Source organism: Myiozetetes cayanensis, unplaced genomic scaffold, assembly GCF_022539395.1.
Source record: "Myiozetetes cayanensis isolate MyiCay16 unplaced genomic scaffold, myiCay2020 scf10, whole genome shotgun sequence".
Classification (NCBI taxonomy): Eukaryota; Metazoa; Chordata; class Aves; order Passeriformes; family Tyrannidae; genus Myiozetetes; species Myiozetetes cayanensis.
Window position 1 is genome coordinate 16,089,699 of NW_026086605.1, and position 144,179 is coordinate 16,233,877.

General features: G+C 39.8%; 3 protein-coding genes across 12 annotated transcripts; 2 read left to right on the forward strand and 1 right to left on the reverse strand.

The window, feature by feature from the left end:
• Positions 1-13,314: 13,314 nt before the first annotated feature.
• Positions 13,315-73,484, reverse strand: IDE (insulin degrading enzyme). 4 transcript variants are annotated; one of them, XM_050305251.1, is made up of 25 exons: positions 73,373-73,484; positions 63,398-63,582; positions 61,801-62,008; positions 60,889-61,058; positions 59,412-59,534; positions 57,914-58,026; positions 57,331-57,493; positions 56,611-56,703; positions 55,959-56,050; positions 54,293-54,373; positions 52,493-52,596; positions 42,276-42,378; positions 41,276-41,398; positions 38,793-38,875; positions 34,543-34,687; positions 31,771-31,881; positions 30,354-30,474; positions 28,733-28,824; positions 26,379-26,490; positions 25,138-25,305; positions 22,241-22,513; positions 20,294-20,355; positions 18,617-18,689; positions 16,981-17,048; positions 13,315-15,955 (listed from the first exon to the last, which is right to left on the reverse strand). In XM_050305251.1, the coding sequence occupies exons 2-25, from the start codon at positions 63,555-63,557 to the stop codon at positions 15,860-15,862; spliced, it is 2,937 nt and encodes a 978-aa protein (XP_050161208.1). In that variant the 5' UTR covers positions 63,558-63,582; positions 73,373-73,484; the 3' UTR covers positions 13,315-15,859. The 4 variants fall into 4 exon arrangements, with proteins under 4 accessions (XP_050161208.1, XP_050161209.1, XP_050161207.1 ...); XM_050305252.1 differs by having other exon boundaries at positions 73,383-73,462; XM_050305250.1 differs by lacking the exons at positions 34,543-34,687; positions 73,373-73,484 and adding exons at positions 33,867-34,011; positions 73,077-73,278.
• A 94-nt stretch (positions 73,485-73,578) lies between these two features.
• KIF11 (kinesin family member 11) lies at positions 73,579-101,729 on the forward strand. Of its 7 annotated transcripts, none has more exons than XM_050305242.1 (24): positions 73,580-76,980; positions 77,262-77,336; positions 80,734-81,260; positions 84,252-84,384; positions 84,522-84,619; positions 84,701-84,779; positions 85,110-85,295; positions 85,378-85,502; positions 88,093-88,183; positions 88,440-88,682; positions 88,796-88,891; positions 91,043-91,131; positions 91,584-91,671; positions 92,447-92,635; positions 93,770-93,977; positions 94,280-94,452; positions 94,757-94,879; positions 95,713-95,871; positions 96,294-96,433; positions 97,065-97,344; positions 98,675-98,897; positions 99,148-99,302; positions 99,616-99,732; positions 100,350-101,729. In XM_050305242.1, exons 3-24 carry the CDS (start codon positions 81,061-81,063, stop codon positions 100,470-100,472), a joined length of 3,318 nt encoding a protein of 1,105 aa, XP_050161199.1. In that variant the 5' UTR covers positions 73,580-76,980; positions 77,262-77,336; positions 80,734-81,060; the 3' UTR covers positions 100,473-101,729. The 7 variants fall into 7 exon arrangements, with proteins under 7 accessions (XP_050161203.1, XP_050161199.1, XP_050161202.1 ...); XM_050305245.1 differs by having other exon boundaries at positions 73,580-73,903; XM_050305243.1 differs by having other exon boundaries at positions 73,633-73,667.
• A 19,675-nt stretch (positions 101,730-121,404) lies between these two features.
• Positions 121,405-126,993, forward strand: HHEX (hematopoietically expressed homeobox). The gene is made up of 4 exons (XM_050335085.1): positions 121,405-121,918; positions 123,530-123,708; positions 123,962-124,012; positions 125,625-126,993. The coding sequence occupies exons 1-4, from the start codon at positions 121,540-121,542 to the stop codon at positions 125,856-125,858; spliced, it is 843 nt and encodes a 280-aa protein (XP_050191042.1). The 5' UTR covers positions 121,405-121,539; the 3' UTR covers positions 125,859-126,993.
• The last annotated feature ends 17,186 nt before the right edge of the window (positions 126,994-144,179 follow it).

Genomic DNA, 144,179 nt, shown 5'->3' on the forward strand with positions numbered 1-144,179 from the left:
CATGGACATGGCCAAGAGAAACCGAGTGTTCCTTGTCCTGCATCAGCCGTGATGTGCAGCCTGGGTGGTGGTTTTTTGGTTTGGTTTGGTTTTGGTCTGGTTTTAAAAGAACAAGGCTTGTCATTGCACGCCCCAGGAAAGGCACAAAAGGCACGAGCAGGCTGAATTGATCAGCATGTGGCAGTTCTGCGCCAGTCAGAAAGCAAATAAATACCCTGAAATGTAATTAGGATCAATCAAATATGCACCACAATTATATGGCACATGGTAAGCAGACTCCAAAAGTGAGTGGCATACTTTTGTATTGTAACATTTCCTCTGTTCCCAAAGCAAATTTTTTCCTTATTTCATTTTTGAGATTTAATTAGATGGCTTCAAAAGATTTTTTTTTTCTCTAACAAACCTTTTTTGAAAGTCAAGTGACTTTTTTTACTAATTTACTTACGGAGGAACTGAACAGGTTTACTATCAAAATACAGTAAGAAAGCTTCCCTGTCCAATAGGTAAGGATGCAGAAGGATGAGGAGACTGTACAATGAATTTAAATTCTAGTACTATTAACAGGTGAACTCGGTGCTGTCTGGAGTCGTGCATATAGTGAATTTTGTCTTTTAAAATCTACTGGCACGAAAAAAAAGAAACATCTAATCAGTATTGGATAAACACACACAAAACCTGCCTTTTTGTTCAACACTGATACCAAAACAAAAGTGAGATACCAGTGACAGCCAAGGGCATTGGCCATCCTGCCCCTCAGACACTGCTCTCGTCACCTTGTGGGGGTCTCACCTGGCTGGAGAAAGCAGCACACACTGAAAAGCAAGAGCATGTGAAGAACCACTTGTGAGATCTAATCTGCAAGAGACTCAGTTGTATGGGGTGCTTCAGGCAGTGACTGCAGGGTCACTCTGATCTGCACAGTCTGATTTTTCAGTCCCAGAAGTCCTACAAATTTCCGTCTACGGAAACAGAGCAACCAGTTGTCAACATGAGCTGTCAGCGCAGTGGAGGATTGGGGTTCCTCGGGCACCTTTGACAAATCTGTCACAGCTGGATGCTGTTGCAGATTTAATTTCAGCTGGTTTCAGCTGCAGTTACGCAGCTCAGGAATGGTCTCTGCCTGATGAGCAGATGCACACAGAGTAATTTTGTGTCTGAATGAGCCACGGATATGCCACCTGATACCGCAAGTTGTACTGCGCCTTGCCCATCGCTACTTTCCACAGGATTGCTGGATGCTACTGGGAGTCTTTGGGGTGAGCTGCCTCCCCAGGAGACACCTGCAGTCCACAGCAATGCCCTGTCCTGGGGCCAGCAGCTCCAGAGGCACTGGGGTAACCTGCTCCCAGCTCAAGCAGCAGGATAGGTATAAAGACTGCTGAGGGAAAGGTCAGGGCTGGGCTGAGACACTTTTGTTTAAGAGCAGATACTAAAAAGGGATCTGCAGACCTGAGATGGTGCCAGTGCATTGCAAACCTGCACCAGGGGCCCGTTCTTGGGGCGCAGGGCAACTACAGAGCTTTGGGCTGACCTGAAAGTCATTACTCTGTGCTGGAGCCAGGTTGGCAGAATTGTACCTCTCTCTTCCTCTGGGAGGGAAGCCAAGTCCAGTTCTCCTGGGACACAGGGAAGGCACATGAGTCAAAGGCATAAAGGGCACAGGGTGCCCTCTGCCATCTCTGTTCAGTGAGAGCACAGACTAAATGGAAACAGCTGAGTTGGCTCTTGCTTAAATAGGGATGGGGTTGAGACTAATCTGCTCTACTGAATGAGCTTCACGACCTTTTTTTTTTTCTCCAGCAGGTACAAAATTTTAAAAATCCTCTAGTGGTGCATTGTAAGGCTCTGACACCAAAATGCCATCAGACCACAGTACAACTTTACAGAAGGCAGGTTGGCTTCAAGAGTCTGCAGAGTAAAAAATAGAAATGAGTGTTGTGGCAGGATTCTGGAACCATACCAACCGCTTGGCAGAGAGAGATTCAGATTTCATATAAAGTCTAGAACAAGATTATCCCTCCTTATCACAGCTGTGGATGCAATGTAAGCCTAGAGCAGATGCCAGAATTCTAAAATTCTGCACTATTTGAAAGCAGATCTGGGTCCCCAGCAGGTAAAGTGCTGAATTTGCCAACACTTTGGTTTTTCCTGCTTCTGCTGCTCCTGCCAGTGGTTGCAGTTGTGCTGAAAAATTACTTTTAAAGGTCAGAGATAAAGATAGTTGGGTATGGATTTGCAATCCTGAACACATGCCCTATCTGAGAAGATGATCTGATCTCATATTCTGGTTCAGTCCTTTTATAGTTAATCTCCCCATTTTCCAACTGTGTAGGAATTGTACATTTTGGCTAATCCTTGTATGCCTCTGGTGGCTGGAGCTTTTTCCATTGACAGCAGTTCATCAGTACAGCTAAACAAAATCACTGTAAGCTGTCAAACAGAAGACAAATGAGAGCTTACAAAATAGAATACTCGCTGAACTGAGACAAAACTTCCAGCGCCGACAATGATGATGGCAGGGGAGCAGAGGCTGTCTAGTTATAATTGCCAATTTAACAACAGCTGAGCCTGTACTTATCTGAATTAGTACTTCTGCTAAATTCATGATGTTTTTGTCCTGTGCTGAGCCTTGACGTTAGCAGACACAATGCAAATGCAGTGTTCCAGGGATAACTCCTCTCTCAAAAAGCAGCAGGTGGTGGTTAGTCTGAGGAATGAGTCCTAGGGCAAGATTGCTTTTTTCCCTTACGTGGGCACCTGCTGTTGAGCTGAGATTTTCTGAATCTGCCTGCAAGCCTCAAGGTGATGAGCATGAGCTGGTTTTTAATTTACTATTTATTTACTGTATATTATGTGTATTGATGATGTTAGGATACAGCATGGCATACCTAAAGCAGAAAGAGAACACAGAATCCTGATATTAAACTTAGACTATTCATTACAAGAAGAGGGGATGGCAAGAAACTGGAGTCTTTTCATCTTTCATGTGCAGGCATACTGCTATCAGTTTTGGGACAGGAACCTTCTAAAAGCCTTCTAACACATATTATGTACAAGAGGAACTGTATCCCTTCCCCAAGCTGACAGTTATTTTAGTCTATAAATAGTTTTTAGTGCCATAGATTATGCCAGAGAAAAAAAAATTGGAGGGATGACACAGAAATAGGCTCTACAATACAGACAGATAAGGAAGAAATTTGTCTTCTGATGAAATTTGAAATGTTACAGACGAACTTGCTACATCCTAAAAGGCTTTGACAGGCCTCTCATCAGCAAGAGTGTAATTTCCTACCATATATTCTGTTAGTCACAGCTGCAGACTTTTCTTCTAGTAGCACATTTGGTTTGTAGTTGGGGGATGAGGTAGATCTTATACAACGTGTCAGTGTGCTCTAACAATGCCTGTGGTCTGAAGCATCAGTATTTGATCCATCTTTGACCAAAAATGCTGCACTGGAGCTCAGGTGGGGGTTGTGCTGCAGGGGGCAGGGGCTGGCAGCACCCACTGCGCTTGGAGCGCGTGTGTGTGGAGCAGGAGTGCAGCTCTGTCTGACAAAGGCCTTACTTGAGCAGCCTTGGAGTCCAGCTTCAAAACCAGCTGTGTGTTTCTGTCTCACCTTTCTAAGTCATGGAAATATGTGCCATAAACATGTGTTCAGGATTGCAAATAGGGGCGTACCTTCCCAGCTAATGCTGTTACTATGTAACTGCGATTATTAAAATCTAAGGAGACTGTAGATTTACAAGGCTGAACATGAACGTGAATGTAGAAAGATGGTGGAACAACAAATTCATCTACTGCTTTCATACTGTGTGTAACATCATGTTAGACTTCCTAAAGATCTATGTAGGCAAGAGCATGGCTTTAACTGAGCCAGTGTAATGGCTCCTTCCTGGCAGGAGTTGTCTCAGTTACCCTTTCCCAACTCCTGACTGTGGCCCAACAGCATGTGAGGTGGGTGGCTGTGAAGGAGGGTGGAGATGCCCACCTGATCCTTTTGACACAACCATGAGACTGGTGGCAGTCATGTCATGAAACCAACCTTCAGACTCACCCCCATTTGCCTACATGAATTCACCTTTTTCTTTGCTGCCAGATTTAGATTATTTATTACAGCTCTGTGTGCGTGAATCTGACCTGTTCTCCATGCCAGGTTGTAGCACAGAGGGTCAGAAGAACAGAGCTGAGCAAGGAACTTCAGCTTTCCCAGCCTTGCGCTTTAATATGCAAGTAGCATCGCTTCAGACTTGCATCACAGTGGTCAGCAGGGGAAAGTGTAGGTCTGAGGCTATTCAAGCTGACAAATCTCTGACTCATCTCTCCTCTACTGGGATGAAACTTTTCACATTAGTGAGGCCTTTGAAATAAACTGACAAAGGAAAGACAAAAGGGAATTTAACAAAATGTCATAATTAATTCAACAGCTTTTTAAATCACCAACTGCAATGTTATTCAATTTTAGTGAATGGGAAATTAAATAATTCGATTTTTTTTCAAATCTCAGAGAGCAATTATTCAATTGAAAGCTCAAAAGTTCAGATCAATCTTCAGAGAAGTATATTTCTAATGGACAGGACTCCTCTCAAGCCAAGAACATGCATTATCTCTGCAATGTTCTTTTCAAGCTTACAGCTCTGGAGAGTGCAATTTATTCATCTGTCAGATTTTATGCACTTCTTGCCAGGGTATCATTTATATATTATTTCTCCAAACCAGAAAAAAATATTTTTAGAAAGAGAGAGCAAGTGGAATAAAGCCTTTAAATACAAATCAGCTGATTCAGAGTCCCGTCTCCATTTTCTGTCTCCTTCAGCCACATTGCCTGGTATTTACCCTTAAGTTAAACCAGTCAGATGAGCTTTTGCTCTCTGTGACAGAATTAGAGAAAACAGGATAAGCAGTTTATCCTTTCAGTGTGCAAACCAGGCATCTCTTCCAAGCAGATGTATTAGCAAGTCACCACAGCCAGGTGCAGCCCAGGGACGCTCACACCCAGCAGAAAGCCTGACTTTGGGGGAAAAGGTCCTGCTGCATGGAAAGCACAGAGAAAGGGGTCTGTATGGCTCTGTAATTCTGTTCTTTGTTCACTGTGCAAAGTGTGCAGTTAATGAGATACCTACTGCTGCCAGTTTCTCTTCTGTGCTCTGTACTGAGGGCTCATACTGCTCCTCTTCGCTCAGCACTCACGTGCCTGCACATACCTACACATACACATAGTTCCCCCACGCCTGTAAGTCTAGAGCCAAGAGGAGGTTGTTAGTACAAGCTTTTGGAAGGCTGATGTGCAGGATCCCTTCCATTCAGGGATATGTCAGCCTTAAGTTACAGAGCTCTGCAAGGAAATGTTCCCCCCTCCTCCACTTCCACCAGACGCACGAAGACTGCTGCCACCACCAGGTCGCCTGGTATTTCCTTTAATAAGACCATATTTCCAGTTGCTAAGAATGTTACCAAACTTTAAACACAGTGCTACACATGGCCTCAGAGTTACTATGGAAGGTTTCTTCTTCCGAAGATTTGGACACTTAATGGGAAATGGTGGCAGGTCTCTGACAGTCTCAAAGTTTGAAGCAGGGAATTGAAAATTAGGTGGTAGGGAGGACTTCAGATTGGTGGTTGAGGTGGTGGTTTTTGTGACTTGCATGAAGAAGCTTCCAAAACGCCCTGAAAATTTGAACATTGAAGGTGCTCGTGTGGGATTTGATGAAACTGAATTGTAATTTTCCATGGTTTTTTTAAATGTGTGTAAGGGCCACATGAAGAGAAGAAATGGATCTTAGCACCTTATCACTACCTCCAGGGCTGTATAGCTGGACCTGAAAGCAGAAATGCAGTCCTCCAGAGCTCCTGGTGACTTCCCTGCTTACCCTGTCCTACTCCAAGGCAAAAGATAAAATGCGGCCTCAGCAACAGGTGTAGCGAATGAAGGACAAAGAGGTCGGGGACTGAGCAGTCACTGAGAAAAATGCATAGGAGATGGTGGGCATTAATCTGTGACAGCCCGGGAGCTGCGGGAGGGCTCGGGGTGTAGGGGGTTGTTGATCACGGACTGGGTGAAGGAGGCAGTGACAAATGGGTGAGGAGATGAGGACTGAGTCTGAGCAGAGGAGAAGGACATGGACCCAGAGCCGGGAGGGAATGGTCAGGAAGAAGACAAACAGGTCTGTCACCACCAGAGGCTGGAGGAGAGGCGTGCACAGCCCCTTGCTGCTCTCCAGCACCTGGGAGCGCCAGTGCTGGAGCTTATCGCACAGACACACACATCCCACTGCCGGCACATCCCGCCCGTGGCGGATGCCGTGACTCTCCCTCAGGAGATAACGCGTGTCCGTGTCACTGAGGTAACACGGAATGAAAACTCTCCCGCCCCCAGCCCTTCAGGTTCCCGTGTCTCTCGCTTGAACACTCGGCAATTACGCTCACCAGTCTGTACGAGCACTGTACCATCGAGCCCCCACAGGCGCTGGGACACCAGAGCCCTGTCCTCTCTTCCACAGACCCCGGGCGCCGCTCTCCCCAAAAACCCGCTCCGACGGCAAAATCGCTGCTGTTTCCACGCGTGTCCCGGCGGTGCCCGTGGTCACAGTGCCAAGCAGCGCCCCAGCTCAGCCTCCCCCGGCGCTGGGCGGGAAGCGGGCGAGTTTGGATCGCCGCCTTCCCGCTGCCCATCGCCCGACACGGCTCATTTTCCCCTCAGAGAATCGCGCGTTCCGCCAGCCCCGCGTCCAGCGCGGGCACCGCCGCGGCTGCCGTTCGGAAACCCTGCCGGTTCCCGGAAACCCTGCCGCTTCCCAGGAACCCCCAGCATTCCCAGAAACCTCGTCCATTCCCGGGAAGCCCGTCCATGCCCGGATACGCCGCGCCCGAGGAGCGGCGGCCCCGCAGCGCCCCGAGGCGGCCCGGCCGCGATCCCGCCCGGAGGGAGGGCCAGGAAAGGCGCTGGAGAGGGGAAGGGAGCCCCGGGGCCGACCCCGCCTGGAAATACATCCCTTGGAAAACACTGGGGTGTAGGGCACGGGCAGCGAAGGAGATGCCGCACTGGTGGAGATAAGGACGTCACGCAGTCTTGCTCCTCATAAAATACACATCTGGACTAGTTCTGCCATCTGAAAGTGATTTATTTCCTCCGATTAAGCATTTAAAGTTCTGTTTATACTTTTGTCTGTAGAATCGTACAGTCACGATTTTCCTCAGCGGAAATAGTTTTCATGCATAAAGGTGAGATGCACAACTCTTCACATTGTTACAGGGAAGAACAGCAAACCTTGTATCATATAGCACCAAGAAGAATTTTAATTAGAGTGTAAAGGAAAGGTACCACGAAAGCGTCTTGTTTCATGGTGAATCATTTAAGCTGATGTTTTTACTCAGAAGTATATGCTGTTTTCCAAGAAATGAAAATTAAACTCTGCATTTAAAAAAAATATACCTGTTAAAAAACGTTACAGTTTCTAAAAATTAAGATATTAAATGTTACTTATTTTCTTGCATAGCAAATTTTCTTTAAACTTTGGAACAGATAAGAAAACCTAACAAAAAAAAAAAAACAAAACCCAACAACAAAAAAACCCAAAACAAAAACTTGAAACAAGTGAACAAAAAAAACAAACCAAACCAAAAACACCACACCAAAAATTAAATCTTCCTTTCCTGATCTGCCCTTATCCTAATCTGGTCAAATAGCAGGAAGTAATTATTGACTATGCATGACTACATCATGAAGTTGACCATTCCTCTGAAAATTAAGGATGCAATCCTGCTCTTTATCACTGTAAAAATGGCACTAGAGAGTTCAAAATTTATTGTCAAATAAGTCACTTCTATTTGACTCTCAAAAAGGTTTTGGTAAGTGCCAGCTCTAAAGACTCAGCAAGTGACCCAAAAATTCCTACTTCAAGTCTTTCACTCTCTTGCATCACCATAAATAAAACACCCAGTCCTGTTGTTCATTTTGAAGATGAAGAACTAGATGTGACAGGCGATTTCAAACACATATGCACAGCTGTTACCCCTGGAGGCACAGGTTCGAAATAGCACTAATTAGTGCACTATACATACTGCAAAAGAGGAGATATAATTAAACTTCCTTTTTGACAAGGAAAAGGTAGTAACATTTAATATTAAATCAAACCAAAGGAAAGACCTGTTGAATAAAAAGATTTGATTTGATACAGCTGCTGCTCAAGAACAGAACTTTACGGTTTGCCCGAGGCATCCAGGAGTGCAAGGGATCAATAAAGACAGGATTGCTCTTCTCTCCCAACACCTTTAGCCACTCATACTTTCAGGACCAGAAAGGAACATTACAAATATCAACACGCTGCTGTCAGCCCGTGGATACTGCAGTGCTGTCCATTCTCTTTACATCTCTCCACCTTCTGCACTCTCTGTCCTGCAATACCAGTCCACCAGTACATTTCTGATGCTGCTTATGAGGGCACCTCAGCACGTTCAATGAAATTACCACCAGAAAATAGTTTAAGGTTACTGACTGTCAGTCTTACTTATGATACACATAAATCTACATTCAGTTTTGATTTTGAGTTGCAGTCCATTTTCTGAACAATTACCTCTTTTGAGCTGCTCACAATCCTTCCATAGTTTTGAGAAGGTGTATTATTTCCTTCAGCTTAAGGAAAAGTGACATATTAATTACACTGCAAATGCATACTTCACAAACGTAGACATACGTTATCTTTTCTCTTGCCTGGTGTATGGTGGCTCCTGGGGATTAGCAAGGCAGCTCCTCTGGCATCTTTGTGACCAATCTCAGTCACAGAAGGTGTCACAGATGGTGTCACAGAGACTGTGACAAATTAAAGCTCAGTCCAACAAATTATGAAACCATGGGACTGTGATTATTTCTATCCAAGACTGAGACCTTGTATGTGGATTTCAAATAAGCAAAAACATGGATGTTACAAGACTTCCAGGACTTATAGCTATTCCATCAATATTTATTTTAAATGACTAGTCAGAGTTTATGCCAAAACCATTGTTAATATATACATATTTTATAATCTAGGGCTATCAATATACTACAAGGCAACACATTTACTCCAGTTGTCAGGTCAACTTAAGTATTTAGTTGTCAATTATCTCAACTGCCTTTATTTTTCTGGTATCTATTTGGTAGAGAATGTAGATCTAATAAAGTAAATGAGAAATTCTGTTAATTTAATTCTGTTGCTTTCAAAGCTCAAAGAAACTTAAGACTGTTCAGACACTACAAGCTGCCCTGGAATGAAAGTCTTGTCTTCACTCTAAATTACTCAATTCGACATCTGAAAAACCCCTAACACATATTATTAGCTAAACGGTGCCACAGGTAGGCATCGCTAGTTCACACACATAACACAACCCCTTTTCACAGGAATTTATAATTTATACACAATGACGTGACAGACAGACATGATTATCAGACAAGAAGTGCAAAATGGCATGCAACTGGTTGCTTTCAACTTAAACGTGTTATCTTTCATTTCAACACTGTTTTTATGAGGTGGCTCACAGTGTGGGCCAGCACCCCAGCTCACACTTACACTTTGTATACATTGAGCTTAATACAATCTTTTGCATTTTCACATTCGTAACATCTTTAAACTAACGATTACCGACACTTAAATTCAAGTGGACAATCCAAACTACAAGCATTCTTTATATATGCATTCTTCAAGTTAACACAGAGCTTACAAGCTATTCCACTCTTAAATACTCCACTCTTCCTGCTTCCAGGAAAAGGCTGCATAAGGTACATTTTTATTAGATTATTCACAGCAATAGAACCATGTTGTGCATACATCAGCAGATCAGTGTCCTGCTGCAGTTGAGTAGCACCTGTTTTCAAATTATTTCCACAATAGTTTCGCTTCTCACTTTGCTGAGCTTCAGCAGCAGCCCAGTGTGAGTCTCTAGGCTTGGACATATTGCAGGTGCCATCTTTCATAGTTTTATGGATTTAAAATTAGAAGATAAGCTCTAAACATAGAAAAAATTATCCTAGAGCACACACATTCAGCCCACACACGTGGTGTGGCAGTGCTGAAGGGACACCAGTGACACTTTTGGCTGGTGTGGCAATGGGAGTATCTGGTCACCTCACCTTGGTCAGAGAGACACGACACAATGTGAGGTGAACAGTGGCATCTCTGTCTTTGAGGATGACACAAAAGAGTATCAGAACTAAACAATCAGCTTGTGGAGATGACAGATCCAGTTATACATACAGATTCCTGTGTTACTACAAGACATTTAATGCTGCAGAATTGTCACAATTATCCTAAAATTTTAGCTGGAAATCAGTATTAATCAAATCTGTGAACTGAATTATCTGCACAGATTTTTGTTTCGGACTCCTGAAGGTTCACCCGTAACAGGTACGTGCCAGTGAATGTGAGATACTGGTATCTCAGAGCCAAAACAAGTCACTTCACTTGCAGTAAGTGGTTATAAAAAAATGGTCATAAGAAACATTCTTTTTCCCCTGGCACTACAGAAGGCTTGGAATACACAAGTATCAGCAGGCTCAAAGTCACTGTAATGACAACAGGATAAAGTGAGATGTTGAACTGTTTGACAGCTGATGGGCACTAATCTTGTGAACTTCCCTGTCTTCTACACACATGCACAAATAATCATTTGGGTAGAAACCTGTCCTGCTAAACTTACTTCATGCCAAAGCCAGTCAGAAAGTTTCAGAAAGACCAAACAAACCATTTTTTTGAGTACTATGACTGTGAAATGTTTCCATATTTCAGCTGTTTTAACTAGTTCCAACATTGCCTTATCAGGTGCATCGCTTTAATGCTATTCAGGAAATTTTTAAGACTTCTGTCCACTGAAAGGCATCACATCCAAAATTTGCATCTTCAGAGTCCAGGCTCAGTTTTCACTGACATTTGTACACACCCACATTTCCTATGTTCAATAACCCAGAACACCATTTTTCACATGCTCTGAAATGACTCAGCCTTAACAATGTAAAATGCATTAGTTATTGGTCTCTTACATCTCCCTGGAATTCACAAGCAGCTCTTCTTCTATCCCTCCCATCGCAGGATTCCATCCTTTACAGCAGACTTCATATAAAATCATGCTCTTCTATGCCACAACACAGTGATTAGTTCAAGTTACCAGAACATCAACCTCATTTCCATCTTCTGTTAGAATTTTCCCTAGCCTATTTTTCCTGCTTCCCATAAGGTTACTAACGTAGGCTGAGGACCTCCTCGTTCCCTTCTGTGGAACCTGTTCTAATTTTGTAAGCATTCCCCACCAGGGTACTGTGTGTCTGAGCCCACACCTACCACGGGACACCCAATTCTGTGTATGGGTGGAGAGGAGCGGGGGGGAAGGGTGTCCTGAGTTCCAGCTGCTGCTCCACTAAAATGTTACATGTCTTTGGCAGTCACTAGGTAAGTACCACAATTCCTTGCTCCCCTTCTTGAAAGGGAAGTGGAGCAGACACTGAAAAATCTGTAACAGAAATCTGAAGCAGAAGGAAGCACATCTAACACACGGTAAAGTGGTGGCAAAACCTCAGGAAGATGCAGGATTTAAACTTGGATGCCTCTCACTGGAGTTTCCCACTGGCTATTCCTTGTCACTTCCTTGCACTTGGAGCCGTATATCTTCCCTCATCCAATGTACAGTCAAGGAATTTAATTCAGGATTTTGCACTGTACCGCTAAAGAGAGAGTCTCAGCAGTGGCAAATGCTCAGCACTGTGGTGCCTACACCCTTTAATGCTGTGCTTTCAGTTAACAGCCCTGGGGTGGCTTAGAAATATTAATTTAAGAAAGCATAAATATTTTCAGTCTTAAACTCTGTTTAGATGCTCAAGTTCAAAGAAGTTGATTCAATTGTGACATTCTGCTCTGCCTTTGGCCTTACACACTTTGTTCCTTTGAACTGCAATTCAGATTTCAACCCCTGTTACCATTATATTCCACCCACAGCACATACTGAACTTACGAGTATATTCTTTGAACAGTAAATAGAAGTGTTTCAAATAAAAGCCTTTCAGCAGAATCTACATAGGCTAGGCTTCCTCTGAAATTTTGAGAAAGGTATGAAAGATGCTTGATTTTCCAATCTTTTCTTTAAAATAGCCCAGAGGTGCCTTGTTTTAGCAACAATATTAAAAACGGACTTGAAAACAAAGTATTTCAGAGCTGGATTTGAATATCACATTAGCTATCAGCACAAGCGAAGGCCCCAGGAGTCACTGTGGATGACCATGTCAGTTCAGTGGTCACATACTAAAAAAATAGGGAAAAAACATATGAAGGTATAGAAGATAATGATTTTTCACTTTACAGTAGACCTATAGCAAAAGCATACTAACCAGTTCAGTGGGAGAGAAAAGGTAAAATTCTGCTGACTTTATTTTAAAACAAGAGCCAGATAATAATAAATGAAGTTAAAGAGGTGTGTAGTGCTTTCTCCAGCTGTTATGATGACACTGTGGAACACATCATCACATCCAAGTGCTTAAATAATCTGAAAAAGCTCAAGCATTTTTTACCAACAATTAAAGCTAAGATAGACTTGAAGAGTTTGATTTTTTGCAAAAGACAGTAAAGTCAACGAGTCAAGATTTACACCAACCCCTGAAGACTGGGAGTGGAGAGAGCCCTGATGTTGGGGACAAATAATTTTCCAGGTGGGTTGCTGGCATTTTATTTCTTCGCTGAGAGTGCCAACCACTCTTCCCAATGCCAAGGATAAAATCTGTCTCTTTTAATGTTGCTACCTGTCATATGTTATTCCAAGGAGCCCCCTCAGAACACCAGAAGGGCCAGCTGACTTGTATCTTTGTGCTGTCAGAATTGGCACTATTTACTCCTCTAACAATCACACACTCCTAACCTTCTGAATCATAATCTTTTGGTGTGCACAGAACAAAGAAAATGACCAGGGAAAGCAGTTTCTCAAAAGCAACACTATAAAGCTGCACTAGGCACGATTCAGTCTGGCCGCAGTGATTCCCTAAATTTACAACTTCAGATTTGATAATTAAAATTCTGTCTTGTGCAAATATTTCTACCTTTATATTATTAAGTTTTCATACACTCAGAGAACAACAGAGGTGGATCTACCTAAAAGGTGTGTGATGTCACATGGGGAAGTCCTCTGAAACTTCCCTAGAAGTGCCTGGAAGCACTTCTGCAGCAATGCTACTCAGCCTAACTAGTCCAACTGGATAGCAGAAAATAACAAATAATTTGTAACAGAAACCATGCACAGACTGACAGATGTAACATTACCAGTATGCAAAAAATTAAAATAAAACAAATTAAGAACTCCAAACATTAAATTCAGATTGTTTATTGTAAACAGAATAACTCTAGCACTCTGTCATACTGGCTGTGTCACATGCACCCAATTCCACATCAACTGCTTAAAATAGCACTTGCAAAAATTACAGTTATGTAATAATAATTTATGGTTTCTTACATAAACTAATTAACAAGCACTAAAATTGAATTACAGTGTATTCTAGGTAGTTCTTTATTGCTTGTAGACACTGCAGCTCTGGATCCATTAAAATGAACCCATTAGTATGCCTGAGTTTATCAAAATTTACTGCTATATCAAACTCAGAAACTGTAAAATGCTGGAGAACACTTAAAAGCAATTAAGAGTTGTTGGAAAATGACATGGCTTTCCACATCCAGTCACAGAACTTTGAAGTTTTAAATTTTTTCCGCTGAAAAACATGATTTGTGTTAAATACACTGCTATTCCAATTTATTTATATAATTTGTTAAAATTAAGAGTTGATAGTACTTCCATGAATATATATATCTATTTATTTTTACACACAATAGAAGCCATTTTGTTTTATTCACTGTACGAGTGGTATGTTTAAATACTAAATCCCAAAATATATATTTTTATAATATGTTGTCAAAACTTTTAATATATATATAATACAAATACTTTTACTAAAGGAAAACTATAAACAAAAGTGAAATGCAAGAAGGCAAAAAAGCCCATTTTATGTGAAAGATCCATCAAAAATGGGGTGAACAGAAACATCTTTACTGGTTTTGCTTGGATTACGTTTAACTTTTTTTCTTCTCTGGCTAAAAAAATACTAGTGCCTTTCCTTGGCAACAGGTTACATCACAAATTACCATCAAATTTATTAAAAAGATGTTGAAACATGTACTGTTAACCTTTAAACTAATTTTAAAAGCACCATATTTGTTCAGCTAGAAGACACTCAGAGAAATGCAACTTAAGGCTCTTACCCTGTCATTTAATTTGGCTTCAGAGCCAGTGTAAGAATGAACACCGATTCAACCACAGGAACAGCCCTGTTGACTATACCAGGATTCTGATGTGTCACAGACACGTGTGTCACATCAGGGCTTCAATTTCAGGTTCTTTTAATAAGAAGCAAATTCTCACTAAACTCCCTGCTGAGCAGATTTTACATCTTCAGTGCTTTGCATACTCTCTCAGTCTGAATAATTGCCATCTATTTTATGTACTACAAAGGCAGAACAACTTTATGCTCCTTATATTTCTCTATCTGGGGGCTGTCCCAAGCACAAAACCACTCTGCAGAAGTCAGTAAAGTTGGTGAAGACTAGACACCATATACTGTTTTATCATTTTACTAAATTATGTAATACACACACACACACACACAACGTTTCAGCGTAATTCTTGATCCTTCTGAGTTTTGTGCAGCCTTCTAACAAGAAGTAGGAACAAGCCTTTTGTGATGTAACCTGGAGCAGATGCAGCCCCGCACTGTCCCAAATGCCTTCCTGAAGGACAGGCACAGAACCCACACATGTATCAGGGTAATGATGTATCTGATTCATTACAGGGCCCATATCTGACATTCACCTGTTCTTGAATGAAGAACCAGTGTGTGTTCGAAGTTATTTGCACTAGTGAGTGCTCTGCTGGGCTGGGACCTAACATAACAAATGAGGAAAACCAGACTGAGTTCTCCATCAGTACATGTGCAACTGAAAACAAAACATGACAGCAAATAAAGGATTTGACATAGTAAATGGAAAATAATCCACAGTCACACTGAAAAACTGAACAAGGTGTTGACAGTATGAAGAGACTGGAACATTTTTGATAACAAAAATAAGACGCACTATTAAAGTGTTTCCAGCATTTTACTAGTTTTAATATAAAATGTCCCCAAATTTGTATAGAAAGATTAAAATCATGCCCTTATCTTCAGTTATTCTCATTAAGACAGTTCTCTCACTTACTACTGCGTTGTCAAATTTCCTTTTCTTTTCCCCCCACTGGTCTTCATAAAACTTAAAATAGAAAATATGTTGGTTGCATTAAGGATCAATTAAAAAAGTATCATTCAACACGTCACTTAAAAAAAATGTGAAAGTCTCTATTTTTACGAAAAATTGTTGACTCCATCCCAAAAAGGACTTACTTTTCTCACCCCCTCCAGCCCCCAATAAGATAATTATTGGGATACTAAACAGTGTTTTTCAGGAGTAACAAGCACATTTCAAGCAATTTTGTTTGCTCTGGAGGGTTATTTCATCAAAATGAAAATTTGAAGGGATATGCTATTTTAAAAATATACGGCAACTACAAGTTTTTTATTATTATTGTTTCAGTTGATTTTGCTTTTCAACAGGTTGTCTGTAATATAAATGACACATGACCACAACTGATTCTTATATACTCTCTATCCCTAGCACACAGCTAATGTCAAATGAACCAAGAAGGAATTCGGGACTTTCATAATGAACAGAATCATTTATCCTAATGATCTTTAATAATTTTGCTCATCACGAAGTCCCCTGAAACCATGTCAGTACAGATCATTTGCATTTCTTCATCCATTGGGGTTCTTCACAGTTTTGCAGCCATGAAATTGATATGTGGTTTCACCAGTGGGAAGAGCGGCAGACTGCGCTTGAATTCTGTCATATTTTCAATCACACTTGGCTGCAACAAAGCGTATGGAAGAAAAAGTCTGCTCAATGTCTTCAGTTAGAAATGTGAGGAAATCCTTGCTTTTAACTGTTGCTAAAACACCTTTCTTGGTCTTCTCTACAGTATTAGTAATTCACACTTTGTTATTACAGGATCCCCCCAAATATAGTGTTATTTCTCATTAAATAAATGGGTTTCATATTTACATAATTTAAAACAACAGCTATGATGCAGTAACTGCATTACTAATAATGGCAGGATCTCCAATATATGCAGAGCTTGTCTTTCATTTACAAGTTCTACTCAGAACACCCCACCTGTCCCTTCAGTATCAGAGGTAAGATCATACCCACAACAGCTATTCAAGGCATTATTATTTTTTAGAAGCAGATGTAGCACATTGCGAAAAGTTAATCATCTACTGGGACAAACACTGCCATCCTTCAAGAAAATTTACTGAAGGTCTGGTAAGGGCCCAGTGCTGTCATATCGAACCACAAAATGAAATCTGTAATACTTTTATGAATACAATTTGTCAAACTGTTTCCTCCACAGGGCACATATTGACAGGAAAGTGCATTAATATTTTGGGCTTTAAGAAAATTACCAAATAGTTGGTTTTGTTGTTGTTCTGGGTTGTTTGGGTTTTTTAAACAAAGATGATAAAAAATTTTAATGCATATGCATCTTTCTCTTGACACTTGATACACCTGATCACATACAAACAGTATTTTCAGACAATAATCATCTACATTTACTCCACAGTGCAGACACCCAGCAGTTTACTCCTCCTATTAGCTTTCACTTCAGTGCACTAGAAGGAACAAAGGTAACTGGAGAGATTGCTAAGAAGAAAAATCAGGAAAAATCCCTGTTGATAGTGAGGATGACAATGCACATAGAAAAGAGCTGAAACAGCCCCACGACAGCATGAATTTCAAGAAGTTTGTTTCTCCCTATAAACTTATATTTAATGATACTAAACCTCTACATTAAGAATGCAGCCTGGGATTGTCTTGTGTGTTGTTTCTTTTTACCTGTGGTAGTGGTGGTGCTGGTGCCAGGTTCACATCATTTTGGCATGGAAATTCTCCAACAACAGGGCCTATTTAACATCATCAAAATTAATTCAGGACCATAATGTAATCAGCATCTTTTACGTAATAACTGTTTTCTCTTAAAAGACAGGTATCTAGATAAAGCACAGGGTTTTAATTTTTAAGTATTGCTAAATAACATTTTCTAAACATTTTGCTTTTGTACTCCATGGCTGTCTTTAGAAATACAGAAATTAATCCACGACTTGAGAACATGATCTTTTATTCATTTTACTTACACATAAAAAGAATGTAGAAATAAAAATTGCTAATCTACTGATCAATAAATACTTAAAACTGTTTCTCAGTGAAAATTATGAGAAAAGTAGCAAATGTCAGTGGTACATACAAGAGCAATGCAACAACAGCACCTCTTTTGATAAGGACATGGCTATGGAGTCATACAGGTTACTCCAGTTTCCAAAATTCTGGATAGCAACCAAAATCTTCCCTGCCTGTCTCCGTGCATGCCCTACTCCAATTCCCCCCACCAAACTTCTTTCTGCATTTCCAATCTCAATTTCTTTCATGGCAGAAGAGAGGACAAATGCCATATTAAATGGGGAGTATGTAGAGAGAATAACTTACTGTAATCCCTGTAAGAGTAACCACCACCATTCCAAGCAAATAATAAACCATTCTGGCAATACAGTTACTAAACTCTAAAAGTTTTCTCTAAGCTTTAGACTATTTCTATTAAGCAACTACTAGTCATGAAAACTGGAAAGATGCTTTGAAGCAAGTCTTCCTTACTCTGCTGCAGTTACAATTCCTACAGTACCATCAATCCTTCTGAGGCTGGAAGTAGTTTCATGACATGCACTCAGCTATCTGCTTCTCCATGTACTACAGACAAGCCTTCAATATCCTTGATTTTGCAACCAGATGCATGTTGGAATTTAAGTCCAGTATAAACTGGTGAAAAATCTGCACGAAACAACTCAGAAGTTCTTCCTCTCAGTTTATTCATATTAACCAGACACACTTTAACCTTTTCCTTCCTGAATTCTAAAATGGAACGATACAGTTTACAATGCACAGCTAATCTACATTATTTTGAAATAAAACCTAAATAAACATTGACCTTCTTAAGTTTAAAGCAAATGTTTGATACTCCCAGAGGTTTTGGCTTTTGTTTGTTTCAGAGTTTGCTTTCCTCTTTGAGGGTGTTTGAATAATATTGTCAGAATAATATTCTGACAAACATTTATTGCTTGTCAGAAAAAAACCTCACACACCGGAGTGATACTACAAATTCTAATTTTGGGTTGGTTTTCTTGCCCTGTAGGAGTATTACAGAATTTTATGTTTGTTTTAAAATGCCCTGTTGAAAACAAAGCGCTTATTTTAGTTTATATTGTTTTAATATCAATATACTTCAGAAAGGTTGAAGAACCTGGTCACAAATATTAACCAGAAAATTTGAAGCACCCACTTGAAGGAAACTTGTAAAAAGAAATACTTTTGCCTCTGAAGGGTATATAATCTCTAAAGTTGAGTTTTTCTTATAGTGCATTTGTATCATGTAACATGGCTATCTAACCAGGACTTGCTTGATATTCAGTACAATACTTACAGGAATCCATTTCCCTTGCAAGGACGTGCACTGATACCTTGTGTCTTCTGGGAGCATCTATTGCCAACAGCACCTACAGTAAAAACATCAAGTTCCTCAGGTGTGGGAAGTATCCCTTAGACGTTATAAAACAGTAAAAAGAATGAGTGTTTAAATTTTAACTTTAAGCTTTAAAATGAGGAATGAATTTCGGGATGTCCCTTCAAATATGATTAAAAGTCATCCACACAGTATACGCTGAATCATTTTACAATCGAGTTAATAAATTCATGTACCCTTTGGAACTCAAAAAGTGTAAGTAATAGAAATTCACCCATTAACTATCACAGTATCAGGAATGTAACCTAAAATCTCTGCAGAATTTTCAATCCCTAGCAGTCTTCTTGAAGCACATCACCCTGAACACAATTATTAAACTCAGCTGGACTAGCTCATCAATCTAGCTGGTTATTTCTGCTCTGGAATGCTGCATAATCATTTATTCAGCACTGGTGTAAGCAAAATAATATAGATTCCTACAAAACTAGGAGGTGCATGCTCATTCAAGTTACCATTTATTAAACAACAGGTGCTGAAATTCCATTTACTAAGTTTCTATTTTCTGCATATCTTCACCCATGCTATCATAATATTAAAAAAAATAAAAACTAACAACCCACCCAAAGATGTCAGCGTTCACTGTGCCACATAAATAATAACCAGTTTCAAGCATGAAGGACTAACTCTTATAAAAATGGAGAGCAACATAAAAAACACCTTGAACGGTGAAAAGGATAATGCAGAATACAAAAGACAAACCACTTTGAAAGCCATTACCCCCCTCTGCCCAAGAGAGGAAAAAAAGAAGGCAGACACAAACATATCCATGCTTCTTCAGGGGCAGAAATTTTTCCACCCAATAATAAATTCTGCAGACATTAAGTTGGACTTATTTTCAGTAGTACTCCCTGGGCTACTGGCTGCTCCATAAGTAATAAAACACTATGAACACTCTGCAATACAGTGAAATATCACTGACTGTGACATATTACAGAACAGAAAGAATGAGGCACGATTTTTTTACATTTGGGGGTGAATGACACGGACACGACAGGGGCAGATGCCCTCCTAGTATTTCCATTGCCTATATTAAGTATCTATCTTGCAACTTCATGCTGAGTCGCAGTGCACAATTACTGCAACATTATGCTGTTCCTTCACGCTGCCCAACTATTAGAGGAAAAAAAACCCCACTGATTTACACTGAACAAAGCTTTCAAAATATCTGTTTGATTCACAATTCATGCCACAAGATAGGCTGAATTGTTTATCGGTTGAAGAAAAATAATAAAAGAACAAATGTGCAATTTTGGCCAGACTTGGCCATAGAGCAGCACATTTTATATTCACAAAGGAAGGATAAATGAAACAAGAGGAAAATAAGAGTGGCATGAAAATAAATCAAATAAAGAAAATAAATCAAAATCACACCAAACCTCAATCCTTCTCCACAGTTTTTACCAGTGCCATTAAACTAAGTAATATTCAGGAAATAAAATTATTATAATGGAATATATGCATCAATTATATCATCTACCTAAAATCGGTGTCAGTATATCCTTTGCAGTTTGCACAAATCAGATTCAGTTGTACCTACATCTCCTTCCAAGTAACATTTTTACTACAAGACTCGCTTACCTTGTAGAACTGTATAATATCATCCTTGGTCAGGGTCTTTAGATAAGCCACTTCAATGTTATCTGCACAACAATAGTAAAAATTAGAGTACATCTGCAGATCACAGCTGGTTATTAGCAAACCACTTATCCAAAGTATATTTCTTTCAACTTCAGATGCTGTAATTGACTGCAAATGATATGCTTTTCATTGTTATCTTTCAGGTTAATACTTGCTTCACTAAAAGTGTCACTGGAACCTTGGCAGAAAGTTATACTTCAGTAAGTCTGATTGGACTTATTAAAAAAGGCAAGTCTAAAGAATACTGATTGCACTGTAGGATATTCAGTAGCTAAAATAGATATGCCTATTTTTGTATATTATCTTCAAATCAATGTTACACATTTCTAATTCAGATGGTTTTTATTCACGGTTAGGAAACAGGAAACATACTTTGGCAGGATGTACTTTTTAAAGAAATGTAAGGGATGGTGCCTACATCATACCTGTTAAGGAGTAATCACCTGGGGTAAGTAAGCTCTGGGGACAATGTGTCTCAGTTGCTACATTACTTCATATAAATTAAATTATCATGAACTAATCATCTAATATCTCTGCTGCATAAGCAGAAATGTTTTCTGTTGTAGGCATGCTTGCTTTTCTTAGGGTGAGCAGGAAGGTCAAGGAATAAATGAGTGCAAGAGAACAAACAGGCAGCTAACAAGTCTGTAAGGCAGGCTGTAATTAATATTAAGTTCTATATAAAGGAAATAAACCACCCAACAATATAGTTTAGAAAATCAGACAACATCTGGGTGACAACATTAAAAGTAGTAATAACATAACTGTAAAAATATGAAGAAAAAAATCCTTCCACTTCTTAAGGCTGGAATATAAATTTCTGATTTTGACAATTCTAGTCATTATATAATCATTAATGATATAAAATTACTAGTGGGCAGAGGGGAATTAAAGATATACAAGTCGAGGGAAATAGTAAGGTCGGTAGGATTTAGATATGAAATATATGGCTACAGTTAGAGGTAAGAATTCCAGAGAGATAATATTGATCCAAGTATGGTAAAAACAGAAACACTAAAGGTAGAGAAAAAAATCAAATTATTTCATCAGACCCAAAAAAGTACTTGAGGGGATAAGTTTCCACACCACTCTTTATGCTCAGGCATGAAATCCTGTCAGTAGCTCTCATTCTCTCTAGACAAGCCAGATGATGAGTCAAAACTCATCATTATTATAACAGTTTAGTGAGTCATTATCAAGCAAAAAGACTATTTGCTGCTGTGGAAAACCCATATAGTGCATGTAAAGCAGAAGGGAAGTCACAGAATATGGAGTGAGTTTTATGGAGGAAGCATATTATGCATGAAAGAACAGAAAATTACAGTTGTGAATAAGAGTCGAGACACAAAAATATGTGAGGAAAAGCTGACTGTATCTAAACTGATTTTTTCTTTAACGTTAGAAACTGTATTACTAATGTATATCAGCATTTTGGATTAAAAATCTTCAAACCACAAATATTACGTAGGATCACATTGTAAATAACTGTCAGTCCATTTTCAGTAATAACATTAGAAGTTGGATCTCATTTGGTCTTCTACAAGCTTATAATCTTCAACGAATCATGGATTAAAAAACAAAAAACCTAATGTTTTTTCAAATCTACACCAAGATGAGACAGGTTGCACATTAGTTAAGATACCTGCTGTTGCCCCTGCCACCACTCCCTCAAAAGAAATGCAGAATGGGAAGAGGAGTAGGGCTCGTATGAACGTGTGTACCATCAGCAATGTCAGAGTGTATTTGAATGCATCTGTCAAGTATATATTAAATTATGTATAGGTCACGTAAAAGTTTAAGTTGTTCCCAAATGAATATGACACTCAGTAGTCACAAGAGCGGCCAAAGTAAAGCATTCAGTTTCAAAGGAATTATCGTTTCTCTTACCTCTGTCAAAGTTATACTGCTGGGAAATGATTTCTCCCCAGTACTTAGCACATTCTGCAGACAGCTTCTTTGGTTTGTCTAGACGACGAATTGCTAAAGCTTGGATATGTTTTTGAAAGGCCTCTTCTGTCATATCTTCTATGCATTTCTCCATAGTCTTTAAGAATGCTTCAACTCTGCTCTCTAAATAGTGGGGGGGCTTTTCAGATTGGATAATAAATCGCAGTCCTTGTATGCCGTTTGCCCGACGCGGACCACTAAACACAATGTAACCTTCGCAAAACAAGAACAGCGACACATCAAGAGAAATCCCTTGCTGAAACATCACATTTGCCAAACATGGCATATTTGACAAGAATGCAATGTTATGGTAACTTTATTCTGTATTATAAACAATGCAGGTTTTCAAAATATGCCATTGTATTTTTTTTGAAACATCTTTATTTCACTGAGGTAAATATCAGTTCAGGGGAGCAGCAAGGAGGAGATGAGGCTGACCAAGACGAAACAAAACCAATTCTGTCATCAGGATTAGGTTTCCTGAAATTAAGCTGTACTCTAGTGCTTCATTAGACTCAACATTAGAAACTCACTATTTTTTATAATGTCTAATCTGTATTCTCTGTGCTGAGATGTAAGACCACTACTTCCCATCTTATCAATTAGAGAAAAAGAAAGTATTATTCCCTTTCTTACTGTTGCAGCATTTGCCAATCTGAACAACTAATCCTTTCTTCAGTCTTCTACTCCTCTTTTAATAACAAATCTGTCACATTTCTTTTAAATGTTTTATAGCTTTCTCATAGTTCCCTGACGCTCAGGTCAAAACTGGATACAGTATTTCAAAGTTCTTACCTGAACAATTTAGGGGTATTATTGTGAGTGCATCTTGAAAGCTTCCATTTATATATCCCAGTATTTTACACAGCAGGACAACACTGCTGATTTATGTCCTACCTCTGACCCACTGTACCCTGTAGAGTTTGCTACAGAACTGCTACCTAGCCAGAAGCTTCCTAGCTTGTATCTGTGCCACTGGTTGTTCCTGCCAAACTGTTCCTAACAAACTGCATCTTATCTTCACTGAAGCCGTGTTTCCAAAATGTCAAACTAATTTTAAATTCTAATTCTATCTTCCCACACACTTGCAGCCTCTCCCAACTTAGTATTATCTGAAGATTTAGTAAGTATACTCACTCTGCTATCATTTAGTTTTGATGAAAATACCAAATGACATTGGCTCACAATAGAGCTCTGTAGAAAAACTGTTTTTCAAATTAACTTCTCTATCCTCCAGTCATGACTTTCCAAAGTCCTGGATCCAAATCTGTAGCACTTCCACCTGGGCACTCCAGTAACAGTCTCTCAGTTACCTTTCAGAACTAGTTTGATAACTTATTCTATATTTTCAGGAATTAGAATTAAACTGACTAATCTATAATTTCCCTGCTTTTCTCTTTCCTTTTATTAAGGCAAAACGAAGCATTTACCCATGTTTATTTTTTCCAATACTTCATCTATCGTCATTATAAGACTTCTAATTCCAGGATTTCATAATTTTGTTGCTTATAATAGAATTTATAATTCATCACACCTGAACTCCCAATTAATCTGTTATTTTCCTGTTCAATGGTAAACCCTGGACTTTGATCACCACTATTTATTTTGGAAATCATCTGATCACAATTGACATTTTAAGTGAAAACTAACAAAGTCATCCTAAAACATTTTTTTCCACCACTGCCAACTTTTCTCTTTCACTTTCTCATACTGCTAAAGCATTTACTGAAATAATTCTTGTTACTGCTTCTACTGTTTAGCAAACTGCTAACTCCTTTTCCCCTAAGCTTTCTCAGAGATCTTACTAACAACTCCATGAAGTTTACTGAATTTTGCTGGTATTTCTACTTGTCTTTCCTCTACATTTATGCAGTGCTGAACACACACAGTTCTTCCTCACTGTTTCCCCCCCAACTCTTTACCTGCTACTTCCAACTTCTATACAAAACCTGCCACCAGCACATTTCAAAAATCTGTTAAATAACCTGGATTCTATCCTATTTTCAGCAGATTGTTAAAATTCCTATGATGAATATTTTATGGCTGATTCTGCTAGTTGCCCACAAGAAGTCTAATCTTGCCTGACATCCCTGGTAGTTCACAGTCATCACACTGAGACATTTGCCTGCTTCTCACCCTGGGAAAACCTGTACTCCTACTCTCCAGTATTTCAGTCTTGTGAATCGTCACGCAAAGTCTCTCTCTCTCTCTCCTTGTTACTCTGGAATAATCTTACCTGTTCTGTCTTACTGGTTCAGGTAACAATTACCTGTACTTATTGATGAACAGCTGTATTTTTAAAAAGCCAGAAATGTCTTCAACATAGTAGCTCACCATTAACCACACAGCAGTATTCCCAAAATAGGGCTTAGAGTTTAACTGCTGGACTTGATGATCTTAGAGGTCTTTTCCAACCTAAATAATTCTGTGATTCTATGAACCAGCAAGCGCACTTGGAAGTAGGATCACAAGCAGAAAAGATCAAACTAATACTGATCCTTTAAGAAGATTAAGAAATTTAGGAAACTGATCCATCTCCTTTTGGTAAAAGTTCTGATACAAAGTTCTCTGCACAGTGATCAAACTTTTAGTCAGAGTTGGTTTCAGATATTTCAGACTTATCTGAAATATGATGAGTGCTTGTTCTCACTGCAGAGACTGTGCACAGTAACATTTCTTTGAGTCATCAGTGGTTATTTAAAGATATTTAAATTTACCAACTGCCCTTTAAATGGCATTCACCCGGCAGGGAAAGAACACCTCCCCACATCTCATTGTGAGTGTGTGAGTGTGCATCCATGTGTGTATACACACACAGTCACCATGGGAGAACTCACCTAACTGTTCCTTGGTGCGCAGGGTGTTGAAGCATGGCTCTGAGATAATTTGACAGAAGAGCTCCAAAAACATATTCTCAGAAGTGCTCTGCATGTCTGTCTGGTAATAGATCTCAATGCCACAATTGTTATGAACTTCATTTCTCTGTTGATATACAAACCAACCTCCTAAAAGACAAAGTTAAAACACGCAAGTTCATAAAAATGTACATTCTTATTTTCCACAATTAAAATGAGAGTGGCTTGTGGAATGGAATTATAATAAATGGTTTAGAACTGTTAAAGCAGAATTTCCACTAACAGCATACTTTTCACAAAACAAGAAAAGAATGTATTATTTTAACACATTAAAATGTCACAGATTCAGCATATCAACAACTAAATCGAAACTGGCTGCTTCTCCTCAAACAAATATTTTCGGAGCTGGGGTGAAATTCTGTATTGCCTCTACTATGTAAACATTTTCTAGACAATCTGTCAGAAACAATTATGAACATTAAAAATAATTCCACATTTAATACCAATAACTTCTTGGAAAGAATGTTGTGATAGTTTCCACAGACAGATGACCAGCTATGGGTAATTCGCTTTGGCTGCATAGCTGGATATATCATCACCCTCTGTAATACCTGAATGAGACTGGAATATATGAATGAGGTTGGTTTTTTTTTACCATAGAAGTCAAATCATACAAAAAATACAAGACCAAAAAAATCTGTATTTGTAGAAAAAAAAAGTTGTGTTAAGAACTTTTAGTTTTCTCAAAATAGCAAGTCATTTAGAACAGTCCTTCACTGAAGAGTCAATTAATACTCAAAAATGCTCAAAGAATGCTGTTTATTCAAACATGTCAACTATGTGTTGCAGAGACTGGGACAAGGCTCCTATTCCATAAATCATTAGAGGAGAATTAGGACTGAATTACAGAAGGCTTTGGATTGGAAGGGATCTTAAAAATGGTCTAGTTCCAATTCCCAAGAACTCCAATTTACATACAAAAATTAAAAGTGAAATCAAACTAATTTTCAAGTGTAACAGGAAGTTCATGTATTAGTATGTAATTTTATTAACAAAACCACATCCTAATTATATTTTTGAATTTTAAGTTTAAAATAATTGGAAGTAAGTCTGACTTCAAAACACACTCTTAGCAAGAGTAATATGCATTTTAAAATTTCATTAGCCAGGAGAATCTCAATTTAATCCATGTTAAAAAATCATAAATAAACCATTTCACTTACTGTCAGGAAGCTGAACTTCTCTGTATCTCACTAGTTGACTGGGAAGGAGTGGCTTTGTATGAGCATGCTCAATGAGAGTGTCCTCAACCATCTGCATAATTCCTAATGCAGCCTGGAAAACATAAGAGGCATTTCAGATATCATTAGTTATTCTGTACCTAACAGCAGGAATAGACTTTCCAATTATTGATGGTGCTGTGAGACAACAGAAAAAAATCAAGAAGCGAAAATAGGGATGTCGCAATTTAATACAAATACAGTAGAAGTTAAGTAAATGAGAGAAAGTGGGAGCTTGGGGGGGAAGGCTTTTTTTGTGTTTTCTGTAAGTTTAACTTGTCTACATGTTTAGCTACTTCTACTCCTCCCCAATGCTTCTGAAAGTAAAGCTCAATGGGTTTTTTCTTTTTCCCTTTTTCTTCACAACTTTGGCGTGCTCATCTTCCAACATTTGAAAATGAGATACCTAACATGTATGTTTGCAAAGCAAATGACATCTCAGTAGTTGAAGTTTTAAGAAAACAAATTAATGGTTAAGTTCAAATATGCATTCCACTGATGTGCTGGTGGTGTTAACACTCATCGCCCAAATACTTTGTTTTATTAGATGGTCTACAATAATAATTAAAAACCCAACAAATAAGCTAACAAAAATTGTTAGTTTCATTCAGGTATTTCACTTCAATAGCTTTACCTGTTAAGGATTATGTATTCTTGTAGCCTGCACACTGGAAATTACAGTAACTTGCTACAAAGTAGTTTCGGTTGAAAGCTAAAATCTCTGAGTCTGCATTGCCACAAACTCACAACACAAGTGATTTTATCAAAAACATGCAAAAGGTCTGAAAATTTAATAAAGCCCCCCCAGCACCTCCAAAACCCCACTCAATATTAAAAAACAAGAAGACTGAGGTCTAAAAGACATAGTTTGAAAGACTAGAGGAAAAATACTCTATATTCTTTCAGTCAAGTTACCATAAATATTTACAAGACTATTCTTCAGAATTACTTTACTATCCATCTGCTTGCAGTAAATAAATAAAAAAGGTCAAAAAACAAGTATCAGAATGAAATTAATGAAAGAAGAAATGGGAATTTTAAGCAGCTAGACAGGTCTAATTTTTCAAGTCCAGATTCACTGAAAATTTTTTTACTACTGAAAGGTGTAAATTCTGATTTTAGTTGAAAAAAATTCTCAGATCCAGGTTAAAATTTCTGAGCTTTGTCAGTGATGAGCACATCTTGGGTACTGAAGGACAGAGAAGATTTTCTACCCACATCTATTAAGGGAGGTTTGCAGACAATTTCTAAACATAACATAAGTATGGGTGTAGCAGGACATCCTTCCCAGTTCTCTGGCTTTAGCACTCTTCAATCACTCTTTATGCCAACTAAAGAATGCTCTTCTCTGATGTAACTGCATCATCATGGAAATCTAAGAATCTGGTCATGCAGTTCCATTTCAGAAGGAACTGGTTTTCATACACAAATGTGTAAGAAATAAGGGAGAAAAACTATGCTTAATTTCTCTGCATGAAAAATACTCTATAATAATTTTTTTTAAAGCATTTTAGAGATATATTTGAAAAAGAGAATTTTGTCTATCCATGCTATTAGCTCCTCCATATTTTTTCCCTCTCCTTACTTGTTAACTTTCTTCTTCAAACATTCAGCAGTCATTAGCAGTGTTTATGACCTCTCCTGCTAGTAAAGCATCCCAGGGCTGTTCTAACATAAAAATACTCAAACAAGCCTTTTGAAAAAAGAATGCAAAGACATAGAAAAAAACGTAGTACATTTTTATTGGTACCTACATTCAAATATTTGGTTAGATTTCGTATGCAAGTACAAAGTGTTACTATTTTACTGCAAGACAAACCAAACATTGTCTGACTTTTACTCCCCAAACTGAGAGCTGACACTTGGGGGTTTTTATGGCCCACTTATTCCTGTTTAGCTATGTGTGAAGTAATTCATTTGGAGGGATACTGGATTCTTAAATCTTTGCTAGTTAGTCTGAAAGTTTTAAATGGAAAAAAAGAAGGATCTGCAGCACACTGTTCCTTTTGCAGCTTCATCACAGTAATGACAAGCAATGAAGAATTTCAAATACTTATATGTTACGTTGTTTTTTATTCTGTTTCCAAGAGCAATATAAGGACAGCACTTAGGCTAATAAATCTCATGGGGAAAAAATGACACTGATACTTCCATAAAGATAAAAAGAGTACAAAGTTAAATTATGAAATCGCATTTGGCAAAACTTCTTTTAAGATCTGAGAAGATTAAACTAGTCTTCCACTTTTTATGCTGCTTTTAAATAAAAATGGTTTTATTAAAGAAAGTATCACACCAACCTGTTTTGTTATATTGCCATGGAGAAGAGCTTCAATGTGTAACCGTGACAACAGCTGTGCTATAAAGGCCTTGAGACGGGGAAGGGTGACATCTAGAATAGATATTTAGACAGTTAAATCGTTCACATGTATTTTAAATTAACAAGGACCTAAGTCATCATTAGATACAGCAAATTTCTTAGACAAGGAGAAACTCATTAACATATTATCATGAAAAAGTGAATCTCTCCTTAAAAATGCAACACTGGAATGCTTCCAGGTCTAAATGGCAGCCCTCATCATATAGTTTATTTCACTTAGAATTCACATGCTGTCTGACCCAGATTCCAAAAGAAAGAAAAACAAAAACCTTCTTCCCAATCATGCTGAACAAACATTCATTCTCCAGAGACAACTCTTGCAATCATTCAGGTAGCATTCCAAGGAAAAGCCTTAGTTATTAGTTATTAAGAAGCAGTAGGTAGTTTGTAACACTCAAGCAAGTGTATATAACACTGTGCATTTACCATACAGACTAAAAGAAGATCCTCAACTTAAATACAGTGTTTCAGTAGTATCTTTGCAACAAACAGTACACCAGAAAAATATTTTTGCAATATGTTCCAGTGTACACATATGGCAGAACACACATTCTGTGGTAGCCTCTCCTTGCAAAGCAGTTTTCTTATATAATTCAAAATATAATTTAACATATAGAATCAATGGAATAAAAGAGGAAGGATGGCTGAATGGATGGGGTGTTCATGGATATGTATTCTGAATCCATACCCTCAAATAAGTACAAAAGCCAGATACTCTGCTTGAAAAGAATGTCTCTATGTATTACAAGAAGATATTAAAAGATATTTTTGCAAACCGTCCCAGTGATCACCTTTTCTTATAACACAGCAAAATACAGGCAGGGATAAGTTCTTCAGCTATTAACACAATCATAGGAACATTAAAGATCATTTTAGTCCCAACCCCTCTGCTGTGGGCAGGGACATCTTCCACTAGGTCTGGTTGCTCAGAGCCCCATTCCAGCTGACCTTTAAAATCAAATAAATATTTTAATTTGAAATTCCTTCTTCCTTCAAATATATTGACGTGCCTGCTTTTTGTTATGATCCTCAACTCTCTTTATTCTTTATCATAGTTGTTATTATCTACAGAAATTACATGTTTTTATTTTATTAGTTACAGTTCTTTATTATCTACAGAAATATGAGTTAGGTTTCCCTGATAACAGAAAAAACAAAACAGTTTGGGCACTGGGAAGCACAATGCAGATACACTCCAATGTGTCTGCAAGATGTCAACTAGAGCCAAATGGTTTTAACAATGTTGAATAAGCACTGGATTCAATGACCCAGGCTCATACCCACAAAGCTGTTCAAATTTTGCCTGAACTTTTACCAGCAAGTTTTGCCATTTGAGGCCTTTAGGCCTGAACTACTCTACTTTCTTGAAACTGGAGGACAAGTACAGCAAAACCAGCATCAGCTCAGGTCTGGTACTGCAGGGGCTTCACTTGAATAGTGAGCAGAGGTCAAAACAGGTACCCTCATTAGTTTAGTGACAAGACATTTTCCACAAGAAAAAAACCCAAAAATAATAAAGTTTAAAAGTAGCAGAACATTACCATCTAGAGCTTCTTTTAATTCATCTTTGGTCCAAGCAACTTCCGTCATCAGGAGTCGGAGATAATACATCGCGTGTTGGTGAGGCTGTTCTGCCCTGAAGTTGTTCAGTGATCTCATGTACTAAAACAAAATCATTAAGCTCAAATTAGAAATCTAGAAATAGAGTTCTGAACAAAAAATATTAACATTGCATTCTGAACTTTGTGTAGCATCAAAAAGATGCATTTTGGATACCAGGAACATTACCTTGCTTGTCAAATGTGTTTAAAAAATTGTGTTAAGTGGCCTTGGTAATATGGGCTTCTGAGCCTTTGGATTAAGTAGCAATCATTATGATCGTTGAAATGAGCATGAAATCAAACTTTTCCATAAATTTAATGACTGAAAATGAAATTGCTGCAGTTAGATCTAAGTAAGTACTTAGATCAAGTTGCTCTACCTACGAAATACCCATTCTATGATGACTGACATGGGGTGGAGGAATACTGCTCTCAGAAAATGTATTTTTCTCTCAGCTGCTTCCTTCAGCTGATTTGGTTAGACCAGAACAAGAGCATCTGGAAAATTCTTTGCATGGATAAAGGAGGTATGAGAGAACAAACAATTAGAGAGCTTCTCCAAAACAACCTCCTTTCTAGTCCAGTTGCACCTTTACAAAATAAGAAAAAACCTTTTTCCTCTACCAGAGGAACTGGGAAGTGCAAACTAATAGCTTTGGTAAGTCGGATGCATTTCCAGTATAGGACAAAAGCAATTAATTTCAGGGCATGCGAGTGACAAACAGTGAGCCTGAAGTCGCTGAGGAGGAATCCTTCTGTCTGTTCTTAACAGAAGCCAGAAGGTGGTATCTCCCTTATCTGTTTAGTGTAGACTTGAGAGAGAGAACTGCAGTCTCCCCATCTGGTCTGAGTTCTAGAAGTCAGCATGTATTAACCAGTTGGTTACCTTTGCAAAAGATCTTGGCCCAAGAGCCAAGACACACCAGGGGAGAAGAAATGTTGCAAATCTTTTCAACACTTCCTCTGCCCCTTCATCCATTTCCCCCTTCTTTTATGCCTAGGTCGCACTGAAAACATTCCAATTTGTAAAACAGGATACAGAAGTGAAGTTTTGCCCCACCACCACCCCTACTTAGGTTTCTCCTCCTGTCAAAGCAAGCTGTAATCCCTTGATAAATCATAAGAAAGACTGACTAAAAGAAGATCACAGGGCCAGTTATTTTCAAACAAAGAATGTAATATAAACACTCTGAGGAACTCATGACCACAAAAAAGACAAGAGAAAAAAACTCCTGGAGTCCCACTAAGGTAGAATGTCACTCTTTATTTCCATGGATAGCCAGCCCTCAGATTTCCTATCAAATCAATGCAGTTGATTTTAAATGACTGCAAAGTGTAAACTTCTCATGCAGCTTACCGCTTCCTTGATGATTTCAAATCGTTTTTCATCAATCTCAAAGGTAGCCATTTTTTCAATGATCTTCTTGAGCAAGATATGTTGCTTGTCATTATAACCTTTTACAGAGAGCTATGGAAAAAGTGCATAATTTGCTTTAAATGTGGAAGATAAAAGAATAAAACAATTACCAAGTCTTGCATAATTCACTGAGCAATACACTTTTCATTACTTACTCTAAATTCACCATCTATTGAACACTAACTCATTCTAAAATTAAATCCCTTTACTCATCACAAGAGAACTTAAGAATATAATATTGTACATTTGCTTGCAAGTTATAAATGAATTAATGTAATTTCATGTTGATTTAAGCAAACTGTACTCAGAATACAGATTTTTAATGATTACAATATTGAATCTAGTCAGTAAACTGTACATTTGGAGTACTGAAATGGTTTTACTCTGTTTCTCACTTTAGTAATGAAGTCTAGATTCACAAACTTCTAAAATATTCTCTCCAATTTACTTTTAATATGTTTATGTTGTTGATCAAAAATATATTTAATGTAAGCTGAAGTAAGCAGCACTACAAGTAAAGGGGTGCTATCAAAAGCAGCACAATTTATAAGGAGGATGGTGCTGGACTGAAACACCAAGGTAGTTAGTTAAAATTATAATGAGACATTGATCTGACCACACTTTTTTTTTTTTAAGTATACATGAAATAAACTAGGTTATTTTAAAAATAACATAAAAATTATTATATGATTCCATCAAGCTACAGAAAATTTCTCTTGCAAAAAAAAAAAAGGCAGTAAAAGGCCTTTTTTTGTGGGAAAAACTTCAAAATCTGGTATCTCAAAGCAGGAATTTGATTGGATTTGTGCAGTTTAATTTTTAAGAGTAAAACTAAACTTTAGAACACAAACCAACATACAGGTGAATTTCTGCTTTCCAGGAGAAAGATTTTTTTTTTTTTCTTCTATGGTTGCTGAAACATAGCTGGACCATGAATTTGAAGAAAAAGCTATCATAAATGGATTTATGATAAAGGCTGGTATCCTAAATTAGCACAGGAACCCAAAGTGTTCAACAATCACCATGGGTGACTGCCTTCATAGCATCTGCCCTTGCTTAAAAGCATCAACATTGTACAGTTCTACTTATTAATTATAAAACTTCTCACAATGCAGACTACAAGTTTTCAGTTAAGATTTAAAATAACTCTAAACTCTCACACTGTGACTAAAAATAAAGAAAATTACACACTATTTTTTTTAATGGAATTAATCCTGACCACAGAAACATTAGCAAGTTTCAAACTGAGAATAGATAACCATGTTTGCAGTAAGCCAAGTGAATGCTACAAGGAAATTAGATTTGTGTTGAATAAAAAAGAAATTGCAGCACTCTGTCATACAGAAAACATAAAGACCATATACAGTATATTTTTTTACCAAGACATTCTGGAAAACAGTGCTTCTACAGGAACTTTTGAAACACACTCTGATATATAATGATGGTTAACGAAAGCTTTTAATAGAACCTCGAGACAGACTACTAAAATCTCCCATCATAAATCTCATAGGAGAAGATGAGTAAGAAGTAATCATTTCTCATAATACCAGTATTTATCAAGCATTGTCAGCACTTCAAAACAGATTATAAAACACGTAATAAAAACAAACACTAAGGAAAAGCCATAAATATCCAGCATTGCAATCTAATGAACACATGCACAATCCATTTCCACAGCTCACTACTGCAGAATTAGAGAATTGTAACAAAACCTGTAACACTGAGATTCATTCAACAGAGAAGTTAATCTTTTTATAAAGAAACCAGCAACAGTACTTTCCAGATTACCATGCAAGCCAGTAAAAATGTGAACTAGAACGCAACAACTGCACTGCACACATGTTCACAAGACACTGCAATCTTAAACAGGTCACTCAGTACAAAATACAGTTTTGCATTGCCTTTAATTCATGAGATATATGCAAGGAAAAAAAAACATTAACCATCTCATTTAGAAATGCAGAAGTCAAATGTTTTCTCCAAGCTCAACAACTCCCAAGCTGTTTAATTTCCTCCTGCGTTTTTTTCTTACTTACAAGTATTGCATTCATTCCTGATGCAATGCCATAGACCAAACCTGAGAGGCGTGCTGCATATGTATACTCTTTTAAATCATCCTTCAATAACCTGATAAACAGGTATGTCATGTTGCAATGGAGAGGATCAGCATAAATGTAGCGACTAACAAAAAGAAAAACAAAAGAAATGCTTTGATACCTCAAGCAGTGACAAAGTAATGGATGAAGAAATATGACTGAAGAGTATGTATATGCAGCCTCATGATCAGTAGTTCTTGAACAGAAAAGCTGAAGTATACCATTTATTTAATAGCATGAAAAGGGGGTCTTTTACCCCATCAGTCAGAAAGCTTTTAACAGATATCTGACAAACTTATATAAATATGTAAGCTTGGATTAGGGTTGCCTTTTTTTTTTTTTTAATGGAGGAAGAAATCTTACAACTAATTAATTTCATGAATGATACAAAAATAAAGAAGAAAATTTGCTTAATGTGAACTGAAAGACTGTTGAAGACTTTGAACAAAATTCAACTTAAAATTCAAATCAAAGAAAGAATGGTTAATAACCAAGATCAAAAGGACTAACGGTCTTTAGTTTTTATTTAGAAGTCCTTCCATCAAATCAATATAAAAATGTTGATGAGTGGAAGTAGTTTCAAGGCTCTAAGCTTTTCCTTGATTTGGGTACTTACATACATCCCATAGATGGTATTTTGGAGATCATAGTTCAAGCCAGCTAGTTCTGCTGCATATGCATACTCGTTGAGGGAGTCTTTGAGTAGTTCAAGGTACAAATAGGCCATGTTACAATGCAAGGGATCCACGTAAGCAAATGGGCTGGAAGAAAATGTTGAAAGTAAAATACGCAGTTTAAAATTATTTCTCTGTTTCTTTTGGCCTTTTAAGTTTGATCTGCAGGAAACAATATTTTCTGTGATTTTATGCTGATGGATCCGATTATGAAGGACACCTGCTTTGAAGCCAAACGTGAGCATACCTGAAAATAGTTACTTAGCTTGCTTATGGTTTGGGGAATACCTAAATAAATATACTGAAGATTCCAGGGTTATTCTATTTGTGCTCATAAATCAAGACACATTATATTTACTTGGCTGCACAGTCAGAATTCTTCAGGAGTAAAATAAACTAAATATACCAACATAATTCAACAGACCAATATGAAAGCCCACACACTAAACATTAATTCAATTAATACTCATACACCACCAGAAAACAATGTAGTTTCTATTACAAAAATCAAGAGATGAGCAATTTGTGGTATGAAAATACACAGTACGTGCCAAGTTCAGCTCTGGAAAGAAGTTTGGCATATCCACTGTCATAACACCACAATATTTTGTGCTACCTTTTCAGTGGCAACAGCAATAGAAGACCTACTGTTGTATTAGAAGCACCTGTTTACACACAATGCTGTCAAAAATTTCTCTAAAAGAGAAAGGCAACTCAAAGACTCGAGCCGTGTTTCAACTGTGCTGATGGTTAAATACCTGTGTGTTTTAAGGATTTGTGAAGTCAAGTTATTTGTACTATGATTACTTATTTCTACAGTTTCTGAAGTGCACGTAAATTCATCATCAATTTCACAGGAATAATCAGCAGTATCTGAAACAATTTGCTGGATATGTCTTACAACTCAAACCCATGCTGTTTGCATTTATTTTCTCCAAGCAGTCACTAATGGTGATATTGAGAGTCATGCCATCACATATGTTTGCACCTATACAGAATGGTATTTCTCAGTGTATACCAACATTAATGTAGTAAAACCAAGATCACATGACCAGAAAACAAAAATATATTGCAAAGGTATTTTTAAGAAGGTTCCTGGTTGTTTTTAGTAAGGCCTTGACTTCTCCTTACTTTTAGATTAAGGAAAGAAAGCAGAGGAAGAGATTTTAAAAAACAAAAAAGCTATTAGAGAAGCACAGCCTGCTATAGTCTAAAACCTTAGCCCAGATTAAGCAAACACGTCAGTAAAAAAACCAAAAGGGTTGCTATTTGCATTTCTCCCTACAATTTCCCAAAATTGAGCAATTTCAATATGCCCAGTGATGCAAATCCAATTACTATCAAATTTTTTAATTAAGACTGAATTCAAAGCAAGATTTAGGTCAATCCTATGTTACCATAAGCCTTACTCCAAACTCATTGTATTTTTTTTCCATTTTGATACTACAATAGTGACTTAATCAGTTTGAGTGATTACTATGTCTGTATCAGTTATAAATTCTCTATACTCGTTTAGCTGGCAAAGGCCAACAAGGAGTTTTGAAAATAATCATGACTACTACATCATTTATCCTCAAGTGAAAAATAACTGAAAATTATTACAACACTGTTCTCAGAGCTGCCTCCTATTACTGACAGTTTTGTAAATAAATGTTTATTTCTAGTTTACCTTTCTTACTAGACTCAAGCAGAACAACTTCATGATGACAGTGTATTTGAAAAATCATAAAGTCTAGTCTTTTTCAAACAGAGCTGGAAGTGACATAGCTGCAATCAACATTGAAGTGTTGAGTTCATAACTACCTTTAGAGAGTTTTCAAAACATCAGCACATTACATGGTTATTCTGCTTCCTTTTAAAAAAAGGATACTTGTCGAGTTCTTAAGTTGCAATTCACACAAAAGCAAAAGCTTATCATCATCTTTTAGGCTGGGTGATAAATCCCATGTCAGATGTTTTTACTGTGGTGTTTCTTTAAGACAAAGATCCCTGTAAGGATTTTCAGTTTTGGAATATCGTGATTTCAAGAGATTCATATACTCGTTGTTCCTATGAGATTTGTGTATTTGAGGGAGAAATCACCATCATCAACTTCCTCTTAATTCATTTACACAGCAACTCCTGCTATAACATCTGGGTCAGGAATATTTTCTATGACTCATGATGACCAGGGCTGCAGGCATAAGAAATCCTCTTTTTTTCTATCTTACTGAAGCAGCCTGTAGCATGAAAAAATTTTTGTAATCTGCTACAAGGTAGCACAGCCTTCATATTCTGATTTAGAATTGAGGCTAAAAGTTTTTACAAAAAACCATGCCATTAAGATGGCTTTATTCACCAATTCACTCGGTCACAAGAGATACAGGTGATTTCACTGAGTCTTATGAATAAACACTATACATTTCACCTTTCCTTCAGTGACCATCAGCATCACCAAAAAGAGAGAGACAGAGAGAGATTCACCAAGAATCTTTTTAAAGTATCAAAACTTGACAAATCTGCTTATACCTTCTTTTGGAGATGAGGTACCCAATATCGTTATGTTCACATGCAGTTACCATCTTATTTTTAAGGAAGAGGAAAGAATCTTCACTCCCAATCCTAAGAAAAAGCCAACTTCCCACCTTTAACCATTCCCAGGAGGAAAGAGGCAAATCATTCCATTACATTGATCATCAAAGCTCAAATACTCCTGGCTTTTTAAAAGGGCTCACAGAGATCAAAATACAAATCTAACTGGGCAAGACCATCACCACTGATCCAAATGGAGATGCCTCTGCTCAGTGCAGGAGGGTTGGACTAGATGGCCTTTAAAGGTCCCTTCCAGCCCAAATGATTCTGTGATTTTGTGATGCATGTGCACATACTTTTTATACCTTTGTGTGCTCCACAAAAAATCAGTTATTATCTTTTAATCCTTCATAGACTGGTATAGAGATTGGTTTACTCATAGTTCATTTGAAACTGATGTAAAAAGCCACCACAACTGTATAACAAACTCAAGTGTCCATCAATAAAATCCTATTTTGGATTTTAGCCAAACACAGTACAAGGAAAGCCACAAAGCATAAATGAAGAAGGCAAAGAACTGCAATTTTTGTTCTCTGAATAAGAGAAGGGCAGTTACCATTTTGATCTCTCCATTTCCTGACACAAAGTTGAAACAGTTGTAACATTTGCACTGTGGTTTCAAAAAGCAAAAAGAAGGAGGAGATTTCCAGGAAACCTATTTTCCCCAACTAGTTCACCAACACCAGTACTAAGATACGACACACTCCAGATAAAACTTCTATCTGAAATTCTTCAAGAACAATTTCAGGTGGTCCCTCAAAACAAGGACTCAACAGTGCAGCTACGAGCATCTGTGGGAGCCCTCATTAGAGCCTTTCCAGCAATACCACTGAATCATTTAATTAGCAAAAGGAGAGTCCCTGAATTTTTTTACCTTTCAGTAATCCAACACAGAAACAGCTGCACACTAAAGACAGCAATATTTTTTCAATTCAAATGTTAGAAATTTATTTAATGAAGAAGGTCATTGGCATGCTTACTTAAAGAAAGATAATTTTCCTGTGATGAAAATAATGCAAGACCAGGATTAACATTATAGCTTTGTATCATGCACCTTGGGGTGAAAATCACACATTCACTGATAATACAGACAATGCTCTTGGAAAAAAAAAAAATCCGTTGTGGCTGTCAGTTTAGTAAAACACCAAAATTTTAAGCACTTTTTATAATGGTTTGCATTATGCAAACTAGAATTTGAACCTAAAATCATTATCAGAATAGTATTTTATAAAGAAAACACAGATCTTAAAATAGTTGTGATCTAGTAGTTAATGTAAAAATACACACAATTTGAAAGAGTATATTGCAACATGTAGTAGCTCCTATTGGCAGGCATATTTCAGGTATAGCAAATAAAACATAGAAGCAAATTTATTTTAGGATTATTTTTAGATAAACTTTTCCTGTTAATATAGATGGAGCACCTCAAACTGCTTGCCATTCAATTACTGCATAACTTAGATGAGCCTACCTGCTATCTATACCTTATTTGATATTCAAAGTAAGGACAAACATTTCAAAGTCAGTGCATGCAAGGAAGTTTTTGCCACAGAAGTGCAGATTCCAAATAAACAAGAGACTTTTGGAGAGCAATTTACGTGATATACTCAACACTGCATACCTGAAAAATTCAAAGTTGAGACAAGCTTTCGGCAAAAAAAATTTGTCATCTTGCTTGAACCATAGTTTGCTCATGGCAGTGTCCTGTGTCAAGAAAAGAGGTTTTGTTAAAGTCACTTGACTTTTAACTGCAATATATGGCACTATTAAAAACAAAGTCTCTTCACCGCTTCAAATCTCAACTTGGCATTATCCCCTTAAATTCAATTTCTTGTTACTGTACATGTGTGGATACATCCATCTACCTGTACTGAGACTCCCTTCTTACCACATGCCACCTTACCAAGCAGTTAAATGGCCCCAGCACTGTGAATGAGCTTAGGATCAAAATGGGAACTACTTTTCTAGAGAGCAATGATAAAAGACAAATATAGAGTTAGCTGCACACAATTCCCTGCTAATGCTGGCAATAAAGGATGTGTCATTATGCAGCACTAGAGCAGCATATCATTACATGGTTTAGACTAAGAGTGTAACTGTGTATTATTGTTATTGTTGAAGTTATTATTAATGCTTTATAAAACAAATAATGCATTATATGTTGTTTGAACATAACATCAGAAACAAATAACACATATACATTTAAAAAAATTTGGAAATTAGTTAAAAGATCTATCTCCAAAATTTTTAGAGTAATTTCCTAGTACAGGAAATACTCTATAACAACTCCCTCTATTGCTTTTTCTCCTACAAAAACTGTAACATACGTGCTCCATCTCTTTTCCAACTTTAGCTAACTTTATCTCCCCAACATCTTTTCTTAGTATTGCCATGCATTAGACGAGAGAACTTTTAAATGTAAGACTATTTTTCTTTTTCATGTTTTTGAGCAGATCTTCTTTGCTTCTCAGGGATGTCGCATGGTATTTTCCTCCTCTTTTTTGCATAAAAGAACTAAGTCCTGTCTCTTACAGCACACCTTACTGTACAATATTTGACTCACACTAAAAGGCCAAATTACAGTTTTGCTCAAAGACAACAAAGGTTTTATTCTGTTAAATTGCTATGATGCCACTTAGAATATATCTTATATGAGGGACAGAATGCTAAACAGTAAAGCCTGTCTGTGGTACTGCAGATCCCATCCAACAGCTGGACATCACCAGCTGCAGGCCACACAACAGTCTGGCCCTCAGGCCACAGCCCATATCCCACCTGCCCTCTATCCTGAGGGCTTTTCAGGGCAAGATGTGCCATTAGTACAGAGGTGACACAGTGACATGCTGCCAGTGAGAATGGTCATCCTGTTCCTGCACTTATGTTCCTGTCCCTCCCCTTTCTCCACAGCCCTGATCTAGTCCTTAGGGACACAAAGCAGCAGAAAAGCTGGGGTTTTTGTACATCATTCTTGCTGATTTAGTTCTTGCAATATTTTGCTGTGGGGTCAGACAAATGTCAGTGCCTACAAAAAGAAAATAGCACAGACATACAGCTGGAGAAAAAAAAAATAAAGAGATTCAGGCAGAACGGATAAAGTGTATTTCATCAACTGCATAAGATTAAAAACATTTTCCCTCGGAAAACATATTTTAAAGAGAAAGGAAAAACCAAAGCAAATATATTTCCAAAGCAATGACACGTTAAAGCAAAGTTTTTGTTCAGATCAATTACCAAGTTGCTACAGAGACAACAAAGGACCGTCACGTTTCTGCAGCAGACCAGTTAATTTTACTTAATAGAGCTGTAGTATGTGTCCCTGCTAAAGTTTAGGGTTTCTGTTCAGGATGAATATAAACATATGCTTAAAGTCTTTCTCCATTAATAATATTGCTTCAAGTATATACTTAAAATGTCCTGTGCAGAACAAATCTGTTTTCCTGAAAGGTATCTTTGCACTAGAGTAGACTTCTATTCCTCTAGTGTGAAAGAAGGATTCCTGAATTGAGTATTCAAGATGAAATACAGCATGTAATTGCTGAAGACTTTTCCTATTTATCCTCTAAGTAAGACCAGAACAGGGACGAGCATTAGCAAAGACAACCACGCTTTACAATAGTAAGAAGTAATTTTTTCTATGTTTTACATACTCAGAAAAAACTGAGATTTTCTAAATATTTTGAGATCATGAAATGATGCTTCTAGGAAACTGGAGAGCGATGTCCATTTACACCTCTAGCCCCTTTTCCATGCCATCACACGCTTTTTCACACACAGTTACAACAGAATAGCCTTGTCTACACCCTTGCCTTACTCAACACTGTTCAAATAAATATAAGAGTGGTAGTCACTCTTCTGCTGAATAAACAGCCTTATTACTATTTCTACCAGTGCTAACACACTTTCAGAAAGACAAAGTTCAAGCTGTTTGCAGATTCATTTATGTAGGAACTCAAGTTGTCATAATCCACTACTGTCTTTCCAGCAGTATCTTGAAGTTCTGTACTTTTTTGTTTGTTACATTTTGGAATATGACATGATCTGCATTTTAAAAACACAGAGAAATTAACTTCCCAGGAGGTTATGCAGTAAATACAGACAGTTTACCTTGACAAGGGCAGGGTACTGTGTTGCATCTTTTTCCAATGGTAAAATCTCAAAGTTTGTAGGAATGAACTCATTCTTCATTGGAAGTTTGAATTTCCCATTCAAGTCAGCATTTTGCCATTTCTAGATAAATAGGAGAAACGGTGAGGCTAAGCAGAATTTCTGCTTAACTAATGGATATATATTTATTTCATGCTGAAACAAAAGATTTAAAAATGTGTTCCACCACCTTCTGTGTAAATACTATTAAGGTAACAGGGAAAGAGAGAAATAGCCAGGAAAACAAGTCAAAGTAGACTACAGCAGGATGAAGTGCTCTGAGAAGGAGGATGGTGATAAAATGTAATTCTATAAAGTTTACAGTACAGTGAAAGGTGGTTTTATATCTCATTTTCTGCTACTATGAACTCTAAATGATGATATTAAACTAAATACTTCAACAGGAATTCTAATCAAGGACATAGGTGTGGTCAAGCAAAAGGAGGCATTCCTATGCAATGTCTGTTCAGAGCACACCTGGAAGGTCCAATTCAGTTTGGAGGTATATACTTTGCAGCCATCTCTTCTTAAAATATTAGAACAATAACAAGTTTGAATAAGGTTTTTCTCACTTCCTTTACTCGAGTTTTCATTTTCAGAACCTCACTTAATTGCCAGTATATATGTTTTCTATGTTGCAAAAGTGAACTTCAAAATAATTACATATAACAGTTGTAAAGATTCTTTTCTGAAGTACAGATTAGTTCATTAACATATAATAGACACTATCACATTTTAAGAAGTTAATACTTACATTTTAAATAGCCACTGCATATTATGGATCATTTACAGCAAAAATATTTTAACAGGTCACAACATTAAACGCACTTATTGTATGATTTTCATGCTATGTAGAGCAGCGGATTTAACTTCTCCCCTGAACTAAATGGAAAATTAGACAAAGAATTTGCCACTGACTTTCATTTGCAGGTATTAGAATATATTAAAAGTTTTAACATGCCTTAATAACTTCATCAGAAATTGCTTCCTGCTTGTACTGTGTTCCATACCAGTCTTCTGTTCGATCAGTTTTTCCTTCAAAAGACTTGGAAACTATTGCAACTCTGAAAACAAAGAGACAAAGCACTTTGTCATGAACGTGTCTGAGAGAAGAGCGTGAGAAATTATTCCAAGCACTGTTTCTGCTCCAGCCCCAGAATGCATTTACTTCTGCAAACAGTCCTTGAACAGTTACAGGGTACCCTGGATAGCAAGTACATGTATACTGAACTACACACTAAGGTTAACCTTATCAGGTTATCACCATCATTTAATGTTACCATAAGGATCAGCAAGTTCAACTCCCTGCTTCTTGCGTGATTACCTAAAACTAAATCATATGACTAACAGCATCAGATGCTCCTTGAAGTAAAGAATACACCTAATTAAAAAGAAATACAGAGAAAAGTATTTTTTCAGTAGTCTACATGATAGGAATCAAGAAACCTCCTTTAATTCTTTTGAACAATCTGCAACACCAAAGAGTATTCAATGGAAATAAGTGGTTAACTTCAAGAGTAAACAGATATTTCTAAGAACTTTGAAATGGCTAAAAAAAGTAGAACAATTACCTCCTACATATATTTAACAGTCTTAGATGGTGAATAGCACAGTAACAAACTTTGTCAAGTCTTGTGCAGATGACTAAAATGCACATTACAACATCAAAATATGTGCAATATAAGTGTTCTTTTTTAATCACAGCATCTTCAGATCAGGAACATTCTGTTGTTTATTTCTAATGTGCACAGCAAAGTGGGGTGCAAATCAAAGTATGTATATGTGGATGTGTCTCCAACTTTAGTATTTTTACTTTACAATACACTTACGATTAATTTTGGAATACATTGAAAAGTTTAAATATGTAGACTAATACTGTAAATGCCCTTGTTCTTATCCCTCCCAGTTCATGCAATGGTTACACATAAATAACTAAATGATCCAAGAAGGCTGGGGAAAAGAGAATTCTAATGTATTTAGTTCTAGAAGCCCCTACTATGAAGATTTTCAAATTATTAATGATTTAATCCCTGCATTGCAGCTTGAGTAGCAGGAGAGCAGTGAGGTAAACAGCCAGCATTAGATGCATTTAAGTACATATCAGAGTCACATGGAACTGTAAAGACGTTCTCTAACAACAGATTCAAAAACTGAAGCAGGACTTGCCCCACAGACAATCTAATTTTAAGACAATATTTTAAATCACATACACTAAAGAATGTTTTAGGGATGCAGATTTCCTCTGGGGTGAGAAAGGGAGAAATTTCTACTCCCCAGCTTTTAAGGAACCACATTATTAGCACGAACACACAAAACAACCCTTGCTCCTCTGCAGAAGTTATGCAATATCCAAACCAGAATGAGAATACTTATTTTTAGTAGCTGCATTTTATTTCACCTCTCATTGCTAAACGGCAATAGACATGGTTAACATTTTTATTGTGTCTTGATACAAAATGGTTTCATATCTGTTTGCATGATGTATCTATTTCATTTTTTATACACAAGAAGCACTATTAAATATTCAGCAAAGAACTAAGCACTTTAATCCTAGGGAATATTTGTTCTTGCAAAAAAGCAGACATTAGCTTGGTCAACAAGGTAGAATCTGTTAGAGAGATTGTTGTTTTTATTAAAGCGAACCACAGAAATATTCTGGTTTGCATTTTAACTTGAACAGTTGGTGAATAAGAGTTCTATCATGTTGTGCTGGTTTTGCCTGGGGTAGAGTTAATTTTCTTTACAGTGCCTGGTATGGGGTTGTTTTGGATTTGTGCTGAACACAGGGTTAATAATATACAGATGCTGTTGTTGTTGCTTGAGCAGGACTTACACAGAGCCAAGGCCTTTCCGTGCTCCTGGTAAGGAGGCTGGGGGTGCATGGCACGCTGGGAGGAGACACGGCTGGGACAGGTGACCCCAACTGACCAAAGGGATATTCCAGACCACATGGGATCATGCCCAGTATATAAAGTGAGGGGGAGAAAGAGGAAGCGGGGGGGACATCTCAAGTGATGGTGTTTGTGCTCCTGAGTAACTGCTGTGCGTGACAGGGCCCTGCTCTCCTGGAGATGGCTGAACACCTGCCTGCCCATGGGAAGCAGTGCATTAATTCCTTGTTTTGCTTTGCTTGTGTGTGCAGCCTTTGCTTTCCCTATTAAACTGTCTTAATCTCAACCCATGAGTTTTCCAGCTTTTACCCTTCTGATTCTCTCCTTGATCCCACTGGTGGGGGGCTGAGCAAGCAGCTGCGTGGTGCTTAGTAGCTGGCTGGGGTTAAACCCCAACACTGGTACAAAGTTTGTAAGAGACTATGAAAACCATAAAGTCTTTCAGAATTTCAGAGCAAGCTACCAGGTCTTTTCATGCAGTAAATAAAGACTAAAAATAATAATAATAATAATAATAAAAAAGTCTTAAGTGAAAAGATTATCCTAGTAAATTTCCAATAATCAAATGGTCTGAGAAGCAAGTCAAAGATGTCTTAAGCTATAATATACAGATGTCTGTTATTCAACATTTCCTCCTTCTACCCTTCTCCAACATACTGATGTTCAAGTAGCAGTGACAATTCAAGCATCCAAACACTGGCTGTAGGAACACACTAAAATTAAAGAGCTAAAAATAATTCTGTCTGCTCAAATATAGAAAATGAAACTTTGGAAATCAGCATAGCAATTCTTCACACAGTTTTGCTTCAAGGGATCCTCCTGCTCTCCCTGTATCCCAAATCACTACTGGAATGATTACTGACATTTTGAGCTCCCACAACAACATAAGTCAAAAGGGATTTCACCTGTCCAAGAATTACAACTTAAACCAAGATACAAGCACCAACAGGAACGAAGGCCAGGACATGAAAAGAACAGGAGAAAAGAAGTATAGCAGGTAGAAATAAAATGCCATGCAGTTACTTAAATGTACTCTAATGCATCTTTACAATTATCAATTATGTAATGTTATTTTTGCTTTTCAATTCTGTGTTGTGCTGTATAGAACTATGAACATCCCTATGTTTTAAGACAGTGTTGAAATGCATGGGAAAAGCAAGACAGGCTATCAGGCAGTCTTCAATAGGACCTGCTTAAAATGCCACTAGGCTTGAGCCATTCATGAACATGGAACACAACTCAAACTATAAATGCAATTTACTTCTGTATTTACATTCTTGTACATGTAAACTGTTGTAGTCTTCAGTTATGGTCAATTTTCAAAAACAAGCACTATTTCTATAATATCATACATATTTACTAGACACCATCTTGTTTTTCACTCTTCTGAAATCTAAAATGAAGCTAAAAGTGACAGATCTACAGGAGAGTGTTATTTGGGAAGAGAATGTGTGCTCTGAAATGAAGGTACTTCCAGGAAAGATTACCAACTATTATATTCCAGATTTACATAACCAAACTCAAGGTTCTAAGGGTGAAAAAGTAATAGAGTTAGAAAACACAGTATCGGTGATATTAGTAACAAACATGTCAGAGCAAATTTGTTGCAAAAGAAGAATACTCTATACTTATAAAGTATCAATGGCTTTTTTTAGGACCCAATTTAAACTCTAGTCTTCCAAATTATTGTCAAACAATGGAAAAAATGTATCTTATTCATATGCATAACATAATGTGACTGAAGTAAACAGTAAGATCCTCCATTTGTTCATAAGTTCCCTCAAAACCATCAGCAAAACTGATTCAAGGCAATACAGGCTATTCGAAGCCACTTGCATACAAATCTCATCAGAAACCAGAGTAAGTGGAATCTGCATGCAGATGTTGCTGGGGTGCAGCACTGTAATCACTCTGCAGAAGCACAAGTTATTTGTCAGGGTTCAGTAAAACTAAGTCGCTACAAACATCATGATTTGTGGGGGGAAATAAGTGAGCAAATGTGATTTTCAAAATTGTTACTCAGGATACAACGCAATTAAAAATAAACACACACATTCTGTATTTCTAGCATGTTTGTCATCAGGGGTGAGCATCCCCAACTACCTTGTGATAACAGTTTGCTCAGTGTCTAGGAAATTTCAGCAGTTAGAAATTTCTGCATCAACATTTTTGGCACTCATTTTATTTTTCTTCCCTCTAGGATAGTACTAGTGCTGCACTTCTGATATCACGAGAGGAAAAAAGCCCACTTACTATCCAAGGGAAAATGTTCTTTAGCTGTTTAATCCGGTGAGTCACTATCTTCTTAAATTTTAATAAGAGCATTTATTCTGCAGATGATGAGGAGAAAAATGTATTGGAAATGATAGGAAAATTACATTTTTCAGCTAAGACTGTGACACATGCCAAGTCTATTCCCTTATCTTCACAGATGGCTGGCAAAACCCAATACAGTTTGAAGAAGTAAAAATGATACATTTTAAAATGTTTCTAAGGGAAATTAAGGCACTAAATGCAACAAGTAGTGCACAGGGGTGGGAGGAGAATACGAAAACTTCCTGCTATAGTTCAGTTGAATAAAAACACATATGGACACTTAGTACCATCTGTATGGATTTTTCATACCTTTTAAGCACAAAGTTTTTAAAGAAAATAACAGTGGAAAAACTATACTTTTAAAAAGACCTTGATCAGTACTTTCGAACTCTGAATGCAGTTACTCCAACACAGCTATGCCAAGAAAAGTCCTTAGTGCAGGTGAATTCCAATAGGGTTATGAAAAGGAAAGTACAAGTAAAACCAAAATACAAAGGAAAAATTTAAATAAATGGAAATTAAATCACATCAAGACAGCATGAATGCAAGGCATAAAAATGTTTAAAAAAACCCCAATACAAAACAGGAAAATAACCTGAAAAAACAGGCATATTTAGGATGTGGCACATACTAACTCTTTCATAGAAAGGGAAAATAGGATGCACATGTTTACCTTTCTATCAGTAAATGGTGGATAACCAAAACACACAGATATTTAAAGTGCATGTTCACAGGGTGTTTTTTATTAGTATATAAAATTTGCTCAAGAAATGATAAAAGAAGGAAACAGGCTACTGGATTGGTAATTCACTGCATGCATAAAGATATAGGTGAAATTTAAAAAAAGTACAACAGAAGGAGAGCCTTTTATTAACATCTGTAATCTCAACTCATTCTTTCAGGAGAGCCCTCTAAAACTACAAATCCACAGTGGCTTTCTTGAGTCTTTGTAATGTACAATGACATCACTTTTAGCAACACTTAAGTTTCTCTCTCCCACAATAATTTACCTTGATGGTAATTTAAATAGAAGATACTATAAAATTATATTCCTTGTTACATTATACTATACTTTGAAAAGGTAAAAAAAATTGCAGTCCATTTTACTTTTATTTTCATAAAATAAACCATTAAAACGTGTCTAAAAGGAATACGGAACTATAAGTTAATTTTTTTAGTCAAACAAAAATAGCGAAGTCTGATTAGCTCAGATCTCAAAACACTTGATGGCCCAAACAAAAAATTTAATCCCCACTAAAATTGACTTATACTTTTAAATCTGAGAAAAATCAGCTTCCTGTATCGCCACAGAAGCTGTATGGAGGCACACCTGTAACTTTTGAGTCTATTCTGAAAAATGTATCATTTACGGCAGCAGGATAAAGCAACGTGACACTCAGGAATCTTACATTTGGTTTGATGTTTTGTGTTTCTTTTTATAATTTACACTTTTGGAGATGAACAAATAGTCTGAACATGAAGAGAACTAAGGTGTGAACGTACAGTTGTTGCAGCAATTGCAAACACCAGCAAGACTTTAGTCTACACATAAAAAGCAATACATTATCAGTACTTTGACCATATACCATTCTAACTCAAAGCATGCCTGCTGCTCCATCACTACAGACCTCCTGCAGGCCTTATTTGATCCATGTTAGAACAACAGCTGAATCTGGCTGTTAGAACTGCATTTAATCAGCCTTTGGTCACTCCGTAGTTTTTACTTATTTATACTTGAGCCTTAACAGGACAGCTGTCATCATAGCTGTGGCCACTTAAGCTTCAAAGAACTAACCCACTTGTACTTAATATCTTTAAGCCCTACTAAAATCTCTGCAACAAAGAGAATATGTAATTATTTAACAATTAACTGAAGAGGCCATAAACCCAGATATATTCCAGTTCTGAAAGTCCTTTTTTCTCCCAATATTTAGCCTTTTTTTTTTTTTATTTTATCCAAACGCTTAAAGTTACACAATTCTTCATCTGTTAAATGACACTTATTTCTTAAGGCAGGTAAAGTGAAGAAAGATTAAATGCAACGTATTTTTTTCCAAATCCAAAAAGTACAAGCTAGAAGAAAGCAGTGACACATATGACATTCAAAGCTCAAGATTACACAGAGACCCACAGAAGTTACTAATGACCCCCTCTGATTGCCAGCTTTCTTGTCACCCCGCCATTATCATTCTGCCATTACGAAAACTTTTGAGACCTTCCTGTACAGAAAAGCACACCTATTTCTGTCCACTTCCGTTTACAAGACACCTCCACCACTGTGCCTCTCCAGTCCCAATGTCCTGCACTTTGCTACTTGAAAAGTCACACAGACACCATTCAAAACAGGCTGAATTTGAAACTGAATTCTGAAACACCCATCTTCATCAACTGAAGGATCAATGCTTCCCAGTTGCTTAGTATGCTAAAGTTGATCATCTTCAGTTGGTATTTGTTTCATCTTGGAAAAAAAATCCAGATTTTATTTAAAACTAATCCACAACTACCATGTGTGGAGAAAATGCCCCTCCCCAGCAAGTCACTTAGTCAAATGGGAAAAGACTGATGTAATACTACAAAACTACTACAGAAAGACACGTATCATAGTAAACTATTTTCTTTGGTTACTAATATTCCAAACATGTTACAGCTAAATTCCATAACTTTTTAGAATTACTTTTTCCTCTCTTTCTAATAAGATTCTTGCTCATCTCGCTTTTCTCTTGCCCCACCCCTCTTTATTTTAATTGTGGACAAAGACGAATGCAAAATTGCAACTGCAAGTGCAGATATGGGTTTATGTTACCTAAAATAAAAGAACATCATGAAATGGATGTTCACTACATATTTGAAAAAAGCACACCACGTTCTTCTGAAAACCATCACCATTATTCTTGTGCTTATAGCAACATGCTATAGACTTGAATTTTCTCCCTCTACCAGTGTTCTCTCCACTTTCCTCTCCCACACTACTAATTTTCATTATGGCTATTTTATGCTTAAGTACTGTCAGCTGGAAGGAGTGTCCAAAGACGGGCATAGCCAGCAGCAGGAGTAACACAGAACACTCACGAGCGGTCTGTAGTGTCCAGCAGCACCTGACAAGCCTAAAAAGTCTATGAATGTATTCACATATATTATTTCCTCCAGCAATTTTTGAATGTTTAAGTAAGAAGGTGCTTTGGAATTGTCTGGCTAGTAACAAAGACCCAGTTTACATTGTGAGCAAGATAATACTGACTGTTTTCTTGCAGTGTTAGGAGTCACATTTTAAAGCTATGTGAAGTTCTAAAAACCATCAGATCTAATTAAGCACCTGCAGCTTCTTTAATAAATCAGTATTAACTCAGGTTTACTTCTTTCTTGTAAGCAATTCTAAAACCAGTAAAGATAAAGGTTCACAGTCAGGTGGAATTTTATGAAGCTTTCTTCAGAGGACAAGTAATTACATATTATCTCTTTCAATTACTATAAACAGTCTTTATGTTAAAAGTATCAAATTTTCAAGGACTTGGGTGGTAGATTAACATGAAAATATATTCAAAATAGAAGTACTAAATACAATAGGAAAGAGAACGTGGAAATTTTCATTAAAGTATTGTTTGTTCAAAGTATGATCTCTCAAAATAGTCAAGCTTCAGCTGAAGTATCCCACACACATTACACACAGATCCACACCCACACACAAAGATATAGGCCCTTCTTTAAAGGGCATTAATTACTATGGCAACTACTGTTGCTGATATAGGCAACTCCATTTATTCTATCATTACTTGCATACCCCATAGAACACCAGAACCCCGTGACATTTGCAAATACCGTTCATAATCCAAGTTTATCCTACTTTATCCAATAATTATTTGAAATATACCATCTTTTGACAACAAATTTTCATGGATCTTAGACTAAATGAATATACAAGACAGACTTGGTCATACAAAGAAACATAGTGAAGATTTGTGCCCAAAATTTTAAATAATTCACAGTAGTTTCAGAAAGCTGAAGCACATAAGCCCTGGAAATATACAAAAGCATGTCTCATTGTCCTTCTATATCTAACACTGACAATTTCAGCGTGGAACATATTCAGAAACAGTACCTTCTCCATCATTATTTTTTCCAAAACACTGATAAACAGGTGCTCGGATACAGTAAGACTGAGAGAATACACAAGCAAAAGCTTGTTCCTCTTTTCATACAGTTTCATAGTATCTCTACACCACTAACTTAATATTCCAATTTATTACAACATGAACAAAAGTTGTATTAAAGGAACTGAAAAAAGGGTTTAAAAAAAGAAAGAAAATTCGGGCTTCAAAGTGCTAGTGTAACTGTTGCCTATGGAACCTTGTAATAATGGAGACTGTACCACATTATACATTTGTATAAATATAGACACACACACAACTTGACACATTGTTCTACAGAACCTCTGCCCTGTTCAGTGCACAAAACAATTAAGAAACAGTTATTCAGTATTTTATGTGTTTTGCCCAATGCATGATCTGACTTCTCTTTCCAATATTCACCTCTTTCTCTAAATAAACAGAATTACTACAATGTCCCCTCCATAGCACTCAGTGTTACAGGAACTAATTTAATGTTTTAAAATATCCCAAGTGATTTTTTTTCATAGATAGGAAGTCAAGTGAATCAAGAGATTCATGAGGTTATAGAGTAGGAAGACTTGGTAAATTTTAGTTTCTCTGCCCTCTATAGAGAACACTTAGTCTCCATCAGTTCTGCTGCTGTCCTACCTCAGGTTCCTTGTCTCAGACCTCTTCTCTTTTCCTTTTCTGTTTGCCCAAATTCCATGATTCAGGACAGCCACCTGAATATCCTTGCTAAGCCTGACAACTTTTCTTCTACACTTCTCTTACCTCCAGTCTGTCTATTAGTCCCACTTTCTATGCCACTCTCATTTATTTGTCCAATCTACACTTAACCATGCCCAGCAATTCCACTAGTCAGCCTCTCTATCCACCCTTGAGTGAGATACCAGTTCCCCACAGCTACCAACAGAATATCCCCATGATGTTCTCTGCCAGCTCTCTTGTCCCAGGCTCTTCCTCCTTTTGTTAGACACTTACCCTGCCCTTCCTACTCCTTAAGAAATAGACCTTTTATTCCCACCTGCCCTCTTCTTCTCTATGGTTTCCAGATCCCTTCACTTATAAATGATCATCTCAGCAAATAATTATTTCCCTCATCCTGGTCACGTTATTGTTCTTTAGGCATTCAAACGGACATAAGGTATGTTTGTTCTTTTCTGCCTCCCTTTTCTACCCTGGTTGTGTGACAGCAGAAGATTCTCAAAAGCACAGGAAGAAAAGATTCCCCTTTTCCTTTCAACATCCAGTCTGACCAATTCCTGAGCCCTGAAATTTGTACTGCAGCACACTCACTCTGCAAAGAAAGCACATGTGCAGTAAGGTCATGCTCACATTAAAGAGATGCTCCAAAGTCTGAGAGATTTTAGCAGCTAAAGACACAGCTTTTTCTACCCACATAAATTGGTATTTTTCAGGGGGTTTGCTAATTTGCATAAAGTTTCATATTTCTCCATAGGGGAAAAGAAATAGATATAGTAGATAAAAGCCATCCCCTTAACACATTTCCAGACCTAGCTCCAAATCATTAATTAAAGCATTCTATATAAAATTTCCCAATAATCTAGTGAGGCAGGATAATTTTATCAGGCTTTTCCTCAGAAGAGTTGAGCTACTCTGAGTAAGAATCTTCTTAAAAACTGTTTCAGTCCAAGGGAACCACTCTGCATAGAAAGGCCTGAAATGACTTTTCTGTCTGAACAGGAAGAGTTGCACACACTTAAAATTTTCCAAGGGGACCAAAGACATTAATAGAACAACCAGCTCTTTTTCAGTCACATTTACTTCAGAGCTGTAAGAGATACCTAAGAATCTGTGTTTCCATTAGTTCATCTGCTTTTTTACAACGTTTGTGTTTAACTTACCGAACATTTTCTGGTCTCAGTTTATCCAGTACCATCTCTATTAAATCAGGCCTGAATTCTTCAAGCAAATATTCAGCAGCCAATACTTCTTCTATTGGATAATACTAAAAAACAAAGCCCAGAAACATGTAGATGAATTAAACAAAACTAAGCATGGAAAAACTACAGTTCAGTAAAGAAAACAAAAACATATACTTTTGGTCACAAAATCTGTTATTACCTCTGTAATTTCAAATTAGAAGTGTGTATATGTTTTAAAATCTTTCTCTTAAAATTAAACAAGAGAGAGTAACATTCTATCTATACAATCATATTTCTCACGTATTAGGTAATTTTATATACTGCATATTTACCATTCTTTTCTCTTGAAATATTTTATGTCTCAATATAACAAGCCATCCACCTTTAAATAGTATTTTGAGTAAGTAAAAAATAACATGGTAAAGGCTGACCCCTGCAGGATGTTTGTAAAGATAAAAGAATACCAAGTACTCTACTGGAGTGAATTTGGGGAAAAAACCCATAAGTAAGCAAAAACAAACAAACAAAAAGAAACAAACACCACAACCCCCCCCCACCACCACTAAGTTCTTTTAGGATTCTCAAATAATTCAATTCTTATTTACAGTAATTTAAAGATATTTCACTATGTAAAAGCATAATACAGATTTAAACACTTTCAATTCTAACATTTTTTATTTAGGATCAAGCTGAAAATCTCTTCAGATACATGACAACTTAAGAAAAAAAGTTTAAACTTGTCTGAAAATGATTAGTGTGGTTGACAGGAAAACTTTCTTGATAAACACCTGGGAGGGAAAATTACCAGATGACACTGAGTACTTGCAGTCTGCCAGGCAGATGTAATTTTTTTGACCAGAATTATTACAAAATTACTTTCTGAACTTCTGATTCTCTTACACAGATTACAGGCATTTGACTGAACAAAAGCAAAAGGTAGCAGCCCAAACAGGAGCTCTTTAAACATCCATTTAAATTATTTCAGTTCAGTCTAACGCTTTTTAGTAAACAAAGAAAATTCTAAAACTAAAGATCACTATTTTAGACTTTACAAATTAAAGGTCTAATTACCATTAACAGGAGTTCCTGCAGGGAAATCAAAAGTTTCTCTGAATAAATGCAGGCTAAATAAATTGCATTAGCTATGCAATGAACAATGGCTGCAATATATAAAAGTTACATAATTCCACTAGACAAAAAGAACCCAACAAACCCACCTAAATGTTGCATTAGTGTAAAAAGAGGGAACTAAATTTTGCAAGAAGTATAAAGACCAAGTAAAAGCTACATGATGTTTTTTTCAGTACCAACACATAATCACATCAGTAAAGTCAAGGCAAACATTTGTAATTTGCAATCTTAATACAAATATCTCTGCTTACTGCAGTATTTCAACACTGTTAACTATGGAACATAGTGCTCATGTTAATGATAAAATACTATTTCTCTAATATTTCCCCAGAGAACATTTAGCTACAGGTAGACACAGAAAAACAAGGTACCTAAGTCTTAAGAAACACTGAAACAGATCAAGCAGCCACTCCAGTTACTGTATAATGAGTTCTACTAAATATAAAAGTATAAAACAGTAGAGCAAATAGAATGACCTACTGACTGCCAAAACTAAGATGTATGCAGTATGATATAGCTTCCTAAGCACAAGAAGTGCAGAGGACCTTTGCAGATGCCTGTATTTATTAAGATTATAGTCAAACACACCGCTAAATAATTACTAAAAAAAACCCAACAAACAACCAAAAATGACCCCCCTCCACTTACATGCAACATTCCTCCAATCTTTGATGTATAACCTCGTGGTCGCTCTTTATCTTTAAATCTGAATGCCACAGCATTTAGATCCTAGAAAACAATGTATGAATGACTGAAAAGCATAAATTAAAGCCTATTTTAAGAATAACTATTTGCTACTTAGTTCCTTTTTATATGAAGGAAAACGAAGTACTTTTCTTGTATCCATGTTATAGCAGTTAAGACAGGTACCTAACACAAGTCTTCAGTTACACTCAAATTGCATAAAACTCCCAAGCAATTTGGGATAGTATCACAATGTGAAATGTTATACAAGTCTTTTAAGCCCTGTTCATAGTAAGAGATCTGTCCCATATCTCATATATTTAAATTTCCTGATAACTTGAAAACACATCAACTCTGATACAATCAATGCATAACGTTGCAGTGCAATGTTTGTCTTATGTTAACGAACTGAAGCCTTTCCCTCTTCCTTTTTTCTTCCTTTTGTTCAGCCAGCCAATAGGTAAGTTTTGAGACAGAGTGTTTCTTTATGCTGTCTCAGCCACAGAAATAGAACACATCATTCTTAGGATACAATGGCAAGGGTGAATTAAAGAGATCTAAGACTATAAAGTCAGTGAAAAGGACAGTCCATCCTTCCAAGAAACCATGCAGAGAGTCTGATTAATTCAACAATTCAGCTGAAAATAAACTCTAAAGATTCTTTTCATACTAGTTTGCCAGCTCTCTGACTCACCCCACAGTCTCAGGAGTGCTGGGGCTGATACAAGAGGAGCAAGGGAAAGACACAGGGATGAGATAGAAGGATGGAACTACCTCTCTCAAATCTTCTATTTGCTTACTCTGTAAAGTGAAACAAATCCAGTTGGGACTTTTAGCAGAGTATAAAGAGACTTGAGACTATTTTTATAGGTGTACAGTGTCAAAGTGTAAGAAAAAAGGCTAACCCAGCTGCAGAATTTCTGCTCTTAGAAGAGACTCAACAGTTTTCATTAAAAAAAAAGCACATGTAGTGAACCAATGAGACTATATATATATATATATATATATATATATAAAAGTGGGTTTATTTCACACTGCCACTGAGAAGTACGGTACTATCTAATCCTAACAGGACACTTCACATTTGTGCCCACAGAACCATTCAGACTTGTAAGAAGCATGAAGACTGAAGTGTACAGCCAAAGCACTCCTTGAAAAGCCTTTACTTAACTTTTCAAAAACACGAGGGAACCAACAGCAGATTAAATGTCCTACTGCCTTTACAATCTCATCTATACAATATGACGCATGAAAGAAGAGAGGGGTAGAATATCAGCCATTTCAACTTCCAATTCAATGCTACCCCTCATAGAAAATGTCCCCCCCCCTTCAGTGAAGACTAAGGAAGGTTATGCAAAATCCTTGGGGAAAAAGCAAGATCCTTCTTCCTTCACCTCCCTTACGCTATCATAACCCACAGCCCTGTAAGAGCACTTCATACCTATGTTAAGACCATATATTCTGAAGGTACTTGTCATTTGTGTCATGTTGCATCTTCAAAATTAATAAACCTAATTACTATGTGATTATTAAAGGCCAGTTACACAGTCAAGGATTCTGTTTCTACTTATGATAAAGAAAAAATGTGTAAAAATACAACCCCTGAACATTTCAAGTCCCAGTTACTTACCTTGCACTCTTGGAAAACCCATTCTTGAGGTCCTTCCGTACGTAGTTTTTGAATATATTGAAACATGTGCAAAATAATATCTTCAACATGCACTGAAAAGAAAAAAATCCTTAATAATCCACTCAGTTCTTCACAAAGAAGAAATTCTGATGAACACAAATATGGTTTCTATGATTTTATTTTTCATTACATTCTGATACATCAAGAAATTTAAGGACACATCAAGATATTTAATGAAATCTCCAATCCCACCAGCAATTTAAACCTGCTTTTCTCAGGCATGAATTTAAGATAAGTGTTTATGTCCCCAGCTAATTCCAAGAACTGCACTGAACATGTCTTCACATGAAGATACAGATTTATAATATAATTTAACTTGGGTCTGAATAGTATGAATAAGTAGCACACAAAGGTATTAACAGCTTTCTTTCACAGAAATTTATTTGAAGTACCTAATTAACTTGATATAATCTCAAATAAATTGATTTCTTAGGTAACCTGTGTTAGCATAGTGGGAGGATCTAAACAAAGAAGAGTAACCAGTTAAAATAAATTGGCTTTCAAGCTATAATCACAATTAGTCTCTTTGGATACAAAAACAAACCCATAAGATCAGGAATAACATGGAATGAAAGCAAAAGACTTCACTTACAAAGTCCTTCCTCTGTCAAGTCCACATTAATGATGAAAAACATGAAACCTCTAGCACCTTCCTTCTGGCCTCCAACAAGAGTATTTACCCATCCTGTAACATCAGAAAGAAACTTTATTACATAAGCAAACATGTAACAATTTATGCGACTTTTTGTATGCTTCAGCAACATAACTTTTTTTAAACATATTTTGATGAATTTTCATCAAAAAATTCTCTTCCTTTAAGCTTACAGCAACAGTGCAAGTTAAATATAAACACAAGTCAGAACCATCTGATTTTGCACTCAGAGTGATACGACAAACTCAAGACCATTTGATTAGTAGGTAATTTATTTCTGCTTGGAACAGAGTGATATAAAGAAAAATAGCGAAAGATACCTTGCACTCTTCCAGACATTAAGGGATCTGACAAAGCAGTCTCAAAGTCAGTGACAGAACAGAGACACAATCATTATATCGAAGTTCATACAACTATCTAAACATGGCAAATAAAGGGGACTGCAAGACATCATCGCTTCAGCAGTCTGAGTGCTTTGTTAACTATTTATTTTTACCTGCCACAGAAATAAAAATAAAGCACCAAATCACTTACAATTCAAATTACTCAAGTAGTTGAAGGTTTTAACATACAAAGGTCAATTTTAAGTGAAACTCAGTTAAACTTTAAAGAAATGTGTGATCAAGTATTTTTTTAATTGTTTAACTTCAAAGCACTTACCTTTGGCTTTAAGCTCTGATAGAAGACTCCCTGGGCCTTCATGCCCAATCAGATGACCAAGGTAATGGCCAGGGTTTGATTTATAGTACTTCTGAAGGTCTGGGATAGGAAATGTGACATAAAGATTTCTAATATCCTTAATGGGTACCACCTTGTAAAGTTGCTGAGGGGGGAAAACAAACAAGGAGACCCATAAACAAAGGGAAATTCATTAATTTTATTCCTCTCCGGAGCACAAAGTGTGTTCCCTTCACACACACACACATATTACAAACATACCTCCGAAATCTCAAGAGTAAAGATATCTAAAACTTAGGGCAATTTGTAGCCACTCATAAGGCAAACAAAAAGAAAACTAATTATCCCTCAGTTGCTGACAGCTGCAACCAAATGTACAACCTTTGCTATAAACTATTCAGAACTACACTCAGCATGGAAAAGTGGGTGGAAAATCAATAAACAAACACGGAACTTGACAGGGACACTGATAAAAAAGTAGTGAAGTGCATGATGTTTACTGAAACATAAAAAGATATCATTTAAGGTATACACTCCTGATGGAAGATGTTATTTCTATACGTACCCGGAGATGCTCTTCTTGGAAAGGATGTTCAGGAAACTCTGGTATAGGGACATTTTTATTCTCTACTTCTGAAAATAACTTTACCACTAAGCAAGTCAGCTCATCCAGAGATTCTAGAATAGAGAAACATTAGAAAAAAACACAGTCCTTACGTGAAGTCTCTGGCAAACTTGGGGTTTGAAAAGTAGTTTTAATGGTGTTATGATAGTTGATTTCAGAAAGGAAATCTATATTCATACTTAAATTTTGAACATGCTAGAAGCACCATGCTTATTAAAGGGAGGTTTCAATCATTATTAAAATAAATCCTGCAACCAAAAATAAATTTTTACTTATAAATCTAAGCTGGAAGCAAAGAAAAGATACACCAGCCATTGAACATTTACAAAAACAAACATTCCACAAAAAGCTAAAGGGACATGGAATTACAGCTGTAAATTTTCTAGACTGAAAACATCTTTGCCAAAACTTGAATTTTCTTAAGCCTCAGCTCACGTCCAGTAGTACTTCAGGTATGCTGAGAGTCAGATCATCTGTCCTTAAGCATCCATAACACACACATCTGTGACCTGTTTAAGCACTTCTACCTTTACATCCATTCTAGTTTCAGTCTGTGACTGCAGTACTCTGCAAAAATGAGCAGCAGACCTTCTGCAGAAAGAATTTGATGTTGTGCATTAATTCACCTAAACTGACCTATACCATTTCTGTTGAAATGATGCCTTCCAAATTGCTATGTGCCTCAAGAAATGCATTTTGGAGCACTTCTCAAAGTGTGAATACGATAAAAAAGACTCATCTGTCAATTTTTTAGCACACGCCTTTCAAGGGTGGGCGTTGGAAGAAAAAACCTGCATTTCTTGGATGTCTCAAAGCAATGGATCTCAAAGGATGTCTCAACCTTAATCCTTGACAGATTTCAAAAGCAGTCACCTGGTTATCAAAACAATCCCAATTAGACTGAGGAAGCAGAATCTTTCCTACCCAACATACATGTACTCCTACACTAAGAGAATTGTCCAGGGCAAAAAACCAACAAAACAATGCAAACAAAGATGGTTCACTGTATATGAAAATTCTGTGAACTGCACATAATTCTATTACAAACCACTATTTTTTATTCACATCACCAAAATACACATTCATTTAAGCTTTACAACTACAGTGATGGTTTTCTTTAGTATAGATTTCCAGTTGCCAGGGTGATTCTTACTGAAAGCTTCCATTTCATTCACTCAGTGAATTCTGCTTTTGATTAGATAAAAAATTAATTTTATTCCACTCATACCCATCATCCTAGCATTACTGTAAAACATCACATAAGTACTAGTCTGGGAGCATATTTCCAAAAATCAAACCATTTTCAAAACACTGTTATTAAGTTTTTAACAAATATATGTAAAATATTATCTTGTGTGGAATGTTTTAAGCAGTTGGAACCTTCATTTTCTTCAAATATATATGTAAAGACTTACTTAACTAACAGAACAAAACTCACCTCTTCCTAAGACACAAATAGCCATTAAATTTGATGAGTAATAAGTAGAATGGAACTTCAATAGCTCTTGCCTTACATCTATTCCTTCTTTGGTTGGTCTAGTTTCCAGAGTGAGTTTGTTCCCTGTAGCATAAAAACAGTTAACAATATTTGACATCTATGTACTTACTGATAGAAAATAAATATATTAATTCATCTGCTTTCCTTGGGATGGATTATCAATTTTAAACATAATTTCTATGCCTAATAAGTAAACTGGATCTCCCCATGAAAACATTTCCCCTGGGTCAGTTAGACAACCTTCTTAAAATGGGGAAAACTATTTAATATCTTCAGTAGCAGAGATTAACATACATACATTGAAGACTTACCTATTAATTGGTATTTCCCAAAACTTTGTTTTTTTCACATTTATCCATTTGGAGAATGCAGTTATTAGTTTCACTTCTACAGACAGTTTCCCTTTACTGGTACAACAGAGCAACACGTGTTCCCATAGCAGGTGGCTACCAGACCCACAACTATGCCCTCCATCAGCAGGTGCAAAAATATTCTTGTCTTTCCGGAGGCAGAGAAAGAAACTCGTCCCTTACAGCCCATTATCTGCTCTCCCTGTCATCCTAACTGTCCCCAGTATTTGTGTCAACTATTCACTGTACAAACTGACCCAGCCACAAAACACAGTGATGCTCAATGATTAAACACTGCAGCCCTATTACTTTGACAGTTTCAAAACCAAATTCATGTCAAAAATAACTTCTTTGAAAAAAAAACCAAACCAAAACAAAAAAACATCCAACACTAAAGCATCAAACATTTGTGGGTTTGACCCTAACTGTGGTATCTCACCTCAGTGCTTTTTACACCGAGGATTTGGGGTGTTCATTTTAAATTGTTACTAAGCATTCTGTGAATAATTAAGCCTGAACAAAATAATACAGCCATAAGATTGGGATATGTGCAAGATCATTTTATCTATCCATCTCCTACTGCTGTGCTCTATGGTTAAGATGTTGTTTCTATATTACAACCCACTAATTTTCACTTTACTTTGCTGATCTTTCTGATTTGACCTAGTCACTGTCACCTAGTCTAAATGCAATACTAGTTAACAAAAAGAGCATGTGGCTAACAACAATTTAAACACAATTTATTCACTTTGTTATGTATGAAGACTTAACAGTACCAAATTATGACAAATCCAGGAATTGGAAAACATCATTAACTGCAGTAATTATCAGAATCATAAAGCTTGCTTCATCACTACACTCCAAGTCTTGGATCGCTCTGTTTCCTATGCTTTTGTCTAGCTCTGTTTGGTCTATGATGTGGAAAATGTGATAAAGCACCATAATAAATATGTACGGAGAGGAAAAAAAGGGGATTGTTTCAGTCTGTCTTTAGCAATTTTATATAAACAATAATACTATGTATGCTACACAGAACTCCAATGAAAGACAATTATATTCTGACAAACCTGTTCCAAATTTACTGAAGGGATGATTGGGGTTTCCAGTAGCCTTCTCCAGTTGAAACAACCTCCAGGCATCATTCATCAGATTCTTCTCGTGCTCAGAATCAACAGCATTCACTTCCCTGTCTTTGCAGCTTTCATCAAACAGAGGGCACAAGAAAAACTGGGCAAATCTAAAGAGAAAACCTTTAATTCAATCAAGAGTACTGTACATAAATGGTAACAGAAAAGTAACAAGCTTGGTACCTACTGGAAACAGCTGAATATATTCTTTTTTAATGCAGAATTTATAAATTCTGTAACAGTTTTGACACTGATTCAGTATCTTTATTTCTCAATTTCTCAATTATGTATAGATGTAGACAACATATTCATCATATAAGGTACTAAAAGAATAAGGACCCTGCATCACAATTCTCACTGAATATTTCTACTGTTTTGAGGTTTAGCTGCAGGAGGCTCTTAATCTCACAAATCAAGTAAGTCTCGTCAGACATCCAGGGAGAAGCCAAAGGGAAAACTCGTTCTTTACGTCACTGACTACACACTTTTCCATTTCTGTCCCACCCCCAAAACAGAGAGATTTCAACACATTCCCTTTACTAAAAGCATCCTAATATATTTCTAGACTCCACCCTGCGTTTGCTATCAATGCATAAATTCACGATCATATTCTGTGACCCACATTTCCAAAAATACTCAGTGTAAACACAATATTTAAATTTCAAAAATTCTGCCTCAGTGAAGAACTTTTCTATCACAAAAAAAAAACCTTAGCAAGACTTTTAAACTGAGAAATATCTGGTTATCAGTTTTAACAAAAGATAGTGCTCTCAGTCCTTTTCTAATAAACTTTCACGCTAATCCAAGTAGAACCTATAGAACAAAAATGTAAATCTTAAAAAATGTGTTTACCTGTCTAGTGCACCTTCTAGATGTTCATGTGACACGTCGAAATAATAATTGGTATGTTCCCCACTCGTGAAAGCATTGGAGCTCCCGGCATGCTCACTTAGAAATTGGCTATACTCGTTCTCTTTTGGGTATTTCTTGGTTCCCAGGAACAACATATGCTCACAAAAATGACTAAGCCCAGCAATGTTGGGGGGATCAGACAAGGATCCTGCAGAAGGAAAAACTTCATGTAAACATTCACAAAAATTAATACTAAAACATTAAGCCTTTTAAGATGTTCTATATTACAGTACTTTGCTTCAGGCAATTATGTATCTATTCTGTAGCTGCAAGTAGACACTTGTGCAACTATAGTCAACTAAATCTTAAAAAAAAAATTAAAAAATTAGAATTAGTAATAACCAATTAGTGTATCAAACTGCCTCTTCAAATCAGCTTGCACTTCCTTATACAGACAATTTTTCAATTGAAGTCCATGACTCACAATCTGTAAAGACCTGGCAGATCACACCGTTCTGAATTCTATACCTTGACTGTACTGTGTTAAAAGGCAGCAATTGCCAACCATAATTAAGGAGGTATTTATCCTGTGGTTCACAGGACAAGCGATAACCTGTAATTTGCCTGAACACAAGCACTTATGGATGACCAGCTAGTAGGTGTGAAGGAAAACAGATTAAAAGACAATAAAGATTTGGAAGAATGGAAGGCAAAACCACAGAAGTTGAGGTCTGGCAGTCCTACTTTGGAGTGTGCAGCGATGTGCAATAGGAGACTAGAGATGAAGGCAACAGATACATCTCCTCCAGTACACGTGCAGGAACTGAATGCTGCAGTTGGCTATTACTACCATATACCTAAACAAAACACATTCAGGATCCTCTGAACTAGATAATGATTTGGGACAGCCATCTCCATAATAAAAAAGGTCAGAAGTTTTCTAAGTTACTCTGCTTCTTCTGCCTTAACAACTGCAGCAAGAGCTCCCAACTACAAACTTGGTAAGAGTTTGTAGTTATGTGTGGGTGCATCATACTTTCCAAGCAAGTGAAAAGCTACACAAGCTTGAGAAATACCTCAGATATAAGAAAAGGCTTCCTTTATTCCAAAGGGTCAAAGTAACTGCCTTCCAATCTATTTCCAGTATTTCTGTCTGCACACTTAAGCATCGTTGGAGTTAGGGAAGGCCTCTCCAACTTCTCCAACACTACATCATTTTCTCACCTCTACACATCAACAACTTAACATAAAAAAAAAAAAAAAGTCTGACATGACAGATGGAGCTGTCTGAAATAATTGCACTGCACCCGCCCCTTTCCTGCTTACAAAAGATCTTTCATAACACGAAACTTAATGGTTAAAAGCAGTCTTTCTACTGGCTGAGCTACACTTGAGTAAACACAGAGTACAGTAAGAGCATTTAGTTAGCTCTAATAATTTTCAACCTGATGTGTCAAAGAATTAAACAAACTCTAAATTACAATAAAAGGCTAAGCTGCCAACTGCATACCACTCCTGTCAGTTTAATTGCAATCAAGATACCAAAACCTTATGCATTTTTATTAATGACATAAAGAACACAGCATGAATTAAATACCTATGTGCACATCAAGCGCTGCTGAAGACTTATCTGTGGTGGGGTCACTAATGAGAAGAGCTTTAATGCCATTTGCCAGTTCCAGTCCACGATATTCTCGTTTATCCTCAGGTGATTTGATAATTTCATTTGTTATTCTCTTAATAGCTGGATTGTTCATTTTGTTGTTTGTCTCCTTCTGAAACCTTGAAGAAAACAGAAGAAATTTCACTTATTATTTTTACTTAAGCCTTGCTACTATTTTAATATTATGTTAGACAATACTGGGCAATAATGACAGTAAGTTCTACTCTGCAAAAAACTCACCTAATTTGCCTAAAGGTATACTTCAGATCCTGAAAAATATTGCTGTTAAAACAAAAAAAACCCTGAAGACCAAGAAACAGGGATAAAAATATAGATCACATAACTGAATGCTTCAAGTATCATACTAATGATAATTTTAAAAACCTTAAACTTAATACATGTAATTCCCTTATTCTATCATGATAAAATTAAATTAAATGAAGCATACACTGCTATCTCAAGTATACTTTCAAAACTTCAGGAAAGTATTTCATGTGTCTGAATTGGTGGTTATGTTATGAATGTTGTAACTTTGTGATTGTTAGATAAACAAAATTTTACTGGATTTGTACACTCAAGCAAGAAATGGTAACGACGCTTGCAATGTTGCCACAAAAATACAAACACACTGCAGAACTGTCATGATAAACAGGAATAGACTGTCTCACACATTTCAACTTGAACTATTAGTTTAACAGATGCTACGAGACGCTTCTTTAATGGCACAATTTTGAAATGCTAAGAAACTAAGTGTGATTCTGAAATCATAAAATGTGGTTATACATTTTTTTAAATGCCAAGTGAAGAGACATTTAGACTTGAATATTTGTGGAGGTAGAGTATAACCCCTTGACCGTGTGTTAAAAATAAACCTCCAAACAACACATAAATAACAAAGAGCAACACAAAACCAAAACAAAAACGTCCAAACAAACCCCAAACACACACAAAAAGAGCACAAACCCCAGACGTGGGAAATCAGAAAGCTACACTCTGAGATCATCACATGGTGGATTCCTGTATGTAACAGCCACTGAATTCACACTATTTTACAGGAAAGGTTTTAGAACAGGGCCTGCTATATAGTACCAACAAAACTTAATCTCTTCCTGTGGTGAAACACTGCTTGCCATATTGCTGAGTGATTTACTACATGGGTTCATCACTCGTCACTGAATTCATTCCACTTTAAAAACCAGCTCCAAGTTCAACTCCCCACCACAATACAGGCATGAGAAACTTTGTTCGTATCCCATAGACAGCAAGGAGTTTCACAGCATTTACTTTTCCATTTTCAGGCTGTATGATTCAAGGAACTGGAACTTCCTCCAAGTTTTAAGACTATGTACAAGCTCTAGGACCACAGGGGATGTACAATGTGAAGAACTGCAAAGTTCTCAACATACAGATTGTTTCAAGGTACTCACGACATTTTAATCAACTCTCTAGCTATCAAACCAACTGCAAACTCAGTTGGTTTGCAACAGATACAGGACAAAAAACTCTGAAAATCTAATTATGTATTTACAGTTTAAAATTACATATGAAAGGCAGTCAGCTAATAAAATCTCCTTCCTAAAATACTGTTATCATTCTCAAAATGAGAAGCAGTTCTGAGAGCTATTGTCCCTCTGGAATCACCTCCTTCACATTTATTCATGTCATTCTATGGTATAAAAACCAACAACCAACTTGAAGCCAGCAGATGCAGTGCCATCAGTGTTGGTGTCAGATATTACAATGAGGCTAATATATTACTAACAGCATTTTTAGAATAGAAAGTTTGTGAACATAATGCCTATGGCAGAATCAGTGAAAACCAGTGTTTCACAAACACAAAATCAAGCTTTTACCTGTAACAAGAGTGAAAGTTTGTTTAAGACCGGATTTATGTTTGTGGAAGGATAGATACAGATAAATATAGAGAGAGATATATATCTCCATATATGTAAACTGGAGAAGACATTATTTGTAAAAAAAACCAAAACAGTAAAGTAAGCATTAGATCTCTGCATACTTTTTAAAGAAGTAAAAATATTACTCTGGGACTTTTAAATACTCTTAAGTCATAACACGTCTCTACATGAAAAAAAGCAATATACAAACAGGAATTATAATCCAAAAAGAAAATAGAAGCACTCATCTTAGAAAGCATCAATGAATAATAACAATCTGAATGTCTCTTATCAAAATCCATAAATAATATGAAGTAACTTTTTACAGTTCAATATAAGAGCAGTTAAATTCATTTTAGAAGGAACCAGTTCCACTATTATAACATGGTTCTCTCACTGTGAATTACTTTTTTTTTTTAAAATGTGCAGCCAAATGTAATCACTAAACAATAACTGAAATGCTGAATTCAAATTTATATGTCTACACTCCCATTTAAACCTGTCATTTATCCACTAGTTTCACCCTGTACTCAGGCTAATTCTGCTTGGAACATCTATGGCCTTCCTTCCTCCAAAAAAATGTAGATCCCACCGAAATCCAAAGATTACTCCAAGTACTGCACATCTCTGTTTGTCTGCATCAACAGCACTGATACAAACAATGCTAACAATTAAAAAATGCCTCCATCTTCAAAGTTTAGAGTATTAAGTAGAAAAACTCTACTCAACTTTAGATACTATGTAAAATTTATGAAGTGAGGATACTGCTTTTCATATATGAAAATCAGTAACTAAACTGTTCCTAACTGTTTTTCACTTGCACACAAGTGATTTGCACACAAGTTGGACTGAAAATATAAGCATGTAGGAGAACAAGGAAGTTTCTGAATCTCCTGATTTCACAACTGCTAAGGAAGACTTATCTTGGTTTTCAGCTACAATATGCTGGCTCATTAAGATACTAGTTGCTTATCATAAGACACACATACACTATTAGCTGCTCAAGTTGTGGGATTTCTTTAAACATTATACAATTTCCTTGTCATCTGATATCTCCTTGTTATTTCTACACCGTATCATTAAGTCACAGAACTTTACTGTTTGTTCAGATGACTCATCTTTCCAATGTGATTCATCAAATTACGCAGCTTCTATGAAACTTCATGAGATTTCAGTTGATGTCTTGCGAAGCTGTAGACCTCCACTTAATTTTATTATCATTCCCTAATTCTGCCTCCTTCATAGGCTACCTCCAGTTTGGTAGTCAAATTTCAGTGAAGGAAAAAGCTACAATCTTCAGAAGGACAAAAGCAGTAATTAAGCCTTCAAACCAAACTTGCATGTCCATCTTCACTGTTACGTCAAGAGGCACTGTGAACACAACATCCTCTAACTTCAAATGGGTTTGCATGATTAACCTACAATTATTTTGCTGCAAACTGAATTAATAGTACCAGACAACTTGTATGAAAGCAAAAGCAGATCAACTACACCATACTCCTGGAAGGCAATATGTCAGAAGAACAAGATCAACACCTTCCTGCTCAAGTACTCTTCTTCCTGGCGCTATGTTACTACAATATAAAAGTGAGGAAAGTTCACTTTAGAGAGTTTTTGCACCATTTCTTTTTCTTATGGAGTAAACTGTAAGACCTAATATTAAATGTTCTCTCATATGACTGCTCTCCCGTGCAGCTTTTAAGTTCTCTACGTGCAATTGCTTTATAAGAATACCACATTCCATTGTTTCACACCAGAATCCTAAAACTCTACAAACCACTTTTTGACATCAGAACTGCTTTTATCCATAGGCAAAAAAAAAAAAAAAGAAGATAAACCCAGAAAGAATTCTGTATTTCTTATTATTTTTCAGAAATAGCTTGATTTCTAAGGCCATGTTTAGACACTGCCCTGAAGTTCACACGCTCTGCTGTCATTACAATGAGTACTGGATGCTGCAAAGCAATTCATCCATAAAGGAGATGCCACGTTTATTGCAGAGCTAATAGCCTAACAAAAACATTTAAATGTTTAAATGAAAATATTTAAAAGAAATACTGTCATACTACTTTCACAAAACAGAAGCAACAGAGAAAGATCCAAATAAGTAAAGACAGCAGGAACAAATACAAAGCATTACTGTGACACTGGAAATTCTTCCAATGGCTCAAAAATTACACTTGGTAAGATGACCAATGTAGAGAGAAGAAAAAAAGAATGGGGATGTCTGAACTCAGAGCAGTGTCTCTATTCAATTAAAAGAAAATATTCTTCCTCCTCCTCAAAATTATTTCACTTGTACAAGAAAAGTATCAGTTAAAACCAATGCTGAATTTTCAATTATAGCACTTTGAAGTGAAATTATATTCTGTTCTTTGAGGTTCCATTTCTGTAATCATTTCCAGGCAGGCAGTCCCTTGGAACCAGTAAGGCTCTCTGGGGATGCCAGGTTTCACCTGCAAACAGAGCATTACAGAGTGGGATTAAGTGATATATGATTCTACCTCACTATTTTAATCTTTCAAAGTTATTTTAGTAAACTTACTTTAATTAAAAATTAGCCACTGTAATCAAATCTAAGTTCAATGTCTGAACAATTAAAGGACCATATTTGAAACCCAATTAACAGAAACTCCTGAGGGTTGCTTCAATGCAAGAATGTGACTAGCTAATAAAAATATGACCCCCAAAGCAAAATCTCTGAAGCCCTTTTCGAGACTTTTTTGACATGACAGTCTGCACACACTGAAGTCAAATGCTGGTACACAGCTCTGAGCCAGAAGAATGGCAACAGTTACCATCTCAGCAGATCCTGATGGGTTTTTTCCATTTATATCAGTTGCCTTAAAATATGGATTTATTTGAAGTTTTTATGCAACTCAATTGCTCACCATTTACCAGAGTGAAGTGAAACCTTTGTGGAGTCAGAGCCTCTCTCTCCCTTCTGTCCTGCCAGGGAGTTACCCTTGGTAACATGTTCCCTGTGTTATTTACTAATCCATCTTGGTTACATGAAGATTTCTCCAGCTGCCAATGCACAGAGTGAAAGAAGTGCTGTGTGCTTTGGCAGGAGGCCTGGTGCTGCAGAAGCACCAGCCAGAGTTTTCTCACCTCTCTTACAAGGATGAACTGAGCACTCTGGAGGAGTCCAGGAATCTACCTACTCTCTTAACTTCTCCATTCACTTGTATGTTATAATTTTAAAAAATATTTTTTAAACTAAACCATAGGCAGTAAATTTTTTTTCCTAAACTCAGATAAATGTTTTGAGTTGTTACCAAGAATGTAGTAAAAAAATGGAGCAGAGAAAGGGTAATCTCAAGAAATCTCAAAACAAGAAAACCCAATCAAAACCAACAAACCAAAACACAACAAAAAACCCCAACAAAAACCACCACCAAAAAACCAAAACCAAATCAAGAAATCAGATCAATTTAGGTGAACATTACCAGAAAGGACTCTTCAGGAGAATCTCCATAACTCTTTCAGGTCACAGGTTCACCAGCAGACAAACCTAGCAATCCTTCTTTTACACATTTAGAGATTAAAATACTTCACATTATCCAACATCCATGAAGCATCAATCTTCTGTGAATTTATCTGTCATGAAGCTAGAGAATGTATGAGATCCCAACACATTCCTGATACTGATCTAAATAATTCTGACTGCATACACAGGCAGACAGACTGCATAAGTAGATAAACTGCTTAAAATGTTAACATGTTTTATCACTTTTAAACTCATCAGGAATTCAGCATACTACTTCATACACAAAGGCTCCAACTACAAAGACCCACAATGATTTAATCAGTGCTACCAAGTTATTAAGAGCAACTAATCATGCCAAATCAGGCAAGTTTGAAGATGATGAATATTTATTAGGTTTTGTTATGTAGTTTATTTTGAAGAAATTCTAAACTCACGCTACAATTAAAGCATTTTCAGAACCTCAGTCTGCAGCTTTTTGCCAAGTCTATAATTGAGTCAGAAAATTCCCTCCTAATGATGGTGGCCAGGGCAGACACTTGCCTTGCTCTTGCTCCCTAAAGAATCCAGCTTCTACAACTTCTAGATCACAGCAGTAAAACTTGGTCTGCCACAGGCTTCACCACCAACATGACAGCAGAAACACTGCTGTGCAACACTGGTGTACAGGAATTACCAGTAGCATTAATGAGACAACACCACGTGTGAACCTGGCAAAAACAAGGGCCCTGGTGGCTTCACATGTAAGATCAGGCAATTGGCCTGAGAAGTAAAATGACATGTGCTTTCAACAGTCTTGTGATAGTCAAATGAGATGGGATATACAATAAAGACACCATAAAGCTGATTTATTGCCCTAAATCTACGTTCCTTAACTTGACCACTCCAGTTTCCAAAGCACTGGGTAAACAAGTCAAACAAAAAGGCAGGATTTTATACAGTCTGATTTTACACACAGCAATAAAGGACAACAAGTTTTTTTAAAATCTCTACATCACTTAAGCTTACTTCTTCTACCTCCTTGAAAATTGCTCCAAACAATTAATCCAAACACAACCTCCAAGGTAAACAAGCTTTAACCACGTTCACCGTAAATAAAACAATTAAAATTAGCCTTTTCCTAGCAATTCTTCGCTTCAATTTTTTCGAGGTTGCTGAAAACTACGGAAATTCCAAAAGGGTTTTGAAGCCTTTGATTATTTGAAAGATTGAGGATTTTTAAACTTACGTAAAATCATCTGGTTTAAATTTTTAGACGTCATCATAATATAGGATCTTCAGAATTTTCACAAATGTGGCTTTTATCATTATTTTCATCAGTCTCAAACTGAGTGTTAAGAACAAGACTGATCAGACTAGTTTCTGTGCTACATGACCAGCTGCTTGAAAATCTATTTTACATATTTGCTTCAGAAATGTACTCATTAATTCAGTTAATTGTTTTATGCCTTGTATACTTGCAAACCAGTGGGTTCTCAGTCTCTTCCTCCCTCCCTAACATTTTTCCTCCATAACCCTACAGTTGCAGGGCTTGGTCCACAACCCCAGTACCCAGTGGTGGTGTCTGGTGCGTGGCCCTGCACACACAGTGGAAAACACCAAACTGGATGCTATAGGAGAGACCTCTGTGCTTTATTCTAACAGTATCTTGATGTGTTATTTCATAGATTTTATCTACAAGTAGCACATCAGATTGCCCAAAACTCTTTGTAAAGCCAACTCATTTAATACTTTATGCAACCATCTGTCTTATACCCTCAAAAAGAAAAATCTTGTGAGGTCTGACTTAAAAAAAAAAAAAGATGAGACTAAAACTTGTGCAAAACACCAAGAAATACATAGAAAGATGAGAGAACTGGCAAGAAAATCTGATCAACAACAACAGAGAGCACTTCAGAATTCTGAGTCATTAAAAGCACTGTAATACCACATTAAAAGCAATTGCTTATCTGACACTAGAGCTCTGACATAACCAACAAACCCATAACAACGAGCAGTTTACAGGAGTCAGGGATGTGTTTCAACAAAGGAAGCCCTGGCTATTCACCTATTTGGTGGTTTAGCTTTTACAGTTTTGGACAATTCAATTCTTGTTCTGCTAACCCTGTAAGTAAACTCTCGACGTTACAGCATTTTTTTCCATCTCAATTCTTCAGGCAAGCTGCAACTCATTCTAAAAAGAAGTTACAGAAGGTCAGTTCTTAATAGAAAGCAACTTTCAAACAAGCTCCATCAAAAATCACCTTATTATATACACAATATGCTACCTCATAAGCATATTTTATCAACTTATGGACATCACAGAAACTGAAAACAAAGATGTGAATTGACAGACCCTGCACATGCAAACACATAACCAGATGCAAAACCAACTAAAGCAATTTCTCTAGATTTTTATTACAAACTTTCTGATTTCTATCTTGTTAAAAGATCAGAATACCAATAAAAGCATCTAATACAATAGAATTAATATGTAAAAAATATCAACCCAGTATGCAATCTCTCAAACGGTCTGACAGTATTTTCAGTAAATGACTTCTACAATAACCTGCAATGAACCCCAGCTAGGGGTCTAATACCTTCCAGTTCAATGAAACACTGGAGATACTAAACAACTTGTCCCTTCCCTCTTTCTTCATGACCTAACAGGGTAGGGGAATCCCTCTGTATTCATGTGCAAAGTAAGTTATATGCTTGACAGTTCAATCAACTCCCAAAGGTATCATTTCATCCAATGGATTAAGACACATTTTACGCTGACTGAAGACAAGAAATGAGAAGGGGAGCAAAAAAGCACGCAAACGTGGATACACGAATCCTTCTAGGGACTTTCCAACTAGAACAGATCATTTCAATGCTGTACATGAGACAAAAAGGAGGTAAGAAGTTCTAACTGTGAAATTATCTTGCTGCTTGACATGCAGATGAAGGTTACAAATTTTATGAAAAGTTAAAGCTGAGAAAAGGTGAAAGCACGAACAAAATACAGAAACAGAACACGTAATTGAAAAAATACTTAATTTTCACATCTTAAAAAAATCATCACATGAAAGTACTATGCCTGCTCTCTTTTCATTATAATTTATGTAAATCCTAATTCACAATTAAAATTAAACAGATGATTAAATCATGCTGGTAGGTAGTATGAAAACATAACAGGCCTATTCACATATATGAAGTTAAGTCCAAATACTGCATATATTCACATGCTTAAAGAGGAGTAATCTAGAAGGAGAAACTAGAGCCCGAGAAAAGCATTGGCTCCGAATATGCGCTGTGGATTACCTTTACAATTCTGAAGCATAAATAGCAATAATGAACAATAACGGTGCATCCGAATTTTGACACGCAAGCACCGACAGTATGAGTCATCACAACTCACTTTTTTCCCCGGAAAGATACTACTTTTGACGTCTCTTGTGCAGTGTTAAAAATAGATTTGGCTACTAAGGTACAGTATTAATGAAAGAAAAAAACAACTTAGCCTTTGTCCCTTATTCAGCTCCCTTCCTGGAAAAACTTTGCCGAGTTGTTACGCAGTTTAATTTGCCCCTAAAAGTGAGCCATGCCAAGCCTCCCCCCGCTCCTCCCTCGATCGAGGTTTCTTCTCTCTCTCCACCGGAGCTGGTAACACTGGTAACACACACACACACAAAAACAAGCCCCGCACAATGCCAGTGACAGACGGCTCGTCACAAGCTGAAGAGGCCGCTCCCAGCAACTTTGGGTAACTGACAGCAGTTTCTTCTTAAAGAATTTAAACTTACTTCCTCCACACACACACAATTAAGGCTTAGGAAGTCATGGGAAGTACCGTGAAAATTCATGGGTTTTTTTCCGAGGGGGAAGGGAACAATAAAGTAAGCCCCCGGGCAAGGAAAGCCGCACGGCTGATGACCAACCTTGCTTTGTCAAGGGAGGTGCAGCTGCAGACACCGGAGCACGTCAGCCCGGGCGGCAGCGCAGGGCAGAGGGCAGGGCACAGGGCAGGACTCCGGCCTCCCCGGCACACCCGGCCCCGCCGCCCCCAGCTCGGCTGCCCGCGAAGGCTGCACCGCCAGCCCCGCTCCGCGGCCCGAGTCCCCCCGACTCCCCGCCCGCCACACAAGGTGCCCCCGCCCCGCCGCCGCCTCTTACACAACCCCGCGGGAGCTCCGCGGCCTCCCGGCCTCGGGTCACACGGCCCCGGGTCCCGCGGCCCTGCCCCGGCCCCACCACACTCGCACCGTACCCGAAAGAGCTGCGCCGCCGGCCCGGAGGGGAGAAGCGCGGGGCCGGGACGGCCCAGGGGCGCGCCCAGCCCGGCAGAGCCCGGCTCAGCACAGGGCACAGGCGCTGCCGCATAGCCCTGGCGGCCCCGCCGCCAGCACCGGCCTTGCCCGCCGCCCGGCCCGGCTCCGCTCGCTCAGCACGCGCCGGTCCCCGCCGCCATGTTCTCCGCCCGCCTCCCCCGCCGCCCGGCCAATCCCTCCCGGCGCCCGCGGGGTCCCGTCCGCCCTCCGCGCCCGGGCCTGGCGGGACCCGTACCTGGGGGTACCTGGGAGTGTCGGAGCTGCCTCTGCCGCCGGGAGGGCCGGGACTGCGGCTGGGGAGGGGGCCGGGGGCCTCTGGGAGGAGGCGGAGGCGGCGGAGGGGGTGGGTGGCTGGGCGGGGAGCCGGGGCGACACTCGGCACGGCGGGGGGGCCGCGCCCGGCGGAGGCGGACGGGGCTGCGGCGGGAAGGGCAGCGGGCCGGCCCCGGGCTGCGCCCGCCGAGGGAGCGGCCCGCCCGCGTCCCCGAGTCCGCGCTCCGCGTCCCTGCCGGCGAAAGCCAAGACAAAAGGTAATTAGACGCCTCGTAATTTGAGCACAGTGGGTGCAGCGCCGTCCTGAGCGGCAGAGATTTCGGGTGTCAAAATCTTCCCTTCCCCGGGGACAGTGCACCCTGCGGCAGCGCTCTCTCCTCGGGAGCTCCGCTGGAGCCCGCTGGCTGCCCTCACCTGCAGCCGAGCTCTGCGGCCCCTCCGCGCCGGGCGCTGCATTCGCCTCGCAGGCTGGGTGTACAGCTGTAAATGCTGGGTAAGATTGGTTGCCGTATATTTGATTTTCTAGGGAGATTTTTTTTTTTCTTGGTAGATTTCCTTGTAGGAAAATCGTGCATGGGGCTGGTTGCTGTAATTCCTTTGTAGGGGAAAAAAAACCCACACAAAAAACCCCACAACATGAAAACAAACAAACAAACAAAGAAACACAACAAAAAAATCCCCACCAAAACCAAACCAAAAAATCCCACCACCCCTCAAACCCCACTGTTTGAAGTTCTGGTAATGTGCTTTCTTCAGGTGTATCTATTTTACTATGTCTTATTTTTCAAAGCTAAGGGGGGAAAAAAAGAGACAAAAACATGCACAATATTTAATGACTGATTTTAGCTTCCCCAGTGCTTCCCTTTTATAAAAGGTGGTATCTTACAGAAGAAAATTCACAGAACCCTCCTGTCATAAAAAGGTAGAAAGATGGGCCAGATGAGTTACCTAAGGTTATTTTTGCACCCAAAGATGGAATTGAAGATGTAGCAGAAGTAGCTTTAAAATGCTTTGGTTTAAAGTACCTTTTTTTTTTTACTGTCAGCTTTGGTTAAATTTGTTGTTAAGATGTGGCCGCATACTACTTCATATGGTCAACAGGGAATCAACAAAATCTGTCAGGGAATGCTGGTTTCCAGTGAGGTCTGTGCTGCTATAGAGATGCTCTTACCCATACCTGAGCTACCCAGTTAAAACATTTGTGTCTGCATCAAGTACACCCACACTTCTGGCCTCTGTTTAGACACGGAACTGTCTCTCAAGTTAACTCATCCTGGTTGGAGCAAGGCGTTTGGTAGTTTTCACCTAAATCAACTGCTTGGATTTAGAACTGTGTGGGTGCCTAATTTTAACACAGTATGTTAACTACTGCAAAAATGTCCTCATGGGATTCTAGTTGGAGGCAGTCTGGGTTTTTTCCAGTTCCTAGTGTATATAAAAGTGAGGACCAAGCCGGACAAAAAGAGGACAGGATAAATGGTGAGCTCTTAATTCTGACTTCCGCCCTATTGCTGTTGCCGGTACATCAGAAAGGCTCATCCCTTGGTGTCTGACAGAAGGCACGCTGCCGGGTGAGTGCCTCTTCATGATCTGTCTCCTCCCTTTCTGAAGCAACTAGGAGATTAAGAGGTTGTGAATTGGAGCATTCTGTTAAATTGGATGTATGGTAGAAATGCTTCTGCCTTTATTGTTAACACATGCTATAGCCATGTTGTATCATTTACCATGTAGGGTGAAAACTATAGAAGTAAATAGTTTCAGGCAATTTATTCTTTTCTTCGGGTCCTGACAGAGAGTTTGCTAACCTAATGAAGCCAAGTGCATATGTTTAGCTAATGCTGGCCTATATTTAGCTGCTCTGGTAAATCCTGCCTTTTCCTGTAAGTCTTGCCTAGTATCCATAGGGGCAATCCTGGGAAAGCAACATAGACTGCACCTGCAAAACTGTGGTGGTCTTCTAATAGCTGGATCTAAACCAAGCGTGTCTGTAGTTGTGGTGATGAAAGATGGTGCCTCCTCATGCACCTATCGTAAGTATTGCAGCAGAGGTCTGCAGTGGAGGTCACACCTATTTTATCCACTCTAAGCTTCTTTAGTGGCTGTTCCATGGCACTGGTGTGTCGTGGTTTAACCCAGCTGGCAGCTAAGCACCATGCAGCTGCTTGCTCACCTCCCTCCCCTCCAACCCCAAGGGAACGGGGAGGAGAATCAAAAGTAAAGCTTGTAGGTTGAGATAAGAACAGTTTAATATTTGAAACTAAATTATAATAATAATGATAATAAAAAGACAAGTGACACACAATACAATTGCTCACCACCTGCTGACCAATGCCAGAACCTACCCCCAAACCCCAAACAGCCCCTTCTGGGGACCTCCCTCAATTTATATACTGGGCATGATGTTCTATGGTGTGGAATATCCCTTTGGCCAGTTCAGATCACCTGTCCTGGCTATGCTCCTTCACAGCTCTTTGTGCACCTCCTCACTGGCAGAGCATGAGACACAAGGAAGTCCTTGATTTAGGATAAACATGACTTAGCAACAACAAAGATGTGAGTGTGTAATGCACATTATTCTCATACTGAATCCTAAAGACAGCACTGCACCAGCTGCTGAGAAGAAATTAACTCTATTCCAGCCAAAGCAGGACACGCTGATGTTTATTCAGAGCAGGTTGGGTTCTTATAATCTGACCCTTCTCTATTTCAATTTATACTAGCCAAAATTAAAATCATCCACTATTTTGAATATCCATGTTTTAAAGATATTTTTAATAGGACACCATCAGCAAAAGTTAAAAGGACTTGCAGTAAAATTTGCTTCTCAGTCTAGTCCAGCAACTAAGATTTCTTCCCCATGAAACTTTAATTGCTCATAGACAGTTGGTGTTTTCTGCCTTCTTCATCAGCTCTAGTGGAAAAACAGGTGTTATCTAAAAGACCAAATGAGCCTAAATATAATTTAGAGTAAGTGTAGAAATTATTCAAATAGTCCCATGAAGAAGCCTTACAAAATAGCAATGTGGAGATCCCTCTTCAGGATATGTGACATAAATGTACAATGCAGAGAGAGAAAGTGATCTTCAAAGTAGGCAGGTTACAAATAATTTAAAATAAAACTAGTATTTTATACTTGTCTTGAGAGCTAAGAGACAGCAAGTGTAGAACTCTTAAGTACAGTCTTGATAGGCTTCTAATGGAAGCATGTTTTTGCCTAGATAAAATTCTGGACCAAATTCAAATTGTAATTGTATGTAATAGGGCTTTGTAGCAAACTGGCCTCAGGCTCAAAAAAAGCATAGCTTATGATTGTTATTTCCACTCCAAAATAAATAGTAGCAATTTCATGATGTGGCATATATGGAAAAAAATTGTCTATTGACTACTCTCAATCGAAAAATACTGAATGAATAAAATTTTAAGATATTAAAGGTAATGAGGCCAAGGAGACATTTCCTGTAGACTTCAGTCAGTCCTGTCAAGTCTGTATGTTTCCAACTTTCCCATTAATTGTTTCTTTTCCTGTTATGTAAAGGATATCTTCCAGCTGCACACCTTTAGTGAAAATAGGTAAGCCTATGGAAAATGACTAGCTTTAGTCTGAGCTAATTACACAAGTGCATACGTCCACCTACGTGTGGTGTTAATTTTTTATTATGGCAGCTATAAAAAGATGTAAAATGCTACAGTCTGTGTCGGACAGTGATCTGGCACACATGCCTAAAAAGAAAGATCTTTTATACTGTGTATTTTCCCTAGTTAGTTGAAATCAGTTCTGGTTTTAATCGTGCATTGAGTCCTTAATTTCAACAACAGTTACTTTATTGCGTTTTATCTTTTGTTTTTAACAGTGACATAATTATCCTGTTTGACTGAAGGAAAACCCTGTCCTCAGCTGAAAATATACCAGTACAGTGTGTGTGTGTGTAAGTCCTTATTGTTTAACTTTCTGTATGTAAACAATACAGAGTTTAGAATATTACTGGCCAACTGGACAGGCTGTTCAAAGACTAGAAATTGCTTTATGCTTATCTGAGGTGCAAGTCGATTACCCTTTAATGTGAATATGCAATTAATCAGCAAATTTTTGCTATGTCACTTATAGTGTTGAACAATATTATGCTTTCCACATGTTCAGTACAGTTGATACACTGTGTAGCATGTTGGTAATCAAAACAGGCGTTACTAAGCCTTAAAGAAGTCTCACCCAGCCTTATAATTTGTATTAATTATATCTCTCCATTATTATACCTTATATAACCTTTCTTCATTCTTAGCTAATCATGTTTTGTGTCAACAGTTTTACTATTTGTGAGGCCTCTGTACCTGTAATTACCCAGGTGTTCTGATACAACTCTTAGGAAAACAGTGTTTATTTTGTCTATAAATATCACCATAATTCAATGGCTTTTTGTTGGCAAGCTATAGTTAAAAATTGTCCTTTTTTATCCATATGTGGAGATTAGTAACTTCTACTGAAGTTGTTACATTGGCTGATGTATTAGTATATAATTTAATTTTCTGTAATGTTTTTGTCTCTCTTAAAAAAAATAAAAAAGATTTATCACAGATAATGTACATGCCTTCTTAAAGGTAATTCTCCCAACCACTGTTGAGACTAGCCTAAGTATTCTTGTATTTATTTTTATTGCTTGTGAAATGCTGTTACTCAGTTTATGTTTACAGTGTATTAGTATCTCTAGGTTCAACCTAGTCTAAGAAAATGTACAACCTATACTATAAATTGACCTCATAAAACAGGTCTACAGCTATTAAATAGTATCTTTTTTTTAAGCTAACTTGATTACCAAAAATACATATTTTTCACTTACCACAGCTAGAGCAAAAGTAGCTATGGGCCAAATTTAACTCCCAATAATTAAATAGATTCTTCTTGTTTAAATACATGTTTAAATGATGTGTTCTATGTTTGTGAGAGACGTGTTATATTTTGAGGAAAAATCTGACTTTAGTACCAGAAAAATAACAAAAAAGCAGAAGTTGGAAGAAAATATATCTTGAGTTCCAGTACTGTGTTCTTTTGTATGGCCCATTTAAAGGAGTACAGAGCGGAAGGTAAAGATTCAGATTCTTTGCATACCTGCATTCGAATTTTCAGTCTAGCAGTATCTACTACAAAGTTGTCTGTATGAATAATTTTTGTCCTTAGCATAGATGGAATACAAAAAAGCAAGTAAGAGTAAAGGTGGTCTCACTGTGTTTGCCATGGACATTGCTCTTATATTTATTTTCCCACTTGGTTAAATCCTTACTTAGCTGAAGCAAAATGTATTATTGTGATTTTTAGTGTTTCATTAAAGGGAAAAAGGTAGCAAGTCTTATTAACATGAAGCCACCAAAGTCGTTTTGGTTTGAAAGTTAAGCTCCAAGACTGTTAGAAAATTTGGGTTCCTTAGTTTCCTGTTGTGGTTTAACCCCAGCCAGCAGCCAAGCCCCACACTACCACTCGCTCACTCCCCCACCTGTGGGATAGGGGGCAGAATCAGAAGGGCAAAAGCTGGAAAACTCATGAGTTGAGATAAAGACAGTTAATTAGGGAAAGCAAAAGCTGCACACACAAGCAAAGCAAGGAATTAATTTACCACTTCCCATGGGCAGACAGGTGTTCAACCATCTCCAGGATAGCAGAGCCCCATCACACGTAACGGTGACTTGGGAACACAAACAGCATCACTCCCAAGGTCCCCTCCTTCTTCTCCCCACTTTATATACTGAGCATGATCCCATAGGATCTGGAATATCCCTTTGGTCAGTTGGAGTCACCTGTCCTGGCCATGTCTCCTCTCAACCTCCCATGCACTCCCAGCCTCCTCACAAACGTGGCAGCACAAAAAAGCCTTGACTCTGTGCAAGGCCTGCTCTGTATTATCAACCCTGTGTTCAGCACAAATCCAAAACATAGCCCCATACCAGTCACTGTGAAGAAAATTAACTCTACCCCAACAAAAAACCAGCACATCATGTATGTAAATTTTGCTTTGTTACAAGCTGTTTCTACAGAATCATTGCCTTATTTCTAGGTTTGAGGTCAAAAGGTTAAAAATTGATGTTGAAGGGCAGTAATTTATCTGGCAGTTACTCACTTGGAAATGCCTGTCCCTGCAAAGTAGTTTTCTTGTAATATATTCATATACTATACTTACTTTCAGATTGTATTGTTTTCAGTGGCATGCAAGCAGTAGGATCTTGTATGGGGCAAACAAAATACTTTCTCAGAAAGGCTTGAAATGAAAATTGTAATTAATCCTTATGAGGTTTTCATAGCTCTTGTCCTGTTTCATCATCAACCTACATTTACAGTGGCAGACCAAATTTCTTGAATGTTAATGCTTTCTGATCAATTTCTGCTCGCAGCAGAATAGGAATCCAGTGCTTCGTGTCCTTTTCTGTGAAAGTAATGTATTTCTCAGATCTTATTCTTTGTGCCTAATATAAGATTGATTGGCCCTGACATTGTTCTAACTCTTCAGATTAATGGTAGAGGAGCATAATGTAATGCTGCTTCATGTCACTGTCAGAAAAATTACTGCAAGCCGTAAAGGTTAGGATTTATTTGTTATTTATTTTAACAATTCATGGAGGAGGGAAATGTAAATTTCAAAGCAGCCAACTTAGGGAAAAAAAGTGTGGACACTTGCAAAATTATAGATAGGTAATCTGAATTTCAGGAACTGGGAAGGCCCTAGAAGAACAGCAAAACACTGTAGCACCATAGGCCATAATAGGTAGATGACAGTGTGACAGTCTGTAGGAGCCAGTACAGCTTTGTTGGAAAAAAAGTGTGTCAGATCAGTTGAATCTTCTGCAACATCTGCCTCTTCCCCTCTACCCAGAAGACCTGTTATCCTGTCATAGATCTCCACCTGTGTGAGTGGCTCACATGATCTAGTTTCAAAGCAAAAGGATGGATGTAATGCACCTGTGGTGCTTTGTCCTGGGCCTTTAATTACTTTCATCGTGATATAAGATTTTCCCACGAATTGATCAGGCAACACCCACCTGTAAACATATGGCAACTTAGAATTCAGTGATGTTGATGAGTTGTGCTGGAGACCAGCCTGAGATGAAGCGTGCCCAAGGGACAAAGGGTCTAGAGCAGAGCTCTGCAGGCATGGCCCAACTGGGCATGGGGTGTGCCTGGCTGTGGTTCTGCTGCAGGCACGTGGCAACCTGGGCTGGGGCACCACCGACGGAGGGCACACCAGGTGCCCTGCTGGGAACAGTGGACGCTGTCCTCCACCACGTAAATTAGAGATGGGATTCATTTTTTTAAGCAGATAAAGTAATGCTTCCACTCTACAGGCCATTTCCTAGGCACGCTCCTCCAATTTCGTCGTGATGTTTGAAGAAATTGTGGACTAACAGGAGAGCCAGCAGGGACAGAAGAGCGGAGGGCTTGACCTGCGAGGGAGGGCTACGTGGATGATGTGACTGTTGAAGACTGATGTGCGCAGCGAGGAGCTAGGCTGCCCTCACACCTGGGGCTGTCAGCTTCAGCGGAGGCGGGACGGGGCCGTACCGGCCCCTCGGGGTATCTGGGAGGAGGAGGAGAAGGAAAAGGTGCGAGCAGCGCAGCCGTGAACCCCACTGCGACATCTCCGCCCTGGCGGGGCGGGCCCCGCGTTTGAAATGCCGTCCCGTGGTGCCCCGCGGCCGCCGCTGATTGGCCGGGCCGGGCGCTGCGCGGTTCAAAGCGGCGGTGGCGCGCGCGGCACGTCCTGCTCCGGCAGCGCCTCCGGTCCCGGCATGGCTTCCTTCGGCTCCCAGGGCGGCGGCACCTCCAAGAAGGAGGAGAAGGGCAAGAACATCCAGGTGGTGGTGCGGTGCAGGTGAGTGCGGCGGCTCCCTGGGCGCGCGTTGCGGGCCGCCCGGGCGAGGACCCTGGTCGGTCTCTGCGGGGCTCGGGGACGCCGCGGGACGGGGGCGGCCGAGGCTGTGCCGAGGCGGCGTGCCCGGCGGTGGGTGTCGGCGTGCCCGGCGGTGGGTGTCGGCGTGCCCGGCGGGGGGTGTCGGCGTGCCCGGCGGGGGTGTCGGCGTGCCCGCGGTGGGTGTCGGCGTGCCCGGCGGGGGGTGTCGGCGTGCCCGCCGGGGGGTGTCGGCGTGCCCGCCGGGGGGTGCTGGGGTGCCCCCCCGGGCGTTGCTCAGCGCGGGAGGCGGCCCCGGGTGCCCGCGGGGATCGGCACTACCGCACATAACGCTGCTGCGGGCCACCTCTGACGGCTGGAAAAGGCCAAAAGCTGCAGTTCCCGAATTTAAGTCGTTGCACACTGCTGTGCAGGAAGCTTAAGAGCTAGGTCAGAGTTAGTTATTAGGACTGATGTTCAAAGCGCACAAAAACCCAAACTGAATTTTTACCTTCCGTGGGAAGCCACTACGCTTTAACAGCTAATGAAGTTGTTGCTACCCCGCTTCCTTGCATCCCTAACGTAATTTGATTGGTGCGGACTCTCCAGTCGAAAAAGCTATGGGATGGGGGGTCAACCGTTTAAGTAATAATGACCAACTATCTTTTTGATCATATAAATTTTTTTTTGTATTAATTGATAGATTTCAGGTACCATAAAATTAGGTTCTCGTTGTAATTTTGGGATGACTAAAGAATTGCTCAGTGATAGTAGATCTTAAATAATGTTAAAGCGTTGCTTGTTAAAGCTATGATACTCGTAATGTGTTAAGAATGGTGTTTGAAAAACCATTAGAAGTTGAGGGGGGGATGTTGAGCCAGAATTGCAAACATTAGCTTGCATATTATATTTTAATGCCTTTTGCAATCGTGTTCTCAAGCTTGTGAGTTCTACTTTTACAAATGCACAGTGAAAATAGACATTTAAAGCAGTGTTCCCTTATTTTTGCAATACAACTAAAAAGGTTCTGTAACAAATATTATTGAGTTGGTGAAAGTGTTGATGTGAGTCAAGGCTATTACAAAAGAATAAATTTATTGAAGCAATTGAGTTTGAAACAGTCAAGAGCAATCATTTTCTTTTTCATCTGATTAGTCTCTGTTGTTCTGGAATAGCTTTGCTATGTATTAGTGTATTTTTATTTTATATGATAGTAGCATCAGGGCTGTCCATGATGTAGTGTTCTGCTTTTGTTGCAATTTATAGTCTTAATTCCTATGTCAAGATTTAGTCTCTAACCCCTAAAAACTTTCTTTCCCACCCTTGCTCTTGCCCTTTGTAGAGCTTTTCTTTTTTTAATAGCTTCGGTGTACTTGAGCTAGTAAATGTTTTTTCCACTCTTCCTTTCTCTTCTTCATCAAGTTAGGTTCTTCTTATAGATATGTAAGTAGATGTAGTTGTGTTTGTTTGTTTCCAAATTTGTTTCCAAAAACTGATCTGTCTGAGCATATAAAAAAACCTTTTCAAGCACCACGTTTACTGTGCTTTGGTAAAACATGAATTTGGAAACTCAAAATGCATGCATTAGCATTGTTAATATGTGTGATAGTCCTTCATACCGAAAGGGATGAACCTGTGATTGAATGTCACCATGGCATACCAGGCTGCTGCTTGTCTAGTGGGATGATGACAATGTGGACGTGTGCTTCAGCCTTGCTAAATTATTCCTCTTATCATAGCTGTGGGCTATCCTACCTCCTGCATTGTACTGGCTCACTGTTATATTGTTAAACAGCAGAATATATTCACTATTTAGCCTTCTGTTATTTTAAAAGTCACAAAACCGAAACTGTAATTTGCTTCTGCTAACAAGATTTTAGTGATCATCTGTTGTCACCAGTCAGTCTTGCGCCAAAGTGGCTGGTGGTCTGTTTAGAATCTGACACTTCAGTCTCAGTTCTATGTTGAGGAAGAATTATTAACCACAAGGGTCAGGAAACTCGAGATGCCATGTGCTTGTGGGGTTTTGTGTTTTGTTTTGTTTTTTCTTTAACATAACTTAGAGAGCACCTGAAGTGTCTCTGTTAAAATATTTTAAAGTCAGTCAGTGCAGTAGTGCTAATAAATGAGTAATAAAATGAGATTTTATGCTATTAGTTTTCAGCCTACAGTCATCTCCATGCTTTAACGAGAAATTGTTGCAAATGTCCCTTCAAGGAAAATGGTGCATCAGGTTTGAATTAACTTAGTGGTGAAACAAAATGCATACCGTAAAGTTCCAAAAAATTTTTATCGCCTCTATTAAACCTTTTCACTATGATGAGTTTTAATTAATGGGAACTTCCCCTCAAAATCTGTTTTGTCTGTCTTATTGAATTCTGTTCAAATACATCAGCATTATAAAGGTTCTGATATTGCTGTTTTCTGTTCTGCGATTAGTAGGGTGTGTTGGAATTTCTGGTGCTTCAGAGTCTCACATCATTGGCATGAGATGTAGGCATTGTTGCCTGTGTAAATGAAAAACAAAAGAGGGAATTTTAAAAGTTAGTTTGATTTACTATTGCACTAACTTGCATGTATAAGTGTTTTCCTCTTCCAAATGCTCTTATTTGTAGAACTGTTTGGTATGATGAATCTTCTACCCCCTTGCAGTTGAAGAACATGTTCTAATGCACCTTAGCTACGTGTGCATCTAAATGACCTTAAAAGTGGTTATGGACCTGTTAAAAATAGATGTAATAAAGAGCTATGGACACTTGATTTGCCCCTCAGTGACAGAAGGAAAGGGAGGGTCTTTAAACTGCCAAACGGTTGCATTTTTTTCTTAATTATTAAATAAACTAAGTTAAAAACTCTTTTCCTTTTACCCAGTTATACTATTCTAGATCTTTAAACTGAATGACGTTACTGCCTCATCAGTTTGTGTTCTTGTTAGCAATGATATCAATCCAATTGTCTTAACTCCTGTCTTTTTAGGCCTTTTAATGCCTCAGAACTTAAAGCAACCTCCCATCCTGTTGTAGACTGCGATCAAGCAAGAAAGGAAGTTAGTGTCCGCACTGGAGGAGTGACAGATAAGACATCAAAGAAGACTTACACATTTGATATGGTTGGTAACTGCTTTGTCAACTCGGGCACTTCTAGAAACAAGCTAGTACATTTCTCTAATAGGGTCTCATTACTGTACAGTGTGATGCTATACATCACTGTACAGATAAATGGGATGTGTTATCTTTGTGTCAATAGGTTTTTGGACCTCAGGCTAAGCAGATTGATGTATACAGGAGTGTTGTGTGTCCCATTTTGGATGAAGTTATTATGGGCTACAACTGTACCGTGTTTGCGTAAGTAAGCCAGTAATGATTATTAGGGAATTTTATTTGAATTTCAGTTTCTTGTTTACATTTTTATTTTTGCTCTCACAGTTATGGCCAAACTGGTACTGGTAAGACCTTCACAATGGAAGGGGAGCGGTCACCCAATGAGGAATATACTTGGGAAGAGGTATATTTTCTCTCCAGAGATTTCTCTTGCCTATACTAGTTCAAAGTTGGAAACTACAGAAAGCTAAAGAAAACTGAGAGTTGATGTCCTTCAAATCCTGAAGCTGACTTTCCTTAACTGTTTGTAGATTAAAAAGTGGTCTCACTCATTCAAGTGAAAAGCAAAACTTTACGTCTTTAATGTATTGCATACAACTCTTGGCAATTTTTATATGGAAGATCATCTTTGTCCAAAGTATTCTTGCTTATATCCAATCAGGCTGTTTAGCAGAAACTCCACCCCGTAACCCCAAGTACCTTTATAAATTAAATGCTTCTTTTTAATTTCTAGGATCCACTGGCAGGTATAATACCCCGCACATTGCATCAAATATTTGAAAAACTCACAGAGAATGGTACTGAATTTTCGGTGAAAGTCTCTCTTTTGGAGATCTATAATGAGGAGCTTTTTGATCTTCTGAATCCTACTCCTGATGTTGGAGAAAGACTGCAGATGTTTGATGACCCTCGAAACAGGGTTAGTCCTTTCAAAATTTGTTATCTTAAGGCTTTCAGGATTGCTGAGAGATGTATAATAAGTATGTATTACTTCCTGACAGAGGGGTGTAATTATTAAAGGCTTAGAAGAAGTAACTGTACACAACAAAAATCAAGTCTACCAAATCCTGGAAAGGGGTGCAGCAAAGAGAACAACTGCAGCTACTTACATGAATGCATATTCCAGGTACAGATCTTCCTCATTTCAGAAACTGTATTTTGTTCTTTATTAAAGAGGATCTTACTGAAGAAGTAAAAGATGATTGGAGCTGGTCCAAACCTGGCATGGTCTTGAGATTGTGTATTGCGGGGCAGACTGTCAAATGTTCGTTAGAAAGCCAGAGCTAAAACTTCCTCCTTGTGGCATCCAGTGAGGTGATTGTAATCGGTGTATGAAGAGAGATCGTGGTTTAACCCCAGCCAGCAGCCAAGCATCACACAGCTACCTCCACCTGCAGGATGAGGGAATGAATTGGAAGGGTAGAGGTTGGAAAACTCATGAGTTGAGATAAAACCAGTTTAATAGGGAAGGCAAAAGCTACCTACACCAGCAAAGCAAGGAATTAATTCAGTGCTTCCCACGGGCAGGCAGGTGTTTAGCCATCTTCAGGAGAGCAAGGCCCTGTCACGTGTGATGGTTACTTGGGAACACAAACGCCACCACTCCAGACCTCCACTCCCCCTTTCTCCTTCTTACCCCTGCTTTATACACTGAGCATGATGCCATATGGTCTGGAATATCCCTTTGGTCAGCTGAGGTCAGCTGTCCTGGCTGTGTCTCCTCTCAACCTCCCATGCACTCCCAGCCTCCTCACCAGCATGGCAGCAGGAAAAGGCCTTGGCTTTGTGTAAGACCCACTCAGCAATAACAAAACCCTCTCTATGTTCCACAAATCCAAAGCGCAGCCCCATACCAGCCACTGTGAAGAAAATTATATCTACCCCAGCCAAAACCAGTACAAAGAGCATTATAAAATCTGAATACTTCTCATCTTAAAAACAGGCAAGATATTTCTCCCTGTGTGATTTTTAGCATAAGCTCCCCCTCTTGCTTAGAGTTTGCATGCTTTGTTATTAACATATCCCTTGTAAATACAGTGGCTATTTCATACAGTAGCCCTGCTATTCCACCTAATCCTAGCTCTGATAAAAGTATCACAACATTCTTAACTAGACATCTAGTTATTTCTCAAAGTTGCAAAGTCAACTTTTTCAAAGCCTTCTGTGACTATAAAAACAGAAGACATAAATCTGACTGATAAATCACTGAAGTACATTGCATGTACTAGGGTGAGATAAATATTCTTTGCAGTATATACTGTGCATTTTCAATAGGGCTATAGTCCTTTCATGTTTGGAAGATGTTTAGTTGATATACCTGTATTGGAGAGGTGGGTTACCTTTGTTCTAGCTCTTTTAGATGGTTGGGTGTTTCGACCAATCCCGTTTACTAAATAAAAGCTTGGTATAAGCGTCTCAAATACCCTCTTCTTTCCTCATCAGCAGTAGAAAATGGTACATTAGGATTTGTTACAGAAGTTGCAATTTCAAAAAACTGCTAAGATCTGCTTTTTACAAGGTAACACAAGATCCTCATTTCAAATCCTGGCTTCTGAAAACTTGCAAAACTAGACTGTGGAAGTTGGGGATAAGGTTGAGGAGAGGGTTTTGTATAGTAATAGAGGCTATTTCATAGGATTGCAGGTCATAGTCAGAATCTAGTAGAGACATCTGGGTCTAAAATAGTATTTCTTATTGCTACTTTTGCATTCTTGAACTGCAGATAGGATATGTATATCACTGTAATGATCCCATATTGCAAAAGTAAGCAATGCACCCTGCCTGTTTTGTATTTTAAATTAAAGGTTTACTGAGCATATCTGTCTACTGGTGGAAGGGAAAAAGTATTTTCTAATATAGATTAGAACACAAAACTAATTTTGTCTGAAATTGCAGGCAATTTAGATAATTCATTCTACCTCAAATGTTGTTTTATATATAGTTTAACTGATGTAAACCATCTGTGGCTTTCTGTGTATGTCAGCTTACTATTGTAAAAACTTATTAAAGGAATAAACTCAACCTAAAATCATCTTTACTGTGAGGGTGGTGGAATGCTGGAACATGTTGCCCAGAAAAATTGTGGATGCCCCATCCTCAGAAGTGTTCAGGGCTATGTTGGATGAGGCTTTGAGCAACCTGCTGTAGTGGAAGATGTCCTTGCCCATGATAGGGGTGTTGGAGCTGGATGAAACCATTCAGTGATCCTATGGTCCTAAACTGACCTGAATGAAAAATGAATTTAATTTCTAAATTTTTAATATTGGGTTCAGCTACTTGATTATTTTCATAGCCTGAACAAAGAAAACTCTTCCTGAAGATCACATCCTATCAAATTGCTCTTAGCATACATATTGACTAAACTGACTTATAGATTTTTGTTTTTCTGTGAGATGCGTGTGAGTTGAGAACGCACAAATGTAAACAAAACCAAAACATTTCTCTTGATTTTGCTTGAAATAAGATAAAATGTATCAAGATTGAATGAGTCAAGTGTCATCCACTTGCTTCATCACTGGTTTTAAATACCATATTCCTATGTATACACACAAAGTATACTTGGTAAAATAACTATGTATTGAAAATGTGTAATTTGCAGTTGATAGGCTAAAAATGTATTCCCTAAAAAGAGCACAGATACATGACTTGCAGTAGTGTCATGTAGCAGGTAGATAATTTGGCTTTAATGGAACATCTGAAACTGGTTTCTCTTGCAGCCGCTCCCACTCAGTGTTTTCAATTACCATCCATATGAAAGAAACAACAATAGATGGAGAAGAACTTGTTAAAATTGGAAAGCTAAACTTGGTAAGTATTTGAACTAAGTGGTGTTGATAGCATTCTGAAAGTCGTGAACTAGAGTTTGAGGTTTTTTCTGATAAGGGGAAAAATGATTGTTTTCGTAATGTGATATGAGCTACATTTGTCACTCTGAAGAATGTCAGTCCCGTTTGTTGTCGTCGTGTCTCTTGAACAACTCTCCTGCTATTTTAGGTGTTCTGCAACACCTTGGGGCAGGCATTCTTCAGGGTGGTTTGAGATAGAAACATAACCTTATTTTCAGGTTGATCTCGCAGGAAGTGAAAACATCGGTCGATCTGGGGCAGTTGACAAAAGAGCTCGTGAAGCTGGGAATATCAACCAGTCCCTCCTGACACTAGGAAGAGTTATTACTGCTCTAGTAGAAAGAGCCCCACATATTCCATACAGGGAATCTAAACTCACAAGAATCCTTCAAGACTCTCTTGGAGGACGGACAAAAACATCAATAATTGCCACAGTTTCTCCTGCATCTGTAAATCTTGAGGTAAATTTTAAGTCTGAAAATCTAGTCCTAAAATAAATAACACATTTTGCTAATGATAAAAAATATGAGTTAAATTCCTCAGCTTGACCTCGTCTTACATCTATTTTTCACAGGAAACATTGAGTACACTGGAATATGCCCACAGAGCAAAGAACATAATGAACAAACCTGAAGTCAATCAGAAGCTAACGAGGAAAGCTCTTATTAAGGTACTAGACATGCAACTTAGCAAATGAAGTTATGGGTTATGTTTGATTTTGTTAATGTAGTCTTTGCTGTGCAGGAATTATGAGGGTGTGGAGAAGCTGTAACAGTAGCAGTGCTTTTCTGAAGTGATTCGAATCATTGAACTGGTGCTTTTAAACTAGAGCTGCTCTACTGGTACAGGATTAGTCACTTTGCAGATACTGAAACTGTCGCTAAGACTGAAGTTGAAAAGAGAGGGTTGTTGCTTACTGCCTGTGGCTCTGTGTGGGGATTACATGTTTACAAGTTATTGGAGAGCCACTAAATGACACTGTTTTTCTTTCTGGAGTTGTATTAGCAGGGTCAATCCTTAGAAAGTCCTTTAATTAAAGTGAACTTGTCAGTAAGTTTGAGTGAAGAGCCAATGTAAAGTAGGTCTCTGTTACAAAGGAAGTTGTGATTCCAATTGTAGGCTGCGAGATGCAAACAAGTATGATTCAAATGGAAGGTTCCAATACATATATCCAATAGTATGATTTTTAAATGGTACTGTACTGAACTTAGAACAGAATGAAGTGCTTTGCTCCCATGCTGTCGTGGTTTTGCCCCCCAGCCCATCCCTGGGGCTGAGGATGGTTTTGTCCAGGTGATTTCCGGACAAAAAAAACAATCAAAAAGTTCAGTGACGCCTTCGCTAATTACATCTTTAAGAAAACGGAAGAGAAGGTTGTTGCGCAGTTGAAATTAGGAACAGCAGCCATGTAGGAGAGACGCGGTGGGCCCGAAGAGGGCCAAGGCCCCCTCCTCCCCCGGCTTGGGCCGGGGAGGGGGGCAGGTGTAGTACTGAAGCCTCCTTTCTCTTCTGTAAAAGAGTGAAGAAAAAAAAAGGTTTAAAAGACGAACTGCTTAGATGAGAAACCGCTGCAGAAGAATTCCAGCCATGAGATAACAAGACTTTCAAGGTCAAAGCTGCAGTCGCAGAAGAGAGAAGAAAAGTTCGAAGGGGGGAGAACTGGTTTTTTCTCCCTTCCGCTCTCCCTCCCTTCAACAGGGTAAAGACTGAAAAATAAAAACCCTGCCACCTGTAGAAGTTTGTTGGAGTGAAGAGACCCCCCATGCGGCTCACAGAGGAGCTTGTGGATGCACCAGAGATTTGTGACTTTAACAGAGAAAGCCTTATGCTGGAGTAAAAGCGGCTCAGATGAGGCAGAGTCCTGTTAAAGACTTTGTGACCCTCGAAGGGATCGATGCTTATGTTGGAGCGAGACGGCTCAGATAAGCTTGGGATCTCAGTAAGAGATCCATGCTGCTGCTGTTGAAGATTTATGACCCTGACGGGTATTAGAACCTACGCTGGAACACAAAACGGTTCAGGTAGGGATGTTGGGATCCATGTGTGGGATCCGTGCTGCTGGTGCTAGAGAGAACTTACGCTGGAGCAGAAAATGGCTCAGGTGGGATATTGGGATCCGAGTAAGGGATCCAGACTAGACCCATGCCAAGAAGTCTATAAAAGACTGTTCTCCCATGGGGAGGGACCTCCATAGGGAAACAGGGGTGAACTCTTAAACCATTATCCCCTGTAACTCTGTGGAAGAAGATCCATAGTAAGCAAGTGTCCCCTTGCAAGTCTATGGAAGGAGACCCTTCAGGACCTGGGTAACCCTCAGCCTTCGGTTTTAACCCAGGAGGGGGGTAGGCCCAGCCCTGGAGGCCAACACAGAATGAGAGAGAGATAAAGAAATTCCAACTGCGACGAAAGTGCTGCAGAGTTACTGGAGAGAGAGAGCTGGAATTCTGAGAACAGAAAAGGACTGCTTCTCCTCCTTGGACTGATATAAGGGAAGTGGGGGGAGAAGTATCTTCTGTAAATACCTAATACCTTTTACTTAAGTAAAATTATTGTAGATATAATTCTTTAGTTTTAGTTTAATAATAATAATAAATACTCATACCTTTTTTCAATTTAGTCTCTTTTTGTCTGCATAAACCTTCTCTCAACTAGTAGTAATTGTATGTGGGGGTATAAAAGTAAATTGAGCCAGGGCAAAACCACGACACATGCTTATGCAAAACTGCTGTAGAACACTACCTTTGTGAAGTATCTGTTAAGCTAAATATCAGAACCAAAATAGACATTTTCATGTTTACGTGGGATTGTTTTTTTTATACAGGAATACACTGAAGAGATTGAGCGTCTGAAGCGAGACCTTGTTGCTGCACGAGAGAAAAGTGGAGTCTATATTTCTCTTGAAAATTATGAGTATGTCTTCAAAATTTCTATAAAATGACTAGCAACAGATCTCAGATGCTGGTACAGAAATCCTTTCAGATCTATTTTCACACCAGAAAGTTGAAGGAAAGTCAAGAAAACTTAACTGACTGGTCAACTTGTTCTTTAGAAGTTTAATTATTACACAGATAATAGGCATTTATTTATATGTGGAATAAGTACCATATGCATAGCCAGGATGCAGATTTACACCATGCAGTCTTTCAGTGGAAGTTCATACATGAAAGCAGACTCAATATAGTTAACTTCACTTTTAAGAGGGCTAGTTTACACAGAAAGTTTACAATGGAAAATTGTTTTAAATCTTTTCTGCATTAAGTGAAAATTAGCTGCTTTTCATCTGGAAGTTAGCAGTGTAAAAACCTGTAGATAATCTTGAAATTGCCTCTTACTTGACTGATTTGTTTTAATCTTTGTTTTAGAGCCCTTAATGGAAAGCTGACTGTTCAGGAAGAGCAAATTGCAGAATATATTGACAAAATTGGTGTTATGGGGGAAGAACTGAAAAAAGTAGGTGATGTTTTTGAACTGTTACTTAAATCTGCCAAAAAAATGGAAGAAATTAATTCCTCCTTTCAAAAGGAGGAAGTAAGTCTGAGCAAAGAACAGTCAAAAGATTTTAATTTTAATTTTTTTTTTCGGTTTGGTTTGGGTTGGGTTTTTTTTGTTGTTGTTCCTAAAGTTTCACAATTAGTCAAGAGCTGAAGCTTCCTAATCCTTGAGTCAGGAAGTTGAAATAACAACATATATAAGTTTTAGGGTGCAGTATTTATTTTTTTAAAGCTGTTCTCATGTTACTTTGCTTTGCTGGATTTTCAGCTAAAAATCTGCTTGTAAAATGGTATCGTCTCAGTTGACAGATACCTGCTTAGGAGCAAAGAATGAGCAGAGAGGGTCATGAGCTCCCATTAGCAAATTATACAGAAAATTGGAGCTCCTAGTAAAAGAGAAGTGTAGGTATTAATTTGCTGGAATATGTAATCAGATTTATTGACTCTCTCCAGTCTATCTGCTTATGTTTGTTCAGTGGGATTTTTTCTTTTTCCTGTAACAGTGGTTTGCTTTTGTGCTTTGAGTGGGGAAGCATGGGATTATTTCAATGAGAATGGTGTTGGGTTGACATTTTCAGTGAATACAAAGACCATACAAACCTCCAGTTTAGGTTTAAGACCTCTAACTCTTACAGCTAAAATTACATTTTACTTCTTGATATTGTTGCATAATTTGGGAGACTTGAATTCTTAAAAAGTGGTGTTGACCTACTGATGTTTGTCTTCCTCTTTAGATCACGGAACTATTCACAGTTAGTAAAAATGAACTTCAACAGTGTAAAACACATCTGCAAATCAAGGAGAAAGAGCTAGAAGAAACACAAAAAGATCTGCAAGAAACCAAGGTTCATCTGGTTGAAGAAGAATATGTGGTTTCAGTTTTGGAAAACAATGAACAAAAACTTCATGGCACAGCCAGCAAGGTTGTCATAGTTCTTGCACCTACTGTAAAACAGCTTCCTATGTTTAGGAGTTCCATGGGCTGTTCAAAGAAATCAGTTGTTGCTAGAGCATGATGCAAGTGAGACAAGCTGAATTTAAGATGGAAAACTAGGCTTAGAATGCAGGACTTTCTCTGTGGTAATATTGACAGTTGACTGCTAAACACGCTGGTTGGTCTGGGACTAACTCACTTTCAGGCCAGTTTGTCATGGGAGTTCCAGTGCTTATCATAAGTTGTTTTGCAGAATAAGTAGTTTTCTTTTGGAAACTTATGACTGGCCTACGAAACAGTAAATGACGTTATGACTGAGGAACTTGGTCTAGTGGAAGATATTCATGGAGGAGGCTTGGAACTAGATGAACTTTAAGGTCCCTTCCAAGTCATTCTTTGAACTGGAGTGGAAAAATAGCAAAGAGTTTGCATAACATTGCCCTGTCACCTCTGTATTTTAGGATATGACTTTGATCGGTCATAATTATCGAAACAGACGTGGTGTAGGGAGACAGACTGTCCTGCTATTGAAACTGCAAAGTGATGAAATTTGTATCTTTAGACAACATGACCATTTTTTCTGTTTGGATTCCTGTAAGATTGAAAGGGAATGCCTGGTTTTTTGCATGTGGGCTGTGGAATGTTTTTGTGAGACGAATGGGTAGGGAAATAATTTATGCTGACTACAAAACCAAGACTCTGCTATTTTTATGAATTCTAGATTATTTTAGAAGTAGTACCAGAAAGTACTTGCTTGAGTACTATATTAAAGAATATAGTTATTGTCAAATTGTTCAGAAAAAGTTGAAATGGCTGGGAATTTTCCAGTTACTATTCTGAGATAAATGGTACCTTAATTTCTTAAATACTGAGGATGTAATTTATTAATGCTTTGTCTTGAAATCCAGAACAAATGTTCTCTACTAAGTAACTTTTTCCCATGTTCTAAGACCATAAATGACATAACACCAAGATTCAGAACAGTTGTAATTTGATAATGTAAGGGGAAATATCTTTCTAGAGAGAGAACTTCTCTAGCTCAGAACTGTTGTTGATTTTCCTTATATAATATGTGCTTGAGTTCTTGTTTAAACACTGACTAAAATAACTTTAAAATTTATAGTTACTTAGTACAGTTGAAGAAACTACAAAAGATGTATCTGGGCTTCATGCGAAACTGGACCGTAAGGAAGCTGTTGAACAGCACAATGCTGTTGTCCAAAATACATTTGCAGTACAAATGAATGCTTTGTTCAACAAAATACAGGATTCACTTAGTGAAAACAGTTTGAAGCAGCAACAGATGTTGACATCTTACACAAATTTTATAGGTAAGTGTAATACCTGTATCAGTAAGATAGGTAAATTTTATAGGTAAGTGTAGTACCTGTATCGGTAGTCATCCTGAATTTTTGCAAAAGTAGTCTCAAAGACTGCTTCCTAAAATGGATCTGTTTTAGGAAAGTGAAAGAGGCTTTATTTGTAATGATTACAGTTGCACAATTAATAATGTATCTTGGATGATCAACAGCCTTCCTGTGCTGTGAGAGACGGGTGATGAGCAATAAAAAAAGTTCCTGTCTTACAGGGGAACTCTTAAAAAACTTGTAACTCTTCTTGATTTCTTTCATAGGTGACCTCTTGTCTACCAGTTCTTCAACAGCTGATATTCTTGCATCGGTTATGTCAGCAGCTTGTGCCTCTGTTAAAGAATTGGTTTCTACAGAAATTTCTCACATGTCTGAGAAAATAACACAGCATGAGAATCTGTCACTGGATTGTAAAGCTGAGCTGCTGAGATTAATTGTTAGTATGCTTACGTACTCTTATGCTACTTAAATATATGAAACTATTCTTGATCAAAAGGGGCTTCTGTAAATATTACATCGTTTTTCTGATGCCCTTTACCTTTATCTGCTTCAACACTTGACCATGATTATGTCCCTCCCCACTTCCTCTCCCATGTCACTATCACAAGCTGTAATGTACTGTATAGCAAATACTGTCATAACAGAGTGCATGGATATGTATATAGATAGCTTCTTGCAAATGTAGATGAAAGAAGAGCCATAATATGTTTTAATTTTTTTTTTTCTACTGCTGTTCCTAGGAGGAACATGAAACAGGTTTAGGAAGAGCGTTAAATAGCTTGACACCGGTGGTAGAATTTGTCTTGGGGTTAAACTGTCAGTTTCAGAGTAACATGAAGAAATACTCTGCTGTGGCTGACCAGGTAATGTACATAACTTCTCACTGTGTTCTTCTGTTTTATTTAATTTACAGATAACATGTTCTTTGTTTTTCTGCAGTGTGTCAGAGTATTTCCGCTTTTGGTCTGTCCTTTTCGCCTTTATCCTATGAGTTCTGCCTTTTAACTCTTCCTTTCAGACTTCTTTTTCCACTTCTGAGTGTGGTAAACTTGCTTGTTACCTATATTGGCATAACTAAATGCCTCAGTTGAATGGTAAAACACAGATGCTTAAATCTACATGTAACAAATATTTGATAATACACATAATAAAAAAAATCAACTTAGACAAGTCTTATCACTCCTATTTTTTTAGTCACTTTGATTCCTGGGGAATGTGATGCTTTAAATTGTTAACAACCTTAAGTGCAAACAATGTTGCACTTATTAAAGTCCTCTACTTTTTCCTTACTCTTTCATTTATTTTTTTTTCCATTTTGTAAAAAACCAAGTCTTTGTTTCTGGTGACTCCTTATTCTGACTGAAGAACTTTCCCCTTCTCCTTGTCTAAAGGCTTTTTATTGGTTTTCAGACTTAGGCAGCAAGTAGTCCATGGCTTACCAACTCTTTCTGTACCTTGTCTGCTTTTCTGTTTTGTCAACCTTGCATGCCAGATTTTCTGTTTTGAACAGACCACCCCAAGTTCCAGTCTCAAACTTCAGATTGCTCTAAGTGTTATTTTCTGCCTTTTATGCACAATACGTTATTAATTACTTTTGACATTGCTTGGGTTAGTTTGTTTCTATATTAGTTATGCTGGGGAAAAGTATTAATTTATTAAATAAAGGTAAATATCTAACTGTAAATTTTTTTTCAAGATGGAGGACCACAAAAGGGAAATGGATACCTTCTTTGGAGGTCTTTCTCTCACTCTGAAAAAAATACGTGAAGAAGTGGACAGTGGATTTGCTGAACTTCAGCATAATTGTGATAGCTTAAAAGAAGAAGTGGAAATGACGAGGTTGGCACATGCAAAGGTATCCTCAGAGAAAGAAGAAATTCTAACACCATGTGTTTGCTTACTTTGATTTAAACTCTTGGTAGCAATGGTACCAATATAAGTATAATGGTAGCAAACCATTATACTTATATTAGGACAATAACTTGATCTTTTCTGACAGAAACTTATTCTTTTCAGGTTTTGTTAGGCTGCTTTAAGTAGTTTGTGTAGGAAGGTAACAAAAAAGACTTCCCCTTGCTGTGAGCCTGTCTGGCATACGTGTTTACATACATCTCCAAAAGCAAAGTGTCTTTATCTTGGCTATGCAAAAATTGTACCTTCTGCTTTAGAACTGCAAAACTTTTATCTGCTGCACTTTTAATACAGGCATTCAAGTACCCTTTAAGAATGTTAAGAAGTGCAGAATAACAGTAAAATTTATGGCATTTTTCTTAATAGAGAACAGCCGAGTTCATGTCCTCACTGCAAAGCCAGCTTGACGTGTTTGCTCAGGAGACTCAGGAGAACTTAACTAATGTCCTCAGGAGAAATGGAAGCTTGAAGACCACCATCACTGCTATGCAAGAAAATGTTCACCTGTAAGGAGCAGATTATTTTTGCTGTACATTGGTGCAAGATAAAACTATACATGAAGAGAACTTCAAAATTAGATGCTCTTCATATTTATGTGCTTATAAAGTCTTTTGAACAAGGTCTGTGTGTTAGAGTTGAGTTCTGCCACAGACTGTAGATCAGTTTTCTCTGGGATCATCTTTCCCCAGAGTAAACTAACTCTGCAATGCTTTTCCTCAAACTTCTCTCCTGAGCACGTTGCAGATAAGAGACTGTCATTTGGGGAGCAATACTCTGATGAATGTCCCTCAGTGTCTGGACTTCGAGACTTCATATCATAAAAGCTTGAAGTATAATAATGTATCTATTGCAGCAGGCTTCATTCAGTTGTAGACTGAACAACTCTAAAGTCTTGCCAGTTGCTGTTTTTAGTTTGTGGTTGGGTTTTTTGTTTGGTGAGGTTTTTGTTTGGTTTTTAACAAACCTACTGATCCTACTGCAATTTATAAATTTACTAAAAAAACAACAAGGTTATAATTAACTGCTTTGATAGAATTGTACTATTTCACTGGTTCCAGTCTCAAGTATTTTTAAATGTAGATTGTGATAAAATCTACCTTTCAAAATTTCTGAACTCTTACAAATATGTTGTTGCAGGAAAACTACAGACCTAGTCAGCAGTACAAATTCCAATCATGGCAAATGTACTGCATCTCTGGATAATTTCTCTCAAGAGCTCAGGGGCATAAATGCTGAAAACAAGATGATGCTGAAAGAATCCAGTGACCACTGTCAACATCTTCTCAGCAATCTCAAGGATGTGTCTCAGGACACCAAAACCTGGTGTGAATTTACAACTGCTCAGATGGTCAGCTTTACTGATCAGCAGCTATTGTCCTTCAGTGATGAGAAACAGCAGTTTCAGTGTTTACAAAAGGTACTTACAGTAATTTGTAATCTAATGCAACATTATAAGATAAGTTTTACTGTAAAATTTGTAGGGGGAAAGAAGTTCTCAGTTACAGTCAGAAGAAAATTCTGGCTTTCTCTTTCATAGCAGACTCATGTTACTGAGCTTAGATGCAATGAGAGGAAATAAAAAGCTTAAATTAAGCAGAAGACTCTAGACTAAAAATGCAAATAACCTCAAAAAATGGTGTCTTGATTAATGCCATGCAACTAACTTGCATTTTCATCATCTTGGTAGTATATATCTCTAATCCTAAAGCTTTATCTGCCAGTAACATCTCTGGGAGATCTTCACAGGCTATATTCTGGAGGATACAAATGACTGTTGGTCAGATTGAATTAACATGGGAGAAAAGTATTCCTTTTTGGTATTTGCAAGTTCTGACCTCTTATCTGGGAATTTCTCTTAGGTTTTTGGTTTTATTCATTTCTATCACAAACTTTATTTCCCACCCTTCTTTTTTTATTGTTGTAATGTTCGGACTTGGCTCCCTGCTAAATGCCTGAACCCCCAGTAGCAGCCCCTGCCCCTTCCCCCTTCCTTCTTCCCCTGGGGCAAAGGAAAAAAACTATGCAAATTGAAGAACCCAAAAATCAAGCTAGTTATATAAAAAATATATATTTGATGTATATTACAGTTAAGATGCTATGTACACAGCAAAAAGGAATCCAAACACCCCCTGAAGGGATAGAGAAAGGGGAAAAGGAACAAAATAGGCAAATCTAGGATTTTGCTTACTCTCAGAAAGAAAAACTCAACTGGAAACTCTTTGCACAGAATCACACAGAATATTCTGAGTTGGAAGGGACCCACAAGGATCACTGAGTCCTTAACTCTTAACTGTTAAAAACATTTGCGGTCTCAAGACACTTCTGTATCTGTTGTACCTGCTGAACACTTCAGAAGTTTCATTTCAATGGGAATGGCTAAAAAATACATATTTTCCTCTTCCTCCTACAAATGCATAAGGCTTCTAGTGCTTGTAGGATGTTCACTTCCAACTGAATATCCTAATCCTGCAGGGTTGTGCATAGAAGCATGATCAGAATTAGATGGCATCATCTTTATGAGTAGCTTTCTAAAATGATCATACTTTCTAAGAAACTGACTCTCTTGTGAAGATAGCTCTCAAAATGAGTGTAGAACTGGCACTGAAACTTCTCAATTTGAGGTCTCAGTTGTTTCGTTTCAGATCATGTCACTAATCATGCACCACATCTTAGAAAAGAGGCCATAATCTCACCTTTCCTGTTAACTTGGTGTTTTTAGCTGGGTTGTTTTTTTGTTTCATTTTCAGAAAAGTGAAGAACACTGTGATAAAACAATAGCTGAAATTGCTGACCGTAGTAGTAAACAAGTGGCTGCTGAGGGGAAGGTACTCAATGGCTTTCTTGATCAGATAAAGGTGGATAAAGAGATACTTCTGGAGCAGAAGCTGGCACTTAGCAACAAAGTACAGCATGGACTAACTCAGGTTAATGGTTTCCTGCAAGAGGATCTGAAAGTGGATATTCCAACAGGTATTTAAATAGGTCAGGGACAGAAGGTCTTGCAGAAAGCAATTTGAGTTTCAGAATCTGTAAGTGAATGTTAATGGGGACATAATATAACTGGCAGCCTTAGACCTTTTCTTAAAATGTATGCCAAGAACGGTGACTGAACAAAGCATGATTTCTGTATTGAGTTAATGTAAAATTGGGGATATGAAATTAAAGCAAATGCTGAAAGCATTTAATAGTGTACACTGATGAAAGACAATCTTCATTAAAGGGACAACTCCACAGAGAAGAGACTACTCCTATCCAGTCACACTCGTTAGAACAGAGCCACGGGAACTTCTGCTGGAGCAATTAAGGCAAAAGCAATGTAAGCTTGATGCTATGCTAAGCAGCATGACAGAGGAGGTGGAGGATAACGCAGGTCAGGTATGTATATGAACAGCAAATGAGGCTCTTGAATGAAGGTTTCACATCTTCAGAGGTTTTAATGCCGTTGTGGAGAGTTGACAAGAATCCCAGAGCTGTTGCAGCCTTTGTTTTACAGTGTACTTGGAGTCAAGTATGCTGAGCTTTCGATAAAAACATTCTCGTATTGAAAAATAAGCAATAATATTAATAATTTACTTTTATTTCTGTTTTTAAAAGATGGAAGTTCTATGTCTTTTATAGATCTGATTATGCTTAGTACATGAAGAAATTCAGACATCAAATACACTTTTCTGAAAAACTTTTGTTTTAGGACCTGTTGGAAGAGGAGGGAGGGTTGGAAGAACCCAATGAAAGCCTTGCTAGCGACAAATGCTTAGTGGATACAAACGTATATTGCCACACAAATGGTGGCATTCCTTTTTTCCAGGTAAATTCCACAGATATTTGAAACGGCTGTTTATTTAAGAGTGAAGAAAAATTATTTTCCATAATAATGCTGTAGTTTCAATTCACTTCTTATAACTTAGTGTAGTACCACAGCTTCTTTAGCAAAGTGTATTCTACAGGATTTAAACTTGAGCTAAAGTCACAGCAAATTCTAACAGCAGTTAATACTGGATGAAATAATGCAAATTTCTGACAAGCTGGACAGACAGTTGAAAATTCATCAAATAATCCTGCATGAAAAAAGTTGTCGTAACTTGCTAGACAAACACTTGATGGAAAGGTTGAAATTATGTGGAGGGTTTTTTGGTTTTTTACTTGCTTCTGACCCTTTGCTCTACCAATGTGTCAGTGTATACTCCTTGGTATATTTGTCTAGGGCTTGGCTTGCTGGGGTTTTCTTGTTGCAGATCCTTTAAAAGCAGCTACTGAGCGTCTGTGGGTCTGCAGTAAATCTCTTTAGTAAATGCAATATATTAGGAACCTTTTTCAGGAGTCCTACCAACTTTTTTTTCTCACAACACTATGTACTGCACCGTACATGAGCAACAAGTCTTCTTTGTGTTTCTCATAACATTGGGTGTTCTTTTTAAATCCCAGCAGAGAAGTCGTCGCAAAAAGGGTAAAGAGAACAAATCTGCAGCTACTGTGGAGAACAAAATGGAGGACATGACAGAAGAGCTTCTTCACGAATCCAAACATCCTTTAAGATTGCTGAACTAAGATATATCTGTTGCAAATCCCTGTTTTTGAAAAATTTCTATCTCATTATCTTACTGAGCCATAATGTTTTTGGTTATTCTTGGTCTCTCTTTATTGTGATGTATTAATGCAAAATTGAATCAAAAGATTGACCTGCTCGATGTCGTGCCTTTGTCCCATTTTTATATGCTATGCTGGTAGCTTGCAAAATATTAAGGGAAAAAAACCCTGCATTATGGTGCTGTTATGTTTAAATATACTTCTGTGTTGCAAGTAAGATATCATTTTCTGTTTCTCAGATTTAAAACACCAGAAAGGGATGTTGAAATATGGTTTGTCAGCATTATCAGCTACCATTTTATATAAGAATTACCTGTAAATAAGTGTTCTAGTTTTGTACCTGCTTTTTAATCCGGTTGCTCTCTTTAAGTTTGATACTTCAAATAAATTTTGACATATGGAAAACAGATGTATAAACACCTCAGTGAAACAAACTTACCTGACTTTCTTATATTGCCATAATATAAGAATAATATATTTAATTTAACTAAAACATTAGCAACTCTGCCTTAAATTTTGTGCTGTCAGAAAAGGATGGTTTTCTCCCTTGTTTTGTAATAGACACTAGCTTCATTTCAGTGCCTCTTCACTCTGCAAGTGGAGGGGTTTGTTTGTTTGTTTGTTTGAACCCCACTGTTCTTATCTTTCTCTTAACCTGCAGCTGTGAGGTATTGGCTGGGGGGGGGTACAATGTCAACCAGAGCTTGTGTATCATAGTCTGGCAGCATTTAATTTGAGATCTAGATGCTGAACATTAAAATATGCAAGCTTGCTTACAAATGCAGCTTCTGTGTTGTATAATAACAAGGCATTCCACTAATTGACAACATCAGCTTGACCAGTTGCTCTTTTCATGTTCCTTACATGAAAATTTCAAGCTACAAAGAAGTAGATGAATAGGATTATGATGGGAATAGGGAGAGATGCTTGAAGGCAACTATTATTTACATTGAAGCACTATTCTTAGGTAACGGTCCAAACGTGATTTAAGAGATTGTTCACTTTTCTAGATCCAGCTTGCAGGCTTAACTTGATTGCAGGCTGAAGTTTCTTCAAATAGGTGGTCCATGTATTTATTTGTCGGTGAGAAAGTATACCCTGGACACTGCAGTCCTAGTGCTAGAGAGAGACATGATTTCAAGTATATCCTTCTGCTGATTCTCTGAACTCTAGCATGAGAGACACCATTAATCACTTGTGTTTCCCTGGAACACCTATCTCACCTCTTATTTATCCTCTCTTTTGCTGCTGTGGGCAAAGCTAATTGCTTTCTGACAGCCCAGTGGGAGGAAAAACATTAATTCCCTCTCAAATGCATAAGAAACACAAATATGGTTTTCTTTTAAGGTTTGATGGGGAGGAAGAGTTATATCATCTTAGTACTCGTATAACAAATTTGCTTGCTGTAAGGGGCTTGAAACACTGGAGGCTGGGGGATTGTCTCTTTCAGAGCATGCTTGGTGTATTGTCAAATTCTGGCACAAAAATTTCATGGGCTTAATTCTCTGGGGCCTAGGATACATTGTCTTGCACCATGGGCCTATAAATAATTTGTTAACTAAAATTCAGCCTGAAGAGTTGACCATACAGCTGTATGGAATGGCCTGAACCAGAGGGGAGAGGCTCCTGCAAGCCTTTCACCTTGCTACACTTTACCTCTGGAGTTCACAGGATTGGTATGAACAAAGTGGAATAGTCAGTACCCGAGGAGGCTTGCTATCCCAAAATCTTGACAGATTTTGTGTTTCTTGTCTTTATCCTCTTTGAAACTGTCTCTTCTATGTTGGGTGTTTGGTTCCCCCTCATACAGGCACAAGCTCCTCTTTTTAACAGCTATAGAATTTTGGAGGCTGCTTGCTTACTTTCTCTTTTTCTAAAGCAGCCCTCAGCGTCCTGTTGTCTTTTGTTTGCAGTACTGGCAATGATCTGTCGATCATTGTTTCATTGGCCTAGGTATCCAGAGGTCACACCAGAAAGCCAAGTCGGATGAAAAATCCGTATGCAGAACGTGTCCCAGCCTCTCTGTCCATGCCTCCTCTCCCACTAGATGGCCCTAACACTAAAGGTTGGTCCAAGCTCAGGTACTGCCTGCTAACCAGGACTTGGAAATAAGGATTTTTCTAAGCTTTCTGTGAAGCATCTGTTGAAGAACATGTTTCAAAAAATAATATCGAATTTACGCTTCCACATGGAGAATTCCATATTCAGGCTTTGGTAAGGGGTCTTATGAAGAGCTGTGCTTGTGAAAAAGAGGATCCAGTGTATGTCTTGAGCTTTGCTGCAGGGCCAGTAGACATTCTTGGTAACTAAATTCTTGGCCTGGCCTGGTTTCCGGGTTCCCCATCATGTGGGCATTGCTCAAAGCAGAAAGCAATGCCTGCTCGTTTTGGTCTGTTGTACAATATATGATAGAAAAGGAGCTTAGGAAAAATAAAGCAAAAACTGTTTCTTGTATGCAGTCAGTGGAATTGCAGCCTAATCCAGAGGTGGAAAGTGGCACAGTCCAGCCTAGTGTACATGGTGGGTTTGATTTTATCCTGGTGTAAGGCATCCTTTACAAGAACAGTGTGAAGCCATTTCCACTGAGTAATAAGCAAGGTCTAATTCCTGACTGACTTAATCTAGCTGAGCATGAAGGGAGAGTTGTAGTGACTGGGGCTATAGCATATGACTATGTTCTGATTAACCTGATGGGTGTTTTTTTGGATTCTAAATAAGTGCCAAGTGAGACAGCTCTTGATTTAACCAAAAACTTACATAGAATGAATGCAATGTGGGGAAATGAAATAAGGAAAAGTATGTTTTAAGTGCATGTAAAGGGGGAAATGCTGAGAGAGCAATAAGAGGGCCACAAGAAGCACAGATAATTAAAGTCACCAGCTTGCTTCTCAAGTGAAAAAATGAGCAGTCTGGAGGAAATGAAAGAAAGGAAACTTCCTGCTTCCTCCTGGAAACTGGGGAGCTGGGGCACTTGCTGCATCAGAGTTGTTGGGGGCTGCAATGTTTATTTGAAGAGAGAGGAAGACTTAGCTGGCTGGCTGCTATTGATGGCTGCCTTTTATTTTGGGTATCAAACAATTGCATGAGGCTGCAGAGGGGTGAGGAGAAGGTGCATAGTTGCTAGACTGCTTTTCTTTTTCCTGTTAGGTGTCAGTCACCATTGCAATTAGCTGTTAAATGGGCAGAGGAAACAAGAGGAAGCCTTTAACTCTTTGGAGTGATAAAAGAAAAAATAAAGCTAGAAAGAGCTGGAAAAATAAAGTTTAACGTTCCTTTTCCATGAAAAAGAGATTAGAGGGGAAAAAAGGAAGGGTTAAAGTTTGAGAGCATTAAAACCAGGAAAATAAATATACTTATTAACTATGTATATTAAGAGTTATACATTTTAAACAAGTGTTTACATCCACTTGACTACTATTTTTTTTCTTTCCCTGTTGCTAACTACTTTTTATGACAGAGGGCAATGTTCTTTAAACTGTACGCCCACCCATGCAGTTACTTTATAGTTAAATAACAATAAATCATGCTCGGCCTTGCATTAGTAGGCTTTAAGTGACATGGTACTATAGGTGAGATGTAGACCACCTAGCAAAGCAGGCTGTCCTTGTAGGTTGAACACAAATTCCATCTACAGCAGTATTGCTACCTAGCTCAGTCTTGAAAATGCTAAAAGTACGAGCACAGTGACTGCAGCAAAGGGAATGTTTAAATCCCTACATCCAGAATACTTCTCAAATCATCTTTGGCTCGCTAGAAAAGGGTCTAGCTAACAAAAGGAGTGCACACCTTACAGCTGCACAAGTGCTCTTCAGACAGATAAAAAGGGGCAAATGCTTGGTCTATCAGTCCCTCATCAGGGAAGAAGTTAGAAACAGGCTGCCATTTTTTACATGAGGTCTGAAAACTGTTCCATATTTCCAGCTTTCTAAAACTTTGAAACAATTCAGTTTCCAGGTGGTGCAAAGTTAAATTTTGTAAAATAATGGAGATTAACTGGATTGCTTTCTCTTTCTCCAAAATAATAAACATATATAAATATTCCCTTGACTACCTTAGTTATACTAAAATGCTTTTGTGACTCTTGCTCTATTCCTAACTTAAACATTGTAATTCAAAGAATGAGGCACAATGACTAAAACTTTGAACTTGCCTAGGGCATTTCCTTTATTAAAAATTATCAAGTAAAGGGATGAAATAAGCAAAAATATCGCATAAAAGTACATTAGATTCCTTCAGATCTTTCCAGTTCTTGTTGACATACATATAGTTTTTATTATAATTTTATTCTGACAATTTCCAGAGCACTAAAGCTACTCTGTGAAGATTTTTTTCTTGTGACAAAGAATTGTATTTTCATTGGTAGAGGTTAATTTAAAAAAAAGATTTTTTTTTTCCTAATTAACAAAATTGTTGAAAGTGAAAAATAACAATTAGCACAAAAGAGTATCTGCTCTTTTACCATTTTTAAAACAAAATAAATACATGGTAAGACAATTCCCTTCCTCCTCATCCATTAAAGTAATAATATTGAATGCTGTTTCTCTGAGAACTGATTTCCCCACTGTGCAAGTCCAGTCTTTCTAATTCTGCTACAGTCACTTGATTTATAGTAGAGTAGTAAGGTGAAGGATCATAATCTCCATTTTCCAAAGTACACACTGAGTTGACAATGATGCTTAAAAAACCAAAGAACAATTTAAGGCCTTGTTTGGTCTCTATGGCCAAAAGATATCAAGGTATTTGGAAGGGTTTGCCTGGAAGTTTTTTCATCCCTCATTCTATATGTTCTTTCACAGGTTCTTCAAGCATACCTGCCTCCCCTGCTTTGTTAAAATGACTTTGGGATCTTTCAGAATAGGCAGGATATTATTCTGCTGTTAAAAGATCCAGTGTCAGTTGAAGCTGGCACTGACTGCAGTGGCCACTGTATAATGGCAGTGTCCTTAGGCAGAGTGTGTTTCACAGAAGGAGGAACTTTTTAAATCTCCAGTGGCACAGATGACACAGATATCCCCTGTCTTCTGGTACATCGTGCTGAATCCGAGCACCACTGCTCCCACGTTGAAAGTAAAAACTTGTAAATGCGTTTCTAAGGGAATAAATTGCAATCTGAGGGGGGAAGGGGGTTGGGGTTGGATTTTTTTTGTTGTGGGAGGTTTTTTTTCCTTTGGGCTTTTTTGATGATTTTGTTTTGTTTTGTTTTGTTTTGTTTTTTGACACAGAAGAGATTAAGTAACCCCTGTTATATACAGATTGTTTAGGCAAAGTGGTTTTTCACATTTCAATTAGTTTCCCCTAACACTCAAACTAAAACCTAAGCAACATTGTCATTATGTTCAGAAGGCAAAGGAAACAAACACGTGAATTACTTATCATTTGTTATAGCCACCATTTTCTATCACTTAATTAAAATATGACATTAATTTCAAAACCATTCAGCTATAGATACATATTTAAGTGGTTATAATACAATAATGATAGGCGCCAAAATTTGGTTCATTTGCTCTAACAGTTTATTTTAGGAAACTCAGTCCAGCAGGATGAACCTTGAATATACAGATTAATGCAAGAAAGGAAATTTTATGATGTCTGTTAGTTAATATAGAAGCCAATCTTATTAATCATGGATTTACAGAGGGCTGTTTTATTAGATGTTAACCATAGCTTATGTTGACAATTGATTTTCATTGTAGGACAACTAAATTTATTATTTGTAAAAAGATAAAGATAATTAAATTGACTTTATAAAGGTTGCTATCATAAATGTTAGTACCTGTGAATAGCAAACATAAAACTACCTTAGCAGCAAAAATTCATTTAAGTGATAGATGCGTTCTTTCCATTACATTTAATAGTCCTTGAACATTTTTAGCCTCCATTTTATTTTCCACAGTTAACACCACAGTGAGAAACTGTTTGGGTTGAAGCCTCACTTTCCGTTTATTTTCTTTAAAATAAACCAGGATCAAAATATTTTTAAAGCTATTCAAGTAAAACAAAACAAAATAAAGCATTAAATACAAATGTATTATGCAATGGAGTTTTGTCCTGACATTTCTCCTGTTTGTCATTAAATTATTCAGACTATGTTGAAAAATATGTTAGATCTACAATAAAATCTGACACCTAGGGAGTTTTACTAATTAAAAAGAGTAATTATTAAGGAAGTTATTTTGGACCTCGCAAAAATGAGAATACGTGTAACATATTTAATCTTTTTAAATTGTGTTGTTTTTATGATGTGTCTCTCCATCCCTGAATACCATCTATCCATCAGGGTACAATCTTTTGAAAATGTGAAGGAATACAGCAAATGTTACAGACCTTGGAAAAGCCCCTAAAGTAATATCTTCAAACCTGGTGACAGTACATTCCTGAGCTTTGACAATGTGGGAACTGTACAGTGAAAATGTGATTCTATTGGAATGCTCACAATATATATAATATTAATCTTTGGTTTCTAGTTCTAATTTGCCACAACATTACGGGTTTGTAACTTGTTATCACTCCTTTGGTCTTTTGGACCTGTAATGAAAGGAAAGTACTTCAGGAAGATGTTCTAAACTATGGGAGACTGAATATTTGAGAAGCTGAGGTTTTTTTGGAGGATCTTTGTATTATTAAAGCTAATTGTGATTAGTTCTTTGATGGTTTTCTGGCTTGTGGAAAGAAGGGTTAGCTAGATGTGAGAATACAGAGGAAGTGAGCAGCACATCACAAGAAGTACAGTTTACCAGAGATGTCAGGCTACTGGGCTGCAACAGAGATGCTGACCTAGTGTGTCTGGTATATTCAGTTCATAACATAGCAAATGGATTTAGTGCCTAGAGCAAAAAACACTGAAATTCTTTGTAACTTGAATCGATGGTCGACATCCCTGTGGCGCTGTTACTGGTGCAGCTTTCTCTGACAGAAGAGCTAGAAAACATTTTGTGCTCACTGTATTTTGGATGCTTTGTAGTTCTTGGGTGGACACTCCTGATGATTTGACCCCAGAGCTCTTTGCTTCTTGCTCTAAGGGAAAGTACAAATCTTGCACTGCCAAGGCCCAAGTATTATAGAGAAATTCCTCATCTCTGTGGCATTCCTGCTGCGTGAACAGCCACAGAAATCCAGCCAAAAGTGAGTACCCACTCCGAGTGACAGTGAGAAGGATGCAAACATGTGGGTGCTGGCAATTTATTCTGCCCTTCTTTGAGGGCTGCTTACCTGGCCTGTCAATAAAAGCTGCTGTCAAGGCACAGCTTATGTTTTCTTCCTATGCCACCACAGTTTGGATCCTGTATTCGTGGAGCTGCAATTATTTCTACTTGTGTTTTGTGTGCTGAGGGGCCCAATCTCAAACCCATATGTAGTTCTGCTCAAGAGAAGATGGCATTTAATTCTCATCACCTCTTCAATGGCCATGGTTGATTTTGATGGAGCTCAGAAGTCCAGGTGAAGATGTGTGGACATTGTCATCTTGTGGTCAAGCCACCTCTTGGTCCCATTTTCCTCCCAAAGCAACACATGGCCCAAATTCAGCTGTCTTGTGTTTGTTCAGGCACCTACATGGAGGTACCAAATCAGAACCTTGTCACACCCTGCTCTCTCCAGTGTGAGGGAGACAGACAGGAACCTCACAGGATGATTTGTTGCTAGGTGCCCTATGTGTTTCTCTCCATCCACCACATGGGAACCTAAGGAGGTAGTGATTTTAACTTGAATGCTACAAGCACATAGCTGAATCTGGGATAAGCATCACTCCCTTTAAATTTTCCTATTGTGATTTCTTTTTTATATGTTAAAGACGTTTATTGAAACATAAAATACAGACACCTTGGCTGAATTTTGACTCTTCACAGCTACCTCACGCTGTCCAGTTAGCCACCTTCAGGTTGTCATAAATAGCACTTTCTGATTCTCTGTGTGTTCATTTGTAGTGAAGGTGCTGAAGCCATTGCAAGAACCTGATATTGTCTGGGTTTAATGCATTACTTAATCTGCTCAGGACTAAGCCAAGACAGAATCATTCTTCACACAGTTTCCATTTTGAGGTAGTATATACCTTAAATGAAAGGCCATGGGCCTGTTCAAAGACATGATTTCCCCTCTCTCCTCTGCTGTCATTAAAATCAGATAACAGGAAGAGGCAGTAAGATAACTACCACTTATTTGGATCTCACTGAAGCTTTCAGGCAGAAATGGGGGATGCCAGCCAGAGCCAAGTCAATTAATTTGAATGATTTTCTGATTATCTATGTTAGTTATTCCCTGGTTATCTTACCTGTTGTCCAGAACTAGCTCTTTGCTTTTGGTCTTAGGTTGGCTGTTTATTTTAGCCTCTTATTCTAGGGAATATTCTGCATCATGAGAAGTGCACCCCAGTCTGTAGACACAAGAATAATTGGCAGTGGAAAAACTGAGGTTTGGTATTTTAATAACTGATTGACAGAAAAAAAGCTTGACCGTAGTTTTGCATGGATGCATCTTAACTTGTTAGTGAAACAGGGTTAATAAAGTGGCCTTTCATAGCTCCTTTCAAGACCCTGGCTTGAACATTTGGATCACTGCTTTTGCATTATAATTAATGCTTAAATTATGGAAGATTCCAAGAGCCACCCCCATCGATGTACACTGAACAGGGCACTAAGCAGATCATACCCATAGAAGAACTTAGTCTAAAAGACCGGTCAGGGAGCAGGTGAACAGACACAAGGAGGCATGGATGTGGTGACATGAACTCCAGTAGCAGCACACTGTGTCAAAGGTAGGTGTCCAGGCCCCCAGTTTCCAGTCCAGAGTTGCTGAACTGCAGCCTTCTCCTTCCCATCTGGCAGCACAGTGCTACTGCAGTCACTGCTGCATCCCTCACTGGCAGTTCATGCTCTCCATCCCCGTACCACCCTGACGAAAAAAGAAAATGAGTGCTGCTCCCAACACTTTGCTTGAATGTAAGCTTTCCTTCCATAGAGTCTACTGTCATACAAGATGATGAACTACAGCAAAGTTTAGGAAATTTGAGTCAATAACATTGAGGTACTTGAGTTAAAGTACCGTGTGCTGGTCAGATTGTGCAGTCTGACCTTCTCTTTCCTGCAAACAAAGTATCTGAAACATTCTTCAAAATCCAAGAAAATGTTCTGTACTTTGGGGCTTCTGGTAATGAAGAGAAAATGAAGCCTCTGAATTTGATCCTCATTACTTTTCAAGTGAGGCAGGCCCTCAGCCAACAGACAGTTTTCTTGCTTTTAACCACGTGCATTTTAACAATATAATGTAGACAAACTTATACAGCTTTCTCAACAACAGAAATAAATCACATCAGTCTATTCTGCAGTAACTAAGGCAGTTACACACAATCTGAGCTAACGCAGGAGAAGTTTGGAAGCAAAGGTGTGACCGAAGTGAGATATTGTCAATCTAAATGATGAAAGAAAGAAACCTCAATGACAAAGCAATACAGATGAAATCAGATGACACATTTTGCAGCCAAACACACAGAACAAGAAATGAAAGCAACTCATGATGCTATCAGAATTATGAGCCAGTTTTCCCTCCCTCATGGACTGGAGCAACTGGTGCAGCCTATGGGGAGAGGCTCTCTGCCCAGACAAGAGTGGCAGCCACAGAGCCAGGGCTCACTCACTGCCTCACCAGCCTGCCCTCCTTTCCTTCCTCACCAGCTGCCATCCTCTCCTTTCTGTGTGTGTGTGTACAGCTCTGCTCATTTTGCTTGTCAGTCAGGACAAACTGAGAAGTCTGAGGAGAGACTGATAAACCAGCAATTACAGAGCAAAGTCAACAAGCAGAGATGGCACCATGCTGGCTGGTGGGAGCATTTGTTCAGTGAGGGGAGAGAGGTCCAGAAGCAGATACAACTTTCACAGCGCAGATAACAGGTTTTCTCTTGACAGCAAAGTTGATCCAACCTGTAATATCTGCAAAATCAAACTTTTGGCTGGGCCAATAAACCTAGCCATGCTGAAACCTTAAAATATCCCATTTCAGTCTTACACTTACACTTTGTTCTAAACATCATGTATACATAATTATCAGCTGGATCAGACCTGATAAAAGCATCCAAAGAGGAATTCAAAAGTGTTGGAGTCAATTTTTGGCTTAAAGATTATGTTTTTTAAACTTATAGGCATCTGTTGACATCTGTGCATCTCGTTAGGAAAGGAGCATTAGAGCAACTTTAATAAGACAGGCCATTAACTCCAATGTCTTCTTCCTGTCAGTGACCAGAAGAGGCTACTGAGGGCAACTGTGTGAGAAACAGGCACCAGTAGGAAATCCTTTCCTGCCTTCATCAAACAGCAGTGTAAGGGCTTCCTGAGCCAAATGTTGTGAAGTGAGCTACTGTGTTTAATACTCATCGATGTAGCTATCATCCATTAATTTATCTTCTCTTTTTCTGAACCCCTTTGTGCTTTTGGCATCGAGTGCTTCCCATGGCAACAAGTTCCACAATTTAATTATGTGCTGTGTGAAAAAGTACTTCCTTTTGTTTGTTTTAAACCTACTAGAACAGAATTACAGGATGCACGACAGAATTGCATGGGCAGCCTTAAATGGGAAGATAATGTGGAATGACAATGGAAAATCAGTCTCAGCACAGAGAACTGGAAACCGGCTTTGTTTTTGCTTTACTCTGGCCACCAGCACAAGGTTAGTTAGTACTTCCTATCGCTCTTTTCCCTGTCATAAATAAGCCAATTTACCTGATTAGTGTGAGGAGTTAGAAAACAATCTGAGCTCCCTACAGAAATGGCAATGTTTATTAGAAAGACCAGGTCCAAGGTCTTCCTTTTCTCTTAGGGCGGAAAACGTGTGTGGACTGCTGTGAGAAGCAAGGAAGGCCTCTGAATTTGCATTTGAATTTTCTAGGTGATGCGACAGTTAAAAATGTCAATATGATTTGAGGTTCTTATGGAGATCACACCACAGGGAAAGGACAAGTGAGTCCCTCTTCTTGGAACTGACGTGCAGTAGCATCTGGTAAAGGTGAGTGCACTTCCCTGCACCTCGTTACCAGGAAGCCAAGTGGAGGAAATTCAGAGAAGAAGAGCCAACTGTGGGTACATGCTTGGAAGAACTGCCTGATGAGAAAAAGTACAAAGAGCTGACAGCACAGAGTTTGCTAACCAAGGTTTAGGGAGTAAAGTGACATAATAACTGTCAACTAATGTTTTAAGTGTAAACCTTCAGGAATGAGAGGAACTAGGTTAGTGTGTGACCAGAGAGTAGCGTAATGACAGGCTTAACAGAAAGAAAATGTAGCAACAATACTTTGTCACTCCCAGCTTTGCCCCATGTCTCAGCACTTAATGATTGCCAGAAGCACACAGGCTATGATGTTCTCACCCAGCAGAGAGAAAGGTGGGCACAAAGTCCTCAGTGCCATTGCCCTCACTGTGAAGAGGGTCTTGAGCTACCTACTCATGGCACAGGAAGAAGGCACAGTTGGTGCCATTTAAGTTGTTGCTCGTATGTCAGAAGACATACAAGCTACAGTTCTGTTACTTGATTTCAGAACAAGTGTTCATGTCCCATACACACTACTGTGTGTGGCAAAGCTGACAGGATCTTGATTCAGGTGTTATCTGGAGTCTAAGTTGAGGTGTACGTAGATATGCAAAGACTGATCCTGTTCGAGCTTTATTCATGGTCTCTGTGGAGAGTCTCTAAGGAACTATTCATGTCATGAAAGCCACAGTGAAACCGACATGTTCAAAGCTCATATGTGAACCAAATATGAAGAAAATGTAACAGTCAAAAAATGAAAGTGCATTGGATTGTAACAGTTTCAACTGCAGCAGAGTTTGAGGAGTGTGCACTGTGTGCAGACCTGGCCAACACGACTTCCTTCTCCTGTTTTCGGAGATTTTATGGTTATCTACAGCATCCTGACTCTTCAGGAATTTACCCTTAAGTGATACAGACAGAGGCTGTGGTGCTCCCACACAAACCCATTTATCTATAGAACACACTTATCCTGGCTGACTGACTTTAACACACATTCTTACAGTTTAATATTTTACAGGTGTCAAATGGGTGCTATGAAGGCTACATAAAGAGCAACATCATGTCTATGAATAGATTCAGTCCTGAAGCCAAATGTAACATAATGTGAAAGAGATAAAAAACAATAGAAAAGCAACTTGGGAAGCCACAGAAATTAAGTGATGCAGTGATGGCTCAGTTTAGGCACAACTTAAAATTAAATTTCTTATTTATCCTCAAAAGTAGAGTGCTCTGACTACATTCTGTAATCGCAGTCCAAATAAACCTGCCTTTACCTATGGTCAGATTTTCAGTGCATCTGAGATTGCAGAAGACCTCCTTTCCTCAAGAACAAACCTCCTAGAAGTTCATGTAACAGCAAAAGTCAAGAAGGGTTCACACAGTTCCTCCCAGATTGTCAGATATTCTTCAAAGGATAAATGTGAGTTACAGCAGTTTTAGTTCAGTTTTAGTTGGTCATATAATGTTAATTAATCCTAAAATGTTAATTTATGTTCCCTTTTTAAGAAAATTACTGGAAATCTATGTATTTCACAAAGAGAGATTGTACAAATTTAAAACACAAAACTACACAGAGGGCAGCATAGAATCTATTCTTCTAATAGGAAGGTATTTCTCTAGTTAATTTCTAGTACATGTTGGTAATATTATACAAGGAATAATTTTGGTAGATTATGATTCTGTAATTAATGGGTCTCTCCCTCTGTCTACAGTACCTCTGAAGTCTGAACTGGTTAGCAGTCTGCTTTCTGCATTTTCTTCCCAAATATTCTATGTATCCAGTGAGACTAAACAGATTTTTTAAAGCCCATTTTTGTTCCTATGCTGATTATATCTTTGGCCGTACCTCAACATGTGAAGAACCATGTGGATTGGCATGTGACCCATATGCATAACATTCCTCGTTGCTCTTTGTGTGAATGACCCCCACAAACTGCCCTGCCTGTTGCTGCCTTGGAGTCCTTGGAAGCAGACATGCTTTGGAATGGTGGGGATTCACTGGCAGTGTGGGGCAGGATCCTTCTCCAGGCATTTCCTGTGTGCTCCAGCAGATGTAGGTGCAGAAGTGTGGACTGTAGATCTGCTGCTGAATCACTGTGCTAATCCAGCAGCTGAGCTGTACAGCTACAAGCTGTCCATCGATGAGGATTCAGCACTAAGCTCTGGGTTGAAGTCCAGCTGCCTCTTCTCAGCAGCTGTGTATCACCTGTCTGTCTGCTGAAGATATTATTCAGGCATCTATTTACATCTTTTTATATTAATTTTGCTGTAATGTTTTAAAGTATGCATTTTAAAATAAAAAAAGCAAGGTCAGAGATCAAGATTTGGATTAGCATCTGTATCAGGTTGGGCTCTGATGTCACGGTTTGACTTCAAGGACACATCTGGGCTATGGTTTAGATTCTGCAACACTAAAACTGCTAACACTAAAACACCTACAATTTCAGACCCCATTACTAGGATGAGGTAAGTTTATGAGATGTTCAGGCTAAGGAAGGATTGAGAAAGTGCAGCTGTTCTGAAGGTTACTTAAGCCCAGACCTTAAAGTCTTAGGAAAGAACTGCAGTGTTTTAAATACAGGGTTTAGATATATACAGATTTTGTATTGGCATGTTTGTTTTCATGTCAAGTGTGATTTATTTTTTGTTTTGCTTTTACCAGAGGTAGTACAATGAGTACAAGTTGTGTTGTGGTTATTGCCATCCCAGCATATATTGTCCCACTTTCTATTCAGGAGAAATTATATTTGGTATAAGGCACTTCGCTGTCGGCCTGACTTCATACCCATCAGGAGAACTGTACTCTCACCTGCACAAGCATTTCCACAGGTTTCCACAACCAGCACTGCTCACACAGAGAAGCAAAGCATATAACTTTGCTGTATACACAATAGCTCAAGCAAGACAAATTTCCTGACCAGACTCCAGGGAAGAAAAACGAAAAAACCCAAAAGCCTATGGAATAATCTTATGGAGCATGAGAAAGCCTGCAGCTTTGCAAAAGCATTCCCCTTATTTCCAGACTCTGAAAGGACTTGAACAGTGACTTGCCTTACAGGTGATTATTGCTGGAGAGGGTGAATGAAACCAGACACAGCAAAGAATAACCCAGGATGCTCACCTATACCTTCCTCTGAGGCAGCTTGAGCTCACATCATTTTAGACAGCCAACGGTGTCCTGAGTCTCTGTCACAAAGCAGAAGTCCTCAGCAGCAGGTGACAATCTCTGTGCAGCTGAAAGTGCCACTAGTGCTCTGGGACACTGAGATTTTGCCACTATAAAGACACTCTGTAGTGTCATCAGATCCAGCAGTAACTCTGCCAACACCTCTGGCATAAACTAACAGAGAATAATTGAAACAATGAGGTCCCCTGGACTCAGAGACTCGAGGCTGGGTACTGTCTGTGACTAATGCTGCTCTTTTGTCAGTTGATTCTGGGCTACAGTTTCCACTATCGGGAGACCTCAGCTCAGGGGCAGGAGTGAGAAGGGGAGATATCTACCGTAGGAAAAGATATTCTTCCTTCCATTTCTGCCATTTAATGGTACTTTGTGAGATAGTTCCATGTGCAACCATCAAGGCACATTCTGTCATTCTGTTATGAAAAATAAATGATTTGCCTGTGGAAATCATCAACTTCAATGGACTCCAAACCAATTACATGAATTCTGGACTTGTCTCTAAGGCAATTCCTCCTCTAGCCTTCTAGAGCCAATTCTACCCGAGTATTTTGGCTTCTACCCATGAAAACTAAGCCTTTAAAGAGTTTCTGCACCTGAGAGTCCAGCAACCTATTTTTCAGGTGAGGACAGATTTCAGATCAATCCTTCTAACCCCACTGTTAAACAACCATTAATAGTTAGCTAGATGGTTATTGTAAGCTTCTATATTTGGCTATTAACAGCAACTGCATGTATATCTGCTCCGGATAAAACAAACCTATCTAGGGATTGATTTTATGATGCCAAAATGATAAAGTTTGCTAAAAAATGTAGAGTGAATGTGTAAGCTCTGGAAAACATTAACAAAAATAACTAAGTAACACTACCTATTCATACCTAATTCCTACTGACATCAAATTTAGCTGTGTGTACTTTGGACCCATTGGAACTGTTACCGTGAAAAATCTTGCTACACAAGTCCTCTCTCAAATATACAGTATCTTGTATTCTGATTAGTCTGTAAAAAAAAAGGGGATGTTTTGTCATCACTGCAGTTTAGGTAGATTCTCCATTGTCTGGTATCTTGTTATAGTCATTTATATCAACACAGAGTGGGTGTACAGTAGCCAGCAGTCTGTGTTAGCAGCATTTTATATTCAGTTTGCACTTACGTAAATGATTGTGCAAGATGTGAGAGACAACTCAGCCCCTGGGAATTATATATGGTTTTGGGTGTAATCTTTATGTGTGTAGCCAACACAAAAGAATATAGAGAAGTTTTAACATGTTACAGTTACCACCATCCCAAATAAATATAATTAACCAAGCAGCTTTCAGTCACACTTACAGGAAGGATTCAAAATAGCTGACTTTGGTGGCAGATATATAGGAAATATGAGCCTGTAAGGAACAATATATTGGTTTGGTTTTCATAGCATTGTTCACCACATTCTCATAATGGTCAGCTAAGAAAGTCTTCAGACCAAGGAAGGGCTAGAAAAGTGCATTCCAAAAACATTACAGTCTATGTAGTTTAATAGGATGCGTCTTCACAATTCAGGAGAAAACTCTGGTGAATTATGTCACACTTCAGCTGAATTAAACTGGTTTAGAGATACTGATATCACAATAATCACTGAGACAGCCCAGTCCAGAAAGAAAGTGGAACTATACTGTGTTTATAATGCAGGGCCATGTGTTCCTTCCTTTTACCACAGAGCCATAAATGTTGCATATCCCGCTTTGCAAGTCAAGGTATCCCAGAAGAGATATTAATGATATTGGGGGCTACAGGAAATGGAAGCACCTTAACAATATGTTCCCCCGAGGGTCTGCCATGTGCTGGCTTGGAATTCCTTGACAAGACTCAAAAGCACCATTACGTTTCTGTAACTTTTTTTTCCCCCTCAGAGTTGGTGACAGCATATAGGAAAAAGCACTTGCTGGTGGCAGCACATGTCATACACACATACATATTCAGTGCCAGGGAAGAAGAACTCTTCAAATCATTAGAAAGCTAAATCAAGCCTATGAGTGGCTTAAACATTCCTGAGGTGTTTGTGACTCTCTCTAGAGATTTGGGACCTTTATTTTACCTGAATGTAAGCCACAACCCCAAGTAAAGGACTAAAGGAAAAACTGAAGAGGCAACCCCTGGCTGACTTTTTGCTGGTTGTTTTCATCTCCTGAAGTTTTCCTTGTGGTGGGGCACTGCAGGTTTTCAGTGCAAAGCAAGGATGTCTAAACACCAGCAAAAAAAAAAAAAAAAAATCTGCTCTCCTCCAACTCAATGCTCAGAAACCACTGAACCAGTTTTGCTGAAACCTCAAATATATCCAGCATGATGCAGATTCCCTTAGGATAGAATTTTTTTACACCTGAATGATTTAAATTTGGCCAAATCATAGAGACGTAGCTCTGCTGAGAATAATAGTTAATGTGTTGTCCACCCCTTTTTAGACCAAGATTTGTCTTGTTCTGCTACATCTAGTGAATGCCTCTAAGACTGACTTGCCTTAATGTTTGTTAGGGTTGTAACTCATTTATTAAATCAAATCACGATGGTGAGGAGGAGGAGGATGTAAGAAGCAAATATCTAACAGATGAGTTATCTGGAAGAAGGCAGCACCAACTGACATCACCCAGCAACGCGCAGTGCCTCTGTCTGCAGCAGTCTGGCTTCCACGGCACTAGGAAAATCAGAGAGGTAAACTCCCTTCTATTTCCTCCTTGGAAGGTGTTCAAGTCTGTGGCCTCACCTCTCTTGGAAGAGTCTTGAAATATTTTCAGTAGTGGGAAGGGATGGAATGGCTGCAGGCTGGATCCTCTCGGAAAGTGCCCTGTAGCATTAGGGAATGATGCTGCTGGTAGCTCATTCCAGCTGTTAAAAGATGGACTTTGCTGGATTGCTCACTAATTCTGTACAGCCAAATGCAGTTACTGCAGCTAGGAATGATCCACTTCTGGTGTAACTCTCCTGAAGTGTGCAGTGTCACAGAGGGTGCTATTGTGGTGAGACTCCCAGTTTAAAGAGCAGAAACCAGGCAGGTACACGTTAGTGATAACAGAATCCATGAGGCAAAGAAAAGCGTTCTGTGCTTCGAGACACATTTCACTTCTAAATCATGGATTAGTTTATGTATTGCCTGAAATAACTATCCAGGGAATCAGGAATCTTCTGTTTATCAGGGTGTCTGTCACAGGTAACCAGGGGTGCGGTGGAAATATCGCTTGGCATGTGTCACTGGCTTTGGAAGCACTCATTTGCTCATTTTCCGACACTCGGGGGTTTGCGTTTTTATTTCTTATTATTATTATTATTTTACTTTAACGCGGGGGCCTGAGGACAGGCCAGCGCAGCTCAGCGCCCTGTGCCCCCCGCGCCGTGCGCGCCCGCGGTGCCGCCGCCCAGGTGTTTCGCGTTACCGCCGCCCCGTAAAACCCGGTCACGAACACGGTGACACATAAACGCTAAATTAAAGCGGCGCTGCGCCCCCGCCCCGGCCGGGGGAGATGGAGACCCGACCACCCGCAGCCGGGCCGCGGAGCGGGACCGGACCGCGGGGCCGCCTCGCAGCTCCGGCCGGCGGGAGGCTCCAGAGCCACACCGGAGTCAGTGCCGTGCCCGCTGCCCCCGGTGAGCCCTCACATCGTCCTTCGAGGTACCTGTGGAGAGCCTGTGGAAAACTGCTCCAGACTCCACGCATGACAAGGGCTGGAAGCGGGGGGAATTAGACTCAGAGCAGCCAATGAAGGTGGCTGGGCCAAGATTGTGGCATAGCCCGGGTGCACCGTCCTGCGAGGCCGCCGTGGCAGCATCACTCACGGGGCGGCCAAGCAGCGGCCGGTGGCAGCCAGGCCCCCGCTGCCTCCCCCGGGGAGCCCGTCCGACCCTGTCCCCCGGCGTGGGAGTCGCACGAAGCAGCACATTCGCCCTGGCTCCCCCCAGCCCGGGCTGCTCTGTCTGTCCGCCCCGCGGGGAGCCCGGCGTTTCCCCCGGCACTGCCGTCGGAGTTGGCAGTGGGGCCGCCTGGAGCAAGTGGGGGCCCTGATTTTATTATTATTTTTTTTCCTTGAGCTCAGAACTCCTCGAAGGCGAGGGGTTTCACGGAAAGTGAAGGGGAAGAGAGGGCCCCGAAGTTATTGCACAAAATAATGAGTTCTCCAGCCGACTCCTTCGGGCTGAGTCTGTGCCAGTGCGGGGATGCACACATCCCACCCCGCCGCCCTCCAGAAATCCCCAGATTAGCAGGAAAACTTGGGGGTATTTCAAGTGCATACCAAGAAAATTAATGTAAAAAAAATTTATTTATTTATTTATTTATTATTTTTATTTTCTTTTGTTTTAGTTCAGGAAAGGAGTGTATTTGTGTATTTTCTCTGTCTCCCGAGGTTTTTCAAACAAATTGGAGAGCTTTCCAGAGGGAAGCCGGAGAAGAAATAATAGAATATATTAAAGCACTGTCTCGGTTGCCCTGATCTACAGCACCTTACTTTAAATGACCATTAGACTGTAAAATCCGGTCAAAACCGCATTCATCACAACAATATTGGTAAGAATGTATTTTATCCGAAGCTGCATTATCTCCCTCACGACAGAAACTACAAACAAAATGTATGTTCCAAGCGAAAGGGAAAAGGTTTTATTTAATCCAGAAAATAATTAAAATCTCATGTATTTTTATTGGTTTTAGTATCCAGCAGAGTGAAAATATTGAAACTCCGAGACCCCTTGCATTAAAAAGTCACAACTGTTCTATTTTATTAGTTCTGACTGTGTGAAAAAAATTATAAGGACAACATTGAAAAAATCCGAGTTTTAGAGCCCCGAATGGCCGTAAAAACAATAAAATCAACTATAAAACCTGCACTAGTGATATTAAAAAATTATGTAGTTCAATAAATGTGACATTTCATGAATGCGGATTTAATAGTCTCCAACCCGTGGAAGGAGGAAGGCTGAGGTCTAACAATTGAATTTGAAAGGGGCGGTGCTCTAGAACTGCAAAATTAAGTGCTTCATTTTTCTTGTTAGGGATTATGCAGTGGTAGTGGAATGTAATAACTGTGCCATTAAAACTTCCTTTTAACAAGGCCTATTGCTTGTATAAAAGTCAGAAAAGAATAATCTCTTCCTCTATTTATTTGTTTTCCAATAATACAGCAAAACTTTTTTTTCTTTTCGCATGAACTTGTTCTCAAGATTTTGAATCGACAGCTTGTAAAATATTGTGGAGGCCCTCCATTCTGCTGCCTCGTATCATGCACGTCGTTATTCCAGAGGGCAACGGGTCATCGGTTTACTGTACATTTATTAAGTAAATCAAGCTGCAAATCCAACACTTCCAGATGAAAACATTAACTAAACCCCTTGGAAAGAGCAATGCCTGGGAGACTGAGCACAGAGAGAAAAAATAATCAAAACTGTCAGCTTGCTTTACGTGTACCTGATATTTACAAGACACAAGACCACGCTTTAAAGGTGAGTTTTGGCATTTGCTAACAATATAAAGAAAAAGAAACCTCAACCTCCCTATATTATTAAATATATATATATATTTCCATTTCACCAACACCCTTTCGTCTTGCTCTGAGCCTCTTAGTTATTAAGATCTTCGTGGGTTTGAACTGGAGACCTTTTTTTTTTTTTTCTTTTTAAGAAAGAAAGTTAGTTAAACCAGCACCTGCTATTCCTTAACAGCTTTCCGTGCTCGCTGTCAGCACGGGAGCGTGTGAGGGAGACAGGGGACGGGCGGCCCGGCGGGGTCCGTGGACACGCAGGGTGCACCTGCCGCCTCCGCTCCCACGGAGGGGGAGAAGGCGGTGCCACCCGCTGCCGTCGGGGCGAATCCCCCGTGGTTGACGGGGGCGCAAGTAGAGGGGGGTCGCTGCCCCTACCGCAATTCCCGCACTGCCCCCCGCCCAAGTCCGGCCGACACTCCCGTGTTGGGCGAGGGGCGGCCCCGGAGCGGGAGCCGGCGGCACCCGGACGGAGCGCACGTCCCTCCCTGGGGGCGCCGGGCGGGCAGGAGGAATCACAGGGTGGGATTTGAAAAAATTAAATCGATGGTGCCCAGGTGGCGCTGCTCGGGCCGCCGCGCCGCCTTCCTCGGGCTGTCGGGGAGCGGGGTCCCCATCCCCGTCCGGGGGCGGCCGCCCCCACCGCCTCCCAGTTTACCGCCCGGTGCCGGCCGGGGCGCGGAGCAGCGACTTCCTGATTCGCGATCTCGGCTCTGTCCTGGGGGACGGGGCAGGAGCCGGTCCAGCCCGCCGCCCACACGCTCCCCCCGCCCCCGCTTTCCCGGTCCACGCAGTCAGGCGGAGCGCCCGCGGGGACCTTTGCAAAGGAGAGTTGCGGGCCGGGTGGGGTAGGTGCTCATCCTCTTCTCCGCCTCCTCCCTCAGTCTGCGCCCGGGCCACGCTGCCGGGGGTCAAGCAATCTCCCATGGGGAAGCCCGAAAACCGGGTAACGCTGTGCCGTTCGCGGGCCGAGGAACGGGAGGCGGTGCGGGAAGCGCCGCGCCCCCTGTGCCGTCGGGGCTCGCCCCGGCTCCCCCGGAGCCCGGCGGTGGTTGATTGGCGCCGTGGGGAGTTCGCTAGGGGAGGCGGGGGGAGTGTTTGCCGGCGGGGGGTGGTTTCCCCCTTCCCTGGCCGGGCTCATTGGCCAGACGGCGCCGTGGCAGGAAGGGGACAGAGACCACGCGGGCTCCGCCCCGCGCCAATAGAAACCTATCGAAGGGTAACCCGAGCCCAGAGAAACCCGCGGCGGCGGTGCCAGCACCCAGAGACGCGGTCGGGGCCGGCTTTCCGCAGGGGCGGCCGGGGGCGCGGGGGTGCGCGGGCGGTGACCGCGCCATGCAGTATCAGCCGCCGGGCGCGGCGCCGGCGGCCCTGGGCGTCGGCGTCCCGCTGTACGCGCCCACGCCGCTGCTCCAGCCCGCGCACCCCACGCCCTTCTACATCGAGGACATCCTGGGCCGCGGCCCCGCCGCCGCCCCGGCCCCCCACTCCCTGCCCGCCCCACCGCCGCCGACGCTGCCGTCGCCCAATTCCTCCTTCACCAGCCTGGTGTCCCCGTACCGGACCCCCATCTACGAGCCGACCCCCGTCCACCCGGCCTTCTCCCACCACCTCGCCGCCACCTACGGCACCGGCGCCTACGCCGGGCCCCTCTACTCCTTCCCCCGCGCCGTCGGCGACTACGCGCACGCCCTGATCCGGCAGGACCCTCTGGGTAAGCCATGTGCCCTCCCCTCCGCCCTCCCTGCCTGCTGCCGCCCCGCTCCCGTCGTCGGGGCTAGGGGTGAATGGAAAGTGCCTGAAAGCTGCCTCCTTCCACCGCCTCTCTGCGCTTCCCCGGCTCCCTCCGGCCCCCGTCAGATTTACAGTAAATTAAAGACGTGCCGCGCTCCGAGCCTGGCAGCGAGACCACGGTGCGCGGCCGCGGTGACTCAGATTTGTTTTCCTTCAACCAAGTGACTATGACAGTGTCCTTAGTAATGTCGCATGCGGTTTTGGTGGGGAGTTTTAATTGTGGTGGGAGATCGCATGGCAGATCTCAGCCTTTTCCTGCGGATGACTTGAAAAACAGCCGGCAGGCCGGCTCCGCTCACTGGGGCCCCCGCGGTTCTTCCGCAGGTTGGGCCGAGCCGGGTCGGGGCCCCGGCGGCCCCTTCTCACCCGTGGCCGGGGGAAGCGTCCCCGCTGCGGGAGCCGAGCCCCGCGCCAGGGCTTCAGCACTTGTTCTTAGTGATTGCAAAACTGGACCTGACTCACCACATTTGTGCAGTGAAAGAGGCTGACCCTTTCCGTTCATACAGGAAACCTTGAGCTCTCGATAGGAGTAAATCTGGTTTCAGGAGCTGTTAAGTGTTTTCCTGGCCGCCTGAAGCAGGCTCTTCCCCGGGAGTCGTGCACATTGCTGATTACTTTATCGACATCCTCAATACAGACAAATTCAGGAAACACTCGACTTCTGATAGCCGGGATCCGTTTTTCTGATATTGTTCATTTCCTCTGTGTGGGATGTGACTTTATGACAGCTAAAATAACCAGTTGCTTCCTATTTTTTGAGTCTGTTTTGCACCAGAATTACTAAAGCCTGACGCAAGCAAAATCTCGAAAAACAATGCAGCGAATTTCAAAGGGTGCAGGCAGCAAGACAGAAAGACAAACAGTGTGACTCAGTGGCACTGGCCAGAGTCTCCTGCCCCGGGATGCAGCCGCCGCTCCGCAGCGGGGCTGGATCTCCGGCGTGTCGCCGCCTGCACCGGCTTGCCCCTTACCAGTACCCCGGGCCCGGGGCTGAGCCTGGCGGGCACCCTGCGGCCTCTGGCGGGCAAGCCCCCAGCCGGGGCTAGGGGAATTGGGGGCACTTCTTCCCAGAAGCCCATTGCCGTCGTGTTGGCGCATCCACCCCCGCCCAGCCCCGCGAAGTCCCCTCTCTCCGCGGGCATCTGGGCACTGACTTAAGAGACAGGCAGACGGTTTCTTTGGGGCATCGCCGTAAAAGAGCAGAGAGAAGCAAAGGTCTTTTTTCTTTCTTTCTTTTTTTCCTTTCCTTTTTTTTTTTTTTCTCTTTGCGAGATAGACCAACAGGAAACACATTGACGGAAATGTTGCCAAAGCCCGTAGACTTCAGCTGGTCTCACTGCTCGGCAGAGGGGAAAAATCAGAGAGGGGAAAGACCAGAGTAGGAACTGGGGAAATAAAATCAGGCGAAAGAAATTAGCGACCCCTGGACCCGGCGCGCCTCCACGTGTGGGCTCGGGCAGGAGCCAGGGCTCCGCGATCACGCGTGTCCGCGGCCAGCCAGTGACCCCCGGCGTTGTGCCTCCCTTTGTAGGGAAGCCGCTGCTATGGAGCCCCTTCATCCAGCGGCCGCTGCACAAGAGGAAAGGGGGGCAGGTCCGCTTCTCCAACGACCAGACCATCGAGCTGGAGAAGAAGTTCGAGACGCAGAAATACCTGTCCCCGCCGGAGAGGAAGCGCCTGGCGAAGATGCTGCAGCTCAGCGAGAGGCAGGTGAGGCCATGCCCGTGCCCTGGGGGACCGCACCCCATCCCCAGGCAGCCGCTTGGGCAGGCGGCACCGACCCCGCTCCGGCCCCCACCGTGCAGTTGCTGTCGGTGTTCTGCTCCCGGGGCCGGGCCAGCTCGGGGGCTGTGGGGAGGAGGGTGGTGGCAGGCTCTTGCTTTCTGCTCGTGGCTCGGGTAGGGCTCCCAGCACTTACTGGCTCCAGGACTACCCCGTGCCTTCTCTCGTTGTCCTTGCTCAGGTCAAAACGTGGTTTCAAAATCGCAGAGCCAAATGGAGGCGCCTAAAGCAGGTACGTGGATGTTTCTGTTTCTATAGTAATAAGTATTTTAATTGTCTTATCTTATGCCGTGCTCGCCTATTCCAGGTTGTATGCAGAAGTCATCTGAAAGGCTGTTTAACCTCTTCACCTTGATTAAAAAGACAAATAGTCATGCTGGAATCTATGAGGGCTCGTTCAGGCAGCACTAACGTTAAAAGCTCCTAATGTAGTTCCTATATCAATTATGCCCGTCTTTCACACACCACCTATTAAAACTCCGCACTAATTGTTTTGTAAACCCATATGTTGTTTAGCCAATTAACGTGGAGAAGATAAGTAATTGTCAGTAAATTACTTAGGGTTTTTTTGAGAACAATATTTACTGGTGTTTTAAAGCACCCTCTCCTAATAAACGTAAGTTGATTTATTTTGCAAACGTTGGGAGAGGCAGGTACAAACACCGTGTTTGTTTTGAGGAACCGCATGGAAAACTGAGTAGCTTTTACTTTTTGTTCACAAATAGTTACAGTGTGTGAGGCTGAGAGGTTAAAGCAGTTTCCCTTCCTTTAGATATTGTGCTCAAGCAGATAATTTTTTTTTTCCTATGGCTCATAGGGCCCGATCCTGCCTGGCTTGGCAAAATCAAGGTCCCATGGCTCAAATATTTTTGCAAAATCCCAACATCATGGCCTGAGTCTGGCTTCAGTAAATGTGACATGGATGGCCAAATTTTACTGGCAAATCAGCCTTTAACATAAAAGTGATAAGAAAAGACAAATAATCATAATGCCATGCTCTAGATGAATTTGTTCTGTGACCTTCATCTGAGTTAACCTGATCTTCAGTTGATTTTTTAATAAAATCACATTATTCTGGCAAGAGGCAGGCTGGGTCCCCAGTGGGGCCCAACTCATGCCGCAGTGTCCGGAGAGCTCGCTTGGGATCTCAGCCATTTTAAGTCATTTCCTCCTTTTCATTCAGTCACATCCATTTCTCCAAGCCTGCACGGTTATATCATGGGTACGTGTCTCTGCCTGCTTTCTCTTAAGAGTATCATTTCATGCCCCCTTAGGGGACTGGGCTCTATAGACAGCTGCCGACACAGGGCTACTCTTGCCTTCAGAGATGAGGTTTTGGTTAGGTTTGGTTTTAGTGGTGAGTGTTTTAGTGTTGAGTTTTAGCTTAATTAGTAATTTTTTCCCGTTTGCTTTTGGGCCACTGATGGATTCAACCTCCCTCCTGTTGCTGTTGGGTGTAATTAAAGAAAGATCAGGGCAGGAGGAAGCTGTGTGTCGGTGTTTGTAGACTCATAATAAACATTTGCTTTGCTAAAGACAAAAGTTCAGAGGTTCCTGGGCTCCAGCAGCTCCTGACTCTTTTGAAGTGGCTGCGATAACCATCGCCAAGGAGCCTTATTCACGGCAGCAGGCCCTGTGGCTGTGAGGGACTGCGATCAGAGTCCTTGCCCAGCCCTGTCCCACTCAGGCAGGTTTATAGGCAGGAGGCCCAGGGAGGTAGCAGGACACCTGCCTTTTCCTGCAACAAACTCAAGGTGGTTTTCCCACACAGCACAGCTGGAATTCCCAGGCCTCCTGTCTCCGGGCCTCGTATTTTTGTATCAAGCAGGCTTCTTTCATTGCAGGAGAACCCCCAGGCCACCAAAAAAGAAGAAGTGGAAGGTGCTGACAGTCACGGTGACCAAAGGCCGGAGAGCTGCCAGACCCCTGAGCAGAAGGGTAAGGAGGTCTCTCTGGATGGCTCGCAGTACACCCCCTCGCCGGCCTCCCAGGAGGACCTGGAGTCAGATGTCTCCGATGACTCTGATCAAGAAGTGGACATTGAAGGCGATAAAGGCTATTACAATCCTACCCATTAACAGCCCCATGCAGAGAGTGGACCCTAACTTGGCTTGCACTTTACCAGGGGCTGGTTTGAAAGAATATTATGCTACGGGAGAAAACTTTCACCGTTTACTGAAAGAAAAACAAGCATCACCAAATAGACTCGTTTTATAATAAGCAGAGAAAGAAAGATGTATTTTCTGCAAACAATCCAGTTTTGGAAGATCTCTAGTTTGGTTAAAGGAACATGGTTTGTATTTAATTATTTGTAAGATATATTTGTACAATAATCTATGTTCTAACTGGAATATAATCCTGCACCCTGTCCTTATGGTGGCGGGGGGCGGGGTGTGTCTGAATCAGCTGCTGGTGGTGATCAGGCAAAACCCTCTAACTAGCGTGGAAGTGAGCATGGATTGCAGGACTAAGCCCTTTGTATGTGTAAACAAATGTCGTTTAAATAGATTAATTTAAACGCCCTTTGCAAGCAGAGAAACATGTTCTGTGAAATAGGGAGGGATTTGGCCATCCCGAGAAGTGCCTTATGCTTACACCATTTTATGTGCCGTGGTGCTCTCTACTGAGACTTCCCTCCATTTGTCAGGTAGCGTCTTTGGCCAGATTTGTTTTTCCTCTCATGTGAGATGAAATGTGCCTTCTCAGATTTTTTGAGAACTTTGCCTCACAGTTTGAATGGTTCCAATTGCAGAAAAAAGCCCAAACAAACAAACAAACATATTTTTCTCCTTTAAAATCTCTAGCACTAGTTTTTTATGGATTTCATATTTGAGAAGAAAATGCAGGGAGTGATGGGGGCCTGCTGCAGGAGAGAAACTGGCATCAGGTGTGGGGTTCAAGTGGGAAGATAAAGCCTATCGTATACATATCTGCTTCTGTACATACTAGTTTTCTTTAAAAGTCTTGCGGTTTTGTACCTCACATTGTTCATATTTTGTACATACTTGTTCAATGTTAAAAAAAAGGCAGAACTTGATATTTAATTTTTGATGGACATGTCTGTGAAATAAACCTAAACTCTGCACCACCTGCCACACTGGCCAGTTACTGGCAGGAGAAAACCCAAACCCTCCCCTCTGCCAGCAATTGTGTTGTGATTGGGCTTTTCCCTCAGTGCAGTGCTGGTTGCCCGCCACCCCGCAGCCTTCTGGGTGCCCTCGGTTGTGGGGATTTCACGTGGGTTCACTCCTATTTTGTTTTGCTGTTTTTCAGCCTGCCACCCCGCGTTTCGGTTTTGCCTGCACCCGTGCCCACACGGGAACGGGCTCTGGCGGGAGGAGGAGAGCCTGGCCGGCGAGCCCAGGCTGGAAGCGTAGGTGTTTACCCACGAGTCGCCCCGATCCTCGGGGGCCGGGAAGGGGGTGCGGGCTGGAGGAGGAGCGGGGCCGGCGGTGCCTGCTTGGGGCCGGGCATCGACCCCAGCCGGGGCAGCCGCTGACCCACCTGAGTCAACAATGGTTATTCATCGGCCTTTTCTCCGAAATCATGCCGACGGGAGGAAGGAGCACAGAACCCGGGGTACGGGAAATGCTCCCAGGAGCGGGTATCCCGGGTGTGCTCCCGCGCGGGTATTCCGTTCCCCCAGGCGCTGCAACAGGGACCTAGCCCCAGCCAAGTGTCAAGGAGGCTTTTAGTGCCAAGGAAGGTTTTTAGAGAGCAGCAAGTGACTATTGCGACTGGTGAGGGGGATAGCCCTTAGAGCAGCCGGGATTAGTACTTATAGAAACAGCAGCTGAGTTTTCTGAATGAGTGGCTTTAGCTTTGGCTTATTCTAAAATCGCGATCATGAACGGGGCCCGAAAAGACGAAGTGATCGGGGTGTTCCGTGCACACTGGGCACAGGGAGCAGGCTCCGGCCGCCCCCCGAGCTGCTCCCGCCGGGGCCGCGCCAGGGCCGAACGCCCGCCGTCCGCTCGGCGGCCCCGGGCACCTGAGCATCGGCCCCTGCTTTAACGCCACCCGTGACAAAGGGAGCCTCGGGACGCGCCAGGGCTTCCCTGGGGCACTTCTCCACCGGGATCGAGCGCCAGCGCGGTGCGCGCCACGCGGGGAAATCGCAGACAGCTCACAGCCGGGCTCCGCCGAGGAGGAGATCGCTGCTCCATCCTTCGGCTCTTCCCTCGCTACGGGTTTCCGTCGCAGGTGTAAACCCGGGTCCCGAGGCAGATGGGAACAGCCCACCGTGAGTCTCGGGAGCCGCGGCAGCGAGGGTGACGGGGTGGGAGGGCCGGAAGGAGGGGAGGGAGCGCTCGGGAAGGTGCGCCCCGGCCTTCCCCGTCCGTTTTTCCTTCTCTTGTCTATCTGTCCCAACCGAAATCAGGGAGCACGAAGCTGGTGTTGCCTCTTCAAGGCGACTTCGTGTTACGGTTGTGCTTTCATATAGGAATGGGGACACGCGTGGGACAGAGAGTGGGCCGTGGGGTGAACTCCGGCAAACCCCATATCTACGCGTGACCATGCCGGCATTCCCGAGCCGGGAAAAGACAGGGGCTGGCAAGGGCTCTCCCGATGTGATGGCCGGGGCAGGGGCTCTGCCCGAGGCACTGCGCGGGGTCGCGGCCCCGCGGTGTAACGGGGTCCAGGGAAGCCGCTCCCGACAAACCGGGCGCTTTCCCCGCCGTGTCAGGGGTTTGGCGGCTCCCTGCAGGTGAGGAGCGCAGATGCGCCGTCTGCAGCTGCCTGACCAGCGATGTGGATTTCCAGAGTGTCGCGACAGGTGACAAACAGCGCAGTAACCCAGGCTGGGCTGTCGATATGTCCTTGCTCATCCGCCCACCCGGGGAGGGAGGCTCAGGGAGGCAAAACACATCGGAGGGGGCCCGTTGAGCTGCCGATCAGAACTAACCCGCCAGCAGCTGTCCCTAATTCCCCTAGCCCGTTTCCACAGCGGGAGAGACCGACGTGGAGATGCCCACGGCGAGGCGGACGAGCGGCTCTCCACGGTCAGTCTCTGCTCCTCGGCATGAGAAAAACAGCCAAAGCACTTTACACCGTTCGGAAAACCTTCGAGCCCCTTCCGTGCCACCCTGCTCTGTGCTGTTTGTTTGCCCGTTGGCTATTCCATGCCGAACTGGCACGTATGACCTTTCCAGCACAACTCCCGTCTTGTTTTCGACGTTTTTTATCAGCCGATTCAACTTGAAAATGGTTATCATTTAGCAGAAAAACAAACAGAAAAGCACATTTTTGTAAGCAAAACGTTAATGATTGGAAGAATTGCACCAATTTCAGCTTGACAGTGTGTGATTAATCCTCCGGGTCAGGTACTTATATTTTTAGTCATTAGGTTCGTCGGCCTTTGATATGCAGAACTGTTTCTAGCCTAATAGGCTATCGACCCAGCCGCTGTGTACTTTGACTCCTTGCGCAGCGCGGTCCCCGGCCCGCAGCGGGCACAGCCGGCGGCCCCGCGGGATGCCCGGCCGGGTGGGGCTCGTCCTCAAGGGGATGGTCAGGGTCACCCGTGGAAGCGGCGGGAGCCACCTCGGTCCTCGCAGACCGCCCACGCGCGGGGCAGGACGAGTCACGCGTGGGGACACGCGTGGGGCTGCGTGTCTGCGCTCGCCTCCAGTGCTGCCGCGGGGTGCGGGGGAGGGGGCAGGAGGAAAGTGGATACACGATGTTTGCGGTGCGGGTCACTTTAATCCTTCCCATTGAAACGTCCTCTTTTATTGCACAATAATAGGAAATAATAACTCAAGGCTCCTAATTGTTTGCTTTCGCTGAAAAGGACCTTCCTCTGGTCATGCTGGACAAATGAAAGATTTGCCACTCAGTTTAGTGGACAACGTGAAATGGTATTAGGCCTTGAGGAAATCTGCTATGAGATGTCTTCTCAGAGGACCAAAAAAAGTCAGACACACAAAAAAATCTCTTCATGGATATTATTGACCTTTAGCTTCATATATATATAAAAGGGTGGTTTTTAAAGACTTAGCACATGAGAAAGTTTCAAGACAGAGAGAGCTGAAAACCTGAAGGCATGAACAGCAGGCCAGAGCACGCTGATCTGATTCAGATCAACTTCCTATTAACGTTTAGTGGTGGTTTGGGCTCAGCAAGGACAGAAAGATTGTGTCCAGGTCTGTGGGTGACAACAACCGCTTACCAGAAAGACTTTGCTGACTGTAGAGTTTCTGTCTTATTCTGAATCATGGACTTTATTGGCTGCAGGCCTCCTGAGCACAGGAGGTTTGTTTTCTTCCTATTTATCCACAACAGGAAATCAATGTGTATTTCTAAAATATTTCAGGTGGTGCATCCCAAGGCCAAAAAAAACTTGACACAACTGTGAAAAAGCTTCATCATGTTAACTTAAGTGTCTTCATTTCACAACTCCATTGTTTGAGAGCTATTGACAAGTGACTACTAAACCCAGGGAGTCTCAAGCACATCCAGAGTGTGTTACTTTGGTCACTTGGAGTTATACCAGTAAATTATTATTTGGTGGAGTCTTTCAATTGAGTTGGTGATTTGTGAATTTTCCCCTGAATGTTAGATACTCAACCATATCATAAAGACATAATCTCTAATGGGACTAATTGAGATGTAGATTTTTTTCTTACTAGATACCCATCTATGTCATTAAGCCTTCATAATAAATAGAACTAAAAGTTTTGTTTGGATTTTGATTTTCTGGTTGTTATTTTCTTCTGTTTGGTTTGTTGTTGTTGTGTTGGTTTTTTTCACATAGAAAAAAAGGACCTGACAATTAACAGTCAGAGTGGTTGGGCTTGTGCTTATTCTGCAGTCATGGTAGTGACTTTTTTTGTCCTTTTTTTTTATTGATTGTTTTTTCTTTCCTGGAGGTATTGTTTAAGATGTCAAAGATGCTAGTACAATTCTGGGAAACAGATACTCCAGTTTGTTCACTCTCCAGTCAGCTTGGTAGAAGCAAACCAGTGTAAGGATATGTATTAATGACTAACAATATATCTGCTGACTTTGTAGGAGACAGTTGTAACAATGGGTATGTGTGCATGCATGTGGCCTAGACATTTTCAAGCAGCTGTTTAAAGGAGCAGATTAGATCGAGGGTTTTGTCTGGGTACATTTCAGTGACAACGAAATCAAAGTCAAAACTAATTGCTTTGGTGGCCTGTAGGAAATGAACTGGTGCTCACAGTCAGCTAGAAATACTAATGCTAAAGACTAATTGAACTTTGCATTTGTTGGTACGGTGTAGGCAAATGATTTGGGATAAACGATTGAAAGGGCATGGAAAATGAGCTACCATCTCATCAGCCTTAGGGGAGGGGCCATTTCCAGGAGACCTAATTCAATCAAGCTTATTTAAGGACTAAAAATCCCATCTGACAGACACATAGACTCAACACTTCTAACATGATTTTAGCAGACTGAGTTGCAGTCAGCCAGGAGCCCAGACTATGACCTGCTAAAACTTAGCAGATTATCTCAATAGACTTTAGTAGGTCTTGCTTTTGAAAAAAGAGTGCCTGACTGAACTAAATCTACTGAAGAAAAGGATATTTTTCTCTTGTTGTCTAGACAAGGCCTTCAGGGTTTTCCAGCATGTGAATCTGTGCCATTACTTTGAAGACCTATGTGAAGAAACATCTTATTGATCCTTTCCTATGCTATTCGCTTTGGCTGTTGCAGTGGGACTTTCCAGTGAGCATGGCATGCCATTTTAAGAAGTGTTCTGTCATTGTCTAGACAGGTATAAAAATTGTATTTTTAGAATGACTTAGAAAACACTTTTTAGCACCTTTTAAGTTTTGACTTGTCCTATTTTTGCAAGGTTTCAAAACATGTTAGTCAAACCACATTAGCTAGTACCTTTAAAGGCACAACTTTTCTCTTAGTCTAGATGTACTGAAAGAGAGTATTTGTCCTGGGATACACCCACATGAGGGTACAGCCTTTTTAAAATGAGTCAGGACTGTCCGCTACCCTGCAATTGTATCTCAATGACTTACTGCAGCTATCAGGATAAAAATTACAGGTTAAAAGGGGAAGAAGTAACTTTGTTTTATACACATCAGTTCTTCCACTTCCTTCTCTAAGTAATAAGGAACGCTCTTAGCCAGCCAAACCCCGCATCTATCACACAGAGTCAATCAGAGTAGCTCAGACCTGCGGTAGTCCTAGGGTATAGAAGGACCGAGTTCTGAAAGAGGATGGACCAGTGGCTGAGGTTACTTTCCAGGGACTTGTCCTCCCTGTTGTCACCTTTGGTTCTGCCAGGGGAGCTCTTTCCAAACCTACCTTGAATGAAAATAGCCCCAGTTGCTGTAAGCAGTTTAGAGATGGTAACCCTTTGAAGAAAAGGTCTGCACTAATTTGGTTCATTTCGGCTGGTGGGTGTTGAAGCTCTACCAGCACATCAGAGAAAGTTTTGCTCATCGAGGGCGTTTATTTGGTTGCTTCTGGGCTCCATGGCTAGTAAGACACCAGGTTAAATTTGTCTCCGAGCATGTCAGTGCCAGTTAGATGTGGGCAGGAACTGCGAATGAGTTGCTCTGTTCACTGAAAACAAACTCAGAGCTGTATAACTCAGGGTGAGAACAGCCAAGGGAGCTGTGCTGTAGTAGACAAGGCTTCAGGGGCTCAGAGGCAAAAAGAGCAGGATGGGACAGTGGCTCTGCAGCTCTGTGGCATCCTGATGCAAGCAGTGGAGCAAACCAGGAATTTTTTCTGAAGTTTGTCAAATGGCAGAGACAGATTTGGCAAATGGTTGCTTTGGGTGAAGAGCAGAAATGGCTCTGGCTGTTTGGCAGGTACCAGATTGAGGTTTTCCACCAAGAAAGATTTTGGGATAACGTAGTGTCCAGTACAACCTGTAGGAGATGGATGAGGTCTGCCCTGCAGAGCTAAGCCCATTTTTCTGGCTTTGCTCCTGGAGACTCAGCATTGGCTCAGTCACCAGTAATGTGTCTGGTACAATATTGTCCCTTGGTGCAATACCCCCTGCAATTTTGTAAGCATTTTACCCCAAGTGAAGCATCCTAATTTAATTCAGTGGAATAGCATCGATATTGGCAGCAGCAGAGATAGCAGACCGTGGCAGGCTCTGCCACCTGATCTCACCTCTGTGAGCAGGCAGGAGATGTACAGCACTTCCCCAAAATCATACCTCTTTATGGTAGCTCTTTGGGGAGGATTGAACCCCAACTCTTGAAAATCTTGGTCAGCACTGCATGTAGGTAGTGCTCGTGTTGTTCACAGTTTCCCATACTGTGGTACAAGAAGAGAATGCTGACGCTGCAATAGCTGAATAAAAGACACCCATTTTCTGCCAGTGCTACTCTCACAATGAATATTGTTCATGCATGGTGCTGGTTTGCTCCATCAGCAACCTCTACCCCCAACATATGGGCAGTCAGGGTGTACTTGCAGAAAGTGCAGGCGGTCAATATCAGCATATATATTAGAATAAATTTATGCCTTAATTAATAAAACTTACACGTTAAAGTCACTCATTTACGTATTAATATCTCTGCATTGCACCACAGTTTTTCCTCCCTTTTTAACAGTTGTGACAACATTGATATTTTGTGATATTTGTGACTGATATTTTTGCTGTAACAAAATATCTTTGTTATCTACTGTCTGCAGATAGAAACAAATGATTTTTTTCTAGAAAAGAGAATTATACTGTAGATGCTAGTGGATGACACAAGGCCAAAACACCTCTGAATGTAGTGGGCACTGGGATGCAACAAGCCAGCTTCAGAATTTTTTTTAAGACAGGAGAAATTCCCTGTGCTTCAGGTAATAAATATCTTACGCTCATGGTTGTGGTGACCCGTTTATATTGATTCATTATCAATTACTCAAAAATGAAATTTCTGTGCTGTAGTATAGCCCTTGGAAGAGATTTCTTGACAAAATTATTTTCTGTTATTTTGTGGTTTTTTTTCCAAGATAATACTTCTGCCTCATTATTGTCTGCTGAACTATTGATCACATGATTCATTAACAAGAGCTGTACGATCTTATTTCCTATATATATAAGGATCAAGCATCTAGCAATGCCAACTGCAGCACACACAACAATACTTTAAAATGTATGTAGAGTATTAAGTTGTTTGTTGGTTGCACCAGAACAAATGTAGGATAAATAATGCCATTAAATAGCAAATGGATTAAGGCCTTATTTTCCTTAGTTGCTTACGGAATCTGCATTACTACATACTTTCCATTATTTGCAAATTACACCAGACAGATTGAATAAATGCTTTAAAATGGGTTCTGAACACTGGTTTAGTAGCACAGAGGAAGTGGTTTCTTAGACAACTGCTACCCACATATTGATTTAATAATAGAGAGGTGGAGGGGCGAAGATGAATATGTTGATGTACCAAGCTGTTGATTGTTTAATTGAAGGTAAAATTTTTAGCTTCACTAGTCAATTACCTGATCTCATTAAGTTCTTAAAAGTCGCTAAAATACCATTCTGGCTGAAGCAGCTGCACTTTGCTACTATATTGTCTAAAGCATTAGGAAAATCATTTGCTAATGGTGATTTACAAGTGTAAACATGTGATATTTTTAGCATCTGAATAAGCTTTCTCCATGTGAGAGGTCTTGAATGACTATCATGCACTAGGTACGTAAAGGCAGAGATGGATATGAAATGTGTTTTTATGTTTGCTTAAATGAACCTTAAACTTCTGAGTATTTTAAGGTTTTATCTAAGTATTCAAACCTTATCAACAGAGTGGAAAATAGAAGCAGAAAATCACAACTTTTGGACATTAGAGCTGTTTCAAATATAAATATAAGAAGTTATTCAGTGCCTAGCATAGAACAGAGGTTGTTTTAAGGATAAATGTAATGTAAGACGGCATTTGACATCCCTGTGGATCCCATGCTGTGAAGATGCTGAAGACACCAACATAGCAGCACAAGGTAATGATGCTCTGAAGACTCCAGAGCAGCAAGGACAACTTGTCCTGTGTCTTGCCTTGTTACTTTGGAAATTGCTGCTAAAGGGCTTTGCATGGCACCTCCCAGATTCTATATGCCATAGTGTGTGTGGTACTGACATAAGCACTGCTAGTAATCAGTGGCATGTTATGTATTCCCAAACATCACAGGAACACATTCTTTCAGGTTAACACATTTTCATTTTGCAAGATGACTGTCCCAGAAAAGGTAGGTGATTTGTTAGTGTTTGTATGTGGCAAGGGCTCTGCTTCCCTGTGTACCTTGTTTGGGTTTTAGATCAGTTCATGGAAAGACAGCTGGTTTCTATGCAGAAGAAGGAGTCTAGGATTAATTTTTTCACTCTTGCAATGTGCAAGCAATGTGACTTTAGTCACAAGAACTTGATGAACTCTCAGAAAGGAGCTAGTCATGTTCTTCTCTCAGTGTAAAGATGTAACAAGAGGTTGCAAACAAGTTCCTCAATGAGAGATGAAGGAAGAATTGGGGTTTTTTCCCTTCACAAAGGGTTAATTATAGATATTAGTAGCTGAGAAATAATTTAGAAGAAATTCAGTAACACTATGTCTTTCCAGTTTTTGGGGTCATTCCCACTGATGTCTGTTTCTGATTCTGTGCCAATCAATGTACCACTTACAATCTCTTTGGAGTCAAAAATCACTGCCAAAATATGAAGAATGGACAAAAGCATATAGTACTGATAAAGAAATGTGCCAGTTCCCCAACCTGAGAGCACATGCCTTCAAACTTCTCAGGAAATACAGTTATTATCTTCCGATAGTTATCTATTATTACTTGAAGTTCTAATACATCAGTGGCTCCCAAACTACCTGGGTGCTTGTTACTTTGGTTTTTAGGTACCTGAATTGAAGTGCAAAGTGAAAAGCAAATGGAACTGCTACTGTTGCATTTTGATGTTATGTAAATTGGCAACTGGATTCTGCACAAGGCATTGATATAAATAGATCAACCCAAACATTCACAGGGATTTTTCTTAATGTTATAGTAAGTATCAGAAGGTATTTTATGTTGTAACACAAACAGTGTCATGAAAAAGACAGTAAGATAACATTGATTTAGATCGTTCAGACTGCAAAACTACTCGGGGTCTGGGGTTTGGCTTTGTTTTCAGGTTTTTTGACTGGCTATTGTCATTTAAGGGTGTGGGGAGAGGGATGTTTTGGCTCTGCACTCTTCTGTATTGACTGTGGAATTGGGCAGAATGAGTAGGAGCTGTGTAGAGCTACTCCATGACTCACTCAGACTGTCAAGGCAGACAAGTTTGTTGTGCCAGTGTTCTTGTGATCAGCCTGTCTGTCCAAAGTGGTGCTGCAGCCATTAAACATTTCTCAGGTTTAAATAGCACAAACCCAATTTTGGAAGGGGTAAAGCCTACGTAAGTTGGTTTACCATTGCAGTTTTGGAATGATAGCAAATTCAGCTGTGATTTGTTTACAGGAACAAGGAAACCATTTTAAACACTGATTCAAAGGCATTTCTTGGTGATAGCTGCTATCAACAGTTTGTTGACTTCCTCCTTGGTCAGTAGGCCAGGAGAGCCATCCTGGTGGAAATGAGAGTCTGGGAGGCTCTCCCCTGAGCAGAGCCCTGTACGACAGGAGGTCCTGCAGAGAGAAGCTCTGGGAATAGCTGGCTCAGGAAAGTGCCCAGGGCCAAATATTTGCAGAACTGTTCTGAACTATCGTTCTGCTTACGGTCTTCGTGGGTTTGAGATAAGAAAAGGAGGAAACTGAATAAAAGCAACGATCCACCAAAAGAGGAGTTGTATAAGAATATCACTTCTCTGTGCCGTGTCCTCCCCCTTACAGACCTTGCTGCTGTTGGTGAACAACTTTTGAGGTGTCTGACTGGCATTAAAGTTCATGCAGCTTCTTAGATGACAAATATCTTGCAACCTGCACCCTGAAGATTGCATGCTGATACACAGCAATCCATTTCATAGAATCCTTTTCAAAATAGAATAGGAGAAGAATCAAGTCTAATTCTGAAGTTCATCTTGTTAAGTAGCTGATTTTTGTTGGTTGTTTCTTGTGGGGTTTTGTTTGTGTTTCTTTGGGTTTTTTCTTCTGTGTTGATTTGCAGTGATTTTTCATGTTCTTCAGAGTATGAAGAACTATTTTTCTGGTAGCATGAGCAGTACCAAATCCTGAAGGTTGCAATTAACATTGATTTATGTGTCAGAGTTAGCTAGGATTGTCAGCCTAGGGAGATCTTTTTCCTAACAAATAATTCAACATATTTCCTGAAATGAAAGTGGCAGGCGATTACTTATTTTGTGTCTTTATCGGTTGAGTTGAGCTCATACCATCTTACACAGCACTGGGTTGCATTTAAGTTTTCTAAAACATGTCCTCAAGAAAAGAAGCAATTACAGTGCAGTGCATTTTAAAACTACAAGAGTCTACATAGTATTTGACAGTAAAACACATTTCTCAAACTTCTGTCTTCCAAGAATTAGCTAAAGCATAGTGCTGGGAATATAATGTATAATGAATGAGGATATTTCAGTGATTCATGAGAATTTGTCTCATTCTGTTTCTAGATAGGACCAGGTCATTAACTACCCTTTAAATATGTATACCTTTAAAAGCAGAATTTCCTTTTGCCCACTAAGATCAGTAATATATGATACAAAAGCACTGAAATGTTTTACTTTATCTCAGCAGTAATTTTTTTCTCTAATTAGGTACATCTTATTCCCAAGATAATAAATTTTCTGAAAAACCTTTTCATATCACTCACAAATATTAAGGCTTTTAATAGTCATATCGTGCAATGCTTATATTACCTGGCCAACATTTACTGTGAATCTATTAATGCCCTGCTTTTAATTCCTAATGATACTAAAATTAAATTAGCTATGTACTCTCTTACAACTTCTGATCTGTAAGACTGTTTATACAAGCAATCAGGGAAGTTAGCTGCTCACTGGCAGGGCAAGTGTCTGCAACAACATACTAGCCACTGCAAATGGAGGAATATGAATTAAGTATATAGATTTTGCACTTGTTTCCCTTGTGCCTCCCCCCTTTCCTTGACATGTTTACTAACACATTTGTAATGTCAGAAAGAGCTCTGAATGTTGAGCATTAATTAGATGTGGGAACTGGAGCATAAAATAACATCTACATTTTATCCTTTTTAATCAAGAGGAAATGCTCTAATGTTGGATTTAGATTTAATGCAAAACTAAATATTTGACTCACAATATATTATGTCAGCAGATTAGCTGGTGTTTATCACAGTTTTCAAAACTAGGACTTTAATGCCTCATTTGATGTGATTTTGTCAGTCCCTGGCAGAAAGCTGATAAACTGTCCATTTATACCATTACAGCTGCCTCTTGTAGCTCTTGTGCTGCTATGGAGAGGGGTCAGCTTTTCCTTAAAACCTTTGGTTTTGATAAATTTATAACAGATTGATCTTTAAAGTTAATTTGGCTGTATTAAATTAGATAAATTTAAGGCTGTAAGTCAGGTTTTGGTGGTACAAGAGTAGCTTAAATTGACTGAATGGCCAAAAATTATCTAAGTATCACATTCTTTCTGTCAAGGTAGCTGAAACTGGAGTTAAAACTATCAATGGACTTCTATTTCTTCCCTTATTTTGAGTTTCTCCTTCAGAGAGACTTTTTTTTTTTTTGCTTGGGCATTTTAAAAAATTTCCTTTTGTGCACAGGTAGAAGGAAAAAACGTTCTCCACAAAAAAGGTCAAAACTGAAATGGACAAAATTATATGGTCTCTGTTGACCAGATAAGACAATTCCAGAGGATTCTCTAGCTCTAAAACCTGCTCCAGACATTTTACCCAGGTGGGGTTGTCAGAATGGGCAACATCTTACCCTGCACCCCAGCTCTTACATATTACGTGGATATGCCAGCACCAAGTACCCTGTGCTCAAAAAACTGATGTTGGGAATGTCCTTATTGCTACTGACTTCTATTGTATTATTTTCCATTTCCACTGGGAAGAGGTGATATACTCACAGGCCCAACTAGAGATGTGCTTGAGGTGATTAAAGCCACCTACATTGTCTGAGATGGTGGAAGCCCAGGTATGAAATGGCTCCAAACCATTCCTCCAGAACAGGACAGGGTCCTCAAGTTATACAGATGCTATGCTACACTTTTCTTGTAAAGTCCAAATTATGTCACATCTTATTATAAATGCAGCAGAACTATTTACCATTCATTTCTAATCCACCTCCGTCTTTCTTCTTGGTTTCAGAGGTAGATATTGTGTCACTGTTCTGCTGACTGGGCCACAACACTGCTGGGACAGCTGTGACAGCCTGAGGAATTAAAAATGAGATGGAGAGTCCTGTTTCTCCCACGGTACCTTCCGTTTCATCAGGATCTGCTTACAGAATGAGAGCTTTACTAGTTTTATCAAAATTGGAAAAATAATAATGAAAAGACAAATGAAAAGACCAGCAAGAAAGGGCTACTCAAACATGCAGTGCTTGGTCCCTCACCCTCACTGGCAGGGACTGGCTTCCTGCAGGACTGGATGAAGCTCTCTTGGCTAATTAGTGAGTTAGTTGCACAACAGCCTCCCTGTTCGGTGTAGTAACATAATTAGAAATAGGAATTCTGTGTCTGTTTAAGAAGACTGGCACATTTTTACAATTATCTAAACAAAATGAGTTGCAGAATTTCAGGTCAAACCTGAACTTTGCCCATTCTCCATAAGTGAAAGGACAATCAAGTCATTGACTTGTAAAGAGCACAATTCATCCTGCCCATTTTCTTTCCTTTTTTTTCCCTTGTTGATCCCATTGAACCCAATGTCAGCATATGCATGAGTTAAATGAACATTTACCTCTGTTGACTGGCTTTTGGTAGGGAAAGTATGTGGAAAGGCAGCTGCTCAGGATGTTGAAAGCAATGCTTTTCAGTTTTACAGGCAAAAATTAATTTTTCCCCTACAGAAGGAAAATATAGTTCCAGCACTGAAATCTTACACTCTGTGGAGACGTTAAAACCTGAGGACACAATCTGTTTGAAGAAATTCAGGTGCCACTTATCTCTATTCCTGGATAGTTCTGTCCTGGCTGATAATATTAAGCCACCACGAGCCCAAGGGTAAGATAATCCTTCCCTGCGACCAGTGGCGATTTCAGCAAACAGGGCTTTAGTTTCTCTCTGTGCTTTGGGAAGACCAGAAGATGGGAAATTAAAACAATTTCCCCAGTAAGACCCACTACAAGTGGGAGGAGAGTCATGCATATTTGTGCATATTTGCAGTCCACCCACTCCTTCCTTCCCTGGGCCCACCCTTCCGCCCTCCACGCTGTCCCCAGGGGCACAGAGGCTCTGCCCTGGCTGTGGCAGCGTTGGGGGGGTGTCAGAGCGTCCATCCTCCCTGCAGGGCTTAGAAGGAGAGGCAGAGGTGCTCTGGGGGCTGGGAGCAGTCCTGCAGTCCTCCTCCAGCTAGGAAATGGAGTTATCTGTTTAGCTAAAAGCAATAAAAAGAGCTCCGCTCCTACCAACGCCAACTCACGTGGTGTGTGTCTGACAAGCTTAGGTAGCTGCCTTGCTCCTGTGCTCAGGCCCAACAATTGTAGCTACAAATTGTCAAAACAACTCATGTTTCTGTGTCATTATCGAGACAAAGTTACCTTTTGGTGGTGGGTTGAAGTCAGCGCTTGTGGTAGTGTAGAGATTAAAACTCTCATGGGAACCTGCAGAGGTGGCATCAGCCTCTGGGTCCACTGGAACAGCACCTTTTGTTTGCTGACCTGGTGCAAAGGCAGCTCTTCTGTGCTCAGCAGTGCCAGTCAGCAGAGGCCTCAGAGCTTGTGGGATCAGCACTTTATTCACATGAAAGACCTGATGCCTTTGATTCAGTACTTCTGTCTTTCCAGGATGATGACACCAAAGCAAAGGTCTCTGTGATCTCACTGTCTCAGCAGCTTTCATGTGTGAGATTGGTACACAGAGAGTTGCCCGTCTGGCATCTATTTACTCAGTGGAAAGTGAGCAAAAAGGCACAGACTTGCCCAGGGTCGCACAACAGAGGTGTCGCCAACTCTTTGCAGTGCACTGCCTATTGCACCAAATTTTAAGGGTTCATTTTCAGCCTCAGCCCTTGCCGTTGTGTGATAATCTGATCCTTCATTAAAAAACCAACCAACCAAACAAAAAGTCCAAAGACCCTGTAACACTGTCAATGAGAAATTAGAAAATGTGCAGCTAAAGAACCAAAAAGAATCAGAATGCAAATAAGAACCTATGTGATTTGTAAAACAAACATGCTTTTGTCAATTTTCTGACTTTTCTGGAACAGGGGAACTCACAGTCCTAATGCTGTTAATGGAAATGGTGAATGTTGTGCTTTGAAGTCCTCTAATATGCTGAAGATGCTCCTGTTCACATGCATAGTTCTCAGGGTTGCCCTGGCCACAGCTTTAATGGGACAATGACATGGATGAAGACATCCCCAAAAAAAGCACCAACCAAAGGCAGAAAAAACTCTACTAACTCATCAAATTTAGTCTTCTGTTCTCTCAAAAATCATGGTATCCTTAGATATATGTGTTTATATCACTGGAGGGGTAAAAGAAACTGCTCTAAACTTACAGAGCTTCTTTTTTGACTTCTTGTCCCCTTACATTTCCCACACAACTCCTACTGCTGATGCCATATTTATTAGCTGATGGACCAGCGTGGTGGCTGGCTGGTGTTATGTAACTGCTGTTTAGATGGAACAAGAGCAGTGCCGAAACCTAAACCTCTATGTACGCACCTAAGAGAGCAAACCAGAAAATTAAATACCCTGACTAGGATGAGATTTTCAAATGCATTTGATGTTGGCCTTTCTGCATCCACTGAATTTCAGAATGAAATCCTTCCCTGCCCATGTGGTGGACAAAGCCATCCTGGCCTGCTCCTGAAGGTTTGACTGTCAGTGATGTCTTATTCCTGTTATAACACAGCTCAGTCTTCCAGTCAGGAAACCAAAAGAAGAGACATTCTTAAAGGTTTAGAATAAAATTATAAACACAGATTAAGGTTACAATCTCAGACATACTTAGAAAGAGTAAAGGATCAGCCCTCAGGCTGTTTTACAGATTTCAATTTAAAAGCACTCAGGTTTGTTGAAACTTTAAAGCCAATGTGTTTAATGCAGAAAAGTTATTTTTTACTTTGCTTCTTTTAATTAAACACAAAGAGAAACTATTCCCTGCATGTCTTGGTCTTGTAAATGCTTACTGTTTACCCAGGCAGCTGGAAGGATGAAGAAACAGATGTGATTATGTCCTTGCCATCTATAGTGGGTTTCTGTGGCTGGGTTTTGGTAGCAGGGCAGAGGCTACAGGGCTGGCTTCTGTTAGAAGCTGCTAGAATCTTCTCCTGTCCTGTGGAGCCAATGCCAGGATGGGCTTCCTGCTGCTGGCTAAGGCTGAGCCAATTAGGAATGATAGTAACACCTCCGTGATAACATATTTAAGAATGGAAAGTTCCTTGCATTTTCCAGTTTCCAGTTTGAAATTAGTTGTGTCTGATGTAAGAAACCAAAGTCCTCTCCTATCCTTGCTGGCCAGAGGAGAAATAAAGTGAATAAAATCAATATATGAAGCAAAGAAACAGTCTACTAAAATAAAAAACAACCCACCTTATTTTGAATATGAAATACATCTAAAATTTGGAAAAAGCGATAAGCATTCTTTGTTTCCATTCAGTGTCAGACTCAAATAATCCTGTTCAGATGTGTTGGACAGTGGGCTCAAATACTGGTTTGGAAGGGGAAAACTATATGGGGTTTAACACCTTGTGTAACATCAGATCTGCTAATTTTGTATTGATTTGAAATAAGAGAGGCATGATGACAGCACTTTGCAGTAACATGTGCAAGGTCAAAGTAACGTAGCCTAGAAAGTAAAACTGCTAAATATTCAGTATGGGTGAAATAAGAGCATATTATAATCTCTTCATGTTCCAGCACAGAGGAGGAAAAAGCTATTTCTTATAAATCATTGTCTGAATTCTGCCTGAGGAAATGACAATCCTAGTGCTCACCTACCACAAATAAAAATAAGGAACACCTGTTGTCTCTTTGTTCTTAATTTACTTCCTCTGGCCCAGTTTGATCCCTTGCCTTCCTTCTGGAGACCTTCTATGAGGAGCAGTGGTTAGGTCCTTCTTGTCCTTTAGCTTCTCTGATGGAATAAGTAAGTAAGTGTATACAGTTGTAAGAGGTTGCTTCACTTTGCTCTGTTTTGGTTCCTTCCCCCTTCCTGCATTGTTTTGTTCTTGCTCTTTCTTAATTATCCAGCACAGTTGGTAATTGCTGGGGGATACTTGTTTATGTGGACTTTTGGTCTGACCCAATATGGCCATTTTTATGTTCCCAAGTTATTACTGTCTTACAAAACTATAAAGTCTGAACACCTGGGAAAATTTAGCTGCTTTGTATTTTTTATCATCTTGCTGTGACAGATATATTTCTTGTTAGTTTCTCTTCTTTTTATGCCTGACTCAAACAAATTCATAGATTCTCTATAATTGTAGGGGCAGGAATATCAAAGCTCCATGTCCTTAGTCCTGTGACTGAATGTGTATCAGCTGGTGACACATTGGCTTCTTCTCCTGTTCAAGGTAATGAAATAAAAGGGAAGGTTCTGTCTACTGTTCTTCATAGCTTTTTGTACAATAATTCAGCATCAAATTTAAAATGAGTAATACTTCCTGTTATGATACAACTGGCTTAAGAAAAATGGAGCTAACACGTATCTGTTTGTCCTGTCTGGAAAAAAAAACAAACCTGATTTTGGCTGCTTTTCTTTTTTTAAAGAGAGCATTCACACATCCTAATGGTCATCTAAAAGTCACTTTAATTGTGTATAACTATATATTCTCCAGACAACAAGAACAAAGGCATCTATATGTGCTAAATATTGTTTCATTCAGGAAGTTATTCTTATGTGTATGTTTCCACAACTATTATCAGTAGGATTGAAGGGTAGCAGCAATATCCACAAGCTGTCTGATTTCCTTCCCACACTATCAAAGATTGAAAGAACAAAGATGAAAATGTTGGGGAAATGCCTGTAACTATGACATAGATTTCTTTCCAGGAAAGGTTTTAGGAAGTTGCCTTTAATATATTGTTTATAGTTGGAGGAGGCGCTCCTGCCTGAAAGAGTTTGGTTATGTTGGATCTTCTAAACATTTCCCAAGTCTGGCCTCAGGATGTCTTTTGGTAAGTTATGTCTTGGTCGTGGTAGTGGAAGTGCAAAGCTCCTCCACTGTTTCTGGATTGTTTATTGTGAATTTGCACTGTAGCAAACTCTGGGAAGTTCAGAGGATAAAAATCACATAGGAAATTATCGCTCTTATAGTGTTTATTTTATATTTTACTTTATAAAGTTCCATGATTAATACAGATTATTTATTGTTGTGACT

Bases quoted from the DNA above. Each gene is read 5' to 3' on its own strand.
- KIF11 (XM_050305241.1), top strand. From the start codon at position 81,061: ATGCCGTCCCGTGGTGCCCCGCGGCCGCCGCTGATTGGCCGGGCCGGG. The intron at 84,620-84,700 runs GTAAGTAAGCCA...TTGCTCTCACAG, and splicing joins TACAACTGTACCGTGTTTGC to TTATGGCCAAACTGGTACTG. The intron at 85,503-88,092 runs GTACAGATCTTC...TTTCTCTTGCAG, and splicing joins TACATGAATGCATATTCCAG to CCGCTCCCACTCAGTGTTTT.
- HHEX (XM_050335085.1), top strand. From the start codon at position 121,540: ATGCAGTATCAGCCGCCGGGCGCGGCGCCGGCGGCCCTGGGCGTCGGC. The intron at 123,709-123,961 runs GTGAGGCCATGC...GTCCTTGCTCAG, and splicing joins TGCAGCTCAGCGAGAGGCAG to GTCAAAACGTGGTTTCAAAA. The intron at 124,013-125,624 runs GTACGTGGATGT...CTTTCATTGCAG, and splicing joins AATGGAGGCGCCTAAAGCAG to GAGAACCCCCAGGCCACCAA.
- IDE (XM_050305250.1), bottom strand. From the start codon at position 73,189: ATGCGGCAGCGCCTGTGCCCTGTGCTGAGCCGGGCTCTGCCGGGCTGG. The intron at 59,535-60,888 runs GTTTGTCAGAAT...TTTATGCTACAG, and splicing joins CTTCAGTAAATTTGGAACAG to GGAACAAACTCACTCTGGAA. The intron at 28,825-30,353 runs GTAATGTTCTGC...TATCTATTCTAG, and splicing joins ATTAAAAGAAGCTCTAGATG to ATGTCACCCTTCCCCGTCTC.